The following is a 144,179-nucleotide window of genomic DNA, read 5'->3' on the forward strand; positions in this document are numbered from 1 at the left end:
CCAAATCCCTGTTAGAGAATCCATTGTCTAGGACCAAGGACAGGGTGAACAGCTGGCTTAGAATAGGCAGTAAGTCATTAGGCGGTCTCTTAACCTTTCTGATCTGTCCTGAATACTTGCTTTAGCAAAGTTGAAGCAGTCTTCATCTATTAAAAAATAACTAATAGTTTCCTCTCACTACAAAAGTAAAATGAAGTAATTTAGCCAAGAAAAACTACACATTACCAAAAACTCACTAAAATGGGGGCTACCACATTGAAACCTACCAAAGATGCCTTTATTTCTTGATAATATCATTTGTTCTTGTGTTGGTCTCTTGTGGCAAATATACTAATCATATTTTAAGTGATACAATGTTTTTTTGAGGGCTTAATTTATTCCCAAGGGGAAACATTGGCAAGCATTCCCTACACTTGCCCAAAGGAAGAAAATAAAATACAACATGATAATAAGAAAAGCTATCAAGGAAACCAGGGGCTTATATACACAATAAACAGTACACTTTCTATAAATTCTACACTTTTTTACTTTGGTGTATATATTTAAAGGTCAGTTTTTATAGAAATAACTTGGAGAAAGAAAAAGAGCACCTGGAGACTGAACAGTTGGGAATCTCACAAAGGGAAAATCAGGTTATATCCATCAGGGAGAAGCTGATGCAAGCCTCAGTTAAAGACACAGGCCATGTGTGAGGAAAAAATTTGATTGTCATCTTTTATTCTGGGCTAAAATGGAAGATATGAAAGGGCAGCTGTTGCTTTGAATAACAACCCACATTTTAATGATTTCTAGCCAAGCTTAGACCAGATGACCTTAAGGACAATTGGCTCATTAATCAGCAGGATGCCTCATGATTATTTGATGTCAGTCAGTTCTCTATTTTCACACAAAACTCTATTATTAGCCTTATTTCTGTCAAAGAGCCATAGGGAAAAAAGCAAAACAAAACATCTACAGCCAACCTGAATATCTGCATTTAGCAGGAAGATGCTGTCGTGAAACACATGGAAGTCAGTGAGAACTGAAGCTGGTTGTGGTGGGGAGATGAAAGTGGGAGTCCATGTCATTGGAAGAATGATAGTTGCTGCAGTGAGCTTTACTGCCACTATCCTGGCTTTTGAGTGTCTGCCCTACAGGCAGTGTTCTTGGTGATTACTTTGAAGTTTTTCACTCAAAAGTACTGCCCAGGAGCATCCATGGAACAGAAGCACTTTGATATAATCAACAAGTTCACTCTGAAAGCAGAGTGTTATACAGTATTAGTTAAGAGGACCTGACTTTCAGAGAAGTTGACTACAGATCTAGCAAGAATCCTTATTTCATACCTTCCCTCTTCTAGCTTCACAGAAAAAACTTCAGGACCCCCACCAGCATGGACCACAGCCAACTCTGGATTTTAAGGTCAAAGAGCACTCTTGGATCAAGATTAGATGAAGGAGGCTTAAAGATTGAGAATCCATTAAGCTCCATTCCATTTCAGTGGTGAGCAATATTAGAGACCCTTAAACAAGGACTTGAGTTGTTGAAGCACCACCTCATTGGTCAGAGTGGTTACATAGGAACAGGGAGAGGTTTTAGAGACGTGGCCGTATGAACGTACAGGCAAGATTATCTGATTTTCTATAGGCCTCCTTTTCTGATGGTGCAAGCCACACCCCTGGGTGACTACAGTAGTTGTTCATTAGTCTACTGAATTTATAGAAAAATAAAATAAAATATCTTCTATTTATTTATTTTTAAGAATATTTTATTGATTATGTTTTTAGAGTAGTCCCACATTTTCCCCTTTGCCCAGTACGCCCCTTCCCTCCAGCAATCCCACCCCTCTTAGTTCATGTCCATGGGTCATACATATAAGTTCTTTGGCTTCATGCTTTCCTATATTATTCTTAACTTCCCCTGGTCTACTTTGTACCAACCAATTATGCTCCTTAATCCCTGCACCATTTTCCCATTTCTCTCCCCTCCCCCTCCCAGCTGATAACCCTCCAAATGATCCCCAAACCTATGATTCTGTTCCTATTCTGGTTTGCTTAGTTGGATTTTGTTTTCATTTTTTAGATTCAGTTGTTGATAGTTGTGAGTTTGTTGTCATTTTAATGCTCATAATTTTGATCTTTTTATTAAATAAATCCCTTTAACATCTCATATAATAATGGCTTGATGATGATGAACTCCTTTAGCTTTACCTTGTCTGGGAATCACTTCATCTGCCTTTCCACCCTAAATGACAGCTTTTCTGGATATAGTAATCTTGGTTGTAGGTCCTTGCTTTTCATCACCTTGAATACTTCTTGACTGCAAAATTTCTTTTGAGAAATCAGCTGATAGTCTTATAGGCACCCCTTTGTAGGAAACTCTCTGCTTTTCTCTTGCTGCTTTTAAGATTCTCTCTTTACCTTTAACCCTTGGCATGTTAATTATGATGTGTCTTGGTGTGGTCCTTTACAGGAATAGCTTGTTTTGGACTCTCTGTGCTTCCTGGCCTTTTATGTTTATTTTCTTTGCCAAATTTGGGAAGTTTTCATTAATTATTTTTTCACATAAGCTTTCAATTTCTTGCTCTTTCTCTTCTTCTTATGGCACCCCTATGGTTCATATGTTGGCATGTTTAAAGTTGTCTCAGAGGTTCCTAAACCTCTTCTCATTTTTTAAACTTTTGTTTCCTCATTCTGTATTAGTTGACTGCTTTTTTCTTCCTTATTTTCCAAATCTTTAATTTGAACCCCAGTTTCCTTCCCTTCACCATTGGTTTTGTGTTGATTTTTCTTCACTGCATTTAGCATAGCCTTAACTTCTTCCCTTATGCATTTGCCATACTTAAGCATATATGTCAAGCCTGTGAGCATCTTTATCACCAGTATTTTGAACTCTACATCTGTTAGGTTGGTTATCTCCTCATCTGTGAGGTTGGCTATCTCCTTGTCACTTAGTTCTCCCACTGGAACCTTTATTCCCCCTTTTGGGCCATATATCTCTGTCTCCTCATCTTGACAGGCTCCTGTGTTTGTTTCCCTTCATGTCTTAGGTAGAGCTGTCACTCCTGTTACATTGTAAAGGGCACAGCCTTAGGTATTTGTCAGTAAGCATGGCCCATTTCACCATATTGTTGCACTGTATGTGGGGGAGTTGTCTGAGAGGGAACAATACCATTTGTCCAGCACCCTGCCCTTTTCCAGTCACTTCTCCCACTTCCGTATGGGACTGGTACCTCTATAGCTGTTTTTCTGGCCGTCGTTCCCAGAGTGGGTGGGCCTGTGGATATTCTAGGACTGTGGGGGCTTTTTAAACAAGCGGACTCTACTGAGAGACCAGCAGTTTCTTCCTTCACCCCAACCCCCACTGGTTTGCATGGTCAGAAGCAATGAGGCTTGATTTTCCCTGGTGCTGGGACTGTGAACTGCACGGTCTTCTCTGGTGCTGCGAACGCTCCCCAGGTGTCCCTCCTGATTTTTTTTAAAGTTTATTTTATTTTTAGAGAGAGGGAGAAAAACATCAATGTGTGGTTGCCTCTTGTGCACCCTCAAATGGGGACCCGGCCTGCAACCCAGACATGTGTCCCAACTGGGAACTGAACCAATGACCCCTTGGTTCCCAGGCTGGCACACAATCCACCAAGCCACACCTACTAGGACCCTCCTGACTTTTTAAAACATGTGACTGTGCTTTCCGCCATCTTGCCACTACTGCCACCACACACCGAATTCTCTCTGCCCTGGCTCTGCCCCTCCTACCGGTCTGGATGAGTATTACTTCTTTATATCTTTGTTTGTTGGACTTCCATGCAGCTCAATTTTTCTCAAACTTCTGGTTGTCTCTAGTTTTGAGGTAGTTGTATTCCTTCTCATTTGTGGAGGGAGATGCAGCTGTCTATCTAGGCCTCCATCTTGGCCAGAAGTCCTAAACTATCTTAATAATACATACCTAAATTCTAAAAGAAACTCAAGACACCCTCTTGTACTCTACAAGAGAGAAGCACGAAAAGGCAAGAAGGAGAAAGTATAATGTATGGGGCTAAAAGTAAGGGCTCTGTTGCACATAGTAAGCAAAAGAGAGCATGGATAGCTACACAAATATCAGACAAAATAGACTTTAAGTCAAAAACTGTCACAGGAGACAAAGAAGGAAATTGTATAATGATAAGGGAATCAATTCACCAAGAAGATATAGTAATTGTAAATATTTGTACAGCAAATATTAGAGCTCCTGCATGTACGAAATAACTTTAGACAGAATTGGAGGTAGACATAGACAGCAATACTATAAAAGTAGGAGATCTTAATACCCCATTTTAATAATGGTTAGAACAAACAGAGAAAAAATGAACAAAGAAAGAAAGGACTTGAAGAATACCACAGACTAATTAGACTAATAGACATACACAGAAAACTTCACCAAAGAACAGCATGATATAATTTCTTCTCACGGAACATATGAGACATTCTCAGGACAAAACATATGTTAGGTCACAAAGTTTGTCTTAATAAAGAAGATTTAAATCATACAAAGGAAAAATTTCTAATCAAAAAGTAATGAAAATAGAAATAAATAGTAAAATGAAAGCTGGAAAATCCACAGATATTTGGAAATAAAACAACACATTCTTAAACAACCAATAGGTCAAAGAAGAAGTCATAAGGGAAATTAGAAAATACCATGAGACAAATGAAACACACATACCAAAACGTATGTGATGCAGTGTCAAGAGGGAAGTTTACAATTGTAAAAGTGTACGTAAAAGGGAGAAAGATAATAAATCAAAAACCCAACTTTATACCGTAAGAAGTTAGAAAAGTACAAACTAAACCCGGAAAGAAGGAAAAGTAATAAAGATTGTAGCAGAGATAAAAAATAGAAAATAGAAAAATAGGAAGAGAATATATGAAACAAAATGTTTGATTTTTGAAAAAAATCAGTGAAATCAAACTCTGAGCTAGATTAACTAAAAAACAAAAAGTGTTCAAATAAATGAAGTCTTAAATGAACGAGTGGACATTACAAGTGATACTATAGAAATAAAAAGATTTATAAGAGAATATTTGTACAAAAATTGTTAAGTTTGATGTATTCCCATTATTCAATTTTTTGCAGGAGTAATAAAACATTACCCAAAATTCACATAGGGTTTAAAGAAATTTCCAAATAACCACAACAATTTTGAAAACAAAGAACAAATTTGAAGGTTTCACACTTCTGAATTTCATATTACAAAGCTACAGCAATTAAAACAGTGTGGTACTGGCAAAAAGCCAGGGAAATAGACAAATGGAATAGAATAGTGAGCCTAGAGATAAATCTTCATGTGTATGGTAAAATAATCTTTGACCAGGGTGCCCAGGCCACCTAATGGGAAAGGACAATCTTTTCAACAAGTTGTATTGGGAAAACTGGACATCAGCACAAGAAGAATGAAGTTGTATTCTTATTTCAAAAATTCTTATTTCAAAGTCACAAGGGAAATTAGAAAGTGCCATGAGACAAATGAATAATTAACTTTAAAAATGCATTAAAGACTTAAACATAGATCCCAAACAACAAAACTAGAATAAAACATAGGGGAAAAGCTTCATGATATTGGACTTGGCAATGGTTCTTTGTATATAACACTAAGTGCAAGACAACAAAAGCAAAAATAGACAAATGGGACTTAACCAAACTTAAACAACTTTTGTACATTAATGATACAAACAAAGAATAAAAATAAAATTAATAGAATGGGAGAAAATATTTCCCAATTATATATCTGAATAAGGGTTAATATTAATACTATATAATGAACTCCTACAACTCAACAACAAAAATATCAAATAACCCAATTGAAAAAATGGGCAAAAGACTTGAATTGACATTACTCCAAAGATGATATACAAATGGCCTGCAATCTTTAATATCAGAGAAGTACAAATCAAAACCATAATGAGATAACACCCCATACTAATTAGGATGGCTGTTACAAAAAAAAAATCAGAAAATAACAAGTGTGGACAAGGATGTGAAGAAACCTGAACCCTTGGACATTATTGGTGGGACTGTAAAATGGTGCAACCACTATAGAAAACAGTATGACATTTCCTCCACACATTAAAAATAAAACTAACATATGATTTAACAAACTTATTTTTGGATATATATCCAGAAGAATTGAAAACAGGGCCTCAAAGAGATACTTCCATACCCATGTTCATAGCCACAAAGTGGAAATAACTTAAAAGTCCATCGATAGTTTATTGGGTAAACAAAATGTGGTATATACATTGCTAATAGATGAAATTCATTTGTTAAATCCTAATAGGTTACGGACCCCCAAAATTTATGTGTTACATCCTAACTCCCAATGTGATGGTATTTAGAGGTGCATCATTTGGGACATGATTAGGTGATGAGGTGGAGTCCTTATGAATGGGATTAGTGTCATTATAAAAGAGACTCTAGAGAGTTCCCTTATCCCTACTGCCATGTGAGGACACAGACAGAAGATGGCCATCTATGAACCAAAACGCAGGCCCTCACCAGAAACTGCAAATCTGCTGATACCTTAATCTAGGACTTCCTAGCCTCTAGAACTGCAAGAAATAAATTTATGTTGTTTAAGCCATCAAATCAATGATATTTTGTTATAGCAGCCTGAGCAGACTAAGACATATATACAGTAGAATATAATTCAGCCTTAAAAAAAAGAAATCCTGCCACATGCTACAACATGAGCAAAATATACAGACATCGTGTTAATTGGAATAACCCAGTCACAATAAAAGACAAATACTATATAAATACACTTGCATGAGGTATCTAAACTAATCAAATTCATAGAAACATAAAGTAGAGTGATCATTAACAATGGATGAGGGAGGAGAAAGGGGAGTTTTTGTTTAATCAGTATAGAGTTTTAGTTACACAGGATGAAAAAGTTCTGGAGAGCTTTTTTACAACAAAGTGAATATACTGAACACTGTTTAACTGTACACTTAAAAATGGTTAAGATAGTAAAATTTTATGTGTGCTTTACCACACTAAAATGTTTAAAAATTCAGGCCGCTAAGATCTGACTGACTGAAATTGGGTATCATTTGGTTACAGTATATTTTTTAAGCTTTATGTTTTATTTTTTTGAATTACAGTTTATATTCAGTATTATTTTGTATTAGCTTCAGGTGTGCATCACAGTGATTAGACAATCATATACTTTACAAAGTGTTCCCCTGATATTTTAAGTACCCATCTGGCACCTACATAGTTATTATAATATTATCGAATATAATCCCTATGCTGTATTTCACATCCCTGTAACTATATTGTAACCACCAATCTGTATTTCTCAATCTCTTCACCTTTTTCACCCAGTCCCCAAATCCCTCTCCCCTCTGGCAATCATCAGTCTGTTCTCTGTATCTATGAGTTATTTGTTTTGCTCGTTCATTTATATTGTTCTTTAGATCTCACATGTAAGTGAAATATTAGGTATTTATCATTTTCTGTCTGACTTATTTCACTTAGTATAGTACTCTATAGGTCAATCCATGCTTTTGAAAATGGTAAGATTTCATTCTTTTTTATGGGCTAGTAATACTCCATTGTAGATATGTACCAGTTCTTCTTTATCCAGTTGTCCATTGGTGAGCACTAGGGTTGCTTCCATATGTTGGCTATTGTAAATAATGTTGAAATGAACATAGAGGTGCATATATTCTTTCAAATTAGTGTTTAGGTTTCTCTGGATATGTACCTAGAAGTTGAATTGCTGGGTCATAAAGCAGTTCTATTTTAAAATTTTTGAGATACCTCCATACTGTTTCCCATAGTGTCTACTCCAATTTGCATTCCCAATAACAGTGAAAGAGAGTTCTCTTTTCTCACATTCTTGATAACACTTGTTGACTGTTGATTTATTGATAGCCATTCTGACATCTGTGAGGTGATGTTTCATTGTGGTTTTATTTGCATTTCTCTAATAATTAGTGATGTTGAGCATCGTTTCATATGTCTATTGGCCAGCTGTATGTCCTCTTTGGAGAAGTATCTATTCAAGTTCTTTGATCATTTTATAATTGTATTGTTTATTTTTTGGTGTTGAATTGTATGAGTTTGTTATAAATTTTGTATATTAACTTCTTATCGGATGTATCATTAGTAAACATGTTCTTTCAGTCAGTGGATTGTCTTAATTTTGTTGATGGTTTCCTTTGCTGTGCAAAAACTTTTTAGTTTGATGTAGTCCCATTTGTTTATTTTTTCCCTTGCCCAAGGAGATATATCGGATAAAATATCACTAAGAGAAGTGTTTGAGATTTTACTGCCTCTATTTTCTTCTAGTTTTATGAGCTCTCCATTCTGTTCCATTGATCTATGTCTGTTTTTATGCCAGTACCAGGCTGTTTTGATTATTATGGCCTTGCAGTATAGTTTGATATCAGGCAGCATGATTCCTCCAACTTTTTTCTTCTTTCTCAAGATTGCTGTGGCTATTCAGGATCCTGTGCATTTCCATGTAAAGTTTTGGATGATTTGTTCTAGTTCTGTGAAATAGTCTCAGAATTTTTATGAGTTGAGATATCTACAACAAGTTTGTTATAGCTATTTTCTATTTTTTCCGGTTACCAAAAGTGAATGACTACACAGGGTCATTGTGAGAATCAAATGAGACAGTCTCTGTAAAGCACTAACTACAGTGCTTACTAGATAGTATTTGCTAGCGATGATTGCTAGCTAAAGATACCTTCAGGCTACTGTTCTAGAGTAAAGGTTTTTGTAAGATGAAGAAAACAAAGCTTGAACTTTGATGACCACACACTCTCTCTTTTCTCAGAGACCTCAGGTGGGTCAGAGAAGCAGCATTCTGAAAGTGCACAGAGATGATGTCTCTGATATCTCCTCTAAAGTGACCAGTGACATAAATAGTTGACCAAATTGACCAAAACTTTGTTTATTTATTCCACTAGGTTCACTAGAAAAAACGGTGTGCGGAGAATAGCACTAAATTATAGAAAGATTTTAGTGCTCCTTCTACTGACTCAATAAAAGAGGAGCACTCCTGGAACCAGAGAAGATAGAGCAGTATGGTGTGGAGCTTCAGAGAAAGCTATATTAGAACTCCAGTATTCCCAGTATTCCCTATTGTCTATAAAATCTTAGTCAAGGTTTTGGCCCAGTTTTGCCTCAGTTTCCTCAGTTGTCAAATTGGAGGTTATAAAACCCTCACTGGATTGTTGTATAGATCAGATGGAAGAACCTATATGAATTCACTTAGCATAATGCCTGGCATAGAACAAGCATTTAAGAAATGTAGCTGTTATTGTTAACCAAGGTGATCCCTGGGCCACAGTACTGGAGAGTAGAGCTTTTGATGTCATGCAGTGAGACATCAAACTTCCATGTCCTTGGAGCAAGCTTATTGAATCCTCTTTCCATTGTTCCTTTGATTCCTTTGATGTCTCTAGTATTTAGTGAGGGTTGGAAGGAAGCTTCCACCTTGAATAGGATTAGGGAGATTAATTTTACTACCTCTGCTCTAGATACATGGATAATATTCTCTTTCTCCTGAAATTGTTTTAGGGCTCTCTGTTTTTGATTTTAGACTAGTAATTTCTAAAAGGTAAGAAAAGGCCTTGGGCCTAGTGCAAAGAGACCAAATAAGCTGATCACTGTATGTTTAACATTATGAGCCTTAGATATGAATGGAGCCTTAGGAGGATGGCATCCGTAGGCAGTTTCTATCTCTGCCCCTTTTATCATTTTCTCTCACTATTCTCCTATAACATTAACCTGCTTTTTGTGATAAGTATTTTTTTTTTAATTTTTATTTTTCTCTTTTATTATTTGGTTTTTCAATTACACTTGTCCTATTTTTCCCCCATTGCTCCACCCCACCCAGCCCACCCCTTCTCCCGCAATCATATCCCTCCCTGTTGTCCATGTCCGTGAGTCATCTATACACATTCCTTGACTAGACCCTTCCCTTACTTATCCCCTTTCTCTCCCTCCCCCCTCCCCCCTATTGACTACTATTCTACTCTTTGTCCTATTTAGTTCATTTGTTTGTGTTGTTCTTTAGTTTCCTGTATTAGGTGATATCATATGGTATTTTTCTTTCTTTGCCTCACTTATTTCACTAAGCATAATTCTCTCCAGTTCCATCCATGTTGTCGCAAATGGCAGGAGTTCCTTCTTTCTTTCTGCTACATAGTATTCCACTGTGTAAATGTACCACAGTTTTTTGACCCATTCATCTACAGATGGGCACTTAGGCTGTGTCCAGTACTTAGCTATTGTAAACAGGGCTGCTATGAACATAGGGGTGTACAATTTATTTTTTATTCATCAGTTCATGGACTTTTGGATTGTTTCAACCTTTAGACAATCATGAAAAGTGTTGTGTATATTAATGTACAGGTGTTTGTATGAATACTTGTTTTCAGGTTGTTGTTGTTATTGTTGGTATATACGTAAGAAGAATTGCTGGATCATATGGACACTCTATGTTTTTTGAGAAATTGCCAAGCTGTTTTCTACATCAGCTGCATGATTTTACATCCCCACCAGCAATGAGCAAGGGGTTCAAATTTTCCAGTTCTCAAATACTTGTTATTTTCTATTATTATTAGTAGTAGTAGTAGTGGTAGCAATAGTAGTAGTATTGCCATTCTAGTGTATGTAAAGTGGTATCCCATTATGGTCTTGATGTTTTTTCCTAAGGATTAATGATGTTCAGCATCTTTTCATGTGATTATTGGCTATTTACATATCTTCTTTGAAAAAATATCTATTCGAGTCCTTTGCCCATTTTGAAATTGGGTTTACTTTTTGTCGTTGAGTTTTAAGTATTCTTTTTGTATTCCAAATACTAAGTTATCAGATGTATGATTTGCAATAATTTCTATGGATTGTAGTTGTACTTTCTTGATAGTATCCTTTGATGCACAAAAGTTTTTTATTGTGATGAAGTCTAGCTTATCTGTTTTTTCTTTTATTTCTTGTGCTTTTGGTGTCATGTGTAAAACACATTGCTTAATCTAAGGTCCTTAAGATTTATGCACAAGTATTCTCTAATAAGTTTTATTATTTTAGCCCCTATATTTAAGTCTTGATTCATTTTGAGTTCATTTCTTGTTTATGGTGTGAGGTGAAGTAGGGATTCAGCTTCTCTTAAGGACATCTACTTATCCTTAAACTTATTTTAGTTCCTTAAATGCTCTAAGCATTTTTATGACTTGAAACTTCTTCATTTTGTTTCTTTGGCCTGAAAGTTTCTTACCTTGGCTCTATCCTGGCTTTTAATGATCTTTTAGGTCTCACGTTAAATGTCACCTCAGAACCTCTTCCAATTACTTGATCTAATCTAAAATTGCCTTTATTCCAACCCAATGCTCTTTCTTATAACCAATTTTTATTTATGTTTTAGAACTTACCAGTGTACTTTGTTAATTGTTCACTTGTTTTATTAGCTTTCTTACCCACTAGAGTGAGTCCTGTGAGAGCCAGGACTTTGTCTATCCTGTTCTTTTTTTCCATATGTGATTTTTATTTTTTTAATCACTGTATTTCCAGTGTCTGACTCATAATAGGCAGTCAAAAAAAATCACTGTAGAATGAACATAATGTCCCTGACACCATAATATTGACAACAATGTCCTCCAAAGTATTTTGCAAATTTATGATCTGTGCATAAGGATGGTTTTTAATTTTCTATTTTTTTCTAAATCAAAAATTAAGTTCTGGAAAGGGTAAAAGTGATCCCTCAAGGTCAAACTGAGAGGCTTTGATTTGTAGACTGATTCTCACAGCATTAATTTAGCTTGTGGCATGCCACAAGGGTAAAAGGAAAAGATGCAAGAGACTGTTCAAGGCCAACTCCAAAGTGCTTGAACCTGCTTTCAGCTTCCCTGTTGTTCCTCAAAATTTCTCTAAATTCAAGAAGGAAAACCAGGTGGTACTACAGTTGATGGCACTTTGCCAAGCACAACAAACATTGGCTACTTAAAACTCATTAAAAATGAAAGAGACTTGTTAAACAAGCTGGAAATACAGCTGAATATCTGAGTGAGATTGTTTTTTTTTACAACTCATCCTTGGTTACCTCGGGACAATTTTTGATCAATAAGGTTCTTAACACTCGAGGATTTTTAACCATTCTGCCACCTAAAACCGCTATATCCTCACATCCTTCCTGAACAAGTTCTTCCTGAGTCAGCTCTTGTTCTTAGAGGCTGTGGTATGTGAGAAACATGTAAGAGGAGGACTAAGCAATCTTCGTTTCCTTCACAGTTCTTTGTCTCTTCACCCATCCTTTAAATGTGGATATTTATCAAGGTTGTTCCTCTCCATGGCCTTAATATGTAATAAGCATCTTGGCCATATAGTCAAGCCCTACTCTTAGGGCTTGTCTTCCACACTTGAACTTTTAACCCCAAACTTTCCCCCAAACCTATATAACTGTTTGCTATACAATAGGATGTTCCAGAGATGCTTCTTACCTAATAGCCAAGCTGAACTCAATTATTTATAGTTCTTCACTGTCCATCACCAAAGAGAAGAGGTGTAATCTGCCTTTATTCTTAAGAAAGGATATCTTAATGTACCCAGTTTCTCAGGGCAAAAATGCAAGATTCATACCATATTTCTCCTTTTTCTTCATACTCCTTTTGGCTCCTCCCCTCTGTTCCCATCCAGCTTGTCTTCCGTCTCCAAATCCTTTTCTGAATCTATCACTTAGTAGACCTAAGAGCCCTGTGGCTTTGGGAAAGTTATTCAAATTTAATTTTATTTTTCAATTACAGTTTATAATCAATATAATTTTATATTAGTTTTAAGTGTACAGATAGTGGTTAGACATCATATATTTTATAAAGTGATCCCCAACATTTCAAGTACCCACCTGGCACCATACATAGTTATTACAATATTATTGACTATGTTTCCTATGTTGTATTTTAGATCCCTATGACTATTTTGTAACTACCAATCTGTACTTCTCAATCGCTTCACCTTTTCTACCGAGTCCCTCAGCCACTCTCCCATCTAGCAACCATCAACCTATTCTGTGTATCTATGAACATTTCTGTTTTGTGTGTTTGTTTATTCATTTATACTGTTTTTTTCAGTTTCACATGTAAGTGAAATAATATGGTATTTAGTTTTCTCTTCCTGACTCATTTCACATAGCATATTACCTTCTAGATCCATCCGTGTTGTTTCAAATGGTAAGATTTCATTCTTTTTAATGGCTGAGTAACATTCCATTCTAGGTAACATTTCTTTTTTCTTTTTTTGTATATTTTATTGATTATGCTGTAACAGTTATCCCAGATTTCTTTTCCCTTTGCTACCCTCCACCCAGCAACCACCCCCCCTCCAGTAGTTCTACCCCACTTAGTCTATGTCCATGGGTCATGCATAAAGCTCTTCCCAACATCCTCCTGTCTATTCTTCACCCTCCTACTATGCTTAATTCCTGTGCCATTTCCCTCCCTCTACCCCATTCCCCCTCCCAGCTGACTTCCCCCGACATGCTCCCCATATCCATGATTCTGTTCCCACTCTGGTTGTCTGCTTAGTTTGCCTTTGTTTTCATTCCCTAGCTTCTGTTGTTGATAGTTGTGATACTGTTTTCACTTTAATGTTCATAGTTTTGATCTTCTTTTTTTTAAATAAGTCCCTCTAACACTTTATATAAAAATGGCCTGGTGATGATGAACTCCTTCAGCTTTACCTTGTTTGGGAAGCATTTCTCTGTCCTTCCATTCTGAATGATAACTTTGCTGGATACAGTAATCTTGGTTGTAGGTCTTTGCTTTTCATCACTTTAAATATTTCCTGCCATTCCCTTCTTGCCTGCCAAGTTTCTTTTGAGAAATTAGCTGACAGTCTTATAGCTACCCCTTTGTAGGTAACTCTCCTCTTCTCTCTTGCTACTTTTAAGATTCTTTCTTTATCCTTAACCTTTGGCATTTTGATTATGATGTGTCTTGGTGTGGTCCTCCCTGGGTCTAGTTTGTTTGGGACTCTCTGTGCTTCCTGGACCTGTATGTCCATTTCCTTAACCAAATTTGGAGAGTTTTCCTTCACTATTTTTTCACATAATTTTCCAGTTTCTTGCTCTCCTTCTTCACCTTCTAGCAACCCTGTGATTTGGATCTTGGCACGTTTAAAGCTATCCCAGAGGTTTCTAAGCCTCTCCTCACTTTTTTCAATTCTCGTTTCCTCATTCTGTACTGGCTATTTGTTTCTTCCTTGTGTTCCAATTTGTTGATTTGAACCCTGGTTTTCTTTCCTTCACCACTTGTTTCATGTGGATTTTTCTTCATTTCAGCCAGGATAGCCTTCATTCTTTCCCCTGTTTAATTTTTTTCTGTCAAGTCTGTGAGCATCTTTATAACCAATGCCTTAAACTGTGCATCTGTTAAACTCGCTATGTACTCATCTGTTAGGTACATTATCTGCTCATTGCTTAGTTATGTCACTGGAACCTTGATCTGCCCCCCCACCCCGGGTTGTACTTCTCTGTCTCCTCATCTTGACAGTTTACTGTGTTTGCCTCTGTGATTTGGGTAGGGCCGGCACACTGGTTACATTATAGGGGGTGGAGCCTTAGGTTTTCATTAGTGCTGGTGCCTGTTTTTCTGCCTTTTGGCACTGTATGTGGGGGAGAACTCTGAGAGGAAACAGTGTCAGCTGCCGCTGCTTTTCCAGGCACTTCTCCCACTTCCTGTACTAAGCAAGCTGCCTCCTTTTTGAGAGTGGTTGCTTTTTCCTCCGCCCATCCCCCACTGGTTTGCACAGTCAGAAGCAATGTGGCTCTATTTTCCCTGGTGCTGAAACCACAAGGTATGTGGTCGTGTCTGGGGCTGGGATCACTTCTTGGGTTTAAACTGCATGACTGTGTTTTTCGCTATGTCTACAGTTGCTGTACTGTTAGGCGCACCCACAAGCTGTACCTGCCAGCTGCCACTGCCTCTAGCTGTGCAGCCAGCCATGCTACCACAAAGCATTGTCCCTGCAGCTACTGATCCACTCCTCTTTCTCTACGTCCCAGCTCTGCCCATCCTACCTTTCTGACTGATTTCTTCTTCCTTATTTCTTTGCTGAACTTCCCTGTAGTTTCGATTTTCTGGATTTTCTGTTTTTTTTTTTTTTGTTTTTGTTTTAGTTTTGAAGTGGTTGTAAATTTCTTCTTAGCTGTGAGGAGATGCAGTGTGTGTATTTATACCTCCATCTTGGCCGGAAGTCTGTAACACTTCTTTATCCAATTATCCATTGATGGACACTTGGGTTGCTTCCATATCTTGGCTACTGTAAATTATGCTGCAATGAGATAGAAGTGCGTATGTATTTTTTTTTGCATTAGTGTTTTGGGTTTCTTTGGACATATACCCCAAAGTGGAATTGCCAGATAAATGTGATCTATTCAATAAATGGGAAAATTGGACAGATACATGCAAAAAATGAAACAAGGCCATCTTTTTATACCATATACAAGAATAAAATCAAAATGGAGTATAGACTTAAATGTTAGACTTAATACCATAAAAATTCTAGAAGAAAACATAAGCATCAAAACTTCGGCATTTCTCCTAGCAATATTTTTCTGACATATCTCCTTAGACAATGGAAAAAAATAAACATCTGGGACAACATCAAACTAAAAGTTTTTGCACAGCAAAGAAAACCATAAACAAAACAAAAAGACAATCTATTGAATGGGAGAAGGTATTCACCAATTATATATCCAATAAGGGATTAATATCCAAAATTTATAAGACACTCATACATCTCAACACCTAAAAGTAGACAATTTAATTAAAAAGTGGGCAGAGGTACTGAATAGACACTTCTCTAAAGAAGACATGCAGATGGCCTATATATATATGAAAAAAATGCTCAGTGTCATTGATCCTCATAGAATGCACATTAAAACCACAGTGAGATATCACCTCACACCTGTCAGAATGGTTATCTTCAATAAATCAACAAACTGTAAGTGTTGATGAGGATGTGGAGAAAAGGGAACCCTTGTGCACTTTTGGTCGGAGTGCAGATTGATGCAGCCACTATGGAAAAACAGGATGGAAGTTTGTCATTTAACTTTTCTGAGTCTCAATTCCCTTCCTAAAAATGGGCATAATTTCTACTTCATAAGGATGTTGTGAGGACCAACTTTATAATTCAAATTTAAGGGACAATTACTTAGAAAAAGGCAAATCCTGATTGCAAAGATTATTAATGTTTGCCCACAATTTCCAGAAAATATCCATGATAATAATTCCCTGGACAGGTCTTCTATGGAGAATCACAGATATGCCTATGATGTCCCCAGGAACCAGCCTTACATCCCAGAAAGAGATAGAAAAAAGGTTTTTGACTGTCAGTCGTATTTTACTCACAGTTGCTAACAAAATGTGATATATAATGTAAGTCACTAGGCAAATGCCCAAATATGTTCTGGGGCAGTATTACCCCAGTACTCAAATGCTTATCCAGAGAACAAAGCTGAGTTTCATAAAGTACGGCCTTCCTTACTGTGTGGTCCTTGCTTTCTGCAGCTGTTGTTTCATGAGATTTTGTGGGCAAGTAGCCTGGCTCATAGTGCTGCCTCTACTGGTCAGTCACTAGTCCTATCAGATTACCCTTGTGGAAAATTCTGTCATATATTTCCTGAAATCTACATTTCATTTCCTGAAGATTTTTTAGTTATTCTATTACCCTCACTTTTTCTTCAACATTTAAGCCAATGCTAAAATGACAGAAGACACATTCATTCTTTCATCTCTTTTAATGTCTTTCCATGGTGTCTTTGCCCAGTTTTTTTTTTTTTTTGGAGGAGTCTGGCTGGTTACACCATTCAGCAAAGCCAGCAAAGTGCAGTAATGCTGTAAGAACCAACTGGACGCCTAGAAATTAGTCTTTGTATGTGAGGTGTCCAAATTGACAAAGCTCTGTGACTTGCTTTAGGAAGCAGAAGCAAGGATAATAAGGATTTCTTGGTTCTGGAATGCCATTTCTCTTGTTGCATTGTAACTCATAACCCAGTTAGATTATCCTCTAGAAAATTAATCAGGATTGTTTACAAAATTAGTTATGCTAATTCACTGGTAAGTGATCATGCCCCTCACATGGTTTGGCCAATTGTGAAGATGGGGGTATTAGGGCTAGAAAGACTTCAAAAGACACTGATGACTTTGTTCTGAGAGAGGTGGGATGGGGAAGTATAACACGAAATACTGTTGATAGACTTGGGAGGAGAATATTTGCTCTTTCAGCTACCTAGACCATCATTTAGGACACTGCTATAAGAGCAGAATTCTAGTCAAACTTTGATCAACTGGAGTGTGAGAGAGTGGACCCTCTGTTCCTAGGCAGATAAGTCCCGTAATTAGTTTGGCACTGGGGTACCTTGAATGCAAAGGCCAAAAAGGGAAATGAAAAAATAAAGTGAGAAAGTTATCACTGAGAGAAGAAAGCTTTAAGAAAGATCTGGGACCTGAAAATGCCAATATGACAAATTTATTTATTTTACAATGAGATAGTTTTCAAATGTGAATCAGATAATGCTTTAAACCAGATAGTGGCTTCCCATTGGTCTGTGCTAGGCCAGAACAGAAAACATGGTCAACGGTCAAAGATGGATGAAGATAATGACTCATACTAGGTCAAGGTAGCCCAAGTACAATAATAAAGTAGTAAACCTCAGGCCTAAATGGTAAACCCCAAGTTACTACTAACAAATCTGTGAATAAAAGTACCTCAGAAACCCAGAGATAAAAACAGGAGTTGAAGGCTGTTGTTTCCTGTAGCTGTTCCTGTTTTCATAGAAGTTATGTTTAAAATTGTGTGCTCTTAAAGGCCAAGCCACTGGAGACCTGCCACATCAGCAGCATAGAACTTACCCGGTTTTGCCACAGTTACCTATGATTTGCAGTCTATTTTGAGTATGTGCCACACTGAGCTTATGGAAGGCTTGCCCATAACTTGCCACTGTAATTAAAAGGAAATCCTACAAATCCCTGCATGATATACTTCTGCTTACCTCCACAGCCTTACCTGGTATCACCCTCTGATTGGTGCACCATAATTCAACCCCACTGACCTTTCAGTTCCTTAACCTGACAGGATCCTCCCTTCCTCAGAGCCTTTGAATTTACACTCTTCTCCCAGCTTATTCCAGCTCCTTTTTTGTTTTTCTTCCTTCAGGTTTTCAGCTCCATGCCTCAGAGAAGCTTTCCCTGATTCCTCTATTTGAAGTAGGTATCCTTCTCCCATTACTCTATTTTTCCTTTTTTTAAGTATATATTTTATTATGTTGTTACAGTAGTCTCAATTATTTTGCCTTTGCTCCCCTCTGCCCAGTACCCACTCCCCTTCCCTCCAGCATTCCCGCCCCCCTTAGTTCATGTCAATGGGTCATGCATATATGTTCTTTGGCTTCATACTTTCCTATATTATTCTTAACTTCCCCCTGTCTATTTTGTACCAGCCAATTATGTTTCTTAATTCCTGCACCATTTCCCCACTTCTCCTCCTTCCCCATCCCAGCTGATAACCCTTCAAATGATCCCCATACCTATGATTCTGTTCCTATTCTGGTTTGCTTAGTAGGATTTTGTTCTTATTTTTTAGATTAGTTGATAGTTGTGTTTGTTGTCATTTTAATGTTCATAATTTTGATCTTTTTCTTAAGTAAGCCCCTTTGACATTTCATATAACAATGGCTTGGTGATGATGAGCTCCTTTAGCTTTGCCTTGTCTGGGAAGCCCTTTATCTGCCCTTCCATTCAATATGATAGCTTTGCTGGATACAGTAATCTTGGTTGTAAGTCCTTGCTTTTCATCACATTGAATACTGCTTGCCAGTCCCTTCCTGCCTGCAAAGTGTCCTCTGAGAAATCAGCTGATAGTCTTATAGGCACCCCTTTGTAGGAAACTCTGCTTTTCTCTTGCTGCTTTTAAGATTCTCTCTTTATCTTTAACCTTTGGCATTTTAATAATGATGTGTCTTGGCGTGGTCCTTTTTGGGTTTAGCTTGTTTTGGACTCTCTGTGCTTCCTGGTCTTTTATGTCTATTTTCTTTGCCAAATTTGGAGAGTTTTCCTTCATTATTTTCTCACATAAGTTTTCAATTTCTTGCTCTTCCTCTTCTCCTTATGGTACCCCTTTGGTTTGGATGTTGGCATGTTTAAAGTTGTCCCAGAGGTTCCTAAGTCTCTCCTTATTTTTTTCAATTCTTGTTTCCTCATTCTGTACTGGTTGACTGTTTTTTCCTTCCATATGTTCCAAATCACTGATTTGAACCCTGGTTTCCTTCCCTTCACCATTGGTTTTGTGTGAATTTTCCTTCGTTTCATTTAGCATAGCCTTTAATTCTTCCCTTATGTGTTTGCCATACTTAAGGATATCTGTCAAGCCTGTGAGCATCTTTATCACCAGTATTTTAAACTCTGCATCTCTTAGGTTGGCTATCTCCTCGTCACTTAGTTCTCCCACTGGAACCTTGATCCGTTCCCTCTTTTGTGCCATACTTCTCTGTCTCCTCATCTTGACAGGCTCCTGTGTTTGTTTGTCTCTGTGCCTTAAATAAAGCGGTCGCTCCTGTTATGTTGTAAGGGGCAGAGCCTTAGGTATTCATCAGTGTAGGGTGACCCATTTCACCACGTTGTGATGCTGTATGTGGGGGAGGGGTCAGAGAGGAAACAAATGCCACTTGCACAGCACTCCCCCCTTTTCCAGGCAGTGCTCCCACTTCCCTATTGGACTGGTGCCTCTCTAGCTGTTGCCCTAGCCATCATTCCCAGAGTGAGTGGGTCAGCGGGCATTCTAGGACCATGGGGGCCCTTTAAACAAGCAGTCTCTGCTGAAAAATGGGCACTTTCTTCCTCCACCCCACCCCCACTGGTTTGCATAGTCAGAAACAATGAGGCTTTATTTTCCCTGGTGCTGGGACCATGAGCTCTGTGGTCTGGTCTGGTGGTGGAAGCGCTCCACAGGTGTCCCTCCTGACTTCTTAAAATGTGTGACCGTGTTTTCCACTGGCCTGCTGCTGCCACTGTTGCTGCAACTGTACCGCATCATCTCTGCCCCAGCTCCACCCCTCCTACCTGTCTGGATGAGTATTTCTTCTTTATATCTTTGTTTGTTGGACTTCCATGCAGCTTGATTTTCTGGAACTTCTGGTTGTCTCTAGTTTTGAGGTAGTTGTATTCTTTCTTAGTTGTGAAGGGAGATGCAGCGTGTGTGTCTAGGCCTCCATCTTGGCCGGAAGTCCCATTAATCGGTTAATGTTACTGTTTTTAAAACCACCTAATATTTATCACTGTGCATTGTTATCATATTTGTTTGCTTGTTTAATCTGTTCCATCTCCTTCAGTAGAATATAAACTTCATAATGGCAGGGACCCTTTCTATCTTCTTAAACCTTATTTTCCCACCACCAAACACAGTGTCTGGTATACACTAGTGATCAGTAAGTAATTTTGGGGGGTTACCTTCTCCAAGTGGGCAACAATCATCGTGGGTGATGAATCTTCCTCACCAAGTATATAAGACATTTAAAGAGTTTTATTTATTAGGTAGATGGAAAAGTCCTCCATATTTTTGAAAGTTTATGTCACTATAAATATGCTTAGAGAGAGATATGTTTACAGGAAATGCCACAGTTAGGGCTCTCTTGCTCCTCCTGCTATCCAAAACCAGTTATTAAATCTTTACCAACACACCATATCTCTGGTTAATACTATTAGTTTATCCTCTGAGGTCAGAAAGAAAATACAACAAAAGAGTTGTCAGTTCTAATTTTTATATAAAAAGAAATATCAATATGTTTCATTTCTAGGTTTTCAATCACCACCTGAAACTATAGTATAGGTAAGGTATATTTTTCCTATGCAGTCTGCATGGGTGACACGTCATGGAGTCTATGTGGTTTTAAATTTGTAAGCACTCACATGCAAACTCTCCAAACCTCAAGGGCAATGGGACTCTAAAAGTTATTTCAGAAATAAATGGATCCTTCTTGTAAGACTAGGGCAGAACATAAACCCACAGTAATAAGAAATTTTATTTATAAAACAACAACAACAAAAACAGAAGACCCAAGTGGCCTCTAAAGAAATAGCAGCTCTTAAAAAGAGGAAAAAGTAACTGGAAGTATATGCTAACAAGCATGGAGTTTGTTTTGGAGGTGGTAAAAAATGTTCTCAAATTGGATAGTGGTAATAGGTTGCACAAATTTGTGAATATACTAAAAAAGACAAGCAGAATTCTACACTTTGAAAGGCTGAATCACATGATATGTGACTTTTATCTCAATAAAGTTGCCAGAAAACAACAACAATAACAATAAAAAACAGGGTATATAAGAGGACAACATAAACACAGGTTCAAAGGAAAGTTAACAGAGAAATACATTTTCACAAGCTTACCAAATATTTGGCTTATACAGATTTATGGTGCATTGTTACCTTCACAGATTCTAAATAATGGCGAGGGTTGGCTGGCACATTAACAAAGCTGAAAGCAAGCAGCATTTCCCATTTCACTCCACCCTCATTTTCAACCTCTTAATCCTAACAAGTAAAATAGTGTCTCTATTATACTCTATTGGGGTGGGTCTGAACCAGGGGTCCTCATTATTATTTTTCTGTAAACAGAGAAATAGTAAAAATTTAGATTTTGTGAACCATTCGATCTTTGCAGCTGTAGCATGAAATCACCCATAGATGATACACAAATGAATAAATTGTACCTATGCTCCAATAAAACTACAAAAACAAGCTACCTATTGGAATTGGTGCACAGCACAGACTCTGGATTTCTGATCCCTTGTCTAGACTGTGAAATGTTGTGGGAGTGTTGATTTTGCTTGATAAACTCTATTGTATAGAGCAGTGCCTTGTGAACTAAAGATGGGTGTGAGGATGTGTATCACAATCACCTGTCACTATATCTTGTCTTTGAAGGATCTCTTAGTCAAGCCTGATCAAAGGCAGAATTTACATATTCCCTGGGTACTTGGCCAATACTCATTTTAACATTATTGAAAATATTATATACTATCCTATCCCCTACATAAATTACAAGAACTTTTTTTCTCTTCTCAATCTTCTCCAGATGATCTTATGGAAGCTGGGCTGAAGAGTATTTTTAAGTGAGAAAATACCAAGAACCAAAAGATTTAAGCAATTTTTTTATGAGAGAATGATAAACCCTTAAATTAAGAACAGGAAATAAAACTTCACCCAAATTTCACCCAAATTTCATCATAATTTAGTATACATTTAAGTTTCCATAACATTCAACTTAAGGTAACTGGAGGCATAAGGAATAGAGGATAAAAAGTGGTAAGTAAAAATGAGTTTTTTGCCCTGTCCAGTGTGGCTCAGTTGTTTGGTCATCATCTTGGAAAGCCAAAGTTTGCAGATTTGATTCCCAGTCAGGGCACATGCCTGGATTGTGGGCCCAGTCCCGGGTTGGGGTGCATGCAAGAAGCAATAGATAGATGTTTCTCTCACACATTAATGTTTCTCTTCCTCCCTTCCCCTCTCTCTACAAATAAATAAAAAGTCTTAAAAAACAAACAAACTTATAGATTTACAAATAGTGATCAGTTCCCCCAAATGACAGGGACAGCCCCTAAGCAAAGAGCAATATTCACTGCTGCATATTATGGAATCAACTACTTTTCCTATGTCAAAAAATTTAGCCATATATTACACACAGTTATCATCTGTCTGTTAATATTGACTTATTTTTAATGAGAGAGTGTTTAAAATTTTTCTTTATATAGCCCTATGTCTGAACCAGTGATTCTTAAAGGTACATCTACTAGGAGATTATAAAACTTATCTCAGGAGTTTACACTGTCAAAAGTTAGACATTCCATCTATGGAGTCATCTCTCCCTCCCCCCAGAAACTGCCTTAGTAAGCCATTATTACAGATAGGAATGTGGTTTATCAGTGTCTATGGGCAGGAAAAAATGGTTTAAAATTGTTGATGGAAAATAGCAAGACAAACAAATGTATGCTTGTATAAATATAAGGCTATATCATGGATAAAAGACAGGGTGCAAGCTTGTTTTCACAGTAGGCAGGAAAGAATTTATGAACTTCATTGAAGAATCAGAGTACAATGAATGTGTTAAACTGCTAGTTCATTTATTCTCATATTTTAAATTATTGCCACAAAATGCTAGAAAACAGGCCTGATAACCTTTATAGCATTCTGGGAAGGGAAGTGGGCTACTATAGAAATAAAGTTACTTTGGATCAGTCTAGTATGTTGTATTAAGTTAAGCTAGTTGCCATTCTTCCTTCCAATTCATTTTGTTCATCAAAGTTCCCTGTTCACAAGCTATCCAGGAAATGAGACACATATGCCCCCCCCAAAAAAAAATACAGGGTAGAAAGTGATAGGTTTCCCAAAATAAATACAAAGTGCCAGAGACATTCATAGGTGGGAGAGATGACACCAGGCTGGATCAGAGTGTCAGGCAAAGCTCTATTAATCTCTAGACCTCTTAGCTCTTCTCCCAAGCACTAAAGTAGTTATTGATGTTTTGGAATAAGTTAGACATTGTCTTTTGGTAGTACTGTTATTTTTTTTAATGTATTATTAAGACTTCTCAATATGTGATTTTAAGTTTCTTAAATATTTACTTCTTACATTTTGGAGCCATAAATTGCTCTTTTGGAGCATCTTACCTGTCATCAGACAGTGAGAATTAGTTTAGGAAAAAGAGGCTATTCTGTCTTACTTGGTTCAGGCATGTGTTTTCTGAGTCATTTCCAGGCACACATGTCTGCCACTTAATATATATGGTGGAAGTGGTTTAGGGCTTTGGAAGAAAGTTAGGGAGAACCTCTATTCCTTGGCAAGCATTTGGGCAGCAGATGAAGAAGTAAGATGGATATGCAGTTCAAGTGTGAGTTGTGTGCATGCACACACACACACTCACAGACAAGCTGACTTGGCAGCTGTGAGGATGTACGTGGGGCACTCAGTGCCTCTAAGCTATTTCAAGTGCCTGCATGTCTGAGGCTGGATTTGAAACCTCCAGCGTGTTTGGAGTTAATTCCCATTGGGTTGGACTCCACCCCTTTCTCCCAAAGGTAAAGCAAGGTTTTTCAGGCATCACTGCAAAGAGCAGCTGGGATTCCCATCCCCTTCTGACAAGCTGTAAGGAGTTGTTTCTCAGATCTGAGTTCGAAGAGAGGGAAAAAGTCAATCAGCCTTCATGGTCAGAAGGTAAATTTACAACTTGGGCCAAATGCAATTGAAACAGCTGGATGAGAAACTGCTTTGCTCTCCCCTTGCTTAGCCCTCCTCTTCCCCTTCCTTTCCCAGGCTTCCTGTACTTTCATCTCACAGCTCAGAGAATCTGTTTCTTCCCAAAGGCAGCCTGGTCCATTTTTAATTTCTTGTGGTTTGTTGTTTGCACAGAGGCTATGCAGAATCAGGGCTGGATTCCTCTTTCATATTATCATGGTTTGATGACCTAAGGGTTAAATTCTAGCTGGTTTCCCCAGAATAATTGGTAACTTGAGGAGAGGAAGTGCATATCTCTGGGAGTGGATGGAGGTATTTTGTTCTGACTTGCATATAGAAGTAAAAGCAGATCTGGATTGCTGATGTGCTGAGTTGATTTCTTAGACTTGCCTAAACTACGGTTATGAGAATAAAATGGGTAATGCCATTAAACTGAAATGCAGATTTTGAAATTAGTGGGTCTGGAAATAAAAAGAGTTCATTCACTCAGTACATATTGTGAGTTCCTACTGTGTGCCAAGCATGATGACTTCCAGAAAACCTGAGATAGTTTAACTATAAATCTATTCTTGTAAAGAACACTGGGCCAAGCGGCTCCATTTTGTAGTGGGAAACTGAAAAGAGAAAGAAGCCTATGAGTGAGAAGAAGAAATCACTTAAAGAGTGTTTGAGGAAAGAGAGGGGAAATGAGTAATGTTCTACTTCTCAGGTGACTTCAAGTCTTCTCTGTTACTTATGGGAGAATGGAGTCTTCTGTGGCAAGGGGGAGAATTGACAACTATCTTAGTGTTAGCTAGATCATAGCCTTATTTCACTTGAACTTTACATTCCATCATCTCCATTTTATAGATGAAACTGAACCTCTGAGGTTTTAAGTGATTCTCTCGTGTTCATAGGAACTATAAGGGACAGACCTCAGAACTCTATTCCAGATCTGATTCTAAAATCTGGGCTCTTTTCTACTAAAACAGTATTTCTCAATCATAATTTCCATCATAATCATTTGATAATTTAAAAAAATGCAAATCCCATAAATTCTAATCCGGTGAATCTGAGAAGGAGTGTAATAGTCTGCATTTTGAACAAGTTTTGACGGTGACTCGGGTACAGAGGGTTTAGAGCTCCCATTTTGAGAAACACTCTTTAATATGCCATGCCTTCTCTCATTTCTGCTGAATTGGTTGGAGTAGCACTGAGCCTACCTTTTTCTTACACTTGCCAGATTCACTGAACGGAGGTAGTTGGCTGTGATGACATTTGGCCATGGTTATAGTGCTCATTTTTGGGGGAAAAGGGGCTAAGATTAAGCTATGAGCAACCTGAGTTGATGAAGGGTTCTCATCTGGAGGACAGTGGCCAACATGTTCTCCATTCCCTCTGAGGACTTGAGCAAAGGAATTGTCCATTAACTACAGCAGAAAACATTTAAAATGAAACATAACAAATGCTTTTTTGATAGTGAGAGTTGTTAAGATACTGAGAAAAATTGTAGAGCCCCCTTCTTAGAATTATTTTAAAAAGCATTAGATATAACCACTTGTCATATACAGCTTAGTTGGGTTTCCTGCCTCATAGTTGGAAGTGATTTCTACCCATGATCTGTACTAGAATGACTACCATATCTCTAAAATTAGTGAACATTAGTCTTTAGTAAGGACCATAAATTCAGAACAAACTTCATGCTTCCAACTTGGTTGCCAGTTCTTTCTGGACACACTCACTGTATCTCATATAACCACTCTCAGAAACAGTCATGTGACTCATTTAGGAGATGGAAAAACTAAGGGATGAGGAACCATCCAACACTAAAGAGAGAGGGTCAATAACAATTCTATCAATGCTTGGTTATTGAGCCTATTAGCAGAACCACCAGATTCTTGGTTTCTGATGTCCAGTGTAGCTAGACATTCCAGGACAGGTAAACAAAGCTATTGCATATATGAACTATATGATAAGAATAATGATAGAATGAAGTATAGCATTATGTGTGATTTTTATTTATGTGAGTGCAAAGACTTGGCTACTGCCTGGGATTGAATATGAAGTGTTTTGGAGGGGCAAAGGAAAGTTACTCCATTTCAAACAATGCAGGAACTAAAAGCATTTACTTAAATGCACTTCCCTGTCTGGCGAAGGTGAACACGTAGTGATGTGCATGCACAGACTCCACATGGCCCATTACCTCTCTATCCAGTCATAGAAGAAGGTGGGCTCGGGTTTATTTTGTGTTCAGTAAATATTAAGCCTTTGGATCTCTTGAGAGTTCCTCCTTAACAGCATGAGGTCAAGTCTGTGATTTACAAAGGTTTACATTCAAAATATACAGGCTTTATTCCTCCATTGTTTAACTCCATGGCCACTTTTAACTTTATATTGTTTGAATCCTGCAAAAGAGAACATTAGTAACTTGTCTGTGGCAGTGATTTTTAACCTGCTATCATTCATTGATGATGCTGGCTCCTAAATAGCATGACTAACACCTCTAAGTTTGGGACATTCCTAGTTTTATCACTGAAATTCCCACATCCTAGGGAACCCTTTAGTCCCAGGCAAACTGGCATGGTTGGTCACCCTAGTCCTAAATTAAATAGACAATGAGTTTTTCCTGATATTGAAAGTATTTAATTTAAATTTTGAAAACCAAAAAGTTTTTCTAAAGCTAAGTGTATTTAATTTAAACTGAATTTTGTGATTCTTCCTTCCCAAATCTTGGCTTTAAAATACCACTTAAAATACCATTTTAAAAATAAAATTATGGTGAAAGTAGTTGGTAGTGTTGTCATATTTTTATTAGAGTATTATTGACATATAATATTATATTAGTTTCAGGTGTACAGCATAGTGATTCTACATTTATGTATCTTATAATTACCAAAATATGTCTAGTAATCATCTGTCACTATACAATATTATTATTATATTATTGACTATATTCCTTGTGCTGTACATTACATCTCCATGACTTATAACTGTAAGTTTACACCTTTTATTTCCCTTCACCTTTTTCACCCATCTCCCCACTCCTGCCCTCTTTCAACCATCACTTACTTCTCTATATCTATGAATCTTTTTCTGTTTTGTTTTGTTTCTTCATTTGTTTTGTTTTTTAAGTACTTATAAGAAATCATATGGTATTGGCCATTCTCTGTATGACTTACTTCACTTAACCTAATGCCCTCTACATCCATCCATGCTATTGCAAATGCAAGATTTCATTCTTTTTTATTGCTAAATAATATTCCATTGTGTATATGTGTATGCATATATATGTGTATATATATCACATCTTATTTATCTAATAGATGAAGTATTGCTAAAGTATTGTAGTTTTTTAGATAGCTTGATTTGTCACAGATTATGATAATCTTATGTCAGAACCCCTCTTCTTATTTCTAGTATAGTTTAAGTACCACTTACTGATATAATTTCTTTCTCTGCTTTAACTTCTCTGCCCTTCTACTGGTTCTCATAATGGGACTTTTGATCTCAAGGTGATGGCATTCATGAGGGACATATGGGGTTAGGTCTGAATACAATTTCTGAGCTTGAAACAACTTATGTTCCCATTCTGCTGGTTTCCACATTGCTTAGAGAAAGCGGTCTTCCTTCTACCATCCCTGTCTCCCCTCTTAATTCTTTCCCCATTCTTAAACATTTTCTTGAAATCCTGGGTGGGAGACCACAGAGGCTTTTAACTGTAATGTTTTGAGGGTTACCAGAAAGAATATGTAGGAAGGTTGCAGGTGAAAGAAAAGTGCAAAATGATGGCTCTGTCATTGAATTACTGGGTAATCTTGTGCAAGTCACTTAGCTTTCTGACTCTCAGTTCTCTCATTTGTAAATTGGAGTTAACACCGTTCTTACCAACCTAAGGAGATTGTTAGGCAGAGCACAAGAAATAAGGGACTTGGAAGGGACTGTGACGATGCAGTCACAGAAGTTTATCAGCTTGTTTCCTTTCATGCTCTGGGCTGGGCTTATTCACCATAAGAGAGGGCTGCTTGCACTTTTCATAATATTACCAACTCTACTATAACAAGCAGTGGTATTACCTCATTGTGGGAAGGCGTACTTGCTTTCTAACAGCAATTACTCAAAATGAATTCCACTTCTCTTGTTGGCTTTCAACCCCTCATCACATCTTTCTCTCATTTCCCCCACTCTCAGGCACAAAGCCTCATTCCCAGGGGACCAGTTCAGGGCACTTTCTTCCCAAGCCCTAACATTCCAAAGTAAGCACCTGCAATTTATGATCTCCGCTCCCTTTCTGCACAAAACACATAGCACACAATACATATGTATCAAGAGAGGAATTGCAGTGGAGTGAAAACAGAGCATTATACTAAGACTGAAATAACTGGGCTCTGGTCTGGCCTGTGTACCTCACTAGCCCTTTACCCTTGTGTAAATCACTTCCTCTCTGTATTCCCATCTGTAAGTGATGGGGGGGGTGTGGTAGAAAAGTGCTGGCCTAGGAATCTGCAGATCAGGTTTCTTATTCTGGTGTTGTTCCTTGCTAATTTACTCTGTGAGTTGGGAAAAATCACATCCCCCTTTACCAGCCCATACTCCTCCATATGTAAAACAAGAAGGTTGAATTAGGTGATTCATTAAGGTCCCTGCCAGCCATGAAATTGGATGTTTTTGTGAAATGAGTTTCATTAAATAAAGATTGCTTGAAGTGCCTACTCTGTGCAAGGCACTGTATGATGGTGGTTGTGAAAGGTGTTGTGGTTGAGCACGGTCCCTGAGACCCTGAGTACAGTTGCTGCTTGCTCCTGTCACGGAGTGACCCTGGAGAACCAGTTCCTGTACTTTTCTTGCCTTAGATCACCCACACTTGAACCCTTCTCCCACCACCTATAACTTCAACCAGTAATGGAGAAGCTTTTGAAACATACTCTACCATCTGCCTGCTGGAAATATTCACAGTGCTGTCAGCAGTGTGGGCTCTGGCTTCTCTAATCAAGAAACAGTCCATCAATCAATGGCAGATTAATGGAGTTGGGAGGAAAGTGATTGATTTTTGACAGAGGGGTCTGTGAAAGTCATTTGTGAGCTCAGCTGAGAAGATTAGATCCAAAACGACTCTCAGCATCTTGAATCTGAGATAACTTGCTCCAAACACATCATCTTGAAATGTCCTTATAGCTACATATATGTTCCTACTTCCAGGCAGGGGGTACCTGATCTATTTCATAAAGATGAACTTTCTTGATTATTTTAAGCAAAGGAAGAGACAGCTTTTCTTAGTAAGCTAGTCTAGAGTTAAACAACCACTGCTTAGAGAGTTACCTCACATTTTAATTTTGGGAGAAAGTCACTGAGTGGTGCTTACTTAGTTATAAGCATAGAGTATGAGACTAGGCACCCCTTGTTTTATTCTACCCATTTCAACCTGGCTGGTATATCCCTATGAAAAGCCAACATGAATACACTATTGCATATCTTACCTAGTTCAATTCCATGGTGAGCTCTTCTTTCCTCTTCCCTCTTCTATTAGGGGCAGGCCCTGTGAGTTGTCTTCTTTCTTTCTTTGCTCACTGAAAACAACTTAGTTCCTGACTCTCTTGAGATATCACTTCGTTCTAAGTCTCCAAGTCAGCAAAGCCATTCCACTGGAAGCTGGAGGCCCTCCGGGCAGCCTGGGTTTCATTCAGTCTTCCCTCTAGCCACTTGTTCCATGCTGTATGTCAAGAGTTAAATGCTGTCAGATCAGGCTGCATTTGAGTTGGCAGAGAAGTCACTAATTCAGTTCTATGGTTTTGTTTTTTTTTTGTTTTTTTTTTTTTTTTGGTTTATTTTTTTTGTTGTTGTTGTTTTTTTTCTCATTGCAGCCTAGAGACCATAGAAATCTAAGTCAGGCAGATGGAAAGAAAGATGGGAAAAATGCTGGAAAGCAGAATGCCATAAGGACACAAATGGTCCTTGAGAGAATAACCTTATCCAGAAACAAGGGCCAAATGGTCCATAAATGAATCCCAGGACTGACCAGCGAGATGAAAAATAGCCTGATGGAGCCTACGTGATAACTTTCTGTATTTGGTGCTGTGACCCAACTCATTTCCCAATACCTGCAGGGAAATCCGGGACCATGAGGAGCAGCCTGACACTGGTGGGGACCCTCTGGGCCTTTCTGTCCCTTGTTACTGCTATGGCCAGTTCTACCAGTTACTTCCTGCCTTACTGGCTCTTTGGATCCCAGCTGGGGAAACCAGTGTCATTCAGCACATTCCGGAGGTGCAACTACCCTGTGCAGGGAGAAGAGAACAGCCTGATCATGGTGGAAGAGTGTGGGCGCTATGCCAGCTTCAGTGCCATCCCAAGCCTTGCATGGCAGATGTGCACAGTGGTGACAGGTGCCGGCTGTGCTCTCCTGCTCCTGGTGGCATTGGCTGCAGTCCTGGGCTGCTGCATGGAGGAGCTCATCTCCAGAATGATGGGACGTTGCATGGGAGCAGCACAGTTCATGGGAGGTAAGACATAAGACATTATTGCTGGGATTGAGTAGGCTGGGGAATTTTGGGGAGGGCAGGGAGGAAGTGGGAAGTGGTAACTTACGGGAAATCCATTCTCACCCCCTTATGTCTATCTCTAAGGCTATAAAAATGGACTCCATTTAAACAGTCTAGGACTCTCTATAAACTGCAGTCTACACAGGAAGGCTGTATTCATAGTCAAATTGGTTAGAAGGCAGTTGATATCTGGTTTGTTTGTTTGTTTGTTTGTTTTCATCCTCCATTTTCATCACCTTCTTCTGCCTGCTGGCCATTTATTCAAGAATATTATCCATGTTTACTTTCCAGGGGCAGCAACATACATTATAATATTACTGCTTCAAAATAAACTTGGCCTTTAAAAGCCCTGATCTCAGAGGACAGTGATCTAATAAACACATACACACAAATGCTAATTACTAACAAGAGTTTAATGTAAAGCCCTCACCAAAGAAATACATCTCTAATAGTGAAATTCTAGGTACCAAACAGTCTGTAGGTAACTGCTTATTTGGCCCATATCTAAGGCTAGCTCTGTCTGGTAGCCATTAACAGTCTATCCTGATTTCTTATGGCTCTGTCCCATCCTCTAACCATCTAAATTAGTGTAGGTAAACTGGGATGCTGACACTGTATAAATTGGCTAGGAAATACTAAATGTAAAATGGCAACCTGCAGGAAGGCAACGAGAGCCATTTAACTTGAATTATATGAGGGGGGAAAGCAAGTTTAAATGAACAGGCAAATATATGTATGAATATGTGGGCTATATTTTACACTTGGATTAGACACTGGAAAAAAGTGCTGATAGAAGCTATATGGTGAAGTATGATGTTGTTGCTCATGAAGTTTTGGAATAATTATTCAATTCATTATCATTATCTCCATTAGCAATACAGTGTGGGTAACTGGAGCCAAGAAATTTGGATCCCACTTCTGGCTCTTCCAATAAGTTGTCCTGTGACCATGGGCAAAGGAGAATAACTCCTCCTGTGTTCACTTCCTTTCTTTCCTTGAATTTGTCCACTGTCAAGATAGCCCAGATAGCCCATTTCTTTACTCTCTCTAATGATTAAGTTCAGGTGGTCTTGGGGTGAGATGAAAGGAATGAGCTGAGACAGTGGTTCTCAACAGGGGTTGAGTTTTCACCTCCTCTTCTTGGGGATATCTAGTAATGTTTTGAGACATATTTGGTTATCATGATTTGAGGAGGGTGCTACTGGCATCCACTAAGTAAAAGCAAAGGATACTGTTGAATACCCCACAGTGCTCAAAAATAAGACACCTATCCTTTCTCAGCAACAAAGATGTATCTGGCCCAAAATCTCAACAGTGCCAAAGTTGGGAAACCCTGAGCTAGTGTATCATAGTTTCCTGGTCTGCTTATGAAAAGCACTGGATTCTTTTTGTTGAATTACAGTTAAGGTGATGTTTCCAGATTCTTTTTTCCTCAGACTCATTGTAAAGGTTTTAAATTTGAATCAACATTCTAGCTTACCTTATCTCTGAAATTTTCTGCTCTTCAGCTACTAATTATTTTCTAGCCCCATTGGGAAGTCATTAGATTGTTTCTTTCTTCCCCTTGAAAACTGTGGTATAGAACAAGTCACTAAGGCTAGTGTAAGCCAGTGACTTAATCCCCCTTTAGAGGCTGCCTGGATATCACAAGTAAACCTTAGAGAGGCTCACCTTTCACTTATCTGAAGAGTGGCCCTTGAAACTCATTTACAGCTCCAGGGCCCAGCTCAGTGTCAGGGACAAAACAGGTTTTTAATAACTGTAGAAAGAATGATCACATGCCTAAGGCAATGTCTAGTATCTGTTGGGGTAAGATGGACATATGAGAGTTGGGTTCATTCACATCCTTTCCTTTCCTTCCAGGCTTCCACTCAAGGGTGTTAACATTCTGAGTTAACTTTTTTCCTGACTTGAGAGTGACAAGTGAACCTCTCTTGCAATTCTAAGAATTTCTGGCAGACAGTGAGGAAGTGCTAACTGGTAAGAATCAGAAGTTGAGTAGCAATAGCTTCCATCAGACTCTAAGAATTAACAGTGGCTCCTACTCCCAGCTTGCATCCTATCTTGGGCTTTGCTGAGACTTTTACAAAAACCTTATGTTTCTCTATATGACATATTTTAGTTGAATCCGCCTCCTAAGTCTAAAAACTCAAAGAAAATTGTTGAGAGAAGATGTGGGAAAATAACGAAAATTTATACACACATGGACTGAGTGTGCAAGAACTTTGAGTGGCAGGTGTCATACAGGGAAGTCAAAATAATGCCATTTTCATCTCATATTATGCTGTCATTCTATATCCTTCATTGACCCTTGCTCATATGAACATCATCATAGTATTTACACTTAGATGAAGGTCTTTATAATTCAAGAATGAAATGCCATTTTACAGTAGTCATGGAAAGAGTCAAGATTCAAGATGTATTGTAAGGTTTATCCCTGGGCAAGGGAATGATATTGGACAAATAGCTAAATTTCCACAGCTTCCACATCTGTAACACCAATCAACTAATAGTCATTACCACCTCCATTTTAGAAATTTATGCCTGTTAAAGTTGCATCAGATGTGAAGAAATAGTGAAGACTGATTGGATATATCATATTTTCTAGGAGTCCTTGGCACATGACCATTACTCAAGGCTCTTTAGACATCTCAGGTCTGACCTCTCAGAAATGGTCTCAACCAGTGACAGACAGCCAAGCCTGAACAGCATTCTAAACTCCACGGATAAAAGACAGGAGAGAAAGAGCTGTGGGGGTTTAGTTTAAACTTATTGTTCAGCTGAGGGGAATTGATTTTGTTGCTCCCAGCTTGGCTGATTCTCAGCAGCTAGTGCATTAACTGAAATACATTAGGGGGAGGAGCCAACTTGTTTCAGGACTGGTTTATCTCTGCCAGATCCCAAACCACTGAAGAGATGGAGTATCCATTAAGAACTATCTCCTCCCCTTACTTGATTCTTGTTCCCCAGTTAGGCGGCTTCCCACAGAGATGAGCGGTGGGAAGTGGAAGAGACAGGAAGAAATAAAGCTCTGCTTGACTGAGTCATACTCAGCAAGGTGACCTGATTGGGCCCTTGGGTCCCATTTGCTCCACCTGCAGCTGATCCAGCTGGACAAGCTTAGGGTACAGAGAAACTTCCATTGGGACCTTCATGCCCTGCTTCAACCGGTGAAGGAAACATCTGGCCAGGAGATTATTTCAACCCTGGGGATTCTGAGGTTTCCAACCAGCTGGCCCCCAGCCCCTGAGAAGAGGGTCATTATTCACATTCCCCTGTGTGTGTGTGTTTGTGTGTATATTCAATACAAGATACCTGTGAACTGTCCTCTATCTTCAGTGACAGCTAAATAAAGAAGAAATAGGTAATAAATAAATATAAGGAACTTCTTGGCAGAAAAGAGTGTAAGATCTTGGATCAGGTTACTTGAGGGAGGCCAATAATCTTTCTAGATTAGGGAATGTATCAGAATCACATAGAGTGCTTTAAAAATGTGGACTCCACAACTCTCCAGTCCTCTTTCCCATTTTAATATACACAGCAATAGGTGGAAGGCTCTGTGTTTTGAAAAATCTCCTTAGTGATTCTGATGTGTATACTATGTTCCCTTTCCCCAACCCAAGTGAGAACCACCACCCTGCATATGCCTGTAATGTTAAGGGGATCAAATGTAATACACTCAGACAGGTACCAGTGTTTTTCTCCATATAGGGTCTTAATGCTACATGCTTTAAGCTGTATAAAAACTGCCACTAGAAACAGATCACTGAGAACTTGATTTGGCGAAAAAGTGCTATTTTTCTAAAAACCATTATCTTCTTGGGAAACTATTCATTTCATGAAAAGTCCTCCAGAGTTTCAGCAGGCATCATTTAACTTATCCTCACTAAACTGAACAAGGATTATAAAAATGACTTTCCACTCAGTGAAAATGGTATTCAAAGAAGTTAACCTGCTAGCAATGACTCATGTAGCAAATTAAGTAGAGAATATGGTTCAAGGCTTCTGACTCTTAGCTCTGGGCTTTATGCACTGGTGCCATTGATTTTTCTTTTTCCCTTTGGAGAAAAAAATGCTGTTTCAGTGTTTTTCAGAGTGATCAAGGAACCATTTGTGTAAGTATTACCTGGGGTGCTTGTTAATGCAGATTCCTTAGGACCATTCTAATACTACTGAATCAGAACTGATGTTTGGCACTCTCCGTTTTATACAGCCTCTCATGCTAATTTATTTTTGAAGCTACAGTATGAAATATTTCTGATGTATGTACCACTTAGCTGAAGAAATGGAGTATTACCAATACAACTGAAATCTCCTTTTATACCCCTATCACATTCCCTTGCCCCTACAACAAACATAACTACTGTCTTGGATTTGTTATTTATCACTCCCCAGCAGACTCCAATACACACTAAAATTTGAGAACCTCTGCTCAGTTTTTTTATACTGTTGCTTTTTAAATTGAATTCCCTTTTCTTCCATGTCTGTGTGAACCTAAATGTCTATCTCTCAAAGGCCAAGTCAAATGCAAATTCCTTGTGAAGCCTCCCCTGATCTACTTTAGAAATCTCTAGCAGAAGTGAACTGTCTTATAACTCTAACTGAAAATATTAGGTCCAAAGAATGGGAGTTGAGTGAGGGAGTTCACACTGAAGGGAAAACTGAGAAATAGCTGTAAGATAGATACAAATTTTCTACTGTGTTTGAGTTGAACTTGCTACAGGATCAATAAGTTGAAGAAATTAATAACAAACTCATATTAGGCTTCTGCTCAGGATAGTAAATTCAAAGTACTAATAACCATATTTGGACAGATATTTATGGATGGGGTGGGGTGTGTAACAAAATGGCTGCCCACTCAAAAGTTACACTTTTGTAAGTAGGGTTTCAAATTCTGTTTGAGATTGTGTGCCTGATATTTTGTATAGGTATTAAGGTTGCTACAAGGGTTGAAGTTGAGTAGTGTCCAACTCTGGGCTTCTGCTTGGTCAAAGAAGTGAATTCAAACTATAGCAATCATGTTTGGGGAGAATATTTGGTACATTTTGTGAAAGAAGATTCTTGTGGAAGGAGAAGTTGAGGAAGGGAAACAAGATGGTCACCTGCACATGTATAGTAGGGGAGTGAGGATGGTAACACACTTTAAAGAGCTTTCTTTCCCTTCCTATAGGAAAGTACCCAGCTGAGCATATGCAGTTGAGACAGACTTCTCCAAAGGGTGTGTGTGGTTGGAAGGGCAGTAAAACCGGAATTAGCAATCACACATAGAGAAGTGGGACTCAGAGCTACAGCTTATATGTTGCAAGGCCAGGGTTCCAACTACTCTTCTCTGCTACTAGATCCCCATGCTCCTAATTTTTTTAATGATGTTTTTCTTAAGTGTTGGTATCAGGACCAGATGCATCAGATTGCTAGGGTGCTTTTGAAATGCGTATTCCTGGGCTGCAATTATTGAATTAAATATTTGTGGGTGAGGCCTCCAAGTCTATATATTTCTTAAAAGATTTTTATTTAGTTTTGGAGAGAGGGAAAGGGAGGGAGAAAAAAAAGGGAGAGAAACTTCAATGTGAGAGAGAAACATCAATCAGCTGTCTCTTGCATGTGCCCCAACCAGAGACCAAACCCACAATCCAGGCATGTACCTCAACTGGGAATGAAACCAGAGATTCTTTGCTTTGCGGGAAGGTGCCCAACTTACTGAACCACACTGATCATGGCCAAATCTATATTTTTAATAAGCTCCCACTCTTCCAGAAAGTGGCAGGGACTGGCACTGGCAAATGACTTTTGTGTTGCTATTGAAAATATATCTTCACAATTTGAAATTGATGAGAACTGCTGGGGACAAGTATAATGGAGACTAAATTCTCCTGTGACTTCATGTTTTAAAATATGTCTCCCAGGACATCCTTCTCTAGCTATGATCAAATGTAATGCAATCAGCTGTCAGTTTCAAGTCCAATGTCTTCATGAAGTGTGTGTACAATCTACTGTGCTCACCTGTCTAAAAGGCAGGATGAAGGATGGGGGATGGGAGGAATGGTAAGGCAAGTTTGGCAGAGTATGGAGCCGCAGGCACTACGGCAGAATACATGCCTGGCAGAGATTTCTGATCTCTGGTTGGTGCCTATGAAACACTGCTAAATAACAACTCCAACCAGGCAGATTTTGAATAGAGCCTTATTCAACATTTTTACTTTTCAACTATTTGCTATGAAAACAAAAAAGTGAGGGAAAATATTAGCATAGAGAATATAGGTGAAAAGTGAGAGAAGAGCCATAGGGAAAGGCTACTGTTTAGTAATAATCAACCTTTGTTGAGCACTTTCTATGTGCCAGAAACTTTATAAGCATTATTTCTTGAAACATTCCTGTAAGAAAGAATACAAGTATTTCCATTTTAAAGATGAGGTACCTGAAGTACAGAGAGATTAAATAATTTTCCTAAAGTCACACAGCTTCCAAGTGGCAGAGCTGGAATTTGAACATAGGTATAGACTGACTACAGAACCCATCCTCTCTCTCTTTTTCCCACAGCTTTACTGAAATATAATTGACATATAACATTGTGTAAGTTTAATGTGTACAAGTGTGATGATTTGATACATGTATATACACATATTTTGAAATGATTATCACAGTAAGTTTAGTTAACACATCTATCCCCTCACATAATTCCCTTTTTTTGTGGTGAGAACATTTCAGATCTACTCTCTTAGCAACTTTCAGTTATAAAATACGGTATTGTTCTCTTAAGCCATCATGTTGTGCTCTCTCTCAGGATTTAATGCCTACCAGAAATATTGTTGCTAAAAGGTGGTTATTTCTGGACATCTCTCTCTGGAAAGACAGAACTTCTAAGGGCTGATTATCTCTGTGATTAGTGAGAAAAATGTTGCCAGTGACTGACTATGTAGCCTTGGGTAAATCACTTTTCCTCTCTGGGTCTCAAAATCCACATCTGTAACAGGGAGGGATTAGAGTAGGTAACCTCCAAAGGCCTTTCCCACTCTCAGGTTCTATGATTGTATTGTATATCTAGGATGATCTGCCATCTCTGCTGTGGAGATCTCTTCAGAAGGCTTCCCACTTGGAAGTGCAAGTGAAAGAAGCTGTCTATAAGGTAGGCAGAGCACACTGCAAAACAGATGCATTTATTGAGCACTTATTATATACCAGGTACCAAGGATACATAGTTGAGGATAAATATGGTCCCTCCCTTCAAGAAACACACTCTAGTGAGGGATAGACAACAAACAGTTGTGAAGTATATATATCATAGGATATTTTAATCACATGAATAAGCAAAGGTTGCTACGGGCAGAGAGAGAGAATGTATAACTTTGCCTGGGGGTTGGAAATGGTAAGGAAAACCTTCTTTGAGGTGGTATTCCCTGACCTGAATTCCTTGGCATGGTGAGGTCTGAAAAGCAAGGGGGTTGAAGAATGTGGAAGGTTCCCCTTGCCATGTCAAGGCAGGCATTTGGTCAGCACTGCTTCCTCCTTGAGAAGTCAGAGTTCATGCCAGTCCCAGGGATCTGAATGTTGAGGTTGGAAAGCTGAACTGCTGCTCTTTTATAAACTTGGGTGCTTTTCTTCCTAGTCTGTGTGAGAAAGCTCCCTTTTTATTAATTCTTCCCTCAAAGAGCATATACTGGAAACAGGAAAAGGCTTAGGTTTTATCTCCAATTTTGTCCTTAACCCATTGTACAAACTCTGAATTCATACACTCTGACTCAGACTTCTTCATATCATAGGATTTTAGTTTATGTGTGGTTAAACAAAAAATCAAAAGTGTTGTTCCATTGACACTGGATAAATTCCAGAGCCTAGGAAAGTCTTTGGGTGACCAGTTCCTTTCCCTTTAAGATGATGAGACAGATAAGAATGCATTCCACTGAAGGGAATTTATAACTTTACCTGATCTTTTTAAAAAAGTTTTTAAGCCCTCTCTCACTGTTAGAATGTTCTCTCCATTTTCCTCTTTAAATGCTTCTTTCTAGTTATTAAAGTCTTTCTCTTTTTCTCTGGCCTCATTGAGTATGAAAAGCTGCTTACCATTTTGCAGACATGCTTAGAGTATGTTGAGATTTTCTTCCAGAAGGATTCATCTGAAGGCAAAACGGGCTTATTAGCTTTTCAGAATGTATATGGAATTTTCCCCGCTGAGACAAAATAAATAAAAGGGAGGTCAGCAATCCCTGGAATGGTCTGCCTTTCACTGTCCAGCTAAGCCCTAAAGCTCTGGAACCTGTAAATATGCCATTCATTCATCATTGATCAAACATCTGTTCTCTAGAGGTTCTGTGTTATGTGTTAGTTTGTGCATCCATATTCGTGGCAGGTGGCCACTCTGTGACCTTTGGTGTAGCACTGAAGTTTAGTGTTCTTGTAATTAGGCTCTCCTGGTTACAAGTAGGAGACTCACTTGAGATTTATCAGAGAAAAGGGAGTTTATTGCCCTGGATAGTGTGGCTCAGTGGACTGAGTGCTGGCCTACATATTGAAAGGTCACTGGTTCAATTCCCAGTCAGGGCACGTGCCTGGGTTGCAGGCCAGGTACCCAGCTAGGGGCATGCAAGAGGCAACTGATTGATTGTTTCTCTCACACATCAATGTTTCTCTCCCTCTCTTTCTCCCTCCCCCACCGCTCAAAAAATAAGTTTTAAAAAAATAAAATGAAGTTTATTATAAGGAAAGTGGAATGGAATGCAAAAGTCATTGGGAAGCACTGGATTCTCTCTAGCTCTTTCATGGGCAGTATGGAATTTTTCTTCATGGTATGTCTGCTTCATATTGTTGTATTATCTCCCTCTTCCAGTCAGTTTTTTCAGCTTACCCAAAAGTTATATCTACTCATAACTTTAGATTGAACTTGGCTTCAGCTTGACACAGACTTGATTCTACCTCCTAATATTTTTTTTTCTAAACTTAGTCTCTATCTGCTAACTCAGCATTTCTGTTTCATGATTAAAACTTTAAGAACAAGAGTCTGGCCCAGATCGTATCTTCATGCCAAGTTATGATGTCACCCATTACTGGCCAGCCAATAAATTTTGTTTCTTTGTGTCAGATGTCAATGTTATGTCCAATTCAATGTTACCAAAGGCATAGTGTGGAGCAGGTCAGAGGTTATAAAATATGAACCTAGTCAGCAGCAAGAGCTGTGGATGAGGCGATTTTCCTTAGAAGGCAGTGTTGGCAGGCGCCATATTTGTATTTATGGTAGGAAGGGTAAGGTTATCACTAAGATCTCACAAAGTTTCCCTGTAGTAACTAAATGATCTAAATAAAATGGAGATGAAGGCAAGGGGCACAGTGGAAGGTACTGGAAGCTAAAGAAAGAAGACATGTTTAGCATGAATTTGGAATGATTTCTCAGAAGAAATAAAAGTATTTCTGGAAGAGGGAGTGTGGTGCCCCGCTCACCAGGAGAAGCATATGTAACATATATGCTTTCTGCAGATCTCAGTCTGGCATCTGATTCCAAGTTATAGAAATCATGACCTACCTTAAACTACTAGGGACTTACTTGACTCCTAGAAAATGCTAATTTTTTAGGAAACAGTTGTAGTGTCTATATTGCTATTCTTTGTAAATCAGACCAAGATAGAAGAGAGTTCTGGTTGGAAAGGCCACCTTATCTTTGTAAGTCATTGTCAAAAACATTTCAGCTATAAAAATTACATTGTCCTGCCTCAAGTCCCAATACATTCCTTTATAAGTTGTCCTCTCTACTACCTACTACATCTCACCACCTATGACATTGCAAAGAAATCCTTATGAGTTGGTCGTGTTATAGACATTAGGGTAAAAGGGAGAGGTAAACTCTGAGTAGAGGAGGCAGAATTTGAGCTGAGCTAATCCAGAGGGAATGTTGGGGTGATAGAAGACCTATTATAATTTTTTCTAACTGTGTGTATGTTTTTCTTTCCAGGGCTGCTGATAAGCTCAGGCTGTGCATTATACCCCTTAGGATGGAATAGCCCAGAGATAATGCAAACATGTGGGAATGTCTCCAATCAATTTCAGTTAGGTAAGGTGGCTGGCAGGATGGCAGTGTCAGTTCATCTATTTTTTAAAATTACTTTACCCCATAAAAAGCCTGTGCTTGCTAGTGGTGCTTTCCTGCATCCCTTTCACTGTATTAGCTTGTGAGAAGTAGCGACTTGGCCAGACACATCTGGCCTTGCTAACTCACAAGGAGTGGACATAAATTTCACTTCCTTAACTATTTTTCTCCACACCCTTTATGTATTTTTACCCAAAGGCCTGTGACCAGTTTGCATCAACCCTATATACAAAGGGATTTCAAATGTTTAGAGACTAATGATCCGTCGTCCTCTGAATAAACCCTAGATCCTATTAGTATTTTCTTCTAGGCACTGTTTTCCAAATATAAATCAACATTATCTCTTCTCACTCTCCACTGAGGATATAGCAAAAAGTAATTTGGTTTGCATCATCTATTAGGAGCCTAGATTAAGTATTGTGAATTGTTACTGGCATGATACTACAGGCACTGTTACATTGTTCATCATCATCATCATCGGCAGCCGTCCGTCTCGAGAGACGATGGCGTAGCTTCTTGAGAGTCTATCTGCACCGCCGAGAATGGCTGTGCAGTCCGACTCGGGAGTGACAATCCCTGCCGCACTTGTTGCAGGTGAAGGCAGATGGCTGTTGTTGCTGCTGTAGACGCTGCTTCTGCCTCGATCTTTTCTGGACCGCCTCCTCGTTGCGCACAGCCTCTGCGCGTGACGTACCTTGCCTGACCGCGAGTCTCCAGGCTAGGCGGTCGTCTGCTTGAACTTCCCATGTGTTGAGATTTATGGAGCATTGTGTCATATCCTTTTTGCAGATGTCTTTGAACCGCAGTTTTGGGCGCCCTGTCATCCTCTGGCCTTCTGCTAGCTCGCCGTAGAGGAGGTCTTTGGGAATACGGCCTGCATCCATTCTTTTGACATGGCCGAGCCACCTGAGGTGTCTCTCACTGAGAACTGCATGCAAACTGCTCATGTTGGCTCACTTCAGCACCTCGGTGTTGGGAACCTTATCCTGCCAGGCGACATGCAGGACGCGTCACAGGCACCTCATGTGGAAGCTGTTGAGTTTCCTTTCGTGCCTTGCGTAGGTGGTCCACGTCTCGCTGCCATAGAGGAGAGTGCTGAGTACGCAGGCTTGGTAGATGCGCAGTCTGGTTTTCTCAGTGAGGCTGGAATTGTTCCACACTCGCCAGTTCAGTTTGGCCATAACTGTGGCTGCCCTGGCGATTCTCCGGTTGACCTCCAAGTCAACTGACAGAGAGCTCGAGATGGTGGACCCGAGGTAAGTGAAGTCGTTGACAACCTCCAGGGTGTATCCGTCGATAGTGATGCATGGGGGAGTCCCCGTGCCTTGAGCCATAACATTTGTCTTCGTCAGGCTGATGGCTAGTCCGAACTCCTTGCATGCGTGGGAAAGGCAAGTGACTAGCTGCTGGAGTCCCTCTTCGGAGTGTGATGTCAAAGCTGCATCGTCGGCGAAGAGCATCTCACGGATGAGCACCTCTTTGACTTTGGTCTTGGCTTGTAGACGGGCCAGGTTGTAGAGCTTGCCATCGGATGTGGTGTGAATGAAGACACCCTCGCTGCAGTCCTTAAAGGCGTATTGGAGGAGCATGGAGAAGAAGATTCCGAACAGCGTAGGCGTGAGGACGCAGCCCTGCTTTACTCCGCTGCTGACTGGGAAGGCCTCAGAGGTTGCGCCGTTGTAGGACACCGTGCTGTGCATGTTGTCGTGAAAGGACATGACCACAGCAAGCAGATGTGGTGGACAGCCAATCTTCCGTAGCAAGCTGAAGAGTCCGCTTCGACTGACCAGATCAAACGCCTTCGTGAGGTCGATAAAGGCGAGGTAGAGTGGTTTATGCTGCTCGTGACACTTCTCCTGCAGCTGGCGTAGGGAGAAGATCATGTCCACTGTTGATCGGCCAGCTCTGAAGCCACACTGGGACTCTGGGTAGACGCGGGAAGCAAGGGTCTCCAGGTGGGCAAGAGCGACCCGGGTGAATACTTTGCCGATGACGCTGAGGAGAGAGATGCCCCGGTAGTTGTTGCAGTCGCTGCGGTCTCCTTTGTTCTTGTACATGGTGATAATGTTGGCGTCTCTCATATCCTGGGGGATGTAACCCTCCTTCCAGCAGAGACAGAGTAGATGGTGGAGCGGCTGTAGCAGGACTGGTTTCCCGCTCTTTAGGATTTCTGGAGGGATTCCGTCGCTTCCTGGTGCTTTCCCGCAAGCGAGGCGGTCGATGGCTTTGCCGAGCTCTGCCGCAGTAGGTGGGGTGTCTTGCACCTCCATGACTGGTAGGTCTGGGATGGCGTTAAGAGCAGTGTCTGTTACGGCGTTCCTCGTTGAGTACAGCTCGAGGTAGTGCTCGGTCCACCACTGCATTTGCTGTTCCTGGTCAGTGATGACCTCACCTGTCTTGGACTTAAGGGGGGCGATCTTGGAGGGGATTGGGCCTGTTGCCTTCTTGATACCCTCATACATTCCTCGTGCGTTGCCTATATCGGCGGCTTCCTGGATGCTTCTGCACAGGTTTAGCCAATAGGTGTTGGCACAGTGGCGGGCGGTCTTCTGGACTTTGTTCCTGGCAGCCCGTAGAGCTTGAAGTGTACTGGGAGTGGGCGTGGCCTTGTAAGCCAGTAGGGCCTTCCTCTTAGCCTCGATCACGGGTTCCATTTCTTCCCAGTAAGCCTCGTACCAGTCAGCGTTCTTCCGCTCTTTCTTCCCGTAAGCAATAATGGCGGAGTTGTATATGGCGTCGCGGAGACGTGGCCAATTGGATTCGATAATGTCATCTGCCGCCATTCCCTCGCCGAGTGCATCCTCCATCCTGTTGATGAATTGCTGGGTCTTAACTGGGTTGCTGGCACAACTGGTGTTGATGCGTGGGCAACCCTTCATCTTGGAGTGGTGCAACCTCTTCGGCATTATGCGCACCTTGCTTACCACGAGGGCATGGTCCGTGTCACAGTCTGCACTGTGGTAGCTGCGGGTGAGGAGAGTGCTGCCAGTATCCGTTCTTCTGGTGATGACGAGGTCAAGCTGGTGCCAGTGGCGGGAGCGGGGGTGCCTCCATGACACCTGGTGGATCTCTTTGCACTTGAAGAATATGTTTGTCACGCACAGGCCGTGGTGACACGAAAGCTCAAGCAGTCGCTGACCATTCTCATTGATCTTTCCTCTCCCAAAGTTTCCGAGGCAGGTGGGCCAGGCCATGTGGTCGGCTCCTACTCTTGCGTTGAAGTCTCCAAGGAGATAAAGAGCGTTACTTCTGGGGATCTTGGATAACGCTTCGTCCAGTGCATGGTAGAACTGTTCTTTCTCTTCGGTGGTGGCGCAGAGGGTTGGGGCATACGCGCTAAGAATGCTGACTGGGCCGAAAGTTGTTGACAATTGCACGGTAAGTAATCTCTCTGTGCCTCCTGTGGGTGGCTCTATGGAGTTAACAAGCGTGTTCTTCACAGCGAACCCAACACCGTGCTGTCTTGGTTGGTCCGGAGACTTCCTTTGCCAGTAGAAGGTGTAGTTGGTTTCTCTGATAATTCTGTTGTCGGCCAACCGGGTCTTCTGTAGAGCCGCAATGTCAATGTTTAGTCGTGCCAGTTCCCTGTCGATGACGGCGGTTTTCCTGGCACCATTGATCCACGGAAGGTCTGCAGTAAGTCCAGGACACATGGTCCTGATGTTCCAGCTAGCGAGGCAAAGAGCTGGAGGCTTCTTTCTTGTTGTTTGCTTGGAATTGCCTGGTGCGAGTGTTTTGTGGCCCACTTTTCAAGAGACGCCTCTCTGATCCCCACGCACCCAGTGGGGAAGGCGAGCCATGGCGAGACGGCACCTAATTGGCTGGGGGCTGCCCAGCTTGAGGCGTGCGGTAGCTGTCCAGTGAGGTGCGATGACCTCTCCCACCGTCAGAGGAGACCCCTGGCGCTCGTTTCCTTCGCCAATCGGATGAGCTTATAACCGGTATCTGTCTCCTCCCGTGTTGAATCGACATCTTGCGATGACGCTGGAGTGTCCTCTCCAGTGAAGCTACAAAGCCTGGGCAGGGTGATATGGAGGGCCAGCTGTTGCCCATGAAGCAGACCCCCCCTCTCTTCACAGCTGAAGGATCCAAGGGGAAAGACAGAGTCAATACAGCTTGGCTTCAGGTGCGCCGCAGGAGTTGCCGGTGTTGACTACAACATCAAACTGCCTTAGGGACTCCGGCTCCGGATTTTCTGTCGGGGTTTACTCCCTTAGCCTTTCCCCTGAAGAGGTATGCCGCAAGGCAGCGGAGGTTTGGAGTCAGAGTTTCCCTTCTCCTTAGCCTTTCCCCTGAAGAGGTATGCCGCAAGGCAGCAGAGGTTTTTTCGAGTCAGAGTTTTCCTTCTCTGGTGTGCCCTGACTGGAAGATCGAACCAGCGACACTTAGCTCGCAGGCCGACGCTCAATCCACTGAGCCAAACCAGTCAGGAGGAGTTACATTGTTACTGTCATGTTAATGGCAAGAACTGTTAAATATCAGGAGTTACAGAAATAGCTCTGGACTCTTCTATGATTGCCAGCTCTCACTGAGATTGGCTTAAATTCACTGCTGTGAATTGGGAATATTTTATACTTTAACGGGAAGACTTCAAAATATTTTCCCAACCTACCATGATAGAAGAGAGTAAGAAGAGAAGTGTTTAATTTTCCTTGAGTATTCTCAATCGTAGGAGAGAACTTTGGAACAATAAGGCCACCCATCTCCTATAGCTTATGCGCTATTGCTTCGCTTTCTCTCTGTTGCCTCAGATTGTTTTTTGCCTCACCTGAACAATTTTGGGAGGAAGGAGTTGGTCACTGTACTAACACATGAGGAAAAGGCTATAAAGAAGATATGACAAGAGCGTAAGCAAGCTACTGGTCCTGCTAGCTGGAGTAGAGAAAGATAAAAATTTCGCACATTTCTTCTACTTGGTTGTTAGATCTATAATGCTACTTTAAAAAAAGTTTTATTGATATATAATTCACATACCATAAAATTTTCCCTTTTAAAGTGTACAATTAGTGGTTTTCAGTGTATTCACAAGGTTGTACAATCATCACGACTATTCAATTTCAGAATATATTCATGACCCCAAAAGAAACCCCTTATCCATTAGCAGTCACTCTCGATTTCCCCCTGAGCCCACCCCCTAGCAACTACTATATAGATTTGCTTATTCTAAACATTTCATGTAAATGGAATCATATATTATGTGGCTTTTTGTGTTTGGCTTCTTTTACTTAACATAATGTTTTCAAAGTTCATCCACATTGTAGCATGTATTAGTACTTCTGCTTTTCATGGCTGAATAATATTTTATTGTATGGATATAACATATTATATTTATCTACTCACCAGTTGATAGATACTTGGGTTTTTCCACTTTTGCACTATTATAAAGAATAATGCTATGAGTATTTTTGTACACATTTTTCTATGCATATATTGTTTCATTCTCTTGTGTATGTATCAAGCTGCAGAATTGCTGGGTCAAGCAGTGGCTCTGTTTAAGCCTTTGAGGAACTGCCAGGCTATTTTCCAAAGTGACTGCATCACTTTACGTAACCACCGGCAATGTACAAGTGTTACAATGTCCCCATATCTTCACCAATACTTATTTTCTACTTTTTAAATTAATAGCTATCCTAGTGAGTGTGAAGTGATAACTCATTACAATTTTAATTTGCATTTTCCTGATTATGATGGTGTTGAACATCTTCTCATTTACTTATTGGCTATTTCTATATCTTCTTTAGAGAAATGTCTATTCAAAGTCTTTGCCTATTATTTAACTGAATTATTTGCCTTGTTTTGTTATCTGTAAGAGTTCTTTATGGATTCTGGATACTAGACTCTTTCAGATGTGTGATTAGCAAATATTTTTTTTCCATTTAGTTGTTTGTATTTTCACTTCTTTGATGACATCCTTTAAAGTACAAAATTATTTAATATTGATGAAATCCAATTTTATCTATTTTTTTAATTTTGATGTCTGTGCTTTTGATGTAATATCTAAGCGTATATTGCCAAATCCAAGGTCATGAGGACTGTTTCAGCTAATCTTGCATTTTCATGTGAATTTGAGGTTCATCTTGTGAGTTTCTGCACAGAAGCCAGTGGAATTTGGATAGAGATTGTGTTGAACCAATGATTAATTTGGAGAGTATTGGTACTTTAACAATATTAAGTTTTCCAGTCCATGAACACGAGATCATGTTCCACTGAGTAGGTCATCTTTAATTTATTTTGATATTTTGTAATTTTCAGTACACACATCTTATACTTTTGTGAAATACACCCCTAAATATTTTTATTGTTTTTTAATGATATTATAAATGGAATTGTTTTCTTAATTTTATTTTGTGTAGTTCATTGTTATTGTATAGAAATACAAATAATTTTTCTATATTGACCTTGTATTTTGTAATCTTGATAAAGTCATTTATCAATTTTAATGATTTTTTTAGTGGATTCCTTAAGATTTTCTCTATATAAGATCATGTCCTCTGAGAATAGATATAGTTTTACTTCTTCCTTTCCAATATGGATGTCTTTTGTTTCCTTTCCTTGTCTAATTGCCTGGCTAGAACCTCCAGGACAATATTGAACAGAACTTGTGAGAGCAAACATTCTTGTTTTATCCTTGATCTTAGGGGTAAAGCATCCAGTTTTTCACCATAAGTATTAATGTGAGCTATGTGTTTTTCAAAAATCATTTTCATTACATTGAGAATGTTCCCTTCTATCTATTCCTAATGTAAGTGTATTCATAATGAAAGGGTAATGGATTTTGTCAGATGCTTTTCCTTCACCTACTGAGATGATCATAGGAATTTTATTAACTGATTTGATTTTCCTATATTAAACCAACCTTGCATTTGTGGGATAAATTACAGTTGGTCATGCTGTATAATCCATTTCATACTTTGCTGGATTCAGTTTGCTAGTATTTTGTTGAGGATTTTTGTATCTTTATTCATAATGAATAGTGTTCTGTAGATTTCTTATGGTGTGCTTGTTGGACTTTAGAATGAGGGTAATGTTGGCCTCATAGACTGAGTTGGTGTGATTCTACTTTGATTAATGTAAAATGCCAAAGTAGAAAATTAGAGGCATGTTTGCACAGTCATTTGGCAGCTTTTTGCACCAATCAGCATCCCCATGGACTGAGTTTACAAATGGGCAATTTTGTGTGCAGCTGCCTCTGTCCAAATTGATGACCTTCAATTGTGTTTATTATAGGATCATTAATTTTCTCTTTCTTCTTTTACTCAATTTTTTGTTATTGTTTCTCTTTCCATTGCATTCTCTTTTACTTACCCTTCTCTTTTGCACCATGTGTCTGTTCAATGGTGCTAGGTCCCTTCTCCTCAATGCACTGTACAATTTTGTTCTGTGAATTCTTATATGTAAAGGGATTGCTGAATCCTGCTTGAGTCAAGACCTCCTAATTCTTTTTTTGAAACACCTTTGCATTCTTCCAACTGCCTAAGTGTCTCTCATCCCTCTTAGACTCATATTTTCTACACATATTCTCTAATTACATGTCCCATATTTGCATCTTAATGGTTAATGCAGAAAAAAAGAGATGACCTGTGCCATCCTTGGCTCTTTTAGGGTCAGCTATCCAAACATAAATGACAGTGCCAGCTGTATTAACTGTTCCTGTGAAAAGTAAAGTTGCCAGGAATAGCAGAAAAACAAATAGTAGAATTAAAACATTTTATTATGTGTTGGGAACACCAAGTTTGTGAATATCAAGGTTTGGGAATGTCAGTGCTTGAAGTAGTCTTTCTCCTTAGGACTTTCTTTAATACTCTGGAGATTCTGGCAGTGTGGAAGCATTCTCAGCACACCTTAAACATTTTCTGGATGATTGAATGAAATAGGATGAAAGTACATGTAATGTCCACTGTGTAGACTTTGTTTTTTCATTTAGAGGCAGCATGGTATACTGAAAGATTATAGGCTTTGGAGTCAAAGAGTCAAAGATCTCAGGTGGTATCCTGTCTCTTCCACCTCTGTAGTTGTATTGCGGTAAAATTGCTTGATGTTTTTGTCTCAGTTTCCTTTTCTGTAAAATGGGGGATAATAATACCTGATCCAGTGTTTTTACAATGAAAAGAAAAGGTATATTAAAGTACTTAGCACAGTGTTTGATTTAAAGTAGATGTGGCCTTCTTTAAAAGATAGATTAAAATATGTTGGGGGTGTGTAGACTATCAGTTGATGGCACTTACTATAAATATACTGTTGGCTCTATACTCTACGATATGTTCTGTATTTTTGGAAGGGATATTCACACAGCCAAGAAAGACATGGACCTTATTTAAAGAATAAAGCTTCTTACCTTGACTTCCTTGAGAGAGATGAAAGGGGTAGGGAGAACAACAGAAGCAGGCATTATCAGTATTCCAAAATAATTTTGAGAGTGAATAAAACATATTTCTCACTCTGAGACTGAATTGCCTTCTCCAGCCTCTAATATAAAGGGATCACACTCATGTATTCACCTCCTCTTTTCCTAGGTTTCCATTCAAGTTACTCTGAACCATACATAGTTATGATTTTTAGTCTTAACCTTAATTATCAAAAATATAACTTGAATTAAGGCAGAAGTCTTGATGTCTGTGTTGGATTAAAGATAGTCATATATTTTTAATACTCTTCCCATAGTGAGTCTGGGTCTATTTCTAACCTCTGTCTCCTGAATCTGGGCTGACCTATAACTGCTTTAATCAATAGAGTAGGGCAGAAGGGCCATCAAGCTTGTTCTAGGCATGGCTTCTAAAGAACGCGTAGTTTCTATCTTGGTTTTGTGAAAATATGAGCCATCACAGAAAAAAAAAATGACTTCTTTTCTGGAGAGACCACATGGAAAGTTCCAGAGATATTTAGAGACAAAGAGAAACCCAAATGAGTCCAAACTTCCAGCCATTTCTGCCATGGCACAAGACATGTGATTGAAGCAGTGTTGGACCCTCCACAGTAGCCATTTGAATGCCATTGAATGTCCCTAGTATGCCAATTGCAGTAGAAATATTGCTCAGCTGAGCCCTGACCAAATCATGACTGACAGACTCATGAGATATAAAAAAAATGGTTGTTGTTTAAGCTGCTATGTTCTGGGGTAGTTTGTTATACAACAATAGATAAACATAAAATGCCAAATACATACATATAAGTTTTAAATGATTATTTGTAATCAAAAGTAATTTTTATATGTAACAAAATAAAACATTATATAAAGGTTCAGAATACAAAGACAGTCTTTTTCTGGACCTCAATCCCATTCCCCAAAGAGACCATTAAATTCCTTTTTACCTCTCCAGAATTGTTAATAAATATAAAAATGTATTTCTATGCATAACTTTACTTTTTTTAAAACCAGGATCATATTATATATCTTCTAGCCATCTTGCTATCTATACTATTCTGCATGTTGCATTTTTTTACTTACTAATATCTCTTGGAGAGTTATTAATGTTTATAGATCTTCTACCTACAGATTATATATGCCATAATTTTCATTGTAGGGATAGAAGAAACTCCACGAGGGTAAGAATTTTTATCTGTGAAATTGAATAACTCAGCTGGTAGAGTGGCAGAGCTGGGATTCAAATTTTAGAAGTTTGATCTAGGTAGGATCACTCAAGAGAATTTTCTACAGTGATGGAAATGTCCCATCTTATTGTTCAATATGTTAGTCACTAGCCATATGTTGTTGAACAATTGAAATGTTAATTTAGTAAGACTGAATTTGTAATTTAATATTATTAAGTTAAATTTTATTTAAGAAATATTTAATTTATTATTAATTTATTTTAATTTGTGAATTTATTTTATTAATTTAAATGTGATAGCCACAATGTGATGAGTAACTAACATACTGGACAACAGGGCTTGAGAGACTGTACTCTTAGCTGCTATCCCCCTCTATAGGGAGGAAACTCCCTGGGAGGATGGGTGGGGTTGAAAGAAAGATTGAGGAAAAAAAGAAAAGAAGGGAGAGAGAGGGAGGGGTAGGGAGAGAAAGAGAGAGAGAGAGAGAAAGAGAGAGAGACAGCCTATTAAGGATACTCAGGAGTAGCCAGAGAACCATGTAAAGAAAATCAAGACTGTGAGGTCATAAAGCCAAGAGAAAAAGTAGGTCAAGGAAGAGAGCGTAGCCAGTTGTGTTTAATGCCGTTGCAATTGTTATATGAGGATAGAGAAATGACCATTGGAGTCAGCCAGACAAAGGTGACTTGGAGGAGCAGTTTCACAGTTACAGATAATGGAGGTATTGTGAGATGAGAAAATAAAAGCAGCACATGTAGCCCTGGCTGGTGTGGCTCAGTGGCTTGAGTGCCAGTCTGCGAACCAGGGGGTTGCTGGTTCGATTCCCAGTGGAGGCACATGCCTGGGTTGTGGGCCGGGTCCCCGGTTGAGGGTGTGTGAGAGGCAAACACACATTGATGTTTCTCTCCCTCTCTTCTCCCTTCCTCCCCCTCTCTCTGAAAATAAATAAAGTCTTTCTTTTTAAAGCAGCATATGTAGATAATTCTTGCAAAATTTTTGCTATAAGTACAGCAGAAAAACTGAGCAATATCTGGAAGAGAATGTGGGAAGAAGAGAAGCTTTTCCTAAGATGGCCAAATACTTTATGATGATGGTAGTGATTCTATAGTGAAGAGAAATTAATTCAGAAAAACAAAGTCCTTGAGAAATTAGAGGGGCAATGAGGAGGAAGGAGCCTTGAACTGAGATTTCAAACTGATTTTCTAATAAACATGTTTCAGCTTTGCTGAGATTTTCAAAATCCTCTTAGATCTTCAAAATTGCTAGGAAATTCCTTCATACTCAATGACCTATAGACAATAGAAATCCAAACTGAGAGTTTAGAAAAGCTATACTTCTAATGGGACACAGTTGTTTTTAAACAAGCTTATAAAATCATTGTGTTATCAATAGCATTTAATTTTAAGGTAAGGTTTGTACCATCTATCAATAGATTGCACTTGCAACTTTATCGTGAGTCTAATCTAATCTGATCCTTAAAAGTGCATGCATAGCAAATGGCAATATGCCCATTTTATAAAGAGAATACCCTGAGATATGGAGAGGTAAAGTGATCTGTGTAAGGTCACACAGCAAGTTAAAGGTGGAATTCTGAATGGAGCCTATCTCCTAATTCACCATCCTGTGTGTGCTACAATGACATTTTTTCCTTTCCATTTGTGAGAGTATGTCTTGAGTCATTTGAGAATTTTTTTCCTAGGACACACTTTAGCTCTATTGTTTCAAAACCAAATGACTGAAACATCATGGAAAATACCCAGTATTTTTTTGGAGGGGATGGATAGGGAGTTCTTGTTTCTCCTCATGGGTCTAGCATCCAAGATTAAATTATCATACTACTATTATGCATCAAGAAATGATTGCTCACCATTAGCTAAATGAAAAGTACTCATCCTGAATAACTAGTAACACAATATCCTAAATTTTCAAAAGTGTCAATTCCCTAATTAATGTGGGGCTTATTTGGAGCTTTCAAGATTCATATGACTATATTAAGTGAAAAACATTTTTTCAAAATGGGAATATTTACTTTAACAATGAAACATCTTCCATATTATATCCTCTTGGAGAATTTGGAATTAAATTGTACAATTTTTATTGAAGAGTAGCTTATATTTTTGTTTATGGGAGAAAGAGAGATGTGGAATGTATGTGTTTGCAAATTCTGCAAGGTGGCTAGAATTATACTTACTTAACTGATAAGAAAACGGAAACTCAGAATTCATATGTAATATGTATATGTATGTGTGGGTATTTTATGTAAATACATGTCATGTGTGTTTATATATATTACATGTCTGTAATTTGCATTGGGAAAAAGAATAATTATACAGGATGGGGCAAAATTAGGTTTAGAGTTGTTCATATGGAAACTTACACAATAATTAATAAATAATAATAAAGAATAAATTCTGTTTCACTTACAACTGTAAACCTACTTTTTTCCCTACCCTGTATTTAAATTATGTTAAAACTTGTCTTCTCCAGATTGTTGATATTTCAAGAGGTATATTTATACGTATTTATTTCAGTTTATTTTTAATTTTTCATTTATAGTTTATGATGAATATTATTTTATATTATTTTGAGGTACACATTATAGTGCTTAAATGATCATATAGTTAGAAAGCATTACCTCCAGCTATTCCCAGCACCCACCTGACACCATACATAGTTATTACATTATTGACTATTTTCCCTATACTACACTTCACATCCCCATGACTGTTTTGTAATTATTGATTTGTACTTAATCCCTTCACCTTTTCCACCCAGTCTTTCAACCCCCCTCCCCTCTGGCAACCATTATTCTTTTCTCTGTATTTATGAGTCACTTTCAATTTTGTTTGTTCATTTATTTTCTTCTTTAGATTTCATATATAAGTCAAATAATATGGTATTTGTCTTTTTATGACTGACTCATTTCACTTAACATAATACTGTCTAGGTTCACCCATGCTATTGCAAATGGTAAAATTTCATTCCTTTTTATGGCCAAGCAATATTCAATTGTATATATGGAAAAGTAGCCAGTATTGCATCCTGTCTCCCCAACCCCCACTGTCAGCCTGAGCCCCTGTCAATATTTTAGTATAATTAGAGTACAAATAAGGCAGTGGCTGGACCTGATGGGACTCAGAAAGAGGTCCTCAGTGGAATAGATAACGTGTGGGAAATTTAAAGTGCCTCTAGATTTGACCTGCACTAATAAAAGCACCTAAATCATCTTACTAAACTTGATTATAAAAGAAATAAATACAAAAAATTTTGTGTTCTACATGTTCCAAGATTCTATAAATTCTACCTAGGCCTCTCTCTAGTCATCTGCAATATCTACTCCTTATCTCAGTCTCTCTTCTTGAGAGAAAGAGATATGTGTATATGTATGTGGTGGGGGATAGGATAAAAGATCAGAACGAGGATGGAGGAGACACAGCTCTCAAGAAAAAAAATCACAGTTGTGAATGAATCCCAAAACCCCTTGTCCCCTAAATGTTTAACCTTTTCATCACCTTTCTTATTTCTAGGATCTCTTCTAATTTCTCCTAGTCCATCTTCTAGGTCACCTGCTACCCTAGTCCCCTGGTGCCTTCTCTACTCTCCCCTGAAATATCACTTACCTGGCTCTCACCCACCAGAGTCATCAGTTTAGCAGTGTAGAGAATTGACTCTCTTTCTTCTTTTTATTCATTAAAAAAAATTAAAGACTTCTGGTCAACATGGCATTTGCACCCCTCCTACCAGTCTGGGTGGATGTGGTTTCTTAATTCTGTAGTTGTCAGATATCCATTTAACTTCACTTCTGACAGTTCTAAGTGATGGTTTTTCTATATCTTAGTTGTAATTTTGATGTGGTCATGCAAGGCGGTGAGCCATGTTTACGTATGTCACCATCTTGACTGGAAGTCCTCCAAAGGAATGTTATTTAGTCATAAAAAGAAGGAAATCTTGCCATTTGCAACAATATATGTGGACCTTGAGGATATTAATGATAAGTGAAATAAGTCAGACAGAGGAAGACTAATACCATGTAATCTAAAAACAACAACAACAACAACAACAACAAAAAGCCTGAATAACTCCAAACAAACTCATGGATTATAAAAATGAATAAAGAGAACAGATTGGTGATTGTCAGAGGCAGGGTTGGTGTGCAGGCAAAATGGGTGAAGAAGGTAAAAAGATACAAACTCAGATATAAAATTAGTAAGTACTAGGGATGTAATGAATAACATGGTGACTTTAGTTAATAATGTAGTATGTATTTGAAAGTTTCTACAAGAGTAGATATGAAAATTATCATAAAAATCATAACTATTTGTGGTTATGGATGTTAACTAGACTAACTGTGGTGACAATTTTGCATATATATATCAAATCATTCTGTGGTCCACCTGAAACTAATGTAATGTTATATACCATTATACCTAATAAAAATAAGAAGTTTACCATCAAATATTTAAAACAGGAAACAAACAAACAAACATTAATCATGGTTTTTCACTGAAACCTATAAGAGAATGGACTTTGCAGATCAATCAGTGAGTTCATTTATAGCTACTGAGACCCAATGAAGGCCAGCGACTTTCTCAAAGTCACACACTAAGGACTTGGAACTAGATTCCTGAATCTCACACATACTCTAGATGCTGCTCAATGGCAATCCAATTTCTGTTTAAGTGAATCACCCATTCAGTAAGAAGGGAAAAGTCAGACAAAGGCTTCCAGCAATAGCCCTCTCAAGTGCACACATTTCTATAATTTAATTTGCTTAAGTAAATGAAAATTTTAAGCTGAGAAAAGCATTTCAATGGTTGTTAATTGGACTTTAACGATCAAATGAAGATTTCATGGACTTGATCCCAAATGAATCCTTCTCAGTTCAACATTAATTTAATTATTTAATTCCACCTCCTAATTGGTTCTAGGAACAGTGGGAGCCAGGGAAGAATCCAAGGGAGGATTGACTAGTGGTAAGAGTGAGCATTAGCATAGCCACATTTTTGGTTGTGTGACCTTGGGCTCTTGGGAGCTTATTTGCTACCTCATAGGGTTGTTATGAGGATTAACTGAGATTATATATGCAAAACATCTACTACAGTGTTTGGTATATAGTAACCCAGCATTTTCAACCAATATGCTGCAAGGATTTTGAAATGTCAGACCCAAAATAATAAAAATTGTAGAAGAAAACATAAGCAGTAAAATTTCAGACATTGTTTGTAGCAATATTTTATCGAATATATCTCCTCAAAAGAAAAAAATAAATAAATGAGACTATATCAAATTAAAAAGTTTTTGCAGAGTAAAGGAAAATATCAACAAAATAAAAAGACAACCCACAGAATGGGAAGACATATTCACTGATACATCTGATAAGGGGTAAATATCCAAAGTTTAGAAAGAACTTATAAAACTACAGGGGAAAGATGGTGGCAGAGTAAGTAGCAGTCTTGTCTGCTTGCTCCCATTGCAGAAGGACTTGGAGCACAAACAGAGCAGAGGGTGAGTGATAATGGCTTTCAGAGAGGGCAAACCGGGGCTGGAGCATGGGAGCAGCATGGGAGAGGGCAAAAACCACAGCCCGCACTCTCCAAGCAGAGGGGCTGGGCTCCCCAGCCCAGTGCCTCCACTGCACTGAAAGGGGAAGCTGCTGACTGGCTCATTAGCTGGGATCTGCTTGGAAACTGCGCTCCCTCCATTGGCGCCCTGGCCAGTGAAGTCCAGGAGGGAGTCAGAGCGAAGGTTTGGTGAAACAGTTGGGGTTGCAGGAAGACAAACCAGCCCGGATTGTGAGAAACTGAACAAAAATGCAGAACTGAACCATGGAGAAGGGCCCACATGGGGGAAAGCTGAGGCAGAACCTCAGACTTGGTGGAGACCCTGGGTAGGCAACCCTGTGCCCACTCATGTGCATACACCAAGGCTCTGCCAGGCAGGGACATGGGCCAGTGCTGCAATTTGGAGGCCACACAGAGACTTTTTTTGGAGGAGGAGCAGAGACAGGACCTGAGGCTGGGCAGGGACTATGGGAGTGCCCATTGGCTCGCCTGCAGAGTAGTGTTGCTAGATAAACACAAGGAGTGCTGGAGGGTGCCACAGGACCAGGGCAGGGGGTACTCAGCTCAGTGCGGCTCACAGCAGAGAGCTGTGGCAGACCCATGAGTAGAGAATAGCAGCCCTAGAATCTAGCTAGATCTGCTCACAACTAGCCAGAAACGAAGATATGAAACCCATGGAACTTTGACCAGGGGCAGATCCAGAAAGAGAAGAAAGCGGTAAAATCCAGACATTACTGGGACAAATTCCGCTGTGGTATTTTTCATGAACTATTTTCTTGCACTCCTGGTTTATGCATTTTAAGTCACTAGTTGTTATATTATAGTTTATTACAAATATCACATGCTGCTTCTCCCTTGTATTACTCCACCTTAACATCCGATCTCCTCTTCTTACTTTGGTCTTAAATTCTGTCTTCTCTACTACTATGACTAGTATCAATTCTTTCAGCTTAAATTTGAAAAAAAATTTCCCTCTCTTAGCCTGGTTTTTAGACATCTCTTAAAGTTTTCTTTCTTTCTTTTCCCCTCTTATTCCCATCCCACCTATATCAATCATAGCTCAAAGGTTGTACTGGGGAAAAGCTCTTTCTTTAATCTATTTCTTACCTTCTCTCCCTCTCCCTCTCCCTCTCCCTCTCCTTCCCCCTCCCCCTCCCCCCTCCCCCTCCTCCTCCTCCTTCTTCTTCATTTTTTTGTTTTATGTTCCCTCTCACACTAAATATATAACATCTAACTTCTGTATAAACCTAATACTATATGCTTCCACTCTCTCATTTCATTTTGCCTTCTTCCCTCCCTTTTTCAACATACAATGTAAATATTACTTACTGTCTCACATTACCTTGTCCTTACTCTCTATGATTAATACTCTTCCAACTTCCCTCTCAAAAAATAAACTTTCTTTTAGTTATCCAACTCTTATCTGTTTTCCCTTAGTTTAATAGTCTTAATCTCTTTATAGCTATATTAATACTGGCTCATTTGCTGCTGATAGTGTGATTGTGAGTGGTGGATATTTTTGAGGGTGTGGGTTTCTTGTCTGGGTTGTGTGTTTATGTTTTAACAGCATCTTCACAAAAGAATTGAAGACATGGTGGGCAGAGTGACTCTCAATCAACTAGCCAGAGGGCAGATTCCACCAAAGAGTAACACAACAGCAACCTAAACTGAAATACAACCAGACAGCCTAAACAAACAGCATAAAGGGCATTGCAAGAGCATCAAGCTTAGGAGATCAAAGATACTGCACCACTGAATCCCCCAGATCTCCTCTTATAGAAGGTCACACCACAAAGGCGGGAAATCAAAGCAGACAAATCTAAGGAATAAAAAGAAACAAGAAGAGGTACCTAAAATGGGGAGACAAAGAAACAATCCCCGAACAAAAAGAGAAGAGGAATCCCCAGAAAGAATGCTAGATGAAACAAAGATAAGCAAACTATCAGACATGGAATTCAAAAGAATGGTTATAAGGAAGCTCAATGAACTCAGCAAACTCAGAGAAAACTACAATGAACTCCAGGGGAATTATAGGAAACTCCAGGGAAACTATAAAGAACTCCAGGGAAGCCACAAGGAACTTACTGAGAACTATACCAGCATGAAAAAGGACATAGAAACTATCAATAAGAGCCACGAGGAAATGAATAATACAATTTCTGAACTACAGAACACAGTAGAAGGAATAAAAAGCAAGCTAGAAGAAGCAGAGGATCAGATCAGTGAGCTAAAGGACAATATAGAAAAAAAATCCCAGACGGTGCAACAAAATGAAAAAAGACTGAAGAAAAATGAAGAGGGTTTAAGCTTCAGGGCAACATGAAATGTAACATAATCTGTATTATAGGGATACCAGAGGAAGAAGAAGTGGAGCAAGGGATACAAAACATGTTTGAAAGGTAATGACAGAAAACTTCCTTGACTTGAGGAGATAAAAAGTTACACAAGTTTAAGAAGCACAGAGGGTCCCAATGAAGATAAACTCAAAGAGGCCCATTCTAAGACACATCATAATTAAAATGGCAACATTCAAAGACAAAGAGAAAATCCTAAAGGCAGCAAGAGAAAAACAGCAAATAACATACAAGGGAGCTCCAATAAGACAATCAGTGGATTTCTCAACAGAAACACTACAAGCCAGAAGGGAATGGCAAAAAATATTTCAAGCAATGAAAAACAAAGGCCTACAACTAATACTACTCTACCAAGCAAGGCTCTCATTCAAAATGGAGGTGAAATAAGGAGTTTCTGAGACAAAACAAAGCTAAAAGATTACATCTCCACCTAACTAGCATTGCAAGAGATGCTAAAGGGAATGCTTTAAAAAGAGGAAGAAAAACAGTGAGAGAGAGAAGAGAGAGAGAGAGAACATGGGTAAAAAGGGAACAAAATCACAACATAGGAACACCCATATACAAGGAAAATCTTGGAAGACTACAAGAAGGATATCAACAGCAGCACACTCATAGTAGAGGATTTTAACACCTCATTGCCCACAATGGACAAATATTCGACACAAAGAATCAACAAGGATATTGAGGCATTGAACTCTAGACAAAATGTACTTAATTGATATACATAGAACTTTTCACCCCAAAGAACCAAAATATACATTCTTTTCAAGTGCACATGGAACATTTTCAAAGATAGACCACATGATAGGACACAAAACAAGCCTCAAAAAATTCAAGAAAATTGAAATTATATTAAGCATCTTCTCAGATCAAAATGCCCTGAAATTAGAAATCAACCTCAAGGAAAAAACTCAAAAACATTCAAACTCATGGAGAATGAATAACATGCTATTAATAATGAATGGGTTAACAATGACATCGAGGAAGAAATCAAAAAGTTTCTGGAGATGAATGATAATGAACACACAACAGCCCCAAATCTATGGGATACAGCAAAAGCAGTCCTGAAAGGAAAGTTCATAACAATACAAGCCTATCTAAAAAGGATAGAAAAATCCCAAATAAAAAATCTAACCCTACAGCTACAAGAACTAGAACAATAACAACAGATAAACTGGTAACAAAGAGAAAAATTGAAACAGTAATAAAAAAAACTCCCAGTGCACAAAAGCCCTGGACCGGATGGCTTCACAGACTAATTTTACAAAACATTTAGGGAAAAACTAACACCTACCCTTCTTAAACTATTCCAAAAAAATCCAGGAAGAGGGCAGACTCCCAAATTCTTTCTATGAAACCAGTATTACCCTAATTCCAAAAACAGGTCAAGACACAACAAAGAAAGAAAACTACAGGCCAATATCACTGATTAACATAGATGATAAAATCCTCAACAGAATATTTGCAAACTGGATCCAGCAACACATAAAAAGATCATACATTACGATCAGGTGGGATTCATCCCAGGGATGTAAGGGTGGTTTAATATTCACAAATCAATAAATGTAATACACCACATAAACAAAATGAAAGACAAAAACCACATGATCATATCAATAGATGCTGAAAGGCATTTGATAAAGTACAACACCCATTTATGATAAAAACATTCAGCAAACTGGGAATAGAGGGAGCATACCTCAACATAAGAAAGGCCATATATGAGAAACCCGAGGCTGACATCATACTCAATGGACAAAAACTGAAAGCATTCCTCCTGAGATCAGGAACAAGACAAGGATGTCCACTCTCTCCACTCCTATTCAACATAATATTGGAAGTTAGCTACAGCAATCGGAGAAGAAAAAAAATAAAAGGCATCCAAATTGGAAAAGAAGAAGTAAAACTGTCACTATTTGAAGATGACATGATCGCATACATAGGAAACTCTATAGACTCAAAAACAAACAAACAAACAAACAAACAAAAAACCTTACTTGACCTAATAAGTGAATTTGGCAAAATAATAGGTTACAAAGTCAATATTCCGATATCAAAGGCATTTCTATACTCCAACAATAAAATATCAGAGATAGAAACTAGAGAAAAAATCCCATTTACTATAGCAACAAGAAAAATAAAGTACCTCGGAATAAATTTAATCAAAGAGGTAAAAGACCTATACTCAGAAAACTATATAACACTGAAAAAAGTAATTAAGGAAGATACAAATATATGGAAGCATATACCATGTTCATGGATGGGAAGAATCAACATTATCAAAATGTCCATACTACCCAAAGCAATTTATATATTTAACACAATCCCTATTAAAATACCAACAGCATATTTTAGAGACCTAGAACAAATACTTCAAAAATTTATATGGAACCAAAACAGACCCTGACTAGCCCCAGCAATCTTGACAAAGAACACAGTGGGAGGAAACACAGTACCTGATATCAACCTACACTACAAGGCTAATGTAATTAAAACAGTCTGGTACTGGCATAAGAACAGACATATAGATCGATGGAACATAATAGAGAGTCCAGAAATAAACCCAGGTCTATATAGTCAACTAGTATTTGTCAAAGAGAGAAGGAACATAAAATGGAGTGAAAAGAGCCTCTTCAACAAACGGTGCTGGGAGAACTGGACAGGGGCATGCAAAAAAAAAAAAAAAAGAAAAGAAAAGAAAAGAAACTAGACCACCAACCTACACCATACACAAGAATGAACTCAAAATGGATCAAAGACTTAAATGTAAGTCATGATACCATAAAAGCCCTAGAGAAAAACATAGGCAGGACAATCTCAGATATTCCACGTAGCAATATTTTTGCTGATATATTTCCTAGAGCAAAGGAAATAAAGGAAAGAATAAACAAATGGGACTACATCAAATTAAAGAGTTTCTGCTCAGCAAAAGAAAGCATCAGCAAGATGAAAAGTGAACCAACCATATGGGAAAATATATTTGGCAATGACACCTCAGACAATGATATCTCTAAAATATATAAAGAACTTATATGCCTAAACACCCAGCAGACAGACAGCCCAATTAAAAAAGGGCAAAGGACCTGAACAATCACTTCTCCAAAGAGGACATACAGAGGGTCCATAGGCATATGAAGAAATGCTCAACAATACTAGCCATCAGAGAGATGCAAATAAAAACCACAATGAGATACCACCTCATACCAGTCAGAATGGCCATCATCAACAAATCAACAAACAACATGTGCTGGCAAGGATGCAGAGAAAAGGGAACCCTACTGCACTGTCAATGGGAATGCAGACTGGTCAGCCACTATGGAAAACAGTATGGAGTTTCCTCAAAAAACTAAAAATGGAACTACCTTTTGAACCAGCAATTCCATTGCTAGGATTATATACAAAGAATCCTGAAACTCCAATTCAAAACAACCTATGCACCCCTATGTTCATAGCAGCACTATTCACAATAGCCAAATGCTGGAAACAGCCTAAGTGCCCATCTGTAGATGAGCGTATCAAAAAACTGTGGTACATTTACACAATAGAATACTATGCAGCAGAAAGAAAGAAGGAACTCCTACCATTTACAACAACATGGATGGAACTGGAGAGTATTATTCTTAGCGGAATAAGTCAGACAGTGAAAGACAAACACCATATGATATCACCTAATATAGGAAACTAATGAACAACACAAAGAAAATGATCAAAATAGAACCAGAGGAAAGTAAACAAGGAGCAGACTGACAATGACCAGGGGGGAGGAGGGAGGAGAGTAAGGGGGAAAGAATGGATAAGGGTCTAGTAAGGAACTAGTATAAATGACCCATAGACATGGATAATGGTGTGACATGGTGGGGATGGACTGTGGGAAAAGGGGTGGGGGAGAGCAATGGGGGAAAAAATGGGACAACTGTAATAGAAAAAAATAATAAATTTTTAAAAAAGAACTTACAAACTCAACACCAAAAAAACAAACAACCCAATTAAAAAATGGGCAAAGGATATGAATAGACACGCCTTCTTAGAAGAAATACGGATGTCCAATAGACATGAAAAGATGCTCAACGTCATTATTCATCAGAGAAACGCAAATTAAAACCACAATGAAGTCTTATCTCATAGCTGTCAGAAAGGCTATCATCAATAAATTAACAATCAAGTGCTGGTCAGGATGTCAAAAAAAGGGAACCCTTTTGTACTGTTTGTGGGAATGCAGATTGGTATTGCCACTGTGGAGAGCAGTATGGAGATAAGTCAAAAAATTAAAAATGAGGTTCCAATATGTTTGCAGAGGAGCTGGGAGCTCTTTCCACTTGGACTAGTCTTGCAGCTAAACCACAAAGCAATCAACTCGAAAATCTAGCTGAGTGTGAGTGAGAGCAGGTGTGAGTGAGTATGTGGGCAGATGAGTGTGTGGGTGTTTGTGAGTGTGTGAGTGCCTGTCCACCTGGGAGGGCACTCGTGAGTAGGCAGCTCAGATAGGCACTCATGGGTGGAGAGAGGCAGTATGGGTAGTACTGGCTGCAGAGACCTAGGCGGCAGTGCAGCAGGGAAGCCCGAGGCTGAGACTCACTGGAGGGAGTAGCATGAGCCTCCCTCCCCCGCCCCGGCCAACGTCCAGTATTATTGTTTTGCTATTAGACTCTTCCCTCCCTGTCCCCACCTCATCAGGATGATATGAGACTTCAAAGAAGATGATGCATGCAGGATATAGTCAATTCATTTGGGAGAGAAAGGAAGAGTTGTCAGTGTGAGAGAAGCATAGATAGGTGGCTTCCTGTATATGCCCCGACTGTTGATCAACCCACATCTAGAAGCCCTCTCAAGGCAGAGGTGGGCGTGGTAAGGGTTGAGCCCCTTACCCATCAGGGGAGAGTTCCCACCAACGAATTGGCCAATGAAGATCGGTACCCAAATACAACAGGAGAGTCCACATAATCCACACAAAGGACATTCCTAGAGCATTCAAATCAGCAGATCAAGGAGTCTGCATCATGGGGGCTCTGTGCTCTGGGGAGAGACAAACACCACTGGAGACAAACCCACCATCTCTTTTTTCTTTCTTTTCTTTCTTTTTCCTTGACAGGGCAAAGCACAAGCTTTTTGTTTGTAACTACTCACCTTGGGTTCCTACAAGGGGAGGGTGGTGTGGATTGGAGTTACATGAGGAGAGTCTGAAGTGGGATACACTGGGGAGAGGCTTGCGGGAGTAGCTGTGGGATATGTGGGGCCAAAATATACCTGAGCTCCACAGCAGCCATCTTTCTTGAGAAGAGCTAGCTCCTTTCAGGGAAAATCAATTATCTCACCCTTTGGGACACCACTCTTCCCACCCTCTGGAAATCCCCTAACCACAATCTATAAAATCCTGTTTGCTCCACTTAGCAACTTTTTCCCCAGTTTTGCTCTGTCTTGGTGTTCTGTTTTTTTCTTTTCTTCTTTCTTTTCTACCGTCCTGCATCTTAACCCTTGCTGAGGAGAGAGCAACGTAAGCAGACTCAGGGGTCATCAGAGAGTGGCAGTAGTGTGCAGTCAGTCAATACACTATACTGGGAAACAGAATGGTTCTTCTTCTTCATATGAGAGCCACAGAAACACCATCCAAGATATCCAACAGACCCAAAATCTGGGCTCTGGAAGCCTAACAAGGGTCCTCGCCCTGCCGAATACAGGGAAATAATACCAGACAGACTCAGACTGGTGGCTCAGGGGAAGGAGAATACACCCACATTTTCCCCTGAAGTCTGAAAGGCATCTGTCACATGAGATTCAGGAATCACAACTCCCTGTTTCATCCAGAGACCCTGTAAGATATAGTTGGGTCTGCAACTAGTCTAAGATTGACATCAGGCCAGCAGGCAGAGACAGGCATAGGTGGATCCTGTGGTGACCTGGGGCATTTGTTGAAACACCCCTGGACCCAGTGCTGATAAAAGCCAGCTTTGCAGAGCAGCTTGGCCCAATCTCAGAGCATTCAAGGCTGGAGGAATCAGCCACAAACTGAGGATTGCCTGTAGCTTCAAAAAGGTGGCCAAGGGCCAGATGTGGACAGCACCTGCCATTGACTTATACCAGACTCAGACATGAGAATGGTATTCAAAGGGAGAAACCAGAAGGCAAGATCTAAACTGTGCTGATACAAATTAGCTTGGCTGTTTTTTCATTACCGTAGCTATTTTTTTTCTTTTATTTTTTTACCTTAATATCATTAATTTTATTTTAAGAATACCAAAAGAGCTAAATTATACCATCTTTTAGGATGCTTGGTAATTTCAAGAGTTTTTTTTTTATTATTATTACATTTTATTGATTATGCTGTTACAGTTGTCCCAATTATTTTCCCTTTGCTCCCCTCTGTCCAGTATCCCCTTCCCTCCAGCAACCCCACTCCCCTTAGTTCATGTCCATGGGTCGTGCATATAACTTATTTGGCTTCACCTTTTCCTGTATTATCCCTAACTTCCGCCTGTCTATTTTGTACCAACCAATTATATTTCTTAATCCTTGCACCATTTCCCCATTCCTCTCTTTTCCCCCTCCCAGCTGATAACCCTCCAAATGATCCCCATACCTATGATTCTGTTCCTATTCTGGTTTGCTTTGTTGGATTTTGTTTTAATTTCTTAGATTCAGGTGTTGATAGTTGTGAGTTTGTTGTCATTTTAGTGTTTATAGTTTTGATCTTGTTTTTCTCTAATAAGCTCCTTTAATGAAGTGTTGAATATGGCCGGGGACGCTGAGGTAATTCCAATAAGCAGGATGAATAGCCAGTATGCACGGAGGACTGTGGCTTGCTCAGACCATCAGCACTGAGAAGCACAAGAACCTTTCTTTTATTGGATTTTGCAGATATGCTAATTAACAGGGAGGGTCCAGGAATGAGCTCACAGGCACATTCCAGGAATGTTTACAATGTACTTGAAACTTACAACAGAGGAAGCTTAAAAGGTCAACTGAAGAGAACGCTTCCTGACAAACAAGTCTGTAGAGCATTCATAGACAGAAAAACAGGAAAACAGAAATCCAATCACTTACTCTTTTAAAGCTAAGGAACGGATGCACTGTTCAGAAAGCAATTAAGGTTAAACACCATTTGTACTTAGTTTTGTTTGATTTCCTTATCAACATCAGGGAAGACGGAGTACTCAGCAAGATTCTTTTTAAGTCACAGGATGTCTTTAAGATCCTGAGGCCTGAGCAGTCAGAGACTGTGGGCACCAGCGAGTCCAGCTAGCTGCTTGGATCATTAAACACCTGGACGGAGAGGCATGTAAACATACCTCAAATCAGAAATCTTGATTTCCAGCATCATAAGCTCCTTTAACATTTCGTATAATAATGGCTTGGTGATAATGAACTCTTTTTAGCTTTACCTTGCCTGGGAAGCACGTCATCTGCCCTTCCATTCTAAATGATAGCTTTGCTGGATAGAGTAATCTTGGTTGTAGGTCCTTGCTTTTCATCACATTGAACACTTCTTGCCAGTCCCTTCTTGCCTGCAAAGTTTCTTTTGGGGAATCAGCTGGTTTTGGGAACCTACAGCCAACATTATACTCAATGGGCAAAATCTAAAAGCTTTCCCCCTAAGATCAGGAAAAAGACTAGAGTGTCCATTTTCACCACTTTTATTCAACATAGTATTGGAAGTTCTAGCTGCAGGCAATTATAGAAGAAAAAGAAATAAAAGGTATGCAAATTGGAAAGGATGAAGTAAAGCTGTCATTATTTGCACATGACATGATAGTGTACATAGAAAACCAAAAAATTAGTCGACCTAATAAATAAATTTGGCAAAATAGCAGGATTCAAAGTCAACATTCAGAAATTGAAGGCATTTTTGTACACCAACAATGAAATGTCAGAAACAGAAACTAGGGGAAGAAAATCCAATTTACTATAGCAACAGGAAAAATAAAGTACTTAGGCATAAACTTAACCAAGGAAGTAAAAGACCTGTACTTGTAAAACTATAGAACACTGAAGAAAGAAATTAAGGAAGATACAAATTAATGGAGGCATAAACAGTGTTCATGAATTGGAAGAATTAACAACATTAAAATGTCCATACTACCCAAACCAATCTATGGATTCAATGTAATCCCTGTTAAAATACCGATGGCATATTTCACAGATCTAGAAAAAAATACTTCAAAGATTTAAATGGAACAAAAAAAGAACTTGAATAGCCTCAGGTATCTTGAGAAAGAAGAGCAAAGTAGGAGGGATCATAATACATGATCTCAAACTATACTATAAGGACACTGTAATAAAAACAGTCTGGTACTAGCATGAGAACAGACACATAGATCAATGGAACAGAATAGAGACACCAGAAATAAACCCATGTCTCTATGGTTAATTAATATTCAACAAGGGGGCAGAAGCATAAAATTGGGTAAAAATGGCCTCTTCAATAAATGGTATAGGGATACATGGGCAGGTACATGCAAAAAAATTAAACTAGACCACCAACTTACACCATATACCAGAATAAACTCAAGCTGGATAAAAGACTTAAATATAAGTCATGACACCAAAAAAGTCCTAGAGAAAAACATAGACAGGAAAATTTCAGATATTCCATTCACAATATTTTTGCAACCAAAATAGGGCAAGGGAAATAAGGAAAAAATAAACTAATGGGACTACATCAAATTAAAAATCTGCAAGGCTAAAGAAAATATCATCAGAATGAAAAGGGATCCACTATATGGGAAAACATATTTGCCAATGATACCCCAGAAAAGGGTTTGATCTCCAAAATATATAAAGAACACATATGACTCAACACCAGGAACACAAACAATCCAATTTAAAAAATGGGCAAGGGACCTGAACAGACTCTTCTCCAAGGAGGACATACAAATGGTCCATAGACATATGTAAGGATGCTCAACATCAGTAGCAATCAGAGAGATGCAAATTAAAACCACAAGGAATACCACCTCTCACCTGTCAGAATGGACATCATTTACAAATCAACAAACATCAAGTGCTGGTGAGGATGTGGATAAAAGTGAACCCTAGTGCCCTGTATGTAGGAATGCAGACTGGTGCAGCCACTGTGGGAAACAGTATGGAAGTTACTCAGAAAACTAAAAATGGAACTGCCTTTTGACCCAGCGATTCCACTTCTGGGAATATACCCTAAAAATCTGCCAACAGCAATTCAGAATAACTTATGCAATCCTATGCTCATAGCAGCACTATATACAATAGTCAAGTGTTAGAAACAGCCTAAGTGTCCATCAGTAGATGAGTCAATTCAAAAAGTGTGGTACAGTTACACAATGGAATACTATGCAGCATAAAGAAAGAAGAAGGAATTCCTACCCTTTGGAACAGAATGGATGGAACTGGAGCCTATCATGCTAAGTGAAATAAGCCAATCATTGAAGGACAATTATCATATGATCTCACTTATAAGAAGTGTCTAATAAACAAAATAAACTAACATGCAAAACAGGTCCAGAGACATGGAAACAGGGAACACTCTGACAGCTGCCAGAATAAAGGTAGGCGGAGGGAGGGGGATGTTGGAAAGAAGGGGAAGAGATTAGTCAAAGAACATGTATGAATGAGCCATTGGCACAGACAATAGCATGGGGAAGGACTGTGGGTGTGGGGTGTGAAGGACTGGATGGAGGAGGGCAAAGGGGTAAAAATGGGACAAGCGTAATAGAATAAACAAGAATTAAAATGTTTTACAAAGGAAATAATGAAGTACCTATTAAAAATTTTAAAATGGATCTGTGTTTTTGACTCAGTGATCCCATTTCTAGAGATATGTCCAAAAAAACCCAAAACACTAATTCAGAAAAACATAAGCACCCCCATGTTCATTGCAGCATTATTTACAATCACCAAGATATGGAAGCAGCCAAAGTGTTCATTAGTAGATGAATAGATAAAACAACTACGGGAAATTTACACAATAGAATACTAATCAGCTTTAAAAAAGAAGAAAATTTTACCCTTTGTGACAGTGTGGATGGACCTGGAGAACATTATACTAAGTGAAATAAGCCAATAAGAGAAAGACAAATACCATATGATTTCGCTTATATGTGGAATTTAATGAACAAACTGAACTAATAAGCAAATTAGAGACAGACTTATAGATAGCAGGGCAGCTAAGGTGGGGAGGTTGTGTGGTGGAGAGATTGAGCAAAAAAGAAAAAGGACTCATGGACATGGAAAACAGTGTGGTGATTGTGGTGGGGGAGAAAGGTTTGGGGGAACTAAATGATAATGGAAAAAATACAATAAATATAAGTTAAAAAAAAAAAAAAACATGCAATGCCTGACTGTTTAGTCAGGAGTACTAAACTCTTTTCCCTTAGACTGTCAAATTAAAAGTGACAACAGACAACACAACGACACCTGTCTAGTATGAATGGACCAAAATTATGTCTATTTTTTGTCACATTGGCAAAGAATATATTTTTCGGTCTGCTCCAAATTTTAGTAATTAGTTTATGTGTGCCAAGAGAGAAAAGGTCGAAATTGCTCTAGTAACCACTCAATAGAACTTAAGTTTTCAGAAAAAAAAGAGACCTATTACAGCAAGGAGCCTCTATATAGCATAATGGATAAAACACAGGTTAATGGTAGAAAGTCTTGGATTTAAATTTGAGACCCGTCACTTACTAGTTGTGCATCTTTGGGCACTCTACATAATCTCCTTGTATATCTATTAATGAGGATTGATGAACATTTTCTCTATAAGGTTATTGAGAAAATTGATCAATATATACATACTCATACAAAGCATTTAGTGAAATAGGCTGTACTAAGTGTAACTTGCTGTTAGTAGGTAGTCATCCCATTTCTTAAGAACTTCTTTGGAGAGGATGCCCCAGGCTTGGCTGCTAGGTGGGAGGGAGGGACCCACTTAACTTGACAAAGGCCTGCAATAACATAAGCTACCCAAAGCCCATGTGTTCTCTATGTTTCCTCTCTCAGAGGCTCATTTCCTTTGTTTTCCCGTCATTTCCTCTCTTTCTTACCAGTTCAAAGCTTTTATGATGACTCGGGGTTTGGCCTTTTTGGGTTCAGTTTCCAGGCATTTCCCTATACCTTTGGTCTCTGTTAGTTTCCTTCTTCAGGGACAGTCTGTTTTCTGTGCTCACCAGAGTCCACTGAGACAGTTTAATACATCCTCATGTCCACAGAGGGGCAGCAGAGTGAGGTAAAAATAGCCCTGGCCTGGGTGGGTATACGGACACCTGGGTTTTAATTTTCCTGAACTTGCTTGGGCACATCACTTTCCCACCTTGAGCCTTGGTTTCCCTGTTTTTACAGAAACTGCATTGGACTACACTGACGAAGTCCTAGATACCTACCTAACTCCCTGTTGTGACCTGCCTACCTTTAGGGTGAGGCCCTGGATCTAATTTTATATTTATCTATTTTGTTATTAAAGACCAAAAGAATAATGATAAAATAAACCAATCTATTTAAGACAGCCCTTGTAGAGGAGAGGAAACTTTTAGTATTACTTACCTATGTGGGTGAGGGTCAGGGATCTGCCAAGAGGATTGCCAAAGCAAGTCATCCATTGGGCAGCAGCATCACCTAGAATGCCCTTAGCTGCCAGTCTTTTCAGAAAATTCATGACTCAGGTTTTGCTAAAGGTTTTTCAGTTGCCTTCCTAGCCCATACAGAGAGGAGTCACCCTCCAGAAGAGAAGTTGAGCTAAGCTAGAGGAGGCAGGATGGAATCTGAGGGTCAGGGAGCATTGTAATTCAACTGCATATCCTTTGTGCCTAGCACATTGTTGGCACTCTCTAAATGTTTCATTGAGTAGAATGAAAACATTCTAGGGCATCTGTGCTGCCATTTTACTGTGATCATAGCCATGTCCAGAGGCAGATTTAATAGCAGGCGCACTGGGTGCACGCCCTGGTCCCCAACTTCTGAAGGACCCTGCAAAACCTCAACGTAACACTAGTTTCTAATGACACCAAGTTTGGTTTCATATGTGCAATTTTAATTACGTACAAGTTTACAAGTGGTGGTAAAACCTGATAGTATGTTTATATTCGCTTATTTTCATTATTTCATTACTACGCTGCATACTATACACATACTACACTGCATAGGCCCCTTGCGGCTGCACCACGCCTCATCAGAGCAATAGAATTGTATTTGCTACTTTGTACTTACAAAGGTTCTCCTGCAGTGCAGACTTAACGATATATGCAAATATGCAGGGATGTAACTTAGTTTGTGGATATGTACTTGTTTCACTTACAGTTTTAAAAATAGTTTTCAGAGAACCAAGATGGCAGAAGAGTAAGTGAAAGCTCACTAACCTCCTCCCAGAACTAGTCTGGATTTACAACTTAATTTTGGATAAATCATCTGGAATAACCAACCAAACACTAGCTGGAGAGAAGTCTTATAACCACAGAGAGACAGAAAAGGCCGCTACATCACAACGTGACCGGTAGGGAGTACGGAGATGCGGAAGGGCTGGCTGGGCTCACACGGGTGGCAGCTGAAGGGACTGAGAAACAGCTCAGCAGCTGGGGATTCCCCCTGAGAAGGGCAGGGTCTAAACCCCCAGCTGAGCTTCCCAGCCTACAGCAACAGAGTGGAAAGTAAAATAGTATCCAGCTGTGAAAAGCGAAAAGCCACAGGGTTTCTTGCTAGCCAAAGAGAAACAGCTGGAGAAAAAGAGCTCTTAAACGGATCATATATAAAAATATTTTGGCCCCCGCTTACCCTGGGCTCAAGCAGAGGGAAGGTGGAGAGGACTGGAGATGCTTGGGAGAGTTTGGTTTGGTGGCTTTGAGGGGAGAGCTGGGGAAGCAGCCGACCGGGTCCCAGTGCTGACTCATCCCCAGTACTGCAGGCAGACCATTCCCCTCCAAGTGGCATCAGCCTGAGGGGAAGCAAAAGCCCTGCCTAGAGGAATTAAGCTGCCCCACCCACGGTCCTTAAGCCTGATGGATAATCACAGATTGAATAGATTAACAACTAAAGGAGACAGTCAAAGGCAGTAGATCCCTGGAAGTCTCCAACAGGCTGCCTAGGCCCAGACTGGTACAGGATCTGATGCCACCAGAGGCAGATCCAGGAAGTGCAGATCATTCTAAGAAGCACCAACAAACAATAGGAGTCACAAAAATGGGGAGACAGAGAAACAACCCCCCCCATTGAAAGGAAAGGTAGAATCCCCAGAAAGACTGGTAAATGAAATAGAGGGGAGCAAACTATCAGATATGGAATTCAAAAGATAGATTATGGAGAAGCTCAATGAGCTCAGTGGAAACTACAAGGAACTCCAGGTACACTACAAGGAACTTACTGAGAATTACACCAGCATGAAAAAGGACATAGAAACTATTAATAAGAGCCAGGAGGAAATGAAGAATATGATCCCTGAATTGAAGAACACAGTAGAAGGAATTAAAAACAGGCTAGAGGAAGCGGAAGATCGGATCAGCGAGCTGGAAGACAATGTAGACAAAAACTCCCAGACAGTGCAACAAAATGAAAAAAGACTGAACAAGATTGAAGAAGCTCTAAGACAGCTGCAGGACAACATGAAACGTAATAATATCCATATCATAGGAATTCCAGAAGGAGAAAAAGAAGAGCAAGGGATAGAAAACCTCTTTGAAAAACTAATGTGACAGAAAACTTTCCTAACATGAGGAGAGAAAGAGTCATGCAAGTCCAGGAAACACAAAGGGTTCCAATGAAGATGAACCCCAACAGGCCCACTTCAAGACACATCATAATTAAAATGGCAACATTCAAAGACAAAGAATCCTAAAAGCAGCAAGAGAGAAACAAGTAATAACATACAAAGGAGCTCCAATAAGGCTATCATCAGATTTCTCAGCAGAAACACTACAAGTCAGAAGGGAATGGCAAAAAACATTCCAAGCAATGAAAAACAAAGGCCTACAACCACGAATACTCTACCCAACAAAGCTCTCATTCAAAATGGAAGGTGAAATAAGGAGTTTCCCAGACAAAGGAAGACTAAAAGAATACATCTCCACCAAACCAGTATTGCAAGAGACGCTAAAGGGCCTGCTTTAAGAAGATGAAGAAACAGAGAGAGACAGAGAGGAACACGATACAAAGGGGGAAAATGACAATGAATAAGTACTGAAAGAAAGAAGGAACTTCTACCATTTGCAACAACGTGAATGGAACTAGAGAGAATTATACTTAGCGAAATAAGCCAGGCAACAAAAGAAAAATACCTTATGCTATCACCTATTACAGGAAACTAATGAACAAGAAACAAATGAGCAAAGCTGAACCAGAGGTATGTAAACAAGGAATAAACTAACAGTAACAAAGGGGTAGATGGGAGGGAGAGAAAAGAGTAAGAAGGGGAAGGGTCTAGTCAAAGAACATGTATAAATGACCCATGGACATGGACAACTGTGTAGTATCTGAATTTTGGAAAAGGGAGGGCAGGATGCAGGGAAGCAAGAGGGGTAAAAAAGTGGGACAACTGTAATGGAAAAAAAATTTTTAGTGGAGGAAAAATGAAAATATAAAGAATGGAAATGCAAGTTCAGTGAATATTAGAAGGACAAGGATTTTCCTTCACACTGTATAATTTTCTCCCTATCTGATCCCTCCAGAGGTTGGCATTCTTAAGAAGTAAGTAATGACATAAGTTTCTTTGCATAAAACTAATAAGACCAGTTGTTAATAGAGATTTTTTTTACTAAGACTTTGACTGGAATGTCATGCCTAAAGGAGACATGCTTGGGCTCTGAGGAACTGGGATTGACTTTGAAAGGTAATAAAAGCCCACGAGATAAAAGGCCTGGTACCTTGGTTGGATGCGCGGTCCATGGCAATATTTTCAGGGAAGGAGAGAAGGTTGTTTTCCTGAAAGATGTCTAGAAGGGACCTTAAGGCACAATGGGAAACCAGAAGGACTTGGAAAAAACAGGTGTTTACAGGCAAGGCTGAATGCCAGGTATGTGGTTCTGCTTTTGTGCCCTGAAGGGAAGACTGAAGGTCACCCTAAATGTTTCTTGCGTAAGTTCCAGCAAAGCAGAACTAAAAATCATCAGTGATCATTTTCTGCTCTTGTTGTGTTTATGCAAATTAACAGGATAAATTAAAACTAGACTTAATGTAGTCCCTTTAATGACAAGGAGGGTAATCTTAGGGAGAAAAATCGCGATTCAGGGAAAATCACAATGCTCAGTGGTGGACTGTAAAGTAATGCAGCTAACCATCTTTAAGGTTTCTTTTCATTTAAAAGTTATTTTCATTTGAAAGTTAAGCTATGTCTGTGGTATTATGAAAGATGTTTAATTTACAGGCAAGAAGAATGCCAAATGCCTTGCAACTGGATGTCTTTCTGATAAGACAGTCCTACAGATTTAGAGACTTATATATGGGTTATGTTACATAAATTAGCGTGTGTTTTCTGATTTCAAAGGTCATAAGCCTATGATCTTAAGGGGCCCAATATTTTCTCCTGTGCCCAGGGCCTCAACCAGCCTTAATCCGCCTCTGGCCATATCAGTTTAGTTTTTTGTTTTTTTAATTGAAATACACTTGACACATAGCATTGTGTAAATTTAAGGTATACAACATATTAATTTGATATATTTATATATATACGTAGTATGATTGCATTGTAGTGATAATTAGCACATCATATTGCATAATCATCATTTTTTAGTGGTTGTAGTAATTAAGTTCTATTCTCAGCAGGTTTGATGATTATAATACAATATTGTAGTCTATATCCACTATACTGTGCATTATTGTAATGTTGTACATTTAAATAATATCTGTCCTACCCTGAACACTCCCCAAGGACTTGGTAACCAAAATTTTGCTCTCTGTTTTTTACAAGTTTGGCTCTTTTATATTCCACATAAAGATTTTAGTTTTTTAAACCATTTCCCCATAAGTAAAGTGAGGATGACTTTCTCTGCCTTCAGGGGTTGTTGTGGCTATGAAATGACTGAGTATACATAAATGTGGTTTATGTAAACAATGCGGTAAAAGATAAGAAAGCTGATATACCATTAACCTTTCTCTTCCTATCATCTTATTGCCGAAAATTCAGAACCACTTTTCTCACTGACCATCTTCTGTTCAAAATAATGAGATTTTTGGCATCCATGGGATGCTAAGCACTTTTCATATTCAATAAAATTTATATGATGCTAATAAACATTCCTGTCTTTCCTGAAATAGTCTGCATGAGAAAAGCGTGCTTATAGTTGTTGATCCCTAAGGTGACTTCCAGCCTGGTGACTCAAGATGGAGACAAGTCTGTAAAAAGGCATCAAAGGCAGGTCCCCTGCTTTATGTGGCTTTATTTCTTTATGCAGTGCCTTGTGAAGAAGGTTGTAGGAAGCTCACTGACTGAGACAATAAATGCAGACTTGAGAAACGGTTGTCTATATACATCAGACCACCACACGATGGCAGTAAAGTCAGGTGAATTCATTGTGGTCTATGCTTTCTCTCTCCTGCCTGTGGTCTTCGGATCAAAGAATGTGATTCACGCTTAATTTCCTTGTTTCCATTCTCCCCACTTGATTTTCTTCTGTAAATCTCAGCATCATCTTTCTTTGTCTCTCTCACCTTTAGTGAGCATTTATCTTGCCCTATCCACCCTAGAATGATACTATATCCTAAGCCTTTGTTTAAACACAGAAGATCATTTTTGAATGGGGGTGTTAGTACTGTGGCATCCATTTCACAGGGCTCTCATGAGGATGAAATGATGCACCTACAATATTTAGCACAGGGCCTGCACTCAATAAATATTAAGAATAAATGCTATTATTGGTTGTTGTTATAGTTCAGATTGAACCAGAAGGTGCTTTTAATAAAATAAAATGGGTTCCAAAGGCAGGAACCAGAAGGACAACCAGGGACAATGCTTGCATATCCTGGGAGCAGTTCTCAGACAAAACTGGACCTACAGGTGTAAAAATATGGATCTGTGTGCTGTGTCATATAACTTTTTCAAGCAATCTTCACCAACTCCCACTGAGGTGAACTGGGAGAATTTACATACAAATAAATATATTTTTCCAGAAAACCCCATAGCATTGCATCATTTGCAATAAATATTGATTTCCTTCCATGTTTCATCTAAAAGTTAGACCAGATTGGGCTAAGGATATGGTCTGGTTCAGGAGGTTGCCCTCTGAACTCTACATCAGAATCATCTGGACCCTCTCGCCAGAGATAATAATTCTGTGGATTTGGAGCAGGGCCTAGGAATCTGTATTATAAAGCTCTCCCTAGACATTTTTGGGAACTAGTAGGCTAGCTGAAAAGTGTTTGGCTAAGAGGAAAAGGAGATGAGAAGTATTGATCATTCATGGTGCTGTGCTAAGTGCTTTATATCTGTCATGTCATTTGACCTCCACAGCTGTTCTAGGAGGTAGGTGGTGTCACTTCCATTTTACCCATGGGGAAGCTGAAACTAAGAAACTTTAAATGACTTACCCAGATGTTCAGTTTGTAATGACAGGGCATGGTTTCAATAACAGTTTCCTGTAACCCTCATCCCTGCACCACATGACTTCTCAGGCACACAGGGGCCTGTCCCAGTCTCTACCTTTTGACTAAGCAGGAACCTTGGTCAAACACTTCACCTGGCTGATTCAGTGCTTTCTCTGTAACAATATTCCTGCCTCTGGCTAGGACTTGATGAATGAATAAAAAGAAAAAGAGTTAAGTGAGATGATGGATGAAAAAAGTGCCTTGTAAATTATAAAGTGCTACACACATATTTGAGTGGTATTATTTGTGGCATTGGCTATTACCTAGGGGCCTTGTACCCCAGGAAAGTCCCTGCAGTCTGTATTTCTTGGCCCATGGAGCATGTGTAGAAACAGCTGATGCGTCAAGTTGATGTTGCTGTTACAGGGCTAAGTCAATGGCTGTAATGAGGGTGTACTTGCTCCTGAGTCCTAAAGTAGGTCAGCTTGCCAGGTTTGGCTTTCTTATATTTATGAGTATTTGAAAATTATGTCAAAAACAGATAACAGCCACTCAGTAATAATATTCTGGACACCTGTTATATATAAGATGATGAATAAGGCACTGCACATAACTCAGAGAATTCAAGAATATAGTCTCCAATGAGTTCGTAGTTTATTAGAGGGTATATATCCATAATAATGTTAATCCCAAACTCTAATGATGTCAGTCATCAGAAGGAATAAAAGCTGCTAGCTAAGGCACACTATAAGAATTCTAGAATCTATCTTCTTTTCTTTAGTATCAATTTTCATCTAGATTACAGAAAACAGCCAGTCTCTCTCCTTATTCTTGAAGATATTGCACACTACTCCCTTAATCTGTCTTGCATTCTGTAGCCAAAGTGGTATTTCAAAAATGCAAATCTTGTGGCATTCCCATTCTTTAGTAATAATTCCCCCTTTCCTTCAGGATAAAGTCTAGACTCCTTAGCATGGCCTGTAGGAAAGCTGACCATCACTTCTTTCACCACTTAAACTTCTTCTCTTGCCCAGCCACCCTGCAAATGCCATGTACCTTCAAACCTTTGCAACTTTGCATGTTTTCTTCCCTTTGTTGTAAATAATATTCTCCCCTTCCTTACCAAGCTAACTTCCTACTTTTCTTTTAAAATTTCTGCTTCCTTTAAACTGAGCTGATACCCCTCATCTATATCCCCATATCACTCTATGTTGTAGCACTTGTCATACCAATAATCTATTTACTTGTTCTGCTTCTGTCTCCAGCTCCCTTTCATTCATCTGTTTTATTGATCTTACCTATGTGGGAATATGTTTAAAGAGCTTACCACAGTGGCTGGCACATGGATACATTTGACTGATATTAAATATTACTACTCCCATTTTTGACTTAATTAGCTGAGGAAGTTCAAGTGGATGCAAGCAGAGGTCTATTAAGCAGATGTTAGAGGAGAGGGGTCAATTTCTTAGAGGTCAAGTATCCTAAAGAGTTCATGCTGAGTCAAAGAGGTCCGATATTTGGTTAAATGGGTTTTGACCTGTATCTTTGTGGAGAGTATCTGTCTTAGTCCTTTTGGTCTACTGTGAGAGATACCAAAGCCTGGGTGGTTTAAAAACAACCGAAATGTTTTTCTCACAGATATGGAGGTTGGGAAGTCCAAGACCAAGGTGCCAGCATATTCAGTGCCTGGTGAGAACTTACTTTCTGATTCACAGATGGTCATCTTCTTGCTGTGTCCTCACGTTGTGGAAGGGGCCAAGGGGGCTTTCTAGGGCCTCTTTTAATAAGGGCACTAATCTCATTTATTAGGGCTCTGCTCTCATGACCTAATAACCTCCTAAAGGTCTCACCTCCAAATACAACCACAGTGGAGATTAGGATTTAACTTATGAATTTTGGGGGACACAGACATTCATTCTGTAGCAGTTCCCAAAGCTCTTCCAAGAAGCTGCTCCAAGTGTAGTTGGTAGACTGTACAAAGGACAACACAGAGTGGCATGAAGATTTTTTTTCAGGTACAGGTAGGGGTCAATCTTGAGAAAGACCCAGAAGCACAATTTAACTTGGCCTAAGATGTAGTTTCTCCCCCAACCCCACAATGAATAAAAAGACAAGCAGATTAGCTAAAACTCAGGCTAGCTATGGAAGAGATGATATACATAAGAAGGACTGGTTGACAAATTATGAGGATAAGTCAGAAGCAGATGCTCAATACTGATGGGGAAGATATCAATAGGACACAATTTGTTTGGCGGAAGTGTATGTAAGAGAGAAAAAAATCAACCATATCAGGATGTTTCTGTCGACATGAGGATTTGACTCTTTACTGAATGCCACCCTGGATTTCTAGCAAGTAGTCTGGTCTGCCCCAACCATTTGGAACATTGGGTTGGACCAAGATGGTGTTGGCAACTTAGAATGTTTTACCTCCCTAGCAGAACCGACTGAATCAAATAATCCTACTAGCAATATGATGCTTATATGAACTATTGAAGTTTTCAGAGGACTTTTTTTCCCCTTCTCTTGCAAGGCAGCCAGGTAGGTTCTTGGGCTTCCAATTAGGGCTCCTGCTGACACTCATACCCAGCCCAGAGAATGAGAAGAAGACTATTCTCATCGGTTTAGCTACCTTTTTAGTGGAAGCTACAGTGGGGGGTATGTGGAGGGGTGGGGCATTTGAAAATTGCCCTTGAATTAGTTGGCTTTGCTTTATCTTTGACAATTATTCATCTGTGCAGAACCTAGAAGAGCAATTTGTCTGCTCATTTACCTTGGCTGCATTTAAAATATTTTTATGTTGCTATCTATGGAGATCTTAAAGTCAGCACTATTTCTCTCAGCAGATGGGACCACCAGCTTCATCCAAATCCCTACTGCCTATTTAACACAAAATTCAGGTCTCAGTGGCAAGAATGTGTTGAATGAGCAAATAGCAACCCATGCTCTCCCTGCCCTCAGCTATGCACATCAAACAGCATTTCAGAGGTGGGTTGCTGCCCTGGTTTTATGAGCTTCGATGATGCCATAGTGATGTGAAGAGCAGCTGGCTTTCCTGACCTGGGTTGGCCTTGGAAAAAATAACACCCTCATTAGGAAATGGTCTGTTGAAGACTCAATTTCTATACTTCTCAACCCCTATGCACTATGTTCTCTAGTATTCTAATCTAATTTCTCTAAACAAATCCCCTGACTTTATTCTCTGCTTCTTTCACCTATCTCATTGACCCTCCTTTAGTCTCTTTCTCTTTTATCTTTCTCTGGGGCTTTCCCTCTCTATTCCATAGAATTCCAAAGGAATATTAGGTGTCTCTCTGTAGCTGAGGATATTTCCCTCAAGGCCAGTGCAGGCAGCTTGGTTTGATGTGATGAAGGTTGTGAAGCACCAGCCCTCTCCTACCAGGTGGCTCCTAAAAATACATCTCTGTATATCTGCTTTGTCCCTCTGCTCTGGGTGGTGAGGTTGGGGGCAATATGCCGGCTCTCACTGCAGGTCCTCCTCCATCCTTGGGGCCACTCCTTATTTTATTTGGCCTATCAAAGGTTAGAGCAATGTCTCACAAATTTCCTGGTTACTGGAGTACATTAGATGAAATAACAGATGTCAATACTGTTTGCTTTGCATTCAACCTGAACCACCTCCCAATATCCTGATTCCTTGAGTTCCTAGATTTTGGATCCAATCTTTGTATAGGAATACAATCCCCTCTCAAACTCCTAAGATGCTTATATTCTTGAAACATATTTGTCCCTTCTTGCCCTACCCCAAAGTTCCCAGCTATTCCACAATTTTTATCCCCTCCATCAGCCTTTCACCCATCAAACAAATATTTGGGGCTTCTTACCACTGATCCTGAGTCACAAATATGCTTTTTTCTGGAGTATTAGCTCTCAGAACTTGATATTAGCAACACTTGCATCAAGTCAAACTTCACATACCGGAAAGTTCCATAACATTTCATCTAGCCTAGTCAGTTTTGGAGGTGTTAGTGGTTGTTATGTGCTTGCTTTTTTCCATGCTTCTCTGTCTCTTTCTCGATCCTTTCAGGGGCTTATAATCCCATCACATAATTTTCTGAAAGGGCAGACTTGAGAAACCAAAAAAACAGACTCTTTTTCTCTCAGCTTTAATAAAGGAGTTTAAGGTTCACAGCAAAATTAAGGAAAAGATAAAGATTTTCTACATGCCCATTGCTGCTACACATGCACAGCCTTTTCATTATCAGCATCTTACACCAGAGTGGCACATTTATTGTAACTGATGAATCTACATTGACACATTATAATCACCCAAAATCCATAATTTACCTTAGGGTTCCCTCTTGGTGTTGTACATTCCATGGGTTTAGACAAATATATAATGACATGTATCCATCATTATAATTGTATGCAGAGTATTTATACTGCCCTATCAACTCTCTGTTCTGTTCTCTTCCTTTTCACCTCCGCCCCACCTCCCAACTCATGACAAACACTCATCCTTGCATTGTCTTCATAGTTTTGTGTTTTCCAGAAAGTCATACAGTTGGCATTGGACATTATGCAGCCATTTTATATTGGCTTATTTCACTTTACTAATATGTATTTATGGTTCCTCCGTGTCTTTTCATGGCTTGATGGCTCATTTCCTTTTCTGGCTCTCAATAATATTCCATTGCCTGGAAGTACTGCAGTTTACTTATCCATTTATCTAGTGAAAGACATCTTAGTTGCTTCCAAGTTTTAGTAATAAAGTTGCTATAAACACCTGTGTGTAGGTTGTGTGTGTGGGGGGGGGGGCATAAGTTTTCAGTTCCTTTGGATATATACCAAAGAGCACTATTGCTGGGTCATATGGCATGAGTATGTTTAGCTTTATAAGAAATGTCAAACTGTCTTCCAAAGCTGGCTCACTCTCCTTTCATGCCTTTTCACCCTTCATCCAAGAAGGACACCTTTCTTTGGATTAGTTCTTTAGCATTCTTGGCTTCTAAACTGGTGTTCTGAACATGCCCCATGCACAGAGAGCCAGATTCTTTTCTACTCTGATTTGCAACCCTGACACCCCCACCAATGCTAGGCCTCACCAAAAACATTGTTTTGTGGCTAACTACTCCTGGGAGCTCAGAAGGATCTATTAACAACTGGCCAGATACCAAGTGCCTAAAGGGCATAGGACTGGGGCTATAGGGAATGGGGTCTGTTTAAGTAGCAGCCAGTGACAATTTGTTCTCTAAATAACAGAGATGTAATAATACAAGTTAATGCTGAATCAAAGTAAATAAAGTCAATCTCCAAACCAATTTGATTTGCAACTTGGAATAAAAGCAGCATGTCTTGATTTAAATGTCAGATCCATTGCTGAGTGATGATTTAATAACTTTTATGAAGAATCTTGTCACAGCAAATTCAACACTGGAATAGAATGACTCATGATAGGGTGTTAGAAATGATGTAGAGGAGCACAAAAAGGAACAGGCTTATCTCAAGGCTCATCCAAAAATTTTGCATAAAGCTAATTTTCAGGAAGTATTTCTTCTCTCCCCCTATTCTGTCACCCAATCTTTCTCTTCATAGATACCTATGCATGCATGTAGAGATAATCTCCAGATTGAATGTGTTGGCTCACATTCAATCTGAAAGGCAAGGCATGAGTGAGCCTGGCTATTTCTGAAAGGGACCTCAACAACTCATCTGGCCCTATTGCTCTTTCTGCAGGCACTTAACTGTTTTCTCCCATTTTAAGGGTGAGACAGTTGTATTCAAGTGGGATTAAGAGATTTCTTCAAAGACTTCAGTCTGCTGACTCCCAGAGAATCAGTGCTTCCTTCTCCCTGCCTTGTGAGATCTCTCTCCTTGACCTTACCCAGCTTCTTTGGGCTAGCATACTAGAACGCTCAAGGCTGACCATGCCCCAGGTCCAGCAAATATCCCAGGCCAATAAGGAACTGCACATACTTGTCCTTAAGGGAGAAGATTCCATTCTTTTGGGTTAATCTTTTAGTCATCAAGATTTATTTTGGAGGTAATTAAAAATATCTGCTGTTTGCCTAGATGGGGGTTGCTCAACCTAAAAAATATTGACACTTTAGGACAGATTTCTTTTGTTAGAGGCTGTTTTATGTATTGTTGAATGTGTAACAGCATCCCTGGCCTCTGCCAATATAGTATAACTTCCTCCAATGCTTTTTACACAGAGTTTTTACATTAATCTTCACAAACCATACCTTTAACGCAGTGGTTCTTAATGGAAAGCAAGCCACCCTCTCTACCCCCTGGAGTATTTGGCAATATCTTTCAATATTTTTGGCTTCCATAATTCAGGGGTAGAGGGATAACTTGTGAAAACATAGTAGTTGGAGGCCAGAGTGCTACAATGCTTAGGACAACCTTCCTCACCCTACTCCCATAAAACAAAGAATGTTTTGACCCAAAATGTTAATAGTGCCCAGTTTCAGAAAACTCGGTCTATTATTATATCATCCTCTGAGCAGAAACTTTCCATTGTTCCATACTGCTTGTGGAAAAGGTAACATATTTCATGGCCCCTCCTGATCTAGATTTAGTTCATTATTTGTCAACTACAGCACCTTTCTGAAACAATAATGAATGGAGTGCTGTTTCTGAAATATGTGTTGTACTTTTACACTTATATAACCTTGCTCACACACCAACCACTCCTGCTGCCTAGAATGCCAACTTGCCACCACTAAAGTCAAGTTGAAATGATATCTCCTCTATGAAACCTTACCTGAGCCTGAATTCTCCCAGTTACAAATAAATTTTGTCCTCCTGGATATCCCTGTGGTATTTTGCTCATATGCCTTTTAAAGCATTTATCACATTCATAGTAGAATGGAAATTTTGAATTGGAAAGAGCTTTTACAAAAGGTAAAGTTACCTATTACCTTTGCCTTAAAAAAAAAAGAAAAGAAAAGAAAATTGAGACTAAAAAGGTGAACTGATTAGTTAAAGTCATCATATTTTTCCAAAAAAAAAAAATTGGACCGATTTTTTATTCTTAGCTCTACTCTCCTAGCATGGCTGATATAAATAACCATGGACTTCCAGTCCTGACATTCAAGTATCAATTCTGACACTTGTAAGTTAGCAAGATAATTTAACTTTCTGAGACTCAGTTTCCTCAAATGTAAATGGAAAGAATCATGGCTGTTTGTGAGAATAAAATGAGATGGTGTATTCAAAATATCTGACACATAATAGATACTTAAAATATTTGTCAGATGAATAGCAAGTAGTATTAGCAATACTTCAAGGTATAGGATTTAGTCATTGATGATGGTTACGGGACTTGATTAAAAGGTGATTGGAGGTAAAAGATGGTAGTTCATTGCCACAATTCCCTAATTTTGCAGCCTTCCATAGAAAACAAGTTCTTCTGTAGGCCATCAGACCAGTGTTGAAGCTTTCTGTGGAGTAGGTGAGTACTGACAGAAGCTCTCAACCTGGAAATCTAGTATGGTATGCTTTTCTTTCCATTTTCAATGCTAGTGAGATAACCTCTCTGTTCCCTCAAATATATAACAGGTAGGGTTATGGGGAGGTGGTTGGATAGAAGATATATTCTATTTCTTCTTGTATTCCTATGTGGCAATAGCCTGGAGCATAGATGCTGTTCAGTGGCCTAATAGAAGTCTGTAGAAAACTCAGACTGCACTTGGAGTGGCAATGAGAGTTACTTAGGTGTTGACTCCTAGCCCAGTAATATCTGGTTCTGACTTGATCTCAATAAGGTTTATTGAGACCTTTCTAGCCTGTCTTCTACTCTGGAGCTTCCTACTCTGTCAACTTTCTTTCTGCTTAGGGCTTTGGGAAATGATCTGCTATGCATTTATTCCTTCCATTTACAGAAACAAGTCTTTCCCTGGTTGCAGGGTGCATGTACCTCTTAGAAATATCACTGCTACTCTAATGCAGGAGATGACCTGATAGACAAGTGAAAAGACAGAATTAGACTTCTGCTGCCTTGTCTAGACTAGATTGGGATCATGACAGAGAGGAGATAGTTGCCCCACAGTGGGCCCACTCCAGAGCTGGCTTCTATCTACTCTGCCATATGCGCACAGGAGCTTTTAGTTGTAGGGTATAAGGGAGAAGCTCAGGTGAGTCTATTACAATTTGATTTAAGAGACCTCTCTTTGGCACTTACAGATCAAGGGTCCTGTAAGAGAAAAATAGCTTGTGGAAAGATTAGAAAATCAGTAGAGAGCAGAGCACCAGATTAAGAGCAGAGACTTGGTCTGGATCCTTGCCTCTAGCTCTGTTTCTGAGAGCATTCCTAGGGTTGTCAACTGAGTCTCACCTTCCTGTATATGTAATGGATGCAATAAAGCCTGAATCCTTCCTCTCAAGAACGGCAGCAGTTGAAGGTTTGTCCATCTCTGGAGTTTTCAACTCTATGAAATCTAAAGCATTATATAAAACCTCCTACTTTTAGTGAGTGAGCAATTATCTGTTTAAGGGGAGGTACAACAATATTGGGGGGAATACAGATCTATTGGCTGCTTACCTCAATATGATATTCTTTAGTGACTTTTCCTAGAGTTCCACCATTATTGTTTATGTTGAAGGCACTTTGTAGACATTTGGATTTCATTTTTTAAGAAGGCTTCTCTTTCAAATTCAACTCTGCTCTTTAAAAATTGCATTGTTTTCATAGCTATTGCAGTATGGCTTTCACTATGATTTTAGGTGGGGCTATGGGACATCAAGAAGTTATTATCTATTTCAGTCTATAAATAAAGTACTGTACTCAGGAGGCAGCGATGCAGACAGGATTAAGCGAGGCCTATATGTACAGACAATCACTCAGGGAATGAGATCATAGGCATATGCCCTATGAAAACAGAACACACATGTTAATTTACACAACATAACCCACAAACCAATCTCTAAATCTGCAAGACTGTGTTATTGGGAAGACATCCAATTGGAAGGCATTTGACATTCTTCTTGCCTGTAAATTAAGCATCTTTGATGATGTCACAGACCTAGTTTAACTTTCAAATGAAAACAAACTTCAAATGAAAATAAATTTTAAAGACAGCTGCAGTAGTTTATAGTCTACCACTGAGCATTGTGATTTTTCTTGAATTGCAATTTTTCTCCTTAAGATTACCCTCCTTGTCATTAAAGGGACTGCATTAAGTCCAGTTATAATTTATCCTGTTCATTTGCATAAACACAACAAGAGCAGCAAATGATCACCTATAATCTTTAAGTCTGCTTTGCTGGAACTTACATAAGGAAACTTTAGGGTAACTTTCAGTCTTCCCTTTAGGGCACAGAAGCTGAGCGACATACCTGCCTGTAAACACCTGTCTTTTCTAAGTCTTTCAGGTTTTCCATTGTGCCTTAAGGTTCCTTCTAGCCATCTTTCAGGAAAGCAACCTTCGTTCCTTCCCTGGAAAGATTGCCATGAACCACACAACCAACCAAGGTACCAGGCCTTTTTTCTCATGGGCTTTTATTACCTTCAAAAGTCAATCCCAGTTCCTCAGGGCTTTTTGGTAACAACTAGAGCTTAAGCATGCCTCCTTTAGGCATGACAGTCCAGTCAAAGTCTTAGTTAACAAAACCTCTATTAATAACTGGTCTTATTACTTCTATGCAAAGAATCTTATGTCATTATTTACTTCTTCAGAATGCCAAATTCTGGAGGAACCAGGTAGGAAGAAAAATATACAATGTGAAAGAAAATCCTCGTCCTTCTAATATTCACTAAGATTGCATTTCCATACATATTCTTTTGTTCACTTTCCTACATGTGAGGTTTTTTTTGGGGGGGAGGGAGTTTGCTGGCTCATTTATTAATTTATTTTGCTTTCATTTTTTTCCCCACTGAAAATTTTTGTTTGTTTTTCTATTACAGTTGTCCCATTTTCCCCCCATTGTTTCCCCATACCCTGCCCACTTCTTCTCCCACAATCAATACCCACCCCATTGCCCATGTCCATGGGTCATTTATACATGTTCTTTGACTAGACCCTTCCCATTCTCACCCCCCTTCCCTCTCTCCCCCCTCCCCCCTGGTCACTTCTAGTCTACTCCTTGTTTACATGCTTCTGGTTCAGTTTTCCTTGTTTTTGTTTATTAGTCCCCTGTATTAGATGATATCATATAATATTTTTCTTTCATTGCCTGACTTATTCTGCTAAGCATACATAATTCTTTCTAGTTCCATCCATGTTGTTGTAAATGGAAGAAGTTCCTTCTTTCTTTCTGCTACATAGTACTCAATTTTGTAAATGTACCACAGTTTTTTGATCCACTTGTCTACAGATGGGCACTTAAGTTATTTCCAGCACTTGGCTATTGTAAATAGTGTTGCTATGAGTATAGGGGTTCATAGGTTGTTTTGAATTGGTGTTTCAGGATTCTTCGATATAACCCTAGCAATGGAATTGCTGGTTCAAAAGGCAGTTCCATTTTTAGTTTTTCAAGGTAATTCCATACTGTTTCCATAGTGTCTACACCAGTCTGCATTCCCACCAACAGTGCAGTAGGGTTCCCGTTTCTCCACATCCTCACCAGCACTTGTTGTTTGTTGATTTGTTGATGATGGCCATTCTGACTGGTGTGAGGTGGTATCTCATTGTGGTTTTAATTTGCATCTCTCTGATGGCTAGTGATGTTGAACATTCTTTCATATGTCTATGGACCCTCTGTGTGTCCTCTTTGTAGAACTGTTTTTTCAGATTCTTTGCCCATTTTTTAATTGGGCTGTCTGTCTGCTTGGTGTTGAGTCATATAAGTTTTTTATATATTTTGGAGATCAATCCCTTGTCTGAGGTATCATTGGCAAATATATTTTCTCATATGGTTGGTTCCCTTTTCATATTGCTGATGTTTTCTTTTGCTGAGCAGAAACTCTGTTTGATGTAGTCCCATTTGTTTATTCTTTCCTTTATTTCCCTTGCTTTAGGAGATATATCTGTGAAAATATTGCTATGTGGGATATCTGAAATTTTCCTGCCTATGTTTTCCTCTGGGATTTTTATGGTGTCATTGCTTACTTTAAGTCTTTGATCCAGCTTGAGTTTATTCTGGTGTATAGTGTAAGTTGGTAGTCTAGTTTCATTTTTTTGCCCATCCCTGTCCAATTCTCCCAGCACCATTTGTTGAGGAGGCTCTTTTGACTCCATTTTATGTTCCTTCCCTCTTTGTCAAATATTAGTTGACCATATAGACCTGGGTTTATTTCTGGGCCCTCTGTTCTGTTCCATTTATCTCTATGACTGTTCTTATGCCCGTACCAGACTCTTTTGATTACTGTGGCCTTGTAGTATTGTTTGATATCAGGTATTGTGATTCCTCCTACTGCATTCTTCTGCCCCAAGATTGCTGTGGCTATTTGGTTCCTTGTACATTTTTAAAGTATTCATTCTAGGTCTGTGAAATATCTCACTGGTATTTTAACAGGGATTGTGTTGAATCTATAGTTTGCTTTGGGTATTATGGACATTTTAATGATCTTGAGTCTTCTCATCCATGAACATGGTGTATATTTCTATTTATTTGTATCTTTCTTAATTTATTTCCTCAGTGTTATGTAGTTTCCTGAGGTCAGGTCTTTTACCTCCTCGGTAACTTTTTTCCTTGGTACTTTATTTTTCTTGTGGCTATAGTAAATGGGATTTTTTTCTAGTTTCTATCTCTGATATTTTCTCTTTAATTTTTTAATATACTATATTGATTATGCTGTTACAGTTGTCCTAATTTCTTTTGCCTTTGTTCACCTCCACCCAGTGACCCCATTCCCTCCAGTCTCCCCCCTCAGTCCATGCCCATTGGTTGTGCATATAGTTCTTCTCAACATCTTCCTATCTACTGTACTCCCTCCTACTATGCTTCTTAATTCCTGTACCATCTCCCTCCATTTCCCACTTCTTCCTCCCAGCTGATGTCCCCCCAATATGTTCCCCATACCTATCATTCTTTTCCCACTCTCATTGCCTACTTAGTTTGCCTTTGTTTCCATTCCCTAGCTTCCGTTGTTGGTTGTTGTGATACAGTTTTCATTTTAATGTTCACAATTTTTACCCTCTTTCTCTTAAACAAGTCCCTTTAACATTTCATATATCGGTGGTTTGGATCTGATGAACTCCTTCAGTTTTATTTTGTCCTGGAAGCACTTTCTCTGCCCTTCTATTCTGAATGACAGCTCCGCTGGATAGAATAGTCGTGGTAGTAGGTTTTTGCTTTTCACTACTTTGAATATTTTTTGCCAGTCCCTTCTTGCCTGAAGAGTTTCTTTTGAGAAATCAGCTGATAGTCTTAATGGGACCCCTTTGTATGTAATCCTCTTCTTAATTCTCTCTCTTTTTTTTTCTTTGAGCACCAAAGCCAGGCATTTATTTACAAGTCTGCAGAGTAGGGCACACCCTCAGCCAGGAGAATGTATGTGCAAAGTAGACAAAGAAAACTGGTTTTATAGTAATGCATTTAGCTCCCACTCCCTAATGCGATTAGCTCATCAACCCATCTCCTTCTCCCCCATTTCTCCATTACTGGTTACTTCGAAGTTACAATCTAAGGTGATTATCTAAATGCCCCTATTCTGATTTGTAAATATGCTAATGCTGTCAACTCCCTTCTCAGAGATCCTCTAATTACATTTGCCCTTAAGACCCTCTAATTACATTTGCCTTGAAGACCCTTTAATTACATTTCCCCTTTATTACTACTGATTTTCTACTAGTTTAGGAGTCATTATTTTCTTGTTTCCTACAATTGCCCCCCTGTCTCTTTTGGAAAATTGACTACTCAAACCATTCTATTTATCCCTTCAAATCTAAGGAGAATTTCTTGACTTTCTTCCTCATAGTTAGGATTCCCCTTGGCCTCTAGGAGGAGGAGATTATGAAAAGTTGCTGGCATTTGTTTAGTTAGTACAGTCTCAATTAGTCTCTGAACTAAACCTCTGATGCATGGAGTAATACAGCAACCTAAAGCTCTGAGGACGCCCGCTACCACTATGAGAAGTACGAGAGCTGACGCAATCATTCCTTTCCAGTTGCCAAACCAATTTTTTTGAATATTCTTTTATTTATTTTTATTTATTTTATTTTTATTTTTTTATATTTTATTTTTTGGTTATTCAATTACATTTGTCCCATTTTTCCCCCATTGCTCCCCCATCCCAGCCTAGCCCTTCTCCCACAATTATATGCCTCCCCGTTGTCCATGTCCATGAGTCATTCATATACGTTCCTTGACTAGACCCTTCCCTTACTTATCCCCCTTCTCTCCCTCCCCCCTCCCCCCTACTGACTACTATTCTAGTCTTTGCCTATTTAGTTCGTTTGTTTGTGTTGCTCTTTAGTTTCCTGTATTGGATGATATCATATGGTATTTTGCTTTATTTGCCTGGCTTATTTCACTAAGCATAATTCTCTCTAGTTCTATCCATGTTGTCGCAAATGGCAGGAGTTCCTTCTTTCTTTCTGCTACACAGTATTCCATTGTGTAGATGTACCACCATTTTTTGATCCACTCATCTACAGATGGGCACTTAGGCTGTTTCCAGCACTTAGCTATTGTAAACAGGGCTGCTATGAACATAGGGGTGCATGAGTTTATTTGAATTAGGGTTTTAGGATTTTGGGGGTATAATCCTAGCAGTGGAATCACTGGTTCAAATGGCAGTTCCATTTTTAGTTTTTTGAGGTAATTCCATACTGTTTTCCATAGTGGCTGCATCAGTCTGCATTCCCACCAACAGTGCAGTAGGGTTCCTGTTTCTCCACATCCTCGCCAGCATTTGTTGTTTGTTGATTTGTTGATGATGGCCATTCTGACAGGTGTAAGGTGGTATCTCATTGTGGTTTTTACCTGAATCTCTCTGATGGCCAATGATGTTGACCATTTTTTCATGTGCCTATGGACTTCTGTATGTCCTGTTCGAAGAAGTGTTTGCTCAGGTCCTTTGCCCATTTTTAAATTGGGTTGTTTCTTTTCTTGATGTTGAGTTGTATAAGCTCTTTATAAATTTTGGAGATCAGTCCCCTGTCTGTGATATCATTGGCAAATATGTTTTCCCATATGATTGGTTTCCTTCTCATCTTGCTGATGTTTTCTTTTGCTGAGCAGAAAATTTTTAGTTTGATGTAGTCCCATTTGTTTATTTTTTCCTTTATTTCTCTTGCCTTGGGAGATGTATCCGTGAAGAGATTGTTACGTGTGATATCTGAAATTTTCCTGCCTATGTTTTCCTCTAGGACTTTTACGGTATCACGGCTTACATTTAAGTCTTTATTCCATCTTAAGTTTATTCTCGTGTGTGGTGTAAGTTGGTGGTCTAGTTTCATTTTTTTGCACGTCCCTGTCCAGTTCTCGTTAAAGAGGCTCTTTTCATTCCATTTTATGTTCCTTCCTCCTTTATCAAAGATAAGTTGACCATAGAGGCCTGGGTTTATTTCTGGGCTTTCAATTCTGTTCCACTGATCTATATGTCTGTTCTTATGCCAGTACCAGACTGTTATGATCACAGTGGCTTTGTAGTATTGTCTGATGTCTGGTATCGTTATTCCTCCTGCTGTGTTCTTCTGTTTCAAGATTGCTTTTGCTATTCGGGGTCTTTTTTGGTTCCATATGAATTTTTGGAGGATTTGTTCTAGGTCAGTGAAATATGTCATTGGTATTTTAATAGGGATTGCATTGAATTTGTAAATTGTTTTGGGTACTATGGCGATTTTGATGATGTTGATTCTTCCCATCCAAGAACATGGTATTTGTTTCCATTTATTTGTATCTTCTTTAATTTCTTTCTTCAATGTTGCATAATTTTCAGTGTACAGGTCTTTTATCACTTTGCATAAGTTTATTTCTAGGTACTTTATTTTTCTTGTTGCTATAGTAAATGGTATTTTCTTTTTTGCTTCTGTCTCTGATATTTTATTGTTTGTGTACAGAAATGCCTTAGATTTCTGTATATTTATTTTGTACCCTGCTATTTTGCCAAATTCACTTATTATATCAAGTAGTCTTTTAGTGGATTTTATAGGGTTTTCTAGGTAGACTATCATGTAGTCTGCAGATAGTGATAGTTTTACTTCTTCTTTCCCAATTTGGATGCCTTTTATTTCTTTGTCCTGTCTGAATGCTGTGGCTAGGACTTCCAACACTATGTTGAATAGAAGTGGGGAGAGTGGACAGCCTTGCGTAGTTCCTGATTTCAGGGGGATTTCTTTCAGTTTTTGTCCATTGAGTATGATGTTGGCTTCAGGCTTCTCATATATAGCCTTAATTATGTTAAGGTATGCTCCCTTTATTCCCATTTTGCTGAGTGTTTTCAACATAAATGGGTGTTGTACTTTATCAAATGCTTTTTCTGCATCTATAGATATTTTCATGTGATTTTTGTCTTTCATTTTGTTTAGGTGATGTATTATATTTATTGATATGCGAATATTAAACCATCCTTGCATCCCTGGGATGAATCCCATTTGATCGTGGTGTATGATCTTTTTGATGTATTGTTGGATCCTGTTTGCCAAAATTTTATTGAGGATTTTAGCATCTATGTTCATCAGTGATATTGGCCTGTAGTTTTCTTTCTTTGTTGTGTCTTGACCTGCTTTTGGGATTAGGGTAATAGTGGCTTCATAGAAAGAGTTTGGGATTTTCCCCTCTTCTTGGATTTTTTGGAATAGTTTGAGGAGGGTAGGAGTTAGTTCTTCCCTAAATGTTTTGTAAAATTCGCCTGTGAAGCCATCCGGTCCAGGTCTTTTGTGTGCAGAGAGATTTTGGATTACCGTTTCAATTTCCTTTTTTGTTATTGGTCTGTTGAGACTTTCTACTTCTTCTGGATTCAGTTTTGGAAGGTTATATGTTTCTAGAAATCTGTCCATTTCTACTAGGTTGTCAAATTTCTTGCCATATAGTTGTTTGTAGTAATTTCTTATAATTGTTCGTATTTCTGAGGTATCAGTTGTGATTTCTCCTCTTTCATTTCTGATTTTGTTTATTTGGGTCTCTCTCTTTTTTTCTTAATGAGCCTGGCTAGAGGCTTGTCAATTTGTTTATTTTTTCAAAGAACCAGCTCCTAGTTTTGCTGATTTTTTGGATTGTTCATTTAGTTCCTATGTCATTTAATTCTGTTTTGATCTTGATGATTTCCTATCTTCTTTTTGCCCTAGGCTTTGTTTGTTGTTGCCGTTCTAGTTCTTGTAGCTTTATGGTTAGGTTTTTTATTTGAGATTCTTCTATCCTTTTCAGATATGCCTTTATTGCTATGAACTTCCCTCTTAGGACTGCTTTTGCTGTGTCCCATAGGTTTAGGGCTGTTGTGTGTTCATTGTCATTAGTTTCTAGAAATTTCTTGATTTCCTCTTTGATGTCATTGTTAACCCATTCGTTATTTAAGAGTGTGTTATTCATTCTCCATGAGTTTGGATGTCTTTGATTTTCTTCCCTGAGGTTGATTCTTAGTTTCAAGGCATTGTGGTCTGAAAAGATGCTTGATATAATTTCAATTTTCTTGAATTTGTTAAGGCTTGTTTTGTGTCCTATTATGTGGTCTATCTTTGAAAATGTTCCATGTGCCTTTGAAAAGAATGTATGTTTTGCTTCTTTGGGGTGAAAAGTTCTATATATATCAGTTAAGTCCATGTGGTTTAGTGTGTTGTTCAATGCCTGTATATCCTTGATGTTTCTTTGCTTGGATGATCTGTCTATTGTTGATAATGGAGTGTTGAAGTCCCCTACTGTGAGTGTGTTGTTGTTAATATCCTTCTTGTGGTCTTCTAGTATTTGCTTTATGTATTTGGGTGCTTCTATGTTGGGTGCATATATGTTTATCAGTGTTATATCTTCTTGATGAATCGTTCTTTTAAGTATTACGAAATGTCCTTCTTTGTCTCTTTTTATTGCCCTTGCTTTGAAATCCGTTTTGTCTGATATGAGGACTGCTACCCCAGCTTTTTTTTCAGGTCCATTTGCTTGAAGTATTTTTTTATATCCCTTTACTTTCAGTCTATGTAAATCTTTTGTTTTGAGGTGTGTTTCTTGTAAACAACAAATACGTGGGTCCTGTTTTTTTATCCATTCCGTTACCCTATGTCTTTTAATGGGAGCGTTTAATCCATTTGCATTTAATGTTATTATTGACATGTATTTATTCATTTCCCTTTTGTATCTCTGTTCCTCTACTCTTTTTTTGTTTTTTTCCTTCCTTTTTCTTAGAATATTCCCTTTAGCATCTCTTGCAATGCTGGTTTGGTGGAGATGTATTCTTTTAGTCTTCCTTTGTCTGAGAAACTCCTTATTTCACCTTCTATTTTGAATGAGAGCCTTGCTGGGGAGAGTATTCTTGATTGTAGGCCTCTTTTTTTCATTGCTTGAAATATTTTTGACCATTCCCTTCTGGCTTGTAATATTTCTGTTGAGAAATCAGTTGATAGCCTTATTGGAGCTCCCTTGTAAGTTATTTGCTGTTTTTCTCTTGCTGCTTTAAGGATTCTCTCTTTGTCTTGGAATGTTGCCATTTTAACTATGATGTGCCTTGGAGTGGGTTTTTGGGGATTCCTCTTGATTGAAACTCTCAGTGCTTCTTGGACTTGCATAACTTTTTCTCTCATCAGGTTCGGAATATTTTCTGTCACTATTTCTCCTATCAGTTTTTCAATTCCATGCTCCTTTTCTTCTACCTCTCTTATTCCTATGATCCTGATATTATTTTTTTAAATGCTATCCTGTAATTCCCTTACATCTTGTTCATAGTTTTTCAATCTTTTTTCATTTTGCTGTATCATTTGAGAATTATTACCTACATTATCCTCTAACTCACTAATCTGATCCTCTGCTTCGTTTAGTCTGCTTTTGACTGATTCTACTGTGTTTTTCAGTTCAGAGATTGCATTCTTCATTTATTCCTGGTTCTTGTTGATAGTTTCTATGTCTTTTTTTATGCTGGTGTAGTTCTCTGCAAGTTCCCTGTAATTTTCTTGGAGCTGCTGGTAACTTCCTTGGAGGTTGTCATAGTTGTTTTTGAGGTTTTTGAGCATATTGAGCTTCTTCACCACCATAGTTTTGAATTCCATGTCTGACATTTGGGCTATGTCTATTCCATCTACCTCTCTTTCTGGGGATTCCTCTTTTCTTTTCATTGAGAGGTTGTTTCTGCGTCTTACCATGTTGAATTCTTCTTGTTTGTTTTTGTTATTTGGATTTGTCTGCTTTGCCTTCCCACCTTTGTGGTATGAGATTCTTTATGGTAGATCTGGGGGTTTCCGTGGTGCGGTCTCTTTGATCTCCTGAGCCTGATGTTCTTGGGGTACCCTTTATATCATTTGTTTATGCTGTCTGATTATATTTCAGATGTTTCTTGTTAGGATATTCCTTCTGGCTTGTTGATTGAGAGTCACTCTATCCACTTTCTCTCAAATTCTTTTGTGGACATGTCCGTTTTAGCCTTGGTGTGTCGCCTTCTTTTTCTGCGTTCACAGCTGGTCTAGTGTGACAGTTCCGAGTTTCTTGTTTCTTGCAGCAATGGTGTGTGCCCGCAGTTGCTGCAATGGTGCGCACCCGCGGTTGCTGGCACGGCACGCTCCCTTGCTACCCTCCAGAGCCAGTTGAGGTGTCCTTGCGCGCGAGCCCCTGCACAGGCGGGGCGGCCGAGAGCTTGCCCCACGATTGGTGCCTGTTGTTCCCGGGCCGAGGTGGTTCTGTGTTCGCCGTTGAGGTGTCCCTGCGCACGTCCCTGTACGCGCGCGAGCGGCCCCAGAACTTGCCCCGCGATTGGCGCCTATTGTCCCCGGGCCAAGGTGTTTTCGCCCTCGCGTGCCCGTGCCCTGAATCCCGCTGAGCCAAGCTCCAGGAGTTGGTCTCTCGCCTCTTAGGCGGGGCCACGGACACTTGTGCTCAGTGGAAGTGAGCATCTGTGAGTCGCTGCTGCCTGCTGTTCCAGCGCCGCAGCCGACTACCTTCCCTCACCCGTCTGGGCCGGCACGAACAGAGCCTGAGCTAGTGGTCTGCTTTCCGGCCTCGGGCCCGGCGCCCACGGGAGCTGTCTAGGTGTATCTGCGCATGATCCTCTGCGTGTTCAGTGGGCCCTCCCTGTGCCCGTTGGGGCACTGATCTTATGTCCGTTGGGGAGTGTCCGAGGGACACCTGGACTCACGGCCCCGCGCACCTGAGCCAGTGAGTGAGAGCACTTCCCTATGTGCGCCCCCGCGACTCAAGGGTAGGGTTGGGGAGTGGATGAGCGCACCACTGCGCCTGCGCTCCTCAAGAATGGCCTACCACCACCAAACTTTCCTCCCCTCTCCACCGTCCACTAGAGAAAAATATAAAGGAGAATTATGTTCTCACTTGCCCGGCAGCACGCTGTCTCCTGTCCTTCAGCGCCAATGCCACTTGGTCGACTCCCGTCTCTGCCAGCGGGCAGAGATCCGCTCTCCTCCCAACTCCTCTCCCGGGTAACCTGTGGTCGCCAAAAATCCTTTGTGTACTTCCAGCCGCAGCTCGGGCAGCCGCCCCAATCAGGAATCCCGTTTCGTCCCCTTTTCCTCCGCTCTCCTCACTAAACAGGTTGTTCCCAGATGGATTTTCTCTAATCCAGCAGTGCCTTGGCTCAACTCTTGCCAGTGTCCAGCTGCTCACTGAGATGTTCTGTCTGCAATTAGCCCAAACTGCAGATGGGTCTCGGGAGCCTGAAACCACAGCCTCTCCTCACTCCTCCACCATCTTCCCCCTCCCCAAACCAATTTTTTATCCATCCTGCTATGGGATTGTCAATACCTGAATTTTCCACTAGTTCATTTGGTAAGGTAGTTAGTCCCTGCATAACCTTAGTGATAGATCCATCAGGGGCTGTATTATTAGGGATAAAGGTGCAACACTGTCCCGTGAACATTACACATACACTTCCCTTTTCTGCCAACATCATATCCAGTGCCATCCTGTTCTCCCAAGCAGCTCAACTGGTGGCATCTAATTTTTGAGCAATTCCTTCTATAGCATTCCTAGTATAATTGATAAACCTCTGCTGGTTATAATAAATATAATTTATCTAATCAACATTTTTATTAATGGTCAACCACCAGAAGAGCACTGACTCAAACCCTCCTTCTCTCTGATTTCTAGCTTTAAACTCATCTGGAACTCCTCTAGGGACCCCAATGGCATCAATATAGATATGAGGATCGAAGGATCCATCAGGCGCCATGGACCTCTTTTTCTTAGCAGGGGCAGTCTTGACCAGTTTTGGAAATGCTGGAGTAAATGGGATAGCCATTTGAACCAGGGCACAGATTCCACTCCACCTGTCAGGTAGGATTTTCCAGAGACTCCTCTGCCCACAATACCACCAGACATCTGCTCTGGGGATTCAGAGGGGAATATAGTTGCCGGCCCCACTGTGAAGGTGGCTCACATTTCTGGTATGAGTGCATGTTAGTTCTCCCACAGGGGTACCCGAATTCGCTTCCCACCTAGAGAGGCAAGAAGAGTAATTCATGGGCCCCACTGAGTATGAAGGAAGGGATTGAGTCCCATTATTCCTTATAGAGGGAAAGAGGAGAGACAAGCTTCTGCAAGTCTCATTTCCTCATGCATTCTTATCCTGGGAGAGAGCGAGCATAGAGGCCATTCCCGAAGGGTCAGAGTCCCAGCCTAGTGGAAATGGTATGACTTGTGCCTGGGGCCTCCCTGTGGTACAAGAATAACAGTTGCTTTTATTCAGGGATTTAATGGTAAATTTGACCCATTCTACCCAAGCATTTGCATTCCTGTACTCAGTCTCTATCTCTAATGTTTGTCTGAGATCTAATACCTTAAAAAGTTTTACCTTGGCTAGATCATTCTGGGGTCTTCTGAGGTGTTTCTGAGGTCTGGCTGGGGGGAGTTAGATTTTCTAGGGAAGGAGGAGTTGTCAATAAGTGAAGACCTACCACCCTACTGGATCTATGCCAGATACATCAGCTTCTAAGCCATAAACTCTGGTAGCCACGTGGGGTTCCTGACTTAAGGCCTCTTCTTCTCTCTTGCTGCTTTTAAGATTCTCTCTTTTTCCTTAATTATTGACATTTTGATTATAATGTGTCTTTGTGTGGTTCTCCCTGGGTTCAGTATTTTTTGGAACTCTCTGTGCTTCCTGTACCTGTAAGTCTATTTCCTTCCCCAAGTTAGGGAAGTTCTGCTTCATTATTTTTTCACATAATTTTCCATTTCTAGTTCTTCTACTTCACTTTCTGGTAACTCTATGATTTGGATGTTGGCTCACTTATAGCTGTCCCATAGGTTTCTGAGCTTCTCCTCATTTTCCTCACTTTTTGTTTCCTCTTTCTGCACTGTTTGTCTGTTTGTTCCTTCCCTATGTTCCAATTTGTTGATTTGATCCTTGGTTTTCTTTTCCTCATCACTAGTTTTGTATGTGTTTTTGTTCATTTCAGCAGGACTAGCCTTAATTCCTTCCCCGTATTGTTTAAGATTTGCTGTCAGGTCTGTAAGCATTCTTATAACCAAAGCTCTGAACTGTGCCTCAGAAAGATTTCCTATCTGCTGATCTGTTAGATCAGATATTTGCTGGCTGGTCAGCTGTTTCACTGGGCTCTCTATTATAATGTCTGCTATGCTGACAGTTTTGTGTTTACCTTTGTTTCCTCAGCGGGGCTGTCACACCTCCTAAGCTATAGGGGGTGGATCCCTGTGCACTCATCACTGCCAAGGCTATCGTTCTCACCACGCTGTGATATTTTGTGTGGGGATTGGGGTCCAAGATGGATTCTTACCATTTACTCTCTGCTAAGAGCCCGGGAGCTTCTTCCTCCATCCCCACCCCTTTCAGCCTTCACAGTTGGAGGCAATGCTGGTCTGCCTTCCCTGGTGTTGGAATCGTGAGCTGACGGGTTCGGTCTGCAGTCGGGGGTGCTCTTCAGGTGCTTTCTGCCTCACCTTAAACACAGGTGTCTGAGCTTACCGCTGTCCCACTGCCATCACCTTAGCTGTCACTGTCAGCACAGCTTGACCTCTCCTCTCCGGCTTCACCCCTCCTACCCATCCGGATGAGCACCACTGCTTTATAACTTCATACATTGGACTTCAATGTAGTTTTATTTTCTGGAACTTCTGGTTATTTCTGTTTTTGAGGTACATGTATTCTTTCTTAGTTGTGGAGGGAGATGAAGGGTGTCAGTCTAGGCTTCCATATTGGCCAGAAGTCTGACATTTTCTTGTTGGTGTACAGAAATGCCTTTGATTTCTGAATATTGACATTGTACCCTGATATTTTGCCAAATTCACTTATTATGTAGAGTAGTTTTTAGGTGGAGTCTATAGGGTTTTCTATGTACACTATGATGTCATCTGTAAATAATGACAGTTTTACTTCCTCTTCTCCAATTTGGATACCTTTTCTTTCTCTTTCCTGTCTGATTGCTGTGGCTAGAACTTCCAAGACTATGTTGAAAAAGAATGGAGAGAGTGGACTTCCCTGTCTTTTTCTTGATCTTACAGGGAATGATTTCAGTTTTTTCCTTTTGAGTATGATGTTGGCTTCAGGTTTCTCATATATGGCCTTTATGATGTTGAGGTATGCTCCCTCTATTGCCATTTTGCTGAGTGTTTTCATCATAAATGAGTGTTGTAATTTATCAAATTCTTTTTCAGCATCTATTGATATGATCACGTGGTTTTTATCTTTCATTTTGTTTATTTCATGTATAACATTTATTGACTTGCAAATATTAAACCATCTTTGTATCCCTGGGATGAATCCCACTTGATACATGGTGTATGATCTTTTCAATATGCTGCTGGATGCGGTTTGTCAATATTGTGTTGAGGATTTTAACATCTATGTTCTTCAGCGATATTGGCCTGTAGTTTTCTTTCTTTGTTATGTCTTGACCTAGTTTTGGAATTAGAGTAATAATGGTTCCGTAGAAAGAATTTGGGAGTCTTCCCTCTTCTTTAATTTTTTGGAATAGTCAGAGAAGGATAGGAGTTATTTCTTCCCTAAATGTTTTTTTAAAATTCACCTGTGAAGCCATCTGGTCTAGGGCTTTTGTGTGCTGGGAGTTTTTTTTATTACTGCTACAATTTCACTAGTTGTTATTGGTCTGTTCAGGCTTTCTGCTTCTTCTTGATTCAGTTTTGGAAGATTATACGTTTCCAGAAATCTGTGCATTTAATCTAGGTTGTCAAATTTCTTGTGATATAGTTGTTTGTAATAATTTCTTACAATACTTTCTATTTCTGTGGTATTGGTTGAGATTTCTCCTCTTTCATTTCTGATTTTGTTTATTTGGGTCCTTTTTTTTTCTTGATGTGCCTAGTTAATGGCTTGTCAATTTTGTTTATCTTTTCAAAAAATAGGCTCCTGGTTTTATTGATCTTTTGAATTGTTTGTTTAGTCTGTATGTCATTTAATTCTGCTCTGATCTTGATGATTTACTTTCTTCTACTCTCTCTGGGATTTGTTTGTTCTTGTTTCCCTAGTTCTTGTAGCTGTAGGGTTAGATTTTTTATTTGATATTCTACTATCCCTTTTTGGTAGGCCTGTATTGCTATAAACTTTCCTCTCAGGACTGCTTAATCTGTATCCCATAGGATTTGGGCTGCTGTGTGTTCATTATCATTTGTTTCCAGAAACTTTTAAATTTCTTCCTTTATGTCATTGTTAACCCATTCATTATTTAGTAACATGTTATTCATTCTCCATGAATTTGAATTTTTTTGAGTTTTTCCTTGAGGTTGATTTTCAGTTTCAAGGCATTGTGATCTGAGAAGATGCTTGGTATAATTTCAGTTTTCTTGAATTTGTTGAGGCTTGTTTTGTGTCCTACCATGTGGTCCATCTTTGCAAATGTTCCATGTGCACTGAAAAGAATGTGTATTTTACTTCTTCGGGGTGAAAATTTCTATAAATATTAAGTCCATTTGATCTAGAATGTTGTTCAATGCCTAAATATTTTTGGTATTTCTTTACTTTGAAGATCTTCCCATTGTTGACAACAGGGTGTTAAAGTCCCTTACAATGAGTGTGTTCCTTTCTATATATTTCCTGAATTCTTTCAAACTTTTCCTTAAAAAGTTGGGTGCTCCTATGTTGGGTGAATATATGTTTACCAGGGTTATATCATCTAGATAGATTTCCCCTTAAGTATTAGAAAATGTCCTTCTTTGTCTCTTTTTATGGCCTTTACTGTGAAATCTGTTTTGTCTGATATAAGTATTGCTACCCTAGCTTTTTATTCATGTCCATTTGCCTGGAATATTTTTTCCATCCCTTCACTTTTAATGTGTGTAGATCTTTTGTTCTGAGGTGGGTCTCTTGTAGACAGCATATATGTGAGTCATGCTTTCTAATCCATTCAGCTACCCTGTGTCTTTTGATTGGTGTATTTAATTACATTTAAGGTTATTATTGATAGATACTTATTCATTGTCATTATTTTCCTTTTGTACTTGTGTTTCACTTTGTCTCTCTCTGTTTCTTCCTCTTCTTAAAGTGGACCCTTTACCATCTCTTGCAATGCTGCTTTGGTGGAGGTGTATTCTTTTAGCCTTCTTTTGTCTGGAAAACTACTTATTTCACCTTCCATTTTGAATGATTGCCTTGCTGGGTAGAGTAGTCTTGGATGTAGGCCTTTGTTTTTCATTGCTTGGAATATTTTTTGTCATTCTCTCTTGGCTTGTAGTGTTTCTGTTGAGAAATCGGTCGATAGCCTTATCGGAGCTCCCTTGTATGTTATTAGTTGTTTCTCTCTTGCTGCTTTTAGGATTCTCACTTTGTCTTTGAATGTTGCCATTTTAATTATGATGGAGTGGGCCTGTTGGGGTTCATCTTCATTGGGACCCTCTGTGCTCCCTGGACTTGTGTGACTCTTTCTCTCATCAAGTTAGGGATGTTTTCTGTCATTACTTTTTCAAACAGGTTTTCTATCCCTTGCTCCTCTTCTTCTCCTTCTGATAGTCCTATGATATGGATATATTACATTTCATGTTGTCCTACAGCTTTCTTAAAACCTCTTCATTCTTGTTCAGTCTTTTTTCATTTTGTTGCACTGTCTGGGAATTTTTTTTATGTTGTCCTTCAGCTTGCTCATCTGACTTTTTGCTTCCTTTAGCGTGCTTTTAATTTCTTCTACTGTGTTCTTCAATTCAGAAATAGTATTCTTCATTTTCTCCTGCTTCTTATTGCAAGCTTCTATGTTTTTTTTCATGCTGGTATAATTCTCAGTAACTTTCTTGTAGTTTCCCTGGAGTTCTTTATAGTTTTCTTTGACTCACTGAGCTCATTGAGCCTCCCTATAATCCATGTTTTGAATTCCATGTCTGATAGTTTACTTTTCTCTATTTCATTTAGTATTCTTTCTGGGGATTTCTCCTTTCCTTTCAATGAAGGGTTGTTTCTCTGTCTCCCCATTTTTGTGACTCTTCTTGTTTGTTGCTGCTTCTTAGATTGATCTGAACTTCCTGGATCTGCCCCTGGTGGTGTGAGATCATGTATCAGTCTGTGCCCAGGCAGCCTGTTGGAGACTTCCAGGGATCTACTGCCTTTGTCTGTCTCCTTTATTTGTTAATCTATTCAGTCCATTATCAGCCATCTGGCTTAAGCACCAAGGGTGGGGCAGAATAATTTTTGTGGGTGTGGCTTTTGCTTCCCCTCAGGCTGATGCCACTTGGAGGGGAATAGTCTGCCTGCAGTATGGGGAATGAGTCAGCACTGGCACCCGGTCGGCTGCTTCCTCAGTTCTCTCCTTAAAGCCGCCAATCCAAATTTTCCCCAAGTCTCTCTCATCCTCTCTGCCCTTGCTCTGTTTGAGCCCAGGGTAAGTGGGTGCCAAAGTATTTTCATACATGATCTGTTTAAGAGCTCTTTGTTTCCAGCTGTTTCTTTCAGGCCAGCAAAAATCCCTGTGGTTTTCGCTTTTTACAGCTGGATGCTATTTTACTTTCTGCTCTGTTGAGCCCAACTCGGGATTTAGACCCTGCCCTGCTCAGTGGGAACTCTCAGCTGCTGAGCTGTTTCTCAGTTCCTTCAGCTGCCACCTGTGGGATCCTGGCCAGCCCTGTCACATCTCCGCACATCCTACCACTCACATTCTGATGAAGTGGCCTTTTCTATCTCGCCGTGTTTATAAGACTTCTCTCCAGCTAGTGTTCAGTGGGTTATTCCAGATGATTTCTCCCCAATTAAGTTGCAATTCCAGATTGGTCCTGGGAGGAGGTTAGTGTAGCTTCTACTTACTCCTCCACCATCTTAGATCTCCTCAGGATTCTTAGGGTATAATTCTAGCAGTGGAATTGCTGTATCAAAAGGCCATTCCACTTCCAGTTTTTTGAGGAAATTCCACACTGTTTTCCACAGTGGCTCCACTAATCTGGAACCCACCAGTGCACTAGAGTTTCATTTTTTTCGGCATCCTCACCAAAACTTGTTTGTTGATTTGTTTTATGTTTTTTTTTTTTTGAGTATTGCTTTATGTTTTCCGCTTTTTATTTTTTATTTTTATTTTTATTTTGGTTTTTCAATTACAATTGTGCCCTTTCACCCAACTTCTCTCCCCCACCCAACCCACCCACTCTCCCACAATCATATCCCTCCCCGTTGTCCATGTCCATGAGTCATTTATACGGGTTCTTTGACTAAACCCTTCCCTTACTTATCCCCCTTCTCTCCCTCTCCCCTACCCCAAATGACTGCTATTCTGCTCTTTGTTCTATTTAGTTCCTTTGTTTGTGTTGTTCTTTAGTTTCCTGTATTAGGTGATATCATATGGTATTTTTCTTTCTTTGCCTGGCTTATTTCACTAAGCATAATTCTCTCTAGTTCCATCCATGTTGTTGCAAATGGCAGGAGTTCCTTCTTTCTTTCTGCTACATAGTATTCCATTGTGTAAATGTACCACAGTTTTTTGATCCACTCATCTACAGATGGGCACTTAGGTTGTTTCCAGCACTTAGCTATTGTAAACAGTGCTGCAATGAACATAGGGGTGCATAAGTTCTTTTGAATTGGTGTTTCAAGATTCTTCGAGTATAATCCTAGTAATGGAGTCGCTGGTTCAAAAGGCAGTTCCATTTTTTATCTTTTCAGGTAATTCTATACTGTTCTCCATAGTGGCTGCACCAGTCTGCATTCCCACCAACAGTGCAGTAGGGTTCCCTTTTCTCCATATCCTCGCCAGTACTTGTTGTTTGTTGATTTGTTGATGATGGCCATTCTGACTGGTGTAAAATGGTATCTCATTGTGGTTTTAATTTGCATCTCCCTGATGACTAATGATGTTGAGCATTTTTTCATGTGTCTATGGACCTTCTGTATGTCCTCTTCGGAGAAGTGTTTGTTCAGGTCCCTTGCCCATTTTTTAATTGGGTTGTATGTTTTCTTGATGTTGAGTCGTATCAGCTCTTTATATATTTTGGAAATCAGTCCCCTGTCTGTGATGTCATTCGCAAATATGTTTTCCCATATGGTTGGTTTCCTTTTCATCTTGCTGATGTTTTCTTTTGATGAGCAGAAACTCTTTAGTTTGATATAATCCCATTTATTTATTTTTTCCTTTATTTCTCTTGCTTTAGGAGATGTATCTGTGAAGGGATTGTTACGTGAGATATCTGATATTTTCTTGCCTATGTTTTCCTCTAGGACTTTTATGGTGTCACGGCTTATATTTAAGTCTTTAATCCATCTTGAGTTTACTCTCCTGTGTGGTGTAAGTTGGTGGTCTAGTTTCATTTTTTTGCAGGTCCCTAACCTGTTCTCCCAGCACCATTTGTTAAAGAGGCTCTTCTCACTCCATTTTATGTTCCTTCCTCCTTTGTCAAATATTAGTTGACCATAGAGGCCTCGGTTTATTTCTGGACTCTCTATTCTGTTCCACTGATCTATATGTCTGTTCTTATGCCAGTACCAGACTGTTTTGATTACAGTGGCTTTGTAGTATTGTTTGATATCTGGTGTTGTGATTCTTCGTGCTGTGTTCTTCTGTCTCAAGATTGCTTTTGCTATTCGGGGTCTTTTTTGGTTCCATATGAATTTACAGAGTATTTGTTCTAGGTCTGTGAAATATGTCATTCGTATTTTAATAGGGATTGCATTGAATCTGTAAATTGCTTTGGGTAGTATGGCCATTTTGATGATGTTGATTCTTCCAATCCAAGAACGTGGTATTTGCTTCCATTTATTTGTATCTTCCTTAATTTCTTTCTTCAATGTTATGTAATTTTCAGAGTACAGGTCTTTTATCTCTTTGGTTAAGTTTACTCCTAGGTACTTTATTTTTCTTGTTGCTATAGTAAATGGTATTTTCTTTCTTGCTTTTGTCTCTGCTATTTTATTGTTTGTGTACAGAAATACCTTAGATTTCTGGATATTTATTTTGTACCCTGCGATTTTGCCATATTCACTTATTATATCAAGTAGTCTTTTAGTGGAGTTTATAGGATTTCCTAGGTATACTATCATGTCATCTGCATATAATGAAAGTTTTACTTCCTCTTTCCCAATTTGGATGCTTTTTATTTCTTTTTCTTGTCTGATTGCTGTGGCTAGGACTTCCAACACTATGTTGAAAAGGAGTGGAGAGAGTGGACAACCTTGTCTAGTTCCTGAGTTCAGGGGGGAATGCTTTCAGTTTTTGTCCATTGAGTAATATGTTGGCCTCAGGCTTCTCATATATAGCCTTAATTATGTTAAGGTATGCTCCCTCTATTCCCATTTTGCTGAATGTTTTCATCACAAATGGGTGTTGTACTTTATCAAATGCTTTTTCTGCATCTATTGATATGATCATGTGATTTTTGTCTTTCATTCTGTTTAGGTGATGTATTATGTTTATTGATTTGCGAATATTAAACCATCCTTGCATCCCTGGAATGAAGCCCACTTGATCATGATGTATGATCTCTTTGATGTATTGCTGGATCCTGTTTGCCAATATTTTATTGAGGATTTTAGCATCTATGTTCATCAGTGATATTGGCCTGTAGTTTTCTTTTTTGTTCTGTCTTGACCTGGTTTGGGGATTAGGATAATACTGGGTTCATAGAAAGAGTTTGGGATTTTCCCCTCTTCTTCGATTTTTTGGAACAGTTTGAGGAAGGAAGGAGTTAGTTCTTCCCTAAATGTTTTGTAAAATTCGCCTGTGAAGCCATCCGGTCCAGGGCTTTTGTGTGCAGAGAGATTTTGGATTACTGTTTCAATTTCCTTTTTTGTTATTGGCCTGCTGAGGCTTTCCAATTCTTCTTGATTCAGTTTTGGAAGGTTGTATGCTTCTAGAAATTTGTCCATTTGTTCTAGATTGTCAAATTTCTTGCCATAGAGTTGTTTGTAGTAATTTCTAATAATTGTTTGTATTTCTGAGGTATCAGTCGTGATTTCTCCTCTTTCATTTCTGATTTTGTTTATTTGGGTCTTCTCCCTTTTTTTCTTGATTAGACTGGCTAGAAGCTTGTCGATTTTGTTTATTTTTTCAAAGAACCAGCTCCTAGTTTTTTTGATCTTTTGGAATGTTGGTTTAGTCTCTATGTCATTTAGTTCTGCTCTGAGCTTGATGATTTCATTCCTTCTTCTTACCCTAGTCTTTGTTTGTTGTTGTTGTTCTAGTTCTTGTAGGTTTATGGTTAGGTTTTGTATTTGAGATTCTTCTATCCTTTTCAGATATGCCTGTATTGCTATGAACTTCCCTCTCAGGACTGCTTTTGCTGTGTCCCACAGGTTTTGGGCTGTTGTGTGCTCATTATCATTAGTTTCTAGAAATTTCTTGATTTCTTCTTTGATGTCATTGTTAACCCATTCATTATTTAATAGCATGTTATTCAATCTCCATGAGTTTGGGTGTCTTTCATTTTTTTCTCTGAGGTTGATTTCTAGTTTCAAGGCATTGTGATCTGAAAAGATGCGTGATATGATTTCAGTTTTCTTGAATTTGTTGAGGCTTGTTTTGTGACCTATCATGTGGTCTATCTTTGAAAATGTTCCATGTGCACTTGAAAAGAATGTATATTTTGCTTCTTTGGGGTGGAAAGTTCTATATATATCAGTTAGATCCATGTGGTTTAGTGTGTTGTTCAATGCCTGTATATCCTTGGTGTTTCTTTGCTTGGATGATCGGTCTATTGTTGATAATGGAGTGTTGAAGTCCCCTACTATGAGTGTGTTGTTGTTGATATCCTTTTTGTGGTCTTCTAGTATTTGCTTTATGTATTTGGGTGCTCCTATGTTGGGTGCATATATGTTTATGAAAGTCATATCTTCTTGATGGATTGTTCCTTTAAATATTATGAAATGTCCTTCTTTGTCTCTTTTTATTGCCCTTGCTTTGAAATCTGTTTTGTCTGATATGAGGATTGCTACCCCGGCTTTTTTTTCTGGCCCGTTTGCTTGGAATATTTTTTTATATCCCTTTACTTTCAGTCTGTGTAAATCTTTTGTTTTGAGGTGTGTTTCTTGTAGACAGCAAATATGTGGGTCCCCTTTTCTTATCCATTCCGTTACCCTATGTCTTTTAATTGGAGGATTTAATCCATTTATATTTAAGGTTATTATTGACGTATATTTATTCATTTCCCTTTGTACCTCTGTTCCTCTCCTCTCTTGTTCTTTTCTTCTTTTTCCTTAGAACACTCCCTTTAGCATCTCTTGCAATGCTGGTTTGGTGGAGGTGTATTCTTTCAGTCTTCCTTTGTCTGAGAAACTCCTTATTTCACCTTCTATTTTGAATGAGAGCCTTGCTGGGTAGAGTATTCTTGATTGTAGGCCTTTGTTTTTATTGCTTGAAATATTTTTGACCATTCCCTCCTGGCTTGTAATGTTTGTGCTGAGAAATCAGTTGATAGCCTTATCGCAGCTCCCTTGTATGTTATTTGCTGTTTTGCTCTTGCTGCTTTTCGGATTCTCTCTTTGTCTTGGAATGTTTCCATTTTAACTATGATGTACCTTGGAGTGGGTTTTTGAGGGTTCCTCTTCATTGGAACTCTGTGCTTCTTGAACTTGTATAACTTTTTCTCTCATCTGGTTCAGAATATTTTCTGTCACTATTTCTCCTATCAGTTTTTCAATTCCATGGTCCTTTTCTTCTCCCTCTCTAATTTCTATGATCCTGATATTATTTCTTCTCATGCTATCCTGTAATTCCCTTACATCTTGTTCATATTTTCTCAATCTTTTTTCATTTTGCTTTATTGTCTGGGAGTTTTTCTCTACATTATCTGCTAACTCACTAATCTGATCCTCTGCTTCGTTTAGTCTGCTTTTGACTGATTCTACTGTGTTTTTCAGTTCAGAGATTACATTCTTAATTTCTTCCTGGTTCTTGTTAACAGTTTCTATGTCTTTTTTTATGCTGGTGTAGTTCTCTGTAAGTTCCCTGTAATTTTCTTGGAGCTGCTGGTAACTTCCTTGAAGGTTGTCATAGTTGATTTTAAGGATGTTCAGTATATTGAGCTTCTTTACCACCATTGTTTTGAATTCCATGTCTGACAGTTGGGCTATGTCTATTTCATCTATCTCTCTTTCTGAGGATTCCTCTTTTCTCTTCATTGAGGGGTTATTTTTGCGTCTTACCATGTTGGATTCTTTTTGTTTTTATTTATTTATTTATTTATTTATTTATTTTTTTTGGGGGGGGGTAGTCTGCTTTGACTTCCCTCTTTTGTGGTGTGAGATTCTTTATCGGAGTTCTGGGAGTTTCAGTGGTGCAGTCTCTTTGATATCCTGAACCTGATGTTCTTGAGTTACCCTTTATGTTGTTTGTTTATGCTGTTTGGTTATATTTCAGATGTTCTTTGATAGGATCTTCCTTCTGGGTAGTTGGTTGAGAGTCACTCTATCCGCTTTGTCTTGAGTTCTTTTGTGGATATGCTATTAAAAACATAAACACACAGCCCAGGCAGGAGACTCACACCCTCAAAGAGTATCCCCCACTCTATCCCTCTTTCATCAGCCAACGAGCCTGTATTAATATAAATGTAAAGAGATTAGAGCTTTTATACTATAAGAAGAATAGATAAGAGTTATTTTTGGGGAGGAAAAATATAATTTTTGATAGAGGGGGTGATAGATTAATAATAGTTGAGACTGTGCAAGCCAGTAGGTAATATTTACATTGTATGTTAATAAAAATAGAAGAAAAGGATGGAAAAATGCATAATGTAGTAAGAAATTGGGATTGTATTGTATTGCGTTTATATAGTAATTATATTCTATTATTTAGAGTGATAGGGGGGCTAAACTAGACACACAAACGAATAAGCAACGATTAAAGAGAAAGGATGAGAAGGAGAGGTTATATGCAACACGTTAGAGATAAAGTTTGTTATTCTTTTTGGAAGGGGAGAAAACACCCCCCCCAAAAAAAACCCAAGAAAAGAGAAGAAAGAAAAGAAGAAAGATTGAAAAGAAAGAATAAAGAAGAAAGAAAGAAGAAAGAGAGAAAAAAATTGAAAAAAAAAACCCAAAACCCCTCCCCCCCAAAAAACCCAAGAAAAGAGAAGAAAGAAAAGAATAAAGAAAGAAAGAAAGAAAGAAAAGAAAGAATTAAGAAGAAAGAAAGAAAGAAGAAAGAGAGAAAAAAATTAAAAAAAAATAAAAAAGCCATGTTTTTATTCCGTTTTAGCCTTGGTGTGTTGCCTTCTTTTTCTGCGTCCGCAGCTGGTCTAGTGTGGCAGTTCAGAGGTTCTTGTTTCTTGCAGCACTGGTGTGCGTCCGCGGTTGCCGCAATGGCGCGCGCCCACGGTTGCTGGCACAGCGCGCTCCCTTGCTGCCCGCTGGAGCCAGTTGAGGTGTCCTTGCACTCGAGCCCCTGCACCGCCCGAGAGTTTGCCCCGCGGTTGGAGCCTATTGTTGCCGGGCCGAGGTGTTTCTGTGTTCGTGCTGAGGTGTCCCCTCACACGTCCCTGCACAGGCAGGGTGCCTGAGAGCTTTCCCTGCGATTGGTGCTTATTGTCCCCTGGCTGAGGTGTTTTCTCGCTCGTGCTCCGCCCGTGCCCTTAGTCTGGCTGAGCAGAGCTCTGGGAGTTGGTCTCTGGACTCTTAGGGTGGGCCGCGGACACTTGTGCACAGTGGAAGTGAGCGTCTGTGAGTTGCTGCCGCCCGCTGTTCCTGTGCTGCAGCCGCCCACCTTCCCTCTCCCGTCTGGGTCAGCACAAACAGAGCCTGCACTAGTGGTCTGCTTTCAGGCCTGGGGCCCGGCGCTCACAGGAGCTGTCTAGGGGTATCTGTGCACGGTCCTCTGCGTGTTCAGTGGGCCCTCCCTGTGCCCGTTGGGGCACTGATCTTATGTCTGTTGGGGAGTGTCCGAAGGACACCTGGACTCATGGCGCCGCGCACCTGGGCCAGTGAGTGAGAGCACTTCCCTATGCGCGCCCCCGCGACCCAAGGGTAGGGTTGGGGAGTGGATGAGTGCGCCTCTGCGCCTGCACTCCTCAAGAATGGCCTACCACCCCCAAACTTTCCTCCCCTCTCTACCGTCCACTAGAGAAAAATATAAAGGAGAATTACGTTCTCACTTGCCCGGCAGCACGCTGTCTTCTGTCCTTCGGCGCCAATGCCACTTGGTCGAGTCCCGTCTCTGCCAGCGGGCAGAGATCCGCTCTCCTCCCAACTCCTCTCCAGGATAGCCTGTGGTTGCCAAAAAGCCTTTGTGTACTTCCAGCCACAGCTCGGGCAGCCGCCCCAGTCAGGAATCCCGTTTCGTCCCCTTTTCCTCCGCTATCCTCACTAAACAGGTTGTTCCCAGAAGGATTTTCTCTAATCCAGCAGTGCCTTGGCTCGACTCTTGCCAGTGTCCAGCTCCTCACTGAGACGTTCTGTCTGCAATTAGCCCAAACTGCAGACGGGTCTTGGGAGCCTGAAACCGCAGCCTCTCCTCACTCCTCTGCCATCTTGTTGTTGATTTGTTAATGATGGCCATTCTGACTGGTGTGTGGTGTTATCTCATTGTGGTTTTAATTTGCATCTCTCTGATTGCTACTATTGTTGGGCATTTTTTCATGTTCTTGTGGGCCCTCTGTATATCCTCCTTGGAGAAGTGTCGTACAGGTCCTTTTCCCATTTTTTAATTGATTTGTCTGTCCTCTTAGTGTTGAGTCATATAAATTCTTTATATATTTTGAAGATCAAACTCTTGTCTGAGGTATCATTGGCAAATATGTTTTCTTATTCAGTTGGTTCCCTTTTCATCTTGGTTATATTTTATTTTACTGAGCAGAAACTTTTTAATTTGATGTAGTCCCATTTTTTATTTTTGTTTATTCTTTTCTTTATTTTCCTTGTCCTGAGAGATACATCAGCAAAAATATCGCTGTGTGGGATATCTGAGATTTTACTGCCTATGTTTCCGTCTAGGACTTTTATGGTGTCGTGGATTACATTTAAGTCTTTTATCTATCTTGAGTTGGTTCTGGTGTATGGTGTAAGTTGGTGTTCTTGTTTCAATTTTTTTGCATGTCCTTGTACAGGTCTCCCAACACCATTTGTTAAATAGGCTATTCTCACTCCATTTTATGCTCCTTCCCTCTTTGTCAAATATTAGTTGACCGTATAGACCTGGGTTTATTTCTGGGCTCTCTATTCTGTTTCACTGCTCTATAGGTCTGTTCTTATGCCAGTACCAGACTGTTTTAATTATCGTGATCTTGAAATATAGTTTGATATCAGATCCTGTGATATTTCTTACTTTGTTCTTCCTTCTCAAGATTTTGAAGGCTATTCGGGGTCATTTTTGGTTCCATATAAATTTTGAAGTATTTGTTCTAAGTCTGTGAAATATATCATTGGTATTTTAATAGGGATTTGGTTGAAGCTATAAAGTGCTTTGGGTATACAGACATTTTATTGATAATAATTCTTCCAATCTATGAACACTGTTTATGCTACATTAATTTGTATCTTCCTTAATTTCTTTCTTCGGTTTTCGGAATTTTTCCGAGGATAGGTCTTTTACCTCCTTCTTCTGTAAGTTTTTTTTTTTTTTTTTTGTAATACTTTATTTTTATTGTTGCTATAGTGAATCGGTGTTTTACACTAGATTCTCTCTCTGATATTTCATGTTGGTGTACAAAAATGCCTTTAATTTCTGAATATTGACATTGTACCCTGCTATTTTGCCAAATTCACTCATTAGGTCGAGTAGTTTTTCTGTGGAGTCTATAGGGTTTTCTATGTCCACTATCATGTCATCTGAAAATAATGACAGTTTTACTTCCTCTTTCCCAATGTGGATGCCTTTTATTTCTTTTTCATGTCTGTTTGCTATGGATAGAACTTCCAATGCTATGTTGAATAGAAGTGGAGAGAATGGGCATCCTTGTCTTGTTCCTGATCTTAAGGAGAAAGCTTTTAGTTTTTGCCAATTGAGTATGATGTTGCTGCAGGTTGAGGTATTCTCCCTCTATTCCCATTTTGCTGAATATTTTCATCATAAATGGGTGCTGAACATTATCAAGTGCTTTTTCAGCATCTATGGATATGATCTTGTAATTTTTATCTTTCGCTTTATTTATTTGGTGTATTATGTTTATTGATTTGTGAATTTTATACCATCTCACATCCCTGCGATGACTCCTACTGATCGTGGTCTCTGACCTTTTTAATGTATTGTTAGAACTGGTTTGCCATTATTGTGTTGAGGATTTTAATATCTATGTTCATCAGCGATATTGGCCTGTAGTTTTCTTTCTTTGATTTTTTTGGACCTGGTTTTAGAATTAGAATAATACTTGACTCATAGGAAGAGTTTGGGAGTCTTCCCTCTTCTTGAATTTTTTGGAATAGTTTGAGAAGGATAGGAGTTAGTTCCTTCCTAAATGTTTTGTAAAATTCACCTGTGAAGCCAATCAGTCCAGGGCTTTTGTATGCCAGTAGTTTTTTTAATTTTTTTATTACTGCTTCAATTTTTCTAGTTGTTATCTATTTAAGTTTGTGCTCCTTCTTGAATCAGTATTGAAAGATTATCTGTTTCCAGAAATTTGTCCATTTCACCCAAGTTGTCAAATTTCTTGTCATGTAGTTTTTTTGTAGTAATTTCTTACAATCCTTTGTATTTCTGTAGTGTATCAGTTATGCTTTCTCCCCTTTTGTTTGTGAATTTATTTACTTGTGTCTTCTCTATTTTTTCTCTTGATGAGTCTGATTAATGGCTTGTCTATTTTGTTTATCTTTTCAAAGAAGTAGCTCCTGGTTTTATCGATTCTTTGAATTGTTCTTTTAGTCTCTATGTCATTTAATTCTGCTCTGATCTTGATGATTTCCTTCCTCCTACTCCCTCTGGACTTTGTTTGTTGTTGTTCCTCTAGTTATTGTAGCTGTAGGGTTAGGTTGTTTACTTGAGATTCTTCTATCCTTTTTAGGTAGGCCTGTATTGCTATAAACTTTCCTCTCAGGACTGCTTTAGCTGTTTTCCATAGGTTTGGGGCTGTTGTGTGTTCATTTTCGTTTGTTTCCAGAAACTTTTCGATTTCTTCCTTGACGTCATTGTTAACCCATTCATTATTTAATAGCATGTTATTCATTCTCCATGAATTTGAATTTTTTGAGTTTTTCCTTGAGGTTGTTTCCAGTTGCAGGCCATTATGGTCTGAGATGATGCTGGATATAATTTCAATTTTCTTGAATTTGTTGAAGCTTTTTCTGTGTTCTACCATGTGTTCTATCTTTGATAATGTTCCGTGTAGGTGAAAGGTTCTATATATATCAATTAAGTCCATTTGATCTAGGGTGTTGTTCAGTGCCACAATATCCTTGGTGTTTCTTTGCTTGGATGATCTGAGCATTGTTGACAATAGGGTATTAAAGTCCCCAACTATGAATGTGTTGCTGTCGATATTTTTCTTGAAGTCCTTATATATTTGGGTGCTTGTATGTTGGATGCATATATTTTTACAAGGGTTATATCTTCTTGATGGGTTGTTCCCTTAAGTATTATGAAATATCCTTCTTTGTCTCTTTGTATAGTCTTTGTTGGTAAACTGAAAGCTTATGTGAAAGAATAATAAAGGAAAAGTTCCAAAATTTAATGAAGAAAATAGAAATGCAAGTCTAGGAAGCACAGAGAGTCCCAAAAAGCTCGACTCAAAGAGGACGACACCAAAACACATCATAATTAAAATGCCAAAGATTCAAGGTAAAGAGAGAATCTTAAAAGGAGCAAGAGAAAAGCAGAGAGTTATGTACAAAGTGGTGCCTACAAGACTGTCACCTGATTTCTGAAAAGAAACTTTTCAGGCTAGAAGGGATTTGCAAGAAATATTCAAAGTCATGAAAAGCAGGGACCTACAGCCAAGTCTGCTCTACCCAGCAAAGCTCTCATTTAGAATGGAAGGACAGATGAAGTGCTTCCCAGATAAGGTAAAGCTAAAAGAGTTCACCATCACCAAGCCATTATTATATTAAATGTTAAAGGAACTTACTTAATAGGAACTGAGTCATAAGTATGAGGATCATTTGGAGGGTTATCAGCTGGGAGGGAGAAGGGGGAGAAATGGGGAAATGGTGCAGGGATTAAGAAGCATAATTGGTTGGTACAAAATAGACAGGGGTAAGTTAAGAATAATATAGGAAATGGTGAAGCCAAATAACTTATATGCATGACCCATGGACATAAACTAAGGGGGGTGAGATTGCTGGAGTGAGAGGGTACTGGGAAGTGGGTAGCAAAGAGAAAAAATTGGGACTACTGGAACAACATAATCAATAATATATACTTTAAAAAATAAAAATACAATAAGAAAAACTAAGGTTCACTAGGCACCATGAGAGCAGAAATATTTGATTATTAAAAAATAATTTGTTAACAATACAAAGATCAGTCCTGACATCCCCAACTGACTATAGTCAGGACTAGGTTTCTTTGAGACTATGAGGCATGTAAAGGTGGCTGCCTACCTCTTTTCCCAGGACTCCTGCAATTTTGTATCACTGGGTCTCTATCCCAATTTCTAGAGTTCTGTTTGCATGAGCACTTGATTTTTTATAGTTAGATGTTACTCTGACCCCTGGTAAAATAATTGCTTTCCTTTCTTTGGGTATTGACATTTTCTGAGGAAAAATATTTGAGGAAAATTATCTGAAAAACTTGCACAAATACTTCAAATGAAGGAATCTACCTCTGACAGGGGGTCAGGTCGTGAGGTAGATTTTCTTTTTAACAGATGACCTTTCCCATTTCTTTTCAAACTGAAACTACCCCCTGAGTAGCTTGGCCTTGATTCCAATGCATAGTTGCTCCCTAAATATTGAAAAGCTAGGTTAGGATAAAGACATAAAGTAAGGGACAAGGGATATTATTTTTCCTTTCAAATCTCCTGATGATGCAGTATATATCTCTTTGAAAACATTCCATGCAGTGTAGTATATCAGTGTGGGAAAAAATGTAGAACATTAGAGTCAAGATGAGCCAGGGTTTATATCCTGACTCTACCACTTTCTAAATGTCATTTTTTTCCTATTAACCCATACCTTGATTGTTTCATCTTGTATAAAACAGGGATTAATAAGATTATCAGTCTCATGTAGTTATTGTAATGATCAATGAGATATATGTCTAAAGACTTTAGCCTAGTTCTTAACACTTGATTATTGTCTTATCATCACTGTCATTAGCATCACCACCACTACCATCACCCACATCACCCCCAGGTTCCAACAGTAACATAATAAAATTTTATAACCTCTTGCTAAAACAAATGCCAGCCATTAGCAAAGGAGGAAAGGAGGACACAGGAATCCCAGTTGCACTCACTACTGCCTACACTTACTTTAACTCTCATGTCTCTGTCCCTGTTTTTACAGGTACCTGTAAGCTTGGCTGGGCCTATTACTGTGTTGGAGGTGGAGCAGCTGCAGCCATGTTGATCTGTACCTGGCTTTCTTGCTTTGCTGGAAAAAACCCCAAGTCTGTTATGTTGGTGGAAAGTATCATGAGAAACACCAATTCTTATGTCATGGAGCTTGACCACTACCTCAAACCTTGAGCTTTGGCAGAGTATTGGAGAGGGTGGAGAAGTAGATGGAAGGGAGTCTTGACAAGAGGTACTAAGACTGGGCCAGTTGCCACCCACGTTTCAGCAGTGTAGCCTACATTTGTATGCTTTTTAACTCACCAGTCATTCATTTTCACTTTCCCTTAAGGCAGTGTGTTAGTTACTGCTTACAAATTTCCTCATTAACAATGATTTTCTCAAACGTTTACCTATTTGGTGAGTACACAGTAGCCCCCAAGTCCCAAAGTACTCATTTATCCAAAATAAGGAGAAGATCCTCATTTGAAAGGTAACTGCACAATCAAGATCAAGAAGATCTTCAGTGTTCCATAGCTCCTGTCTGCCACTTAACCCAAAGCTTCAAGGCTAGGTAAGAACACTTGTGCAAGAAAAGACAAGAAAATTGACAAGGCTGGTTCCTACCATTCGATTCCTACAGCCTTTCCTGGAATTGATTGCTATCTACAGAGTGCCACTGCTCAGATTTTTGAGACATTCTCAGGGCTATACCTGGACTACTCCTCTTTCATCCTTCCTCTCTTCTGTTTAAGTTGTGGGGAGGGTGACTTCAAGTAAGGAAAACATTAACCAAAGATGCTTGCTTATAGTCTGAGGCCCATTCTCTATTATACTTCAGTATATTCATAAGAGTTTATTTTGTGTTCTGGCTGGGTAACTGGAATCAAAATATAGTGGCAAATATTCCTTATTCCCTTATATATTCAGAAATGGTGTTCATTAAATGTTCTGAGCATATAATAGCATTTGTTGTGCACTCAATAAACATGATTTTATGATGATGATGACAAGGATGTTTCTATTGGCTCCTTACTGAAATTTCTATCAGAGTTCATTTTTATTGACTAGGAAATCCATAGAGGTCTTTTGCCCTTCTGATCATTCCTACCATGACATAAGTTTCTCTGTCTGTTTCAAAGACTGCTCATCAAATGCTTTCCCCTCCATCTGGGGTGAGTTAGACATAAAAGAACACAGCCCTGATGTCAACAAGGTCTGATTTATTTTTAGGACTGGCCTCCATCCCAAATGTGCTCAAGGATGATGGATGGTATAGAAGAACTCAGTGTCACCCAGGGACAAAATTTGTCTCTCCCTGACACCCAATTAATTCAGGCTAGCTCTACTGTTCCATAACTATAGCTTTAGGGGTTAGGCAGGGCCTGTGACTCAAAAGGCCAGCTCATCTGTTTTATTTTTAATTACTCCAGATTGTTGGAGTACAATCTTTCATGGAAGGTGAGAAATTGTAAAAACTGGATTTATTAGTTATATGCTATCCCCAAAAGGGTCAGGTCCTTATATTTATCTTATGTAGGTAAGTGAATTCAAGAATATACTTCATTCATGAGCTCATTCATTAATTTAGTCATTCATTCAGGACACATTTCTTGAGTATCCGATTATATGCCATATTCTGTGCTAAGTACTGGGGATAAAAGGATGCAGACACATTTCCTCACCCTAAAAGGGATAGTTGTGGGGTGTTGTCAAACATGTAGATAAACAACTTCCAAACAGCATATTAAGTTCTAGTAAGTGAAGAGGAGGGCTGTTAAACCAACTTGGAGTAAAGGGGTTCATGGGAAAGCTTATTAGAAAAGATGATGCCTAAAACGAATCTGAGAGATAAATGGTGGGGGCTAGACAGCAGAGGCAAGTGCGCACAAGGAAAGGTGCAGGGAAAGCAGTAGTGTGGAGATAGCCAAAAATTTCAGGATGACCACACTCGCATGTGGGTGGTTTATATCACCAAGATGTGGAATACTAGAAGAATGACAGACATAAAGGAACAGGTGACTAAATTCAGGTCAAGTGTTATCTTCTCTATGGAAGTGGATTAAGACAAGGTATGTTAAACATACCTCACGGTAAAGGGAACAATGTAATTGAGTTTGCAACATCCCCTTTTCCCAAAAAAAAGATGATTAAGAACAGATAAAACAGAAAAGGAATAGATTCAAACCTCATTTTTATTGTGTAGACACAATAATGGAACTTTATTTTGAGAGTCCAGTGTAGGGATACTATGTCAAGCATTTGATAAAAGGCAGATTACTCTCCCTAGAAAAGGCAGTTGGAGCAGATGCTCTCTCATGAGGCTAAGGAACATTCTGGAATTCTGTGTAATAGAATTTGTGGAGGTGATATAAGTGTGTAAGTCAGAGTCTTGGCATGAAACAGATAGCATACTGAAGGGCTTTCACTGAGATGAGTTAGTGATAGGGCCCTTTACTGTAGTTTGGGTAGGATTTATGGAACCTACAAGTAATGGTGAACCATACAAAGGCTGAACATTGGAGAGCTGTTATCACCCCTAATACTGAAGGGTCAAGGGGAAAAACCATGTTATTGGAACCCAGCAAAGCTGTAGCACTTCAAGAGAGTCAGCCTGATAGGAATTGTGGCTCCAGGTAGGACAATGTGGTTTTTGCCCAAATGCAACACAGCTGGGATAAAGGCAGGGGCATAACATATATATCTCACTCTCTTCCCACTCTCTGGTCTTACCGTGCCCATTACTAGCCAGACCCAGGAAGATGCCAGTTGGCAAGAGACCCTGTTGCTATAGCCCATTGAGTTCAAGTTCCTATGGCACATAGAAAGACAGAGAATGAACCTTGGGGTATGAGGGGCAAAATGGAAAATAACAGCTCAGTGAGTATTCTTAGCTCCTGATGCTAGCATTGCCTTACATATTGTTGTCTAGGAAATAAATGCTTTGATGCTTTCCATGGCTCAAGTACCTGAACACCCTGTGAGGAAACTGATCAAGAAGGGGTAAACTTAAAAGAATCATTTTAAATGACGTCACCTTGTATAAGGTCCTAGTCAGTTGGAATGTTTCCTCTCCTCTTCCATGGAAAGGGGATAGAATTTAAAAGGATTTTTTTCTGTGCTTACACCAAGCCTGCAGGGGCTTATTATATTCAAAGAGGGATCCAGTCCCTTGTTCAATTTGAATTTAAATTCCTTCTTGCCTATGTCTGGTTTCTTCCTTACCAGGCCTTGCTTTTTGCATAGATGTCTGACTAGCCTGTTTTTTTTTTTTTTTTTTTTTTTTTTTGTTGTTGTTGTTGTTTTGTTTTTTTGCCTGTGGCCAGGAGCAGGATCTCATAGCTAAGCTTACATCCTCTGGCTGTTGAGCAGAGGAAGGAGAGCCCCTGGGTCTCAGAGACTGCTTTGACCCATGCATGACTGCCTGTCATGCTCCCTGCATATACACAGATGGAATGCCTAACCATGGATCCTTTCTGATCCTTGGAACTACTTAGATCTTATGTGTGGGGGCAGGGAGCATGGTGAGAAGTAGGAGACAATTCACCTGAGCTAGCTTATAATCAACTGAATATTATTCATCGAGTCCATTTAGTAGAGAATGGCATATGGTCAGCCACTGCCCAATTGACATCCCTTTGTGTGCAGAGTTACAACTTCTACACCTGGGGTGGCCCTTGGTATACCACAAGTGTTAAAGTCACTCAGGTCTGTCTTGAGCAATGCCCGTTCCTTAATGTCACTCCTCATCATCCCTGCTCCCATAGGGATTAAACACCTCCATTCATTTACAGCTTCTGGTGACTTCCAGTCAGTAGGTTTCCACCTTGCAGGAGCATGGGCCCTGAACCAAGACAGACAGATTCTGGCCTCTGGGAAAGGCAATTCTGGCTTCTGCAAGAATAGGTGGCAATAGAGGTTTCTGGAGGAGGGAAAACCCTGGGAGAATAGGGGAAAGAGGAAGCTGCTGGCAGGCATAGGCTTTATCCACTGTCCAACAAAATACACTAAGAGGGAAGGTCTGACCTCTTCAGAATGTGATAAGGATAAGTTCTTCAGTCTGGCATTCACTCTTTGTAGAAATACGAATACGGAGAAGCTTCAGGAGTGCATTTGGTCCCAAGGCAGACTGTCAGTGGGAAAAAAAGGGAAGTTGAAAAAAAAAAAAAAAGGATACGCTGTAGTGAATGTATTTTGTAAAAGATGGAAGGTATTCCACTTGGAGGCTTGAAAGGAAAGGTGCTATTTCTAGAACTCACAATCAGTCTCCAACCAGGCCTAGTAAAGCTTTTTTAGTAGACAGGAGGCAGGACACTTCCAAAGAGTCATCTCCACCCTGTGTCCTTGGTTTGAAAGCATTTTTTTTTTTCGAGCTGGAGAAGGGCTGAAGCTGAAGGATATTTATTACTAGCCTCTCTTTCAGATGTAGAAAGATGCATTTTCAGCTTCAATTTTCATTTTGTCTACTTATGAGATTAAGCTCTCCCAGTGTTGATCTCTTTTCTAAATTCATTGAACCCCCACTGAGTTCTCAAAGCTAACAGCAAATAAACAGTTGTTATGTGTGCACACAAATGATTTAGATTTTCATTATACAGAACTGCTGATGTATCAGAAGGCAGAAGTAGGGGGAGACAAAATGTTTGGTTTTGACTGCAGCACTGTATCTTTCTCCTTTCTCCCTCTGCAGAAAGGAGGCCCTAGCGAACAATATTTGGGGGAGAGAAACACTAAGGCCAGCTCGTATCCAAGAGGGCAGCCCCTAATGTTGGCTCCCTTTCATGTAGTGGCAACTACAGAAAGGAAATGAAGAAAGGTGGAAACATCAAGGGAAAAAAAGAGGGGTAGATAGGTAAATATTGGGATCATTCCAGAGATATGTTGCCTCCTTTCACTGTCACCTATTAGAATCTCATTTGGGGAACTATAAATGTCTTTCCAAGATATATCACTGTATCTTCTAAGTTAACATACTGCCCCTAAATAATATGGTAAAATGAAGACAGTCCAGGCTTTGAAGTCTGACAAATCAAGATCTGAATCTCAGTCCAAACATTTCTGAGTTGTTTGCCCTTGGGCAAGTTACATAACTTCTCTGTGTTTGCTAAATTTTCTAAGACAGCATCTCCTATCTGATGTTGGCCTCCACACTCCTCAGGAGCTATAGAAGACATTTACTATCCAATGGCCCCATACCTTCCAATTTTCACATGTCGCATAGTGATTTTTAATCCCAGTTCACAGTAACATCCTCTGAGAAGCTCAGTCTCACCCAGTTCAACCGAGTCATCTACCGACCTCCTAGTCATCTCTAATTCATGGAAAACCTTAACACTTGGTTCACTCTTCTGTTTCATTCCTATTTCTGTCATCCTTTTGAAAAATTCAACATCCATGTGAACCCCTCTACCAACTTCTTGGCCTCTAAGTTCTTCGACTTCCAAACCTTCCACCCAACCTCTGCCATGCCCACACTTGACATCACCAACAAATGCACCTTCACCAAGATCCAGATTTCAAGCCTCCCGTTCCTAACCAACGTTTCTTATCCTTTCAGTTTGTGTTTTTAAAATTTCTTTACCTTTTTAACTCTTTGATTATAACCTACTTACCCAGGCTAGAGTTCATAGTTCATCAATCTAATTACCTCATGAATAAATATCCCACTTTTTTGCCCCTCACTCACCATGTCATATATTTGTCCAACAAATCCATAATTCTGGTCAAATGTAATATCAGCCTGATCTGTATTTGCATCAAATTTCCAACCATTGACAAACACCATAACTGTTCTTTCTTCCACCTTTTCTCTGTCTACACCTACTCTTTTGATGAGTTCATCCAAACTCATGGCTTTAAATATTATCTATAACCTTGCTACTCAAAGTGTGAGGTATAGTCAAGATCATGGGAATGCATTAGAAATACAAAGTCTTAGGTCCCACCTCAGAACTACTGAATCAGAATCTGCATTTTCACAAGATTCCCAGGAGATTGACATGTATTTGTTTAAAAGGCATTGATCTCTACCAGTGATTATCATCTCTGATTGCAAATTGGAATCAGTTGAAGAGTTAAGACTGCTAATGCCTATGCCTAATTTCAGAGGTCCTAATTTATGTGATTTTAATGTGTAGCCATGTGAGAACCACTGACTAAATATTGATGACTCCCATATTAATACTCTAGGCCAAGCTTCTCCTAAGTCCAAGTTCATAAGTCCAACTACCTATTCTATATTTCTACTTGAATATCTAATAGGCTTGACAAATTGTACATATCCACAATCAAGATCCAAATCTCTCTCCCTAAATCTGCTTCTTGTCATTATCCCCATCTTATAAAGTAAATGGCACCATATTTACAGGGTTTTCCATCTATCTCCTTGGGTGGTCCTTCTTTTCTGACTCTCTGCCTTTGTTCTACCTCTTAATGTTGAAATGCTTCAGGGCACATTGTTCCTTTTCAAGATGCAGATTCTCCCCAGGTGATCTCATCTATATGCTAATGATGCTCTGATATAAACATGGTGAGGCTGGTCAAATTTAACCTCTACAAAAGAAAATCACCGTTTTTTTCCCCTTCTCCAGCCAGTTGCTCCTGCCAAAAATCTGTAAGTAATTCATTTTCTTTATTTTAGCCCCTACCTCCAATTCATGTGCAAGTCTTATCAATTATATATAGAAAATATATTCCTTATCTCTCTCCTTTTCTTGGATGCCATCATCCTAAGACATCAATGATTTTAAAAAGTCTTGGAAAACTGGGACTAAAAAGGGACATTCTATCCTGATAACAAATATCAAATCTTCACAAACATCATACTAAATAAATTTTAGAACTATTCAAATTTAAGTCAGAAAAAGGCAATGAAAAATACTTGTCAATAATAGCCACCAATAACATAAGGCACCTAAGATTAAATCTAACGAAAGATGCAGTGAATGTTACAAAACATCATTCAAAGGATGAGAAAAATCTAAAAGAAGAGATAAATAGGTTTCATAGATGAAGACCTGATATCTTAGTGTATCAGTTCTCTAAACAAATCTGTAAATTGCATGTGGTACCAATAAATATCACGTATCTTTAGTGTAACTCTACTTGCTGATTTTCACATATGTATTCAGATATCAAGACTCAATGAAAAGATATTGTGATTAACAAGTGTAATGCTGATACAGGGATCAACAAATAGACGAATGGATCAGAATAGAGGATTACTGTGGATTGAATTTTGTCTTTCCAAAATTCATGTTAAAAGTCCTAACAACAATGTGATAGTATTTCAAGATGGGGCCTTTGGCAGTTAATTAGGTTTTGATGAGGTCATGATGGTGTGGACCTCCTGATGAGATTAGTGCCCTTATAAGAAGAAATACCAGAGAGTTTGTTCTCTTCTATATTCTTTTTCTCTTCCTCCTCCTCCCCTTCATTCCCCTCCACTCCACTCCCCTCTCCTTTCCTCCCCTCTTGTTTCTTCTCATCTCCTCTATCTCCCATATAAACACAGAATGCCCCAAGACTGTTCCTTTAGTATTAGACTCAGAATAAAAATATGCAGAGAAAAGCTGCCCCAGCTGACACATAGACCCAGGAGCAGAAGAATGAATGTTTGTTGTTATATGGTACTAGGTTTGATATACAGCCAAAACTAAAAGGTACAGTGTTGTTTATGAATACACACACGTGCATACATACCACACACACTCATACACACACACACACACACTGTATATATATATTTATATATATATTTGTAATGTATGTGTACATAATAGAAACAGGGATAATAAGCAGTAAATTTAGGAGAGCAGTTATTTTTGAGAGAGAGAGAACAAGGAATCCTTTTTCCCTTTTATTCTGCTTCATTTTACCTTATTGTATGTGTTTGTTTATTGTTTCCCTATCCCTCCCACAAAAATGTAAATTACACAAAAGCAGGCAACATTTTAATTTGTTGACCACTGTGGACCAGGCATCCAGCACATAGTAGGCACTCAATAAACCTTTGTTGAAAAATATGGTCTGCTGCATGGGCAACAGCAGACCCTCCATATCACCCTGCCCAGGCTCTGTAGCTTCAGCTTCACTGGAGAGGACACTCCAGCGTCATCGCAAGATGTCAATTCAATGTCAATTCAACACGGGAGGAGACAGATACCGTGTCACTCCCGAGTCCGACTGCACAGCCATTCTCGGCGGTGTAGATGGACTCTTAAGAAGCTACACCATCGTCTCTCGAGACGGACGGCTGCCGACGACGACGATGATTGTTTTACAGATGTATATCTGTAAATAGGGACAATACTGCTGGCCTTGCAGGGTTATACTGAGGGTTAGGTGAGAGTGAGTCTGTGAGCATGCATAATGTTGAAATTGTCATTGTCCTTTCTTTTCTTTTTCTGTTCTGGATCTGCAGTTTCCCTGTTGAACTATCTCAATAATGTATACAACACTGAAGGTATAGATTCCACTGCTTCTTAACTGTATAATCTTGAAGAAGGTATTTAACCTCTCTATGTCTTAGTTTCCTCACCTGACAATAATACCTACCTCAAAGGTTGACTGGGAGTATTAAATTACATAATAATGTTAATCACTTAGAAGAGGACATAACACATACTAAATGCCAAATAAATGTTAGCTCTTTCATTATTATTATTATTATTATTATTATTATTATTAGTAGTAGTAGTAGTAGTAGTAGTAGTAGTCATCGTCATCGGCAGCCGTCCGTCTCGAGAGACGATGGCGTAGCTTCTTGAGAGTCTATCTGCACCGCCGAGAATGGCTGTGCAGTCCGACTCGGGAGTGACAATCCCTGCCGCACTTGTTACAGGTGAAGGCAGATGGCTGTTGTTGCTGCTGTAGACGCTGCTTCCGCCTCGATCTTTTCTGGACCGCCTCCTCGTTGCGCGCAGCCTCTGCGCGTGACGTACCTTGCCTGACCGCGAGCCTCCAGGCTAGGCGGTCGTCTGCTTGAACTTCCCATGTGTTGAGATTGAAGTAGTAGTAGTAATACTACTACAAATAGGCAGTTACTTTGTGATATAAATTCAAGAGTATTTGGAAGGCTTCTTTACTAAAATAATATCTTCCACACTAGCCTGTCATTTACATCTTAAATTTCACCATTATGGAATTTTTCTTTTGGCTTATGTCTTGTCCATTCCATCTTCCTCTTATAAACTTTATTGGGAATACACTCCCAGCAGTTTAGCCTCATTAACTTTATGTGATATCTTGGGCAGATGGGTAACATGAGGGGCTTGAATACAGGTTTGGGAAAATAAGTGTAGGAATAAATTTCAAAAGCAACCTTAGGTTACTTACTCCTTTTCCTTAAGGATAATCCTGTTCAGAATGGCTTCTAGTCACTCCATCTCAGCAGGAGTCTATTCTAATGTCTGTCACTTATAATGTGGGTGAGGGGTTTGAAATATGCGAGAAGTTATTCTGTTAGGGTTCCCAAGTGTTTCATGTGCTGAGGACTATTTCTAGCTGTTTTATGTCCTGTTATCTCTCCCTTATGTTGGGGACCTGCCAAGGGAAACCAACCTCAAACTCATTACACAGGTGTTATTAGCCAGACTTCCTCCTGGGCCTGAGAATATTATCCTTAACTCTCTTGTTTAGAAGGCTGCATTATTTAAAGCTCATATCTAATTTTATGGACATGTGCTTAGGACTCTTCAAAGTAAATGTGGGAGTGACTATAATCAGTGTGCAAACATGTGCAAAGGTTTATGAAAATACCTGTTCTTAGTTTATTTCTTTTTTCTAAAACAACCTTATTAAAGTATAACTTAAAAATCATAAAATTTACCTGTTTTAAGTATATTACTCATCTACTCTTAGTAAATTTATAAATTTATGCAACCATCACCACCATCTAATTTTAGCACATTTATGGTTGCCTTCTGAATGCATTCCTTTTTCCATTACTCAATATTCTTGATGGGAATCCTAGAAAATACCTAAACTTTAGCTAAAAGAGTTTTATGAAATAAGTGCCTTACAACAAAATGGTACAAAATGAATTTCTTCAGGATTAATATAATTTGAAATGACCAAGAGCTTTTATAATTTTCATACAATTAGAAATGCATTTAATGACATGTATGGGAGGAATATGGTTATCATGCAAAGGACTGACTGCATTGGATATTCTCATGAGAAGATTGCATTGGGGCTAGTTATTGCTAACTACCACAGAAGATAAATAAAAATTTCAGTGTCTTGACACAACAAAAGTTTATTTACTCAGGTCTAATTGAAGTTGGTGAGGATTTTCTTCCAAGCAGTGACTCAGGGATTCAGGTTTTGCCAGTTGTGATACCATTATATCAAAATGTAGTTTCCAAGATCATAGGAAGAAAGGAGAAAGATGGAGGAGGAATACCAGCACTTAACCCCTGGACCTAGAATCGGTGCACATGACTTCCACTTAGAGCCCACTTGTCAGAACTAGTTACATGACTCCAACCTAACTGCCACAGAGTTTGGGAAAGTAGGTTAAAACATACATATAACATTATGTGAGTGCTATCTCATGTATCAAGCCTTTGGTGATCTATTCTCCTCCTTCTGCCCCTTCCTCAAGCCCTTAGAATGTCTCTAATATATCACAATTTTCTGATTTCACTTTTTTTTTTTTTTTTTGCTTCAAGAAATTAGATTCACTCTTGGTCACTTAAATGTATAATTTGAGCTAAACTGAAATACCATCATTCATTAAGAAGTGATATATAAGTGAACATAACTGCTCTTCAGCCTGGAAAATCACCTTCTTAGCTTATCAGTTCTGTACAACAAATTGTTCTACTTTATGACTTCAATGAGATTAATTCATTGTAAAATTTATATATAAGTATCAATAGATATCAATGTTTTTATGAATCTTTACTTTTTTCCAGCTCTATCGAGATATAATTGACAAATAAAAATTGTATATATGTAGATTGTACAATGTTATTTTAAGGTGTACAACATGATGATTTAATATATGTATACATTGTGAAATTATAAAAATAATCAAGTAAATAACATATCCATAACCTCACAGTTACCATTTGTGTCTGCATGTACATGTATGTGGTGTTAAGAATCTTTAGATTGCCATGTATTATATAACCAGCTCAATAAATCACCAACAATTTTGGTCACACTTTGATTATCCTTATTTAGTGTTCATGATAAATGTAATGAAGTGGTGTCTTTCCATGTCCTCTTATCTCCATTTCCTCAAACCCCACCATACTCAATACCATCTTATGATAATGTACTCAAGGTTAAAAAACCTAGATGAAAGCTGCTAAAAGGGCCAGGAGATGTGGGTTCCAGCCTTGGATCTTCTGCTAATTAACTGTGTGACTTTGGGTGAATTTCTTAACCTCTCTGAGTCTCTGCTTTCTTATCTAAAAAGAAAAGTTATAGCCCTGACTGGTGTGGCACAGTGGGCTGGGTGTCATCCTATGAACTGAAAGGTTGCCAGTTCGATCCTGGTCAGGGCAGGTGCCTGGGTTGTGGGGCAGGACCCCAGTTGAAGCTGTGTGAGAGGCAACCAATCAGTGTTTCTCTTGCACATCGATGGTTCTCACCCTCTCTTTCTCTGTCCCCTTCCTTTCTCTCTAAAAATAAATAAATAAAATATTTAAAAAATAAAAGAAAAAGAAATATTATAATCACATCCAATGATAGGTGAGTTATTGGGATGACCTCCATAGAATGGCCCTGTCTTCTGTTGCTAGCTAATTCTCTCTTCCTACTTTCCAGAGGTTTCTTCTTGAAGAGCCTCGCTTCTGTAGTCCAAGTTCTTACATTTCTAGGGTGCTTCTCTCTAATTATTGTACATTGAAGTATAAATTGTGCTGTTACAGTTTTCATTTGTTTATTAAATTTCCTTATACATATATATACTGTATCTAATACCACACTCTGTCTCAACTCTCTTGACCTCTAAAACAAAAAGCCCCCTCTGGCTGAACTTTCTATAGTTCATCTTTCCTTTCTAGGTCAGACATGGTCTTTCATTACTTATACAAAATTCTGACACACTAGCATTCCAGGGTCCTGAACCAAACTCCAAAATATTTGGCATACAACCTGGGCGAAAAGACTATTCTCATTGTTATGCAAGCATTCCTCCTCTCTCTGACACTGAACTTCCCCACAGGTCTCTACATTTTTTAATAGTTCTGCTTTCAGCCAGGACAAGCACATCCCCACACCATGCTTTTAGGTCTCAGTCAGCCGTAGTTTAGAACATTAACTCACTAACAACAAAATTATCTTTTCTTACTTTAAACTCTTTCCTGACTAAGGTTCTTTCTAATTAGTAAACTTGGACAGGCAGATCTCCCCTCTTTTTTGTATAGCCGTTTTTTAACAGGGTAATTAGGAAGCTCAAAGGAATCCATGTAAAACAGAATCCAAAGAAAACGGAGTTATATTCTCGAGAGAAGGTCCCTTGTAGCACAGGCTTCCCCAGCTGGATGAGTGTTCTAGGAACCCGTCTGTATCAGTGTATAGTTGGCGGTGTTATAAGAGGCTGTGTTCAGCTTCAGTGAGTTTTTTTGAAGACTCTTTCAACACATTTGTCCATTTCATGATGGGTGATTTATGAGCACACCTGTTCATACTGCACTGAGCGTTCAGCAGTTTTTGACTAAAAATGACATGACCCTCGTGCCCCATCTTCCCTATTTATCTACTCTCTCCCTGAGTGATTTCTTTTTGTTTGTTTCCTCATTTGAAAAAAAATCCTCAGAAAGAAACATTTTGCCAATGTGGGAGAGGTAAAACAAAACAAAACAAAAAGCAGAAGCATTAAAAGGTATAAAAATTGGTGAGTTCAAAAACTGTTTTGAGCAGTGGGGAAAAACATGTCAATAGTTGTATTGCATCAAATGGAGAGTACTCTGAAGGTAACTGAAGTTTAAACATGTAAGAATAAATACAAATTTTAAAATAAATAAGTTCCTTTTTGCACTCCTTCATATATGTGACAATGTTTTTTTCACATAATTAGAAAAATAACCCAAAAATTCATATGGACCCACAAAAGACCCTAAGTAACTACAGCAATCTTGAAAAAGAAGAACACTGGAGGTATCACGCTCCTTAACTTCAAACTATACTACAAAGCTGTAGTAATCAAAACAGTATGGTACTAACAAAACAAATAGATACATAGATCAGTGGAATGAAATAGAGAGCCCCGAAATAAAGCCATGTCTATATGGTCAATTAATATAGGACAAAGGAAAAGTCTCCCTGGGCAAAGACAACAAAAGCAAAAATAAGCAGATGGGACTACATTGATCTAAAAAGCATCTGCACAGTGAAGGAAACCATCAACAAAACCAAAAGAAAACCTACTGAATGGAAGAAGGTATTTGCAAATAATATACTTGATAAGGGGTTAATAGCCAAAATATATAAAGAATTCATACAATTGAATAGCAAATAAGAACCCCAGACAATCTAATTGAAAAATGGGCAGAGGACCTAAAAAGACATTTTTTTCAAAGGGAACATACAGATGGCCAAAAGACTTATGAAATGCTCAACATCATTAATCATCAAGGAAATGCAAAATAAAACCACAGTGAGATATCACCTCACACTTGTCAAAATGGCTATCATCAATAAATCAACAAACAGCAAGTGCTGGCAAGGATGAGGAGAAAAGGGAACCCACTGGCACTGTTTCTGGGACTATAAACTGGAGCAGCCATTATGAAAAACAGTATGGAGTTTCCTCATAAAAATTAAAAATAAAGGCACCACATTATCCAGCAATTCCACTCCTGGATATTTATCTAAAGGAAACAAAACACTAATTTGAATTTATATTTTAGTCTATCAGGTGTGAAAGCAGTCAAAAACCCATTGTATTTTTCAATGATAGAAAATCGCAAGCATTTAGATAAATTGCAGTATTTTCAAAATCAGCAACTCAGAGAGATCTAAGGTTCCAGAGAACTTATGAAATTTAAATGGCCAACACCCACTGCTACACAGGATTGAAATCTTTGGTAAAACAAAATCAAATCAAAACAAACCAAATCAAACAAACACTGCTTCCATTCTCCTGGCCAACCATGAGGGAGAATTTGTCTTCAAAGCAGTGTTCTCAGTCATTCTTTTTCAGTTTAAATTCAAGAACTACACTAGTATCTGAAATGATGGGAATGGTATAATCTGCTATATTTTCAGAATCATGACAAGAAAGGAGATGTTGGGGAAAATTCTGACTATTGCTAGCTTCTGGATTTATACTCATTTATTTACTCATAGGTCTGAAGACCTATACATGGTGAAGAGGGAGACAGAAAGAGTGTATACCAGTACACACACATATACAAATGTCTTTTTATTACTTGTAGTAAGAAAAAATATAAAACTATATTTCCCTCCCTGCCCAGGTTCTACTCCATAATATAGTTAGATATATGTGATTATATTATGTTATATGGCACAGTTGACCTTTAATTTGGAAGATTCCCCCAATGGGCCTAATGTAATCACATGAACCCTTAAACGCAGGAAAGTTTTTGTGGTTGGTGGCAGAAAGGAAAGGCAGAAGAGGAAGCCAGAGAGATTCAAAGCATGATAAGGGTCTGAAGTGCTCTTGTGGATCTAATATGGAGAAGGCTGTGTGAGAAAGAATGCAAGTGGCCTCTGGGAACAGAGTGGCTCCCTGGCTAGTTGGCAAGAAGAAGGGAACCTCAGTCCTATAGCTGCAAAGAACTGAATTCTGCCACAACCACACAAACTTGGAAATGAGACCTGGACTTCCAGATGAGAATACAGCTCAGCTGACAACTTAATTTCAGCCTTGGAAGTTCCTAAGCAGATTTCAGTCACAACATGCTGCACTTCAAACCTATGATCTAATACAACAATTTTCAACCGGTTTGTTGTGGCACACTGGTGTGCTGCAAGAATTTTTAAAACATGCAATACTGAACTATTTAGTTAGGGGCACTGACATCTTTTCCCTTAGACTGTAAAAAAAAAGACCACCAACACAGCAATAGCTGTTGGTATGAATGTCCTGTCTTGAACCATAAATATATAGGTCATAAATAGAGTTGTATTTTATCGGTCACATCACATAAGGTTGTGGTAATTCTTGGTACCAGAAATCTTTATATATAACTATAAGCACCTGATTTTTTGAAAAGACATTTTGGATCAAAAAGGGTAGGTAATTACTATTTTTATTTTTGTAATCAAAATTATGCTTATTTTTGTCAGACCATCAAAAATATATATTTTGGTGTGCCATAGGATTTAGTGATTAGTTTATTGTTCTATGAGGTAAAAAAGATTGAACATCAAAAAACTGTGGTACATTTACAGAATGGAATATTATGCAACAGAAAGAAAAAATGAATTCCTACCCTTTGTGACAGCATGAGTGGAACTGGGGGATATTATGCTAAGTGAAATAAGCCAGGCAGTGAAAGACAAATACTACATGATCTCACCTATAAGCAGAACCTAATGAATAAAAACAAACAAATGAGCAAAACAGAACCAGTGACATGAAAATAAGGAACAAACTGACAGCAACCAGAGGGGATGGGGGAGGGGATAATGGGGAAAAGAAGGGGAAGGGTCTAATCAAGGAACAAATATAAAGGACCCATGGACATGAACAACAGGGTGGAGATTGACTATGGGAGCAGGGGCTTGACAGGTCAGGGGAGAGCAATGGGGGAAAAATTGGGACAACTCTAATTGAACAACAATAAAATAAAATAAACAAAAAATATTGAAGATGACTGATCTAATAAATAGGTGTTATTTTATGCCACAAGTTTCATAGTAATTTGTCAGTAATCACTAAAAACTAATACATTACTAAATTAAACTTGTCTCAGAATCATGGTGCTCCTGATGGATGAATCACATCATCCCCATGGATGTCTTGTGTTTAATAAATACTTCAGAACTATTAGCTGGTGACAAATAAGCTCACTGGGCCAGGTGTGGTTACTCAATGTGCTCATTGGACTTGGAGTGTCACTGCTACTATTAAACTGCTGGCTTGAAGATGAGGGCCAGAGAGCCAAGGGGTTCAGCTTAGGTTCATGAGTTTAACAGCAACATCATGTGATCATAAATAAACCTGGCTGGACTTCCTTTGGGATCTGGTAGATGACATCAGGGATAAAAATAAAAACCACTAGACACTCGCTGCCCTGTTCTTGGGTTGATGAGGAGCCATATGATAGTTAAACTTTTAACATTACCATAAGAATGGAAAAGGGCTCATTTCTTTCAGTTCTTATTCAGCTCCTTTTCCAGAGAAAGGCTATATTTACAGGTACTTTGCAATATGTAGCTCCCTTCCTGTTAGCAGGGAGGGCAGCAGTGAGCACTGTAATGTTAGCTTAGCTTTCTCTTCCACTTACATCTCTTCCTTTTCTTCCTCCCTCCATTCATTCTCCCATATTCTTGATATCTTTTTTTTTTTTTTTTTTTTTTTTTTTTTTTTTTTTTTTTTTGCTATTGGGATGTTTGGTTGGGAAAGTGAGAGTCCCAGAGCAGTGGCAGAAAAATAAATCTCAGCCTCTCAGAGTGAGATAAATGCCCTTTATTCTTATTTGAGTTTTTAACTGCCTAGAGTGTAAGAGTAGAAAATAGAAGGCTAACAGAAGCAGAGAGCAAGACCTTTTCCTTGGTGTTTGGAAAAGACTAAAAAAGGGAAGAGAAAGGAGAATGAGATGACCCTGTTTCTGTCCCTCAGCCGTCACTCAGTAAACATTTATGGAGTGCTGTGACATTTACTGTCATTTTCTATCATGTCATTAAACAGAGAATAATGTAGTTTCAGTGCAAGTGCCCAATGTGTCCCCAGATATTTTCTGTCTCTTGGCCTCCAAAGGAAAAAGACAATTTGGTCCTTGCCATTGACAAGCTAACAGAGCTGCTGGGGAGCATAGAACCTGTTATATGAAAAAGACATGCAGAAGACACATGCATAAGAACTGAGGGGATAAGGTATTGTGGGCTGGAGAAGAGTGCAAGGAACGTGACTTAGTGGAAGCAGTAGTGGTGGTTTTAGAGGGGTGGAGTAAGGCTCTTTGTGGCCTGAAGTCAGGAAGCAGGACTTAAATGTAGTTTCACGAATACAGGGTAAAGTGGGTGGGGATAAATACTCTTTGTACCCAGTTATCACACAGTTTGCATGTTACTCTGGACAGAATTATGTCCCCTCAAAATTAATATGTTGAAGTCCTAACTCCCAATGTGACTGTATATGGAGCTATAGAGGTAATTAAGGATAAATTAGGTCACAATGGTGTTACCTAACCAATAGGACTAGTGTCCCTATAACAAAAGGAAAAGGCATTAGGAAGGAATGTGCACAGAGGAAAAGGTCATATAAAGGACACTCTGAAAACGTGGCTGGCCATCTGCAAGCCAAGGAGAGGTGCCTCAGGAGAAATCAATCCTGCCAACACCTTTATCTTGGACTTCTAGGCTCGATAACTGAGAAAATAAATATCTATTGTTTAAGCCACCCAATCTTTGGTATTTTATTATGTTGGCTCTAGCTGACTAATACACATATGAAGAAAGATTATTCTTAAGCTCTGGTTCTCGGTGCTGAATTTGAGTTGCTACAAGTCACTTATTCTCATAGGCAAAGGTTTAAGCAGGCTAACAGTGATGAGTGTCAGCTCTTGAGGAAGCAGGCAGGTTCTGGCATTGCTGTCAGCTAGATGACCTTTTGTAGGTCATTTTATTTATCTGGGCCAATTTTGTCTCTTCAGTGAATTAGGAAATTAATAAAAGTAACTTGCTAATGCATGGATATAAAATTCAAGGTGAGGATCATAATAAAGTTGATATGTTTTTCAAAATACTTATGCTCTACTGCTTATCTTCCTATTCCCACTGAGACTCCCCAGTTTTGATATTACAGGTCATTTCAGGTCAGAAAGATCTGCAGTCTTATACACCTGTATGTCTCGATTTCTTTTGATTGATAAGGCTTCTAATCCTAAAAGAACAAGTACCTTCTGCCTTTGGGCTAGTCAGAGTCAAAAACTTAATCTGTCCTATGGCACCAGCGTTACATGCTAGGTGAGAGGAAAATGTCTCTTCTGAAGTGACAGTTTATAAGTAACCATGTGAGTGGTGAGCATGGGGTCTTGAATCTATCAGCTGTCTGGTTGTTCAATAGATGAGACTCAATTTAGAAAACACCAATACCTTCACCTCCTGCTTTGTGTTCACTCTTAGAAAAGGTGTCCCCAGCTCTGTAGGAGGTGGTATGGAATAGTGTGACATACAAGTATGGTCAGAGAGAAGCCCCATCCTTAGCAACCATTGCTTCCCATTAATCAGGCACATATTGGCTACAGTTTTCCATTAAGACAGTCTGAATACAGGTCTATTCATAGACAACAGGGCCCTGAGAACAAGAATGAAATTTTGAGTTTATGATCACAGACCTCCTGGTTCTCCCCTGCCACTAAGCCTAGTTACCTCTACCAACCTGTTTCCGACCTTCCTTGCTCAAAGGTACATACCACCCACCTGAAATGGGTAGGTTCAAAAGCCACTGAAGGCCATATCAGAAATCCTGAGTGTAGCAGAGTAAGTAGCAGAATGATTGAGCATTTATTCCTTTGGCTTTGATGAGCCTCTAACCCAGACAAGAGATTTATTTCTGTTGTCAATGTTATTCTAGGGCTCAGGAACTAGTTTTTTACCTGGCTTTTCAGCTAATCATAGGCAGTGGTAAAGAGGGGGCTGTTGGGAAACAAGGTCCCCTGGGAATAGTGCAGGTTATTTTGAGCTTATCTTATTCTTAGCCAGAAACCTGGGGCTTTGGTGTCTACACATGATTTAGTTTTGCCTGGTGGTGGTAGCAGAAAGACATGTAGCTTCAGGTGCTTGGTGTTTTAGTATCACAGAAGTAAATTATGAGAAAAGCAGTTTCCTGATGCTGACTTGATCTCCCTGTAGACCTGGAGAGTCAGGAGGAAGATTTTATGTAGGCAGCCTGCTATGTCAGCAGATGCATAAATGCCAGTGCCCACAGGGAAGTCTGGTGCTTAAAACAGAAAACAACTAATCCGGCATCACAATATTTTTGGTCTGAATGAGAGATGAGAGAAACCAAGGCCCCCATCATTTTGATGTGGCAAGAGTGACAAGGCATTGGGCATTGGGAGAGGGTACTAGGAAAGGAATGCCCTCTTTGTGATCCTCCCTGTGAGAGAAAAAAGATGGAAAGCTGACACCTGTGTACCTTTTCAGTGCATTACTGTACACACTAGGTTATGAATTTCTCTGGTTTCCAGAAAGCCCTTCTTCATTATATCTACATGTCCAAATCCTTGGTGTGTATAATTCCTTAATAACTCCAACCCCTTCTTTAACTGCCCATAGGAATGCTTAGCACAGTGCTGGCCTCCTAGTAAATATTCAAAAATTGAATGAATGAACAAATGAATAAATAATCTTTTTTTTAATGTTTTTTATTGATTATATTGTTACAACAGTTCCAATTTTCTCCCCCTTGTTCCCCTCCACCCAGCACCCCCCTCCCCCAGAAATCCCCCCTAAGTCCATACCCCTGGTTCGTAAAAATTAACTATCCCCCCCCCTCTCAAATATTAGGACCCTTTGTAATCTTGTAAAGGACAATGGGTGAAGGTCTCAAGCTCCTCTAGCTGCTTCAAGCTGGACATGGTCGTCGTCCTACCTACCCTTGGGTCCAGAAAACCCTAATAAGAGTGGGGGTGTGGAGGGGAGGGTGGCCTTCCCACATGGGGAAGGATCGTGCAGACTCCAGGTCAGTTGGCTGTCTCCGGTCAACGGCGTGCTTGGTTTAACAGGCTGGTGTCCTTGTCGCGTTCTGGGGGCAACAGATTTGGCAAAAAGGGTTAAAAGACATCATTCAATCCATAACTACTAGATGACAAAAGGCAGGGATTAATTTTTCAATGTTCCATATTAGGGAAAAAAAAAACACAAAGGCTTCTTTGTAAGAAGGTGTGCTAGGCACATCTCGCCTGTCCAAAACCCTTTTGCCCATTATACTTAGTTTGGGCTGAGGTAAATAGTTTAGGTTTTTCCCCCTCTCAGACCTCTGGGCCTTTTCTGTCCAAGCCATTAGGATAGAAAAGAGAAACCCGTTTTAAAGTGAAGCCCACAGACCACCCCATTCTTCCCCAACCCAGCCATTTAGTTCAGCCAAACCGTTGAGTCTCAGGAGGCAGCGCTGCAGAGAGGATTAAGTGAGGCTTATGAGTACAGATAATCACTCAGGTAATGCGATCATAGGCTTATGTCCTTTGAAAACAAAAAACATGTGTTAATTTATGTAACATAACCCGCAAACAAGTCTCTAAATCTGGAGAAGAAACTTTTAAGACGGTTAGTTGCCCTGTTTTATACTCTACTACTGATCATTGTGATTTTCCTTGAATAATAATTTTTCTCCCTAAGGTTACCCTCCTTGTCTTTAAAGGGACTACATTAAGTCCATTTTTAATTTATCCTGTTCGTTTGCATAAACATAACGAGAGCAGCAAATGATCACTTATGATCTTTAGTTCTGCTTTGCTGGAACTTACCCAAGGAATATTTGGGGTGACCTTCAGTCTGTTCTTCAGGGCACAGAAGCTGTGCCACATATCTGGCATTCATCCTTGCCTGTACACACCTGTTTTTTCCAAGTCTTTCTGGTCTTTCCTTGTGCCTTAAGGTCCCTTCTAGCCATCTTTCAGGAAAACAACCTTCGTTCCTTCCCTGGAAAGATTGCTGTGGACCGCACAACCAACCATGGTACCAGGCCTTTTATCTCACGGGCTTTTATTACCTTTGAAAGTCATTCCCAGTTCCTCAGGGCTTTCTGGTAACAATCTGAGCCCAAGTATGTTTCCTTTAGGCTTGACATTCCAGTCAAAGACTTGGTCAGAAAAAAGAAAAAGAACCTCTGTTGACAACTGGTCTTATTAGTTCTATGCAAAGGAACTTATGTCATTACTTACTTGTTTAGAATGCCAAACTCTGGAGAGATCAAATAGGGAGAAAAATATACAACGTGAAGGAAAATCTTTGTCCTAATATTCATTGAACTGGCATTTCCATTCTTCATATTTTCATTTTTCCCCCACTAAAAAATTTTTGTTTGTTTTTCCATTACAGTTGTCTCACTTTTTTAGCCCTCTTGTTTCCCTGCACCCTGTCCCTCCCCTCCCCCACATTTAGTCCCCACTCAGTTGCACCTGTCTGTGGGTCATTCATATATATATATTTTTTTTAACTTGACCCCTCCCCTTACACCTTTCTTTTCCTCCCTCCTGCCCCCCTTGTTACTGTTAGTCTACTTCTTGTTTACATACCTCTGGTTCAATTTTGCTCATTTGTTTGTGTTGTTCATTAGTTTCCTGTAATAGGTGACAGCATAAGGTATTTTTCTTTTGTTGCCTGGCTTATTTCACTAAGCATAATTTTCTCTAGTTCCATCCATGTTGTTGCAAATGGTAGAAGTTCCTTCTTTCTTTCTGCTACATAGAATTCCATTGTGTAAATGTACCACAGTTTTTTGATCCACTCATCTACAGATGGGCATTTAGGTTGTTTCCAGCACTTGGCTATTGTAAATAGTGCTGCTATGAACATTGGAGTGCATAGGTTCTTTTGAATTGGTGTTTCGGGATTTTTTGGATATAATCCTAGCAATGGAATTGCTGGTTCAAAAGGCAGTTCCATTTTTAGTTTTTTAATCTTAATCAGCGGTTCTCACGCTTAAAAAGTCAACAGAACCTTTTCTTTCGCATATAATCTTTCTCTGAATCTCAACTTACAGAATGAATAAAAGGAGAAATACTCTGATTATTCTGGCACTGGGGGCAGGGGTGTGGGCATTAAAGAGCTATCTTCCCAATCTTCACTTTCTCTTATGAAAAAGAGTCAAGAATGCTAAAAGCCTCTCAGCAAGGGTTTATGAAGTATCTGTGGCTCATCCAGTCCCATAAGACTTCTGCGTCTTTTAAAAGTAGAAGATTTCATCATAGAGAAGACAGAGTTTAAAATGGACCATTAAATGTATACATTAGAGAGAAAGATCCAAGATGGTGGCAGAGTAGGTAGAAATTACACTCACCTACTCCAAGGAGAAAACTGGAATTAATAATTAAATTATAGAACAATCATCATGAATAACTAACTGAAAACAAGCTGAAGAAAAGTCTTATAATCGAGAATTGACTTGTAGGAAGTGCAAAGACACAAAAAGGACTGGCCCCACTTTCATGGACAGTGGCTGAGATTCCAGAGGATTAGCTCTGCTGCAAAGGTTCCCATTGAGAAGCACAGGGTCTCAGTTCCACATTGGGCACAGTAGTCCAGAGCACCACAGCCAGAAAGAGGCACTCACATAGCATCTGGCTGTGAAAATCAGTGGGGATTTTCATCAGGGTGAGATGATAGTGTGCTAGAGACACAGGTGTACTTTTAAAGGGCCAACACACAAAATTTCTTCCACAGCCACTCATCCTGGGCTCTAGCAGAGAGAGGGAAGACTGGACTAGAGTTACATGAGGAGAATCTAAGATCTGTGGCTCTGGGGAAAGAGACACAGAGAAAGAAGTCAATATACTTGTGCTGAGTCATTCTTCCATACTGTAGGCACCATTTTTCTGGAGTAGAGTATTCCCCTTTATACAGCATCAGCCTGGGGGAGAGAAATAGTCCCACCCTCTGGACTCCCTCTTGCTAGACCCTACTAAGGACTCATCTGCCTTGGTTGGGGTATAGAGGTCTGGGAAGACTCAAGGGGTGTCAATGACTGAGTTGTGTGGCTTTGGGATGGGGGCCATTCTCCCCACTTTCCTGAGAACCTGACTGGTGCATCACCCTCATGGGAGACTCACTAATCCCATGCTCCAGGCTCTCCATGGACCCACCTGCCAAATTCCTAGTGTCTCTACCCTGCTGAGGATTGAACACAATTAGGACAGACTGATGTGTGTGGCTCTGGGGTGAGGACCACACATCCTAACCTTCGCAAAAGCCTAACCAGCACCTCCCCTCATGGGAGACCCAGTAGCCTCATCCTCACCACTCCCAGAAGCCTCACCTGACTGAACTTTGGATCCTTTCAGCAGAATCAGGGACATGCTGAGTCGTGTGGTTCTAGGATAGTGGCCATTTTTCCCCTTGCACATTTGAGTAGTGCACCAAATCATGATTGGTTTGGACCTGGTAAACTCTACTGACCTCATCCTGACAACCCAACCCACCACAAAAGTTTGTGAGCACCCAGAAGGTGGCAGCTAGACTTGGTATACCCTAGAACATTTTGTGAGTGGCCTCAGACCCAGCACTGGCAATGAGATTTAACCTGTATTAATCTGGTGAAAATTACTCACCCCTACCTGGAGACTCACTGAGAAACTACTTCATATAACTCAAGTACTGTCAGAGGCTCTTTCAGTGACTGAGGCTAATAGGCAGCTAGCAGGCAGAGACAGATGAAGGTAAATCTCATGGTGCCTTGGGACTTTTGCTGACCTGCCCCTGGACCTGGTTCTGGTAATAGTCAGTCTTGGTGCACAACTTGGTTTTTCCCACATTCATCCAGGCCCAGCAGAGGCAACCACAAACTGTGGATTGCTTTGTAGCTCCAAACAGGTTGCCCAGGGCAAGTCACAGACAGTGTCTGACATTGGTCTACACCACAGTTCCACCCAGAGGCCCAAAACCCAATGGCCACTGTCAGACAACATCAGAGCAGTACCCAATAAGCTTCACAAGGGGAATGTCCAAAAAGAGATCTCAGCAGGCACCAGACCTTGCTAGGGCGAATTCTGCATCATGCAGTTAGCACCTGCACAGTACCTTGCACGCTGTGGTCAGGGTTGAGCCTCACAGTCCACCAGCCTGCCAGTCAATCCTATGCATGAAAAAAACAAATAGTAATCAAGATGTAATTACAGACCTGATTGGGTGGCTCAGCTGGGTGGCACATCATCCCATACACCAAAAATATGTGGGTTCAATCCCTGGTCAGGGTGCATATAGGAGGCAACCAATTGATGTTTTTCCCTCATATCAATGTTCTTCTCTCTCTCTCTGTCTCTCTTTACTCTTCTTCTCTCTCTAAAATCAATAAATCCCATGAGGATTTTTAAAATATTTCTAAAAGTCCTTGAAAAGACTCAATTACAAAAAGAGGACCCAAATAACCTACATAAGATACAATCCTGGACCACTAGCCTAGAATATCAAGGAGACTGCACCACTGTATCCCACAGGATACCTACTACATAAGGCCACCCTACCAAGACTGGGAGACATAGCAAATATATCTAATACATAGAAACAAATATAAAGAGGCAGCCAAAATGGCAAAAGAAAGAAAAATGGCCCAAATGGAAGAACAGGAGAAATCTCTAGAAAAAGAGCTAAGTAAAATGAAACCAAGCAACTTATCAGATACAAGGTTCAGAAATATGGTTATAAGGATGTACGAGGAACTTGGCGATAACTACAACAGCATGAAAAAGACATAGAAACCATAAAAAAAAAACAGCCAGAAATTAATAATACAATATCTTAAATGGAGAATACAATATCTGAAATGGAGAACACACCAGAAGAAATAAACAGTAGGTTGGATTAAACAGAGGATTTGTTACAGAGCAGGGCACCAAAATTCCCAAGAGCCTGCAATTTGGGAATAGGGGAAGGGGACAGCTTTCAAGGTGCCCTTGCATATCTATGGCTGGTAGTTAGTGTCTTAGTTATGCAAATGTCTTTGGTTCTTCCAAGGTCCCTAGGAGATGGGAGGAGTTTTGACCATAGAAGTGTGAGGAAAAAGCATATAGGACCTGCACAAGGTTCTTTGAATTGTCAGAACTGGTTACCATGCCCACTGCATCACAGGTTGTAGTCAGGGATTTAAAAATAAGGCAGCAGTCATCTGCTGGGAGGGAACCATGCAGCTTTGAAAGGCACGGAGAACCATGTGGTTTTGAAATGGTGTGGAGCCATGCAATCTGAAAGAAGAAAAGGGAGGCCATGCAGCCTAGGCTAGTAAGAAGGCTGGCCTCCTGTTGCTGCTGCTGCTACTTTAATCATGCCGACTTCGGTGGACTCCAAAGCCTAGACTTTTGGACTCTTGGAACCTGGGACAGACAAAAAGGACTCTGTTAAAACTTAGACTTCATCATGATCCCATACAACATAGCACATGTTTTGCTGGACTGTTATATGAGGCTGATGACATTTTACCCCAGATCCTGAAGGAGAGAGCTGACAGATAAGGGATGGGAAACTTCTGGGCATAATTTTGGTTTATAGGCTTTTGGGGAGCAAGGGAAGTGCTGGGTCTTGTGGGAGAATAGGGCCCTGAGCTAAAGTGCTCACTGCCCTCTCCAGGTTGGAATATTGTAAATAAAGAGCTGTTTTCCTCAACACTAATTGTTGGGTTTTACTCCAAGGCGCCACCTGAAAAAATCCCCCTTTTTGCTTGGTAACAGATTGAAACAATGATTTGGAAGACAAGGTAGAAAAACAAAAACACCCATTCAGAGTGGAAAAATTTTTTTTAAATGACAATACTTTAAGGAACATTTGGGACAACATGAAGCATAACAACATTGGCATTAAGAGGGTGCCAAAATAAGGAGGGGGGGGAGCTTGAGAACCTATTTGAAGAAATAATTACCAAAAATTTCCCTAATCTTTTGAAGGAAAAATGGACACAAGTCCAGGAAGTTCAGAAAGTCCACACAAGATAAACCCAAAGAGGGCCACACCAAGACATATCATGATCAAAATGGCAAAGGTTAAAAAAATGACAGCAAGAAAAAGACAATTATCTACAAGGGAGCTCCCATAAGACTGTCAGGTAATTTCTCAACAGAAATATTTCAAATCAGAATGGAATGGCATGAAATATTCAAAGTGATGAAAAGAAAGGATCTATAATCAAGACTACATTACCCAACAAGGCTATTGTTTAAAATTGAAAAAGAAATAAAGAGCTTTCCAGACAAGGAAAAACTAAAGGACTCCTTTACCACCAAATCAATATTACAAGAGATGTTAAAGAGCCTTCAAAGAAGGAGGAAGAGGAGGAAGAGAAGGAGGTGGAGGATGAAGAAGAAGAAGAGCAAGGAGAAGGAGAAGAAGAAGAAGAAGAAGAAGAAGAAGAAGAAGAAGAAGAAGAAGAAGAAGAAGAAGAAGGAGGAGGAGGAGGAGGAGGAGGAGGAGGAGGAGGAGGAGGAGGAGGAGGAGGAGGAGGAGGAGGAGGAGGAGGAGGAAGATGGAGAGAAGGAGGAAGAGGAGGAAAAGGAGGAGGAAAGGAAGAAAAAGAGGAGAAGAAGAAAACAAAGGAACATAGTTAAAAGTATGAAATGCAAACGTACCTATCAATAATTACTTTAAATTTAAATGGCTTAAATACTCTAATCAAAAGACATAGGGAAGCTGAATAGATAAGAAAACAAGACACATATATATGCTGTGTACAAGAGACCCACTTCAGAAAGAAAGATATGCACAGACAAAAAGTAAAGATAGAGAAAAATGTATTTCATGCAAATGGAAAGAAAAAATAAGCTGGGGTAGCAATAATCATATCTGACAAAATAAACTTTAAAACAAAGGCTACAGTAAGAGACAAAGAAGAACATAATAGCAATAAAGGGACCAATCCAAAGAGGATATAACCCTCATAAACATATACACACCTAACATAGAAGCACCTAAATATATAAAGCAAATCTGGATTGATAGAAAAAGAGATTAACAGTAATAGTCATTGTAGGGGATTTTGACATCAATTGATAGATCTTCTGGACAGCACAATCAATAAGAAAACCATGACCTTAAATGACACAGTAGATATGATGAATTTAGTTGATATCTTCAGAGCATTTCATCCCACAGCAGCAGAATATACATTATTTTCAAGTGCAGATGGAATGTTTTCTAGCATAGACCACACATTAGGGCACAAAACAAGTCTCAATAAATTTAAGAAGAATGAAAAGATATCAAGCATCTTCTCTGACTATAATGCTATAAAACTAGAAATCAATGACAAGAAGAAAACTGAAAAACACACAAAGACATGAAAGCTGACTACCATGTTATTAAACAATGAATGGGTCAACAACAAGATCAAAGAAGAAATCAAAACATACCTTGAAACAAATGAAAATAAGAACACTACAACACAAAAACCTATGACCCAAAAGCAGCCCTAAGAGAAAAATTTATAGCATTACTGGCCTATCTCAAGAAACAAGAAAAACTTCAAATAAACAATCTAACTTTACACCTAAAAGCACTTGAAATAGAACAACAAACAAAACCCAACATGAGTAGAAAGAAAGAAATAAAGATTAGAGCAGAAAAAACAAAATCAAGTTTAAAAATAAAAACAATACAAAATATCAATGAAAGCAAGAGCTGGTTCTTTGAAAAGGTGAACACAACTGACAATCCTTTAACCAGATTCATGAAGAAAAGAGAGAGGACCCAAATAAATAAAATCAGAAATAAAAGAGAAGTAAGAACTGACACCTCAAAAATACAAAGTATCATAAGAAAATATTACAAAAAATGATTTGCTATCATATTGGACAATCTGGAAAAAAAATAAATTTGTAGAAACATACAATCTCTCAAAACTGAATCAAGAGGAAACAGAGAATCTGAATACACAGATTACAACTAGTGAAATTGAAGCAGTAATAAAAAAAATTCCAACAAACAGAAGTTGTCGACCAGGATGGTTCCACAGATGAGTTTTACCAAATATTTAAAGAACCAACACCTATCTTTCTCAAACTATTACAAAAAATTTCAAGAGGAAGGAAAACTCCCAAGCTCTTTTTATGAGGTTACCATTATCCTAATTCCAAAATGACATAAAGACACTACAAAGAAAGAAAATTATAGGCCAATATCACTGATGAACATAGATGCTAAAATCTTCAGCAAAATGTTAACAGACCAGATACAACAATACATTAAAAAGCTCATACACTACGATCAAATGGAATTTATTCTGGGGATATAAAGTTGATACCATATCTGCAAATCAATAAACATGATACACTATGTAAACAAAAGGAAGGATAAAAACCACATAATCATATCAATAGATGCACAAAAAGCATTTGATAGAATCCAGCACACATTTATGATAAAAACTCTCAGCAAAATGGGAATAGAGGGAACATTCCTAAACATAATAAAGGCCATATATGATGAACCCACTGACAGCATTATACTTAATGAGCAAATTATAAGCATTCCTCTTAAGATCGGGAACAAGACAGCAAGGGAAACAAAAGAAAAAATTAAAAATGGGGCTACATTAAACTAAAATGTTTTTGCACAGCACAGAAAACCTTCATCAAAATTATAAACAACCCACTGAACCGGAAAACATATTCACCAATGATACATTTTATTAGGGGTAAATATCCAAAACTTATTAAAAAAACTTTTACAGAAACATAAGAAAAAACTCCAAAGCATCCAATTTAAAAATGGGCATAGGAACTAAATAGGCACTTTTCTGAAGACATACAGATGGTCAATAGACATATGAAAACATGCTCAATCTCACTAATCATCAGAGAGGTACAAATTAAAACTAAAATATGATATCACCCACACTTGTCAGAATGGCTATTATCAATAAATTGAATAACGAGTGTTGGCAATGTTGTGGATAAAAGGGAACCCTCATGCACTGCTGTTGGAATGTAGACTGGTGCATCCACTATGGAAAGCAGTACAGAATTACCTCAAAAGAATAAAAGTGAAACTGCTTGTGACCCAGCAATTCCATTACAGAAATATACCCAGAAAACCCGGAACACTCATTTGAAAGAATATATACTCCTCCTATGCTCAATGCAGCATTATTTATAATAGCCAACATCTGGGAAAAGCCCAAGTGCCTATCAGTAGCTGAGTGGGTAAAAAAGCAGTAAGCAGTGGTACATTTACACAATGACATACTACATGGCTATAAAAAAGATGGAAATCTTACCCTTTGTGACAGCATAGATGTACCTGGAGAACATTATGCTCAGTGAAATAAGCCAGTCAGAGGAAGACAAGACTATATGATTTCACTTATATGTGGAGTCTAATGAACAAAATAAACCAACAAAATGGAAACAGTCTCATAGAAAATAGAGTGACAGCTATCAGAGGGGAGTGGGCTTGCAGGGATGGATAATAAAGATGAAAGGATTAAGTACAAAAATAAAATAAAATAACTTTGTAGACACTGACAACAGCATGGTGATTACCAGTGGGGAAGTGGGATGTTTGTAAGTATAAGAGGACATAAGGGGTATAAATGGTGATGGAAAGAGACCTGAGTTTAGGTGGTGAACACAACACAATATACAGATGATGTATTATATAATTGTACACCTGAAACCTATATAAATTTAACAACCAGTGTCACCCCAATAAATTTAATATATTATATTTTTAAAGAGATATATGAGAGGACTAGGAGAATATGAGGGAGAAAAATATCACAAGGGGATGGACTCCACAGAAAAGGTTTGCTATAGCTAGGCCTTCAAGAAATGAAAGATTTCAGTTTAAATGAAGATTGGAAGTTCTCCAGATTGAGGCTACAGGTAAGCAAAGGCACAGACATAAAA

The 144,179-nt window shown here is 39.2% G+C and overlaps 1 protein-coding gene across 1 annotated transcript; it reads left to right on the top strand.

The window, feature by feature from the left end:
* The first annotated feature begins 24,130 nt into the window (after nucleotides 1-24,130).
* LHFPL1 (LHFPL tetraspan subfamily member 1) lies at nucleotides 24,131-115,397 on the top strand. Its single transcript, XM_090264746.1, has 4 exons — nucleotides 24,131-24,227; nucleotides 30,086-30,724; nucleotides 40,701-40,799; nucleotides 114,500-115,397. The coding sequence occupies exons 2-4, from the start codon at nucleotides 30,343-30,345 to the stop codon at nucleotides 114,679-114,681; spliced, it is 663 nt and encodes a 220-aa protein (XP_090120872.1). The 5' UTR covers nucleotides 24,131-24,227; nucleotides 30,086-30,342; the 3' UTR covers nucleotides 114,682-115,397.
* The last annotated feature ends 28,782 nt before the right edge of the window (nucleotides 115,398-144,179 follow it).

This window comes from Furipterus horrens, unplaced genomic scaffold (assembly GCF_987537825.1).
Source record: "Furipterus horrens unplaced genomic scaffold, mFurHor1.1.pri manual_scaffold_17, whole genome shotgun sequence".
Taxonomy (NCBI): Eukaryota; Metazoa; Chordata; class Mammalia; order Chiroptera; family Furipteridae; genus Furipterus; species Furipterus horrens.

Bases quoted from the DNA above. Each gene is read 5' to 3' on its own strand.
- LHFPL1 (XM_090264746.1), top strand. From the start codon at position 30,343: ATGAGGAGCAGCCTGACACTGGTGGGGACCCTCTGGGCCTTTCTGTCC. The intron at 30,725-40,700 runs GTAAGACATAAG...TTTTCTTTCCAG, and splicing joins AGCAGCACAGTTCATGGGAG to GGCTGCTGATAAGCTCAGGC. The intron at 40,800-114,499 runs GTAAGGTGGCTG...CTGTTTTTACAG, and splicing joins CTCCAATCAATTTCAGTTAG to GTACCTGTAAGCTTGGCTGG.